Source organism: Pipistrellus kuhlii, unplaced genomic scaffold (assembly GCF_014108245.1).
Source record: "Pipistrellus kuhlii isolate mPipKuh1 unplaced genomic scaffold, mPipKuh1.p scaffold_m20_p_2, whole genome shotgun sequence".
NCBI lineage: Eukaryota > Metazoa > Chordata > Mammalia > Chiroptera > Vespertilionidae > Pipistrellus > Pipistrellus kuhlii.
The window spans coordinates 61334201-61478379 of NW_023425515.1; the positions used below are offsets into that span (position 1 = coordinate 61334201).

Here is a 144179-nt window from a genome sequence, read left to right on the forward strand (position 1 = left end):
GGGAGTGCAGTGTGGGAGTGTGGGCCTTTCTGTCCCCACAGGGGCTGCTGGAAAGGGAACAAACAGGAGTTTGGTTCTAATCAGTGTGATGATTCACTCAAGGTTCTTGCCCTAGAATCCAGCCCATATTGTGCACTCAGTAACAACAGCAGCTGTCATTAGTAGTAATTTGAAAAACCTCAGCAACTACTGGTCATGGTAACACGTACTTTCAATTCTAGTCAAAGCTTGAAAGGCTAGAATCTAGGTATCAAGGTGTCTACATGACATTTAGTGCAGTACAAGGAATGTCTTCCTTATACTCAAATCAGGTCTGACATTTTCATTTGCCACTTGGTTCTCCCTGGGGACACTATGGTATTCAAAATGCTGCAAAGGTTCATCATGCAACAATAATAGAGACACAGGCATTCTCACTTGAAGAGAACTTACAAATAGTCCATCCACTATTACAAGTCTCACCATATTGCTGATAGGGAAGGTGTTATAATCTCTGCTTTATGGACAGGGGCAACAGATGCCCTGGACTTGTTAAGTGACTTGTCTAAATTTTCATGGCTGGGAAAGGATGAAGCTTGGAGTAGAACCTGCTCTTTTGATTCTTGGTATAATGGTCTATCCTCTAAGCCTCCAGGAAATAAGAGGTTGGAAGGGAAGGCTCTAGTCTATTGTCTGTAAAGAATAGCACCAGGAGACCAGCACAGTGTGGGGAAAGACTGCACAATGAGAAACAAATAGTAAATCTTAGCTTACTGTTAAAGAGGACTTAGGCAATCATTCTCAAAGATGGACAAACTACACTATTCCTATGCGTACACAAGGCCATAAAAAGTTATTGAGGGGACCTGTTAATTTAGTTTAAGGCACATTTTTTTAGTATCTACGATGGGTATGTCACAGGGAAGCCTAGCACCGGTAAGACTTTTATATTAAAGCCCCAGACGTCTTCGAAGTGAGAACACATACGAAGGTCAGGGATAGGGGAACCCTTATAGAAGACAGAACAAATCACCATTAAAGAATTAATCTAAATTCTTATCCAATTACCAATCCTATGTGGACCAGCTGTTTGATTTTAGTATGGTCTGCACAGAACTGGTTATCTGCACACTCCCGGAGCCTGGGCGGCCCCAAAAAAGCTGTGTTTAGGATGGACACACATACTCGCCCTTGAAATACAGAGCTGCACCATGAGAGGGTAAGTCCTCTGGGATTCATTTCTGTTTCAGTGTGTTTTAGTAAAACCAGGAGAGCCTCCAGTATCAGCTGTGGATTACATCCCTAAGCCTCACTCCCTGACCTTTAAGAGTCTAAGTTCCAATTTTAGATAGCCATCGTCAAGCTGTCTAGGCTCCAAATTTGGAGATTGACAGGCTAATTTTGGAGGGTATATTTTGGTTGAGGGGGCTGGTTGATCAAACCCTTTTAAAGCTCCTTTCAATTCCACTCAGTATTTGGAGAGAACAGATGGGATACAATTATACAGCTTACGCGACCCATGTAAGTGGCCAAAAGCTATAAAATCTACCATTTGTTAAAGAAATACCATACCTGACAGAGAAGCAAAAAGGACATCGAACTGCCTGGCTGTGAGGGAGGTATCCACATGCTGAAATTCCTTTTCCATAACTACACTGAGAATCTTAACAAATGCAACAGTGGGTTCTTCCTGGTAGGGAAGGCGTTATAGCAAGTCAAAGGGCACCTCAAACCCAGAGCTTCCAAATTCCCTTCCCTTGTGCAAATGAAGACATCTCTTTTCCCCACTGGGCTTCAGGTGAGCTTCTAAGACACTGATCCAACAACCTGCTTCCCTGCAGGACCCTGGGAGCCGCCTCCCATGTGGGAGGCATGTTTAGCTTTCTGAAGGAGACGATGCTCCATAGTATCTCCTCCTCTGTAACATCCAGGATTTTATAAAAACACTTCTCTGGGAGGAAGAGCTCTGACCACAGTCATGTTTCTGTTGGAAAACAATTAATTGCAGGGATTCCTGTACCTTTAATCACACTAACTGACTGATGGGATCCCACGCAATAAAACAAAATATATCCTTTGTGTCCACTTGCTACAAAGGGCAGTAAAGTCTAGCTCTGTGATACAGCCGTGAGAGGCCTTAGACTTTACCCTTTGATCCCATATCACTTTTAAATTGCTAATTATCTAGCCAAAGCACTGAGAATTTTCTCCCAGAATAATAGGTCTCCCAGGCCACTGGGGGAGTGTATTACTGCTGTAGAACCACCAGGTGATTTCTCTGACCGAGGGAACTAAGGAAAGGAAACAAACACAGGAGCAAAACCCAGAGCCAGCCCTATGTGAATCACAAGGTATTGTTGGCATCTCATTAGAAATCTGTGTTAATATTTTCCCGCCCCCTTGAAGCTTAGGTTGGAAATATGTAATGTTTTGTAGCACTATGTCACTCTTTTCTCACAGATGACAAGTCTGTAAGTGGTGTGTTTTTTATATCAATAGCATTCCTCTAATCTTCCAGAACCCACAATAAACCTTGCTTCCTTATGCTGTGTGGGAGGTTGATCGACATTTGTACCTGTGCTCCCTCCTCTGCTCACCCCATTCTAATTACCACCTTGAATCTCAGCAAGGAAAAGTTGGCAAAGGGAAGTGAGAAAACTCAAGACTAACATTGGCAGGCACCAGAATGGTGCAGGATACACTGGTATGTATCCTACCTTACTGTAGGTCACTGCATTACTGGCTTTTGTTTTAGCTTTTCTTTATTCTTGCTGTTGACCAGGTATCACAGGGGAGGAGAGGTCAAAGACAACTTGTGGGTTCAGCACATATGCCACAATGTAGTGGCTTTTTTGTTTAAGTTTTCAAATTTTCCACCTGCCATTTCAAAACAGCAGTTATTTCACATTGATTTTCTAGCAGGCTTTTTTGAGGTGGATAAACCATGGACAATACATAGTCTGAAGAATGCAGAGGGGGCAAAGCCTGTGTGCATGGGATTAGTTTGAAAGAGATTTCAGTAGGGAAAGCTGAGCCTGTCATATACAATATCACAGAAGAGGAAAAAGGCTCAAGGCTGTCTACCATTTATACCGGGTCTTTAGAATTTAATAGGTGAGAAGTAAGCTAATCTGGCTAGTAAAGAACAGAAGTGTGGGAACAGGGACAGAGCAAGAGACGGACCTTGGTTAGCTCTCTGCTAATCAACATTAGACAGATACGCAGACTAGGCAGGAAATATACCCCTCAGGACCTCAGTGATCAAGAAGGAGCATCTATTACAATATGGAAAGAGTCTAAAAGCAACCAACATACTTGAAGGTTTAAACTGCCCTTTGTTGTTTTGTGGATAAAGAACAAATGTTGCCTCTTTCCCCAGGCCTCTTATTTGTACATAGATGTGATCATATTAAGCATAGCAGGGAAAGGCAAATTCCAACTAAATAATTAGTGCAATGGATTTTGAATTCCTGTTCCTGCCCGTTTGATTGACAGATACACAGGCTGGCCTGCCTGAGACCCAGTGAGGTTAACACTCCCAGCCTTTCTTTCTGGAGAATTGCTGCTGGCATCCCAGGCAGATGCTCTCCTTTAAAATGAACATGCCACTATAGGCCAGATGTTAGTAGTTAAACACCATCACACCATCAACACAGAAACACACAAAGCTGCAGTCAAGGTCACAGACACCGCTGGTGGTGAAGGAAGTCTTACTGGGGGGAGAAATTCGCCATTGGCCCCAAATCATTCATCACGACTTCTGATACCTAGAGGGGGACCGTTTTATATGAGAGAGAGCAAAATAATAACTATTGACCTTGGTTTCTCTTCCCAATCTGGGAATAACATTCAATAGAACACCCACTGGAAGCAGAGCCATCACACATAATGCTCTCGGGGGTTGATGCAGACTCTCTCGGGATTGTTGCTCTGATGATGCTTGCCAGGGCTCCGGTCTTGGTAGCACATCTGGTTGTAGAGAGGGCACATCTGCTGAATTCCATCTTCCCCCACTGGATTCTCATCTTCATAGTCAAATCTCCTGCTATTCAGTCCATTCTAAAAATTCAAACATTGCTTACATTAGCAGAACAGCTGTTGGCATTTTCCTAGCACTTTAGTAAAAACAAGCAAGAAGAGAATTCATTGCAGTCTGTGTCCCTGGTTCCTTAAACCACAAACTATTGAATGGTAAGGTAAAGTTCAACAAATTTTCATTTTCTAGTCCTTTGTTGCTTTCAATACCTGAACAAGACTGGTGATATCTCCTAAATAGAAAATTGTGACTAATGACTGGAGACTATAGTCAGTTTCAGGCTTTGAGATTTGGAATTAGTATCAGTTAAGGTAAACTGGAGGAAAAGAAGGCTGCGAACTTCAGGTGTCCCTCAGCATGGCTCAAGCTTGGAATGAATGCATGAGATATAAAGGGTGTTCCCCCCAAAATATATACATGCTCTAAACGCTGATGGCTCAATTTAAAAAAATGAAATGTATTTTAATAAGCACTGCCTTTATAATTATTCCAAGTGTATGTATACATTTTTTTGGGGGACAAACAACCCAAAACAATGAAACACACACACAAAAAAAAATCCAAAAAGAAACTTCAAGATTCAGCACTGGGTCGTTAGGGAAGACGCTCAGAAAAATGAACTGGTTTTTGACCACATGCCCAACATTCTGAGAATAACAAATACTATAAAAAAATACATGTGCTCTTTTCTCCTGACTGGTATGGCTAGTGATTGAGTGTCCACCCATGGACTAGGAAGTCATAGTTTGATTCCCAGTCAGGGTACATGCCTGGGTTGCAGGCTCAATCCCCTCTCCCTCTCCCTCTCCCTCTCTCTCTTCATCTCTGTGAAAAAAAATTCTCCTGTATTTCTTCCTTCCTTACATAGCTGACACTATAAAATGAACCCCACAATGATCTCTTTGTCTGGAACTGATACCTCTATCTGGTTATTCATTTCATGAAGGTTACTTCTAAGAGGGTAAGCAAGCCCAAGAACTTTATAAAATGATACTGCAGATGATTAGATATCAGAAAGGTGAATAAAATAAAATTTCATAGAAATCAAGTTATATTTTAATAAGTATGGTGGCCACTGGCTCCACCTGGGCTGACCTCAGCAGCAGACCAAGTTACTCACAGAGGGCTGGAGATCGCCAACCTCTCTTCCTTTGAAGTGACTCTGCAAAGGCAGGCGTTCTGTCTGGAGGAAGAAGAGAGAAAAAGGTCTGCCTGTTAAAGCACCAAGCACATGGCAAAACAGATAGACCGAGACCACTAAGACTCCTGTTTTTGTAAGAGGCAACCATGTCTTTTGAAATGTTTGCCAACTAAGCAAAATGCTCTACATGAAGATGTGAAAAACAGCTACATTTCTTGAGAGGTTTTTTCTTCTCTCTCTCTCCTGGCTCCACACTTCTGGAAGGAAGAAGATACTCAGAACATCTGCTGCAGAAGTTCTCAGGCAAACTTGTTTACACTTTACTTCAAAGAGGACTCAGCACAAAAGGTCTCTCGCCTTTTCTCAGGAAAAAGTGCCATTTTAAATCGCTAAAAGTAGTTTTGTGATGCTAATGAAAGGTCATTAAAAAAAAAAATTCTCTATAGACAGTTTACACAGTCACCCTTCTCTTCCTGTTATTATATTATGCCCTATCCCTGAGTCCCACAGAGAACATAAAGGGGACTCATGGTTTTCAAACCCTGAGAAGGCTCTTTCTCAGAGGCTCTTTGGCTTATGTACACATCCTTACCCTTCAGTCTCCAGGTCGGATATCACCTCTTCCTGGAAGCCTAGCACTAAGTCCTCAGGCAGACAGCCACTCTCCTTTCTGTGCCTCAATATTTTAGTAGGATGTATATGTCTTATGTCTGTCTCCTTCATCCCAATATTTTACTAGTATGTATATGTCTGTCTCCTTCACTAGAGTGGGAGTGCTGGTCGGAATATTTTACAACATCATTTCATTTAATCTATACTAATAAAAGGGTAATATGCTAATTAGACTGGGAGACCTTCTGGGAGTCCTTCCAGATGTCCTTCTGGACAAAGCCCATGGTGGCAGGGTTGAGGCAGAGGTGATTAGGGGCAATCAGGCCGGTGGGGAAAGGGGGATGTTGGGGGGTAAGCAAGCCAGCGGGGGGGGGGGGGGGCAGTTGGGGACAAGCAGGCTGGCGGGGTGGGGGGGGGGAGGCATTTGGGGATGATCAGGCAAGGAGGGGAGGGAAGTTGGGGGTGATCAGGCCAGTTGGGGGGCATTTGGGGACAAGCAGGCTTGTGTGTGCGGAGGGAGATGGGGACAATAAGGCCAGAAGGGAAGGGCAGTTGGAGGTAATCAGGCTGGCAGGGGTGAAGCTCGGGATGAGCAGGCTGGTGAGGGAGCAGTTGGGGGGGTCAGGCCAGTGGGGGGCAGTTGGGGGCAATCAGAGTGGCAAGGGAAGGCAGTTGGGGGCAAGTAGGCCAGTAGGGGGGTGAGCAGGCTGGCAGGCAGAGTGGTTGGGGGCAATCATGTAGGCAGGCAGGTGAGCGGTTAGGAGCCAGTGGTCTCAGGTTGCAAGAGGGATGTCCGACTGCCAGTTTAGTCTCTGGTAACTAAAATATAATACTAGTCTCAGGGAAGAGTGACCAGTCACACAGGATCTAGTGCTCACCAGGGTCCCACTTTGGGGGCTCATGCTCTGTGGTTGCCATCTTAAGTTCCTTAAGTTTCTTCATGTCCCTGTGAATGTGTATTGAAAGTTATCTAATAGGACAAAGGAGCAGCTTTAGGGACTTGCAGCCTAAGCTCCAGGGTGTCCTGCCACCCACTGCTGGTCATTGATTTAGTGCTTGGCCACCACTCACCAACTCTGGTGCCAAGTCCCCTCCCTCTACATACATAGAGTGTCCCACATATTATAAGGACAGTGTTTACTGAAATATATTTTATTTTCAACATTAAGCTATCAGCCCTTAAAGTGTGCATACATTTTTGGGGACACCCTGTACTTTCCCCTCCTTCCCCTGTCCAGTGACTGCTGCTGCTCTCTGCCTGGCAGGGGCCTAAGAACTAGCAAAGGAAGGCTGGGGTCAGGGGTGCATGCCCCTCTTCTTCATCCACATCTGGTATCAAAAGGCACCTAGTCTGGCCATCTTGACATTCTTAAGTTTAAAACAAGGGGCCCTGCATTTTCATTTTCTCCTGAGCCTCTCAAATTATGTAGCTGGTCCTGATCCAAGGAAAATAGACTCAGGGAAAAATACCTAAAATTAAAATTCACATTTTGTTTGGTCTATTTGCTGTTTTAGATGGTCTCTGTTGCTGTTCCCCTTCCATTAATGCAGGTCATTGGGAAATGATTCTATGTTACTGCTGTATGTAATTTGCTGGGAAGCAGAGCACTCAGAAGCCTCTGCAGAGAGAGTAAGTGCCCTTCTCCCGCTGGTGGCGGTGTGTGGAGACCAAGGGTATAGTCCATATGGAAAGAGATGATGTTCCAGAAATACAGTGAATAGGACCTCAACAGTTCAAGGGAAGACTTGGTTGAAATATCTATGTGCTGCTTTATTTTTATGCTATAAAATTCCGAATGGTCATTCACACTTTACTGAACATTTGGTAAGATTTGTATTTGGTCATTACCAACATAATGCATTACAACCTTAAGTTCTCCTCAGAAGCCAGTATTCAGGGAGGACACTGGATGGCACAGCATCATGAGTAACAATATAACCAGTGTTAGTTTAATGGCATTGGGGAGTTACAGAGGAAGGAAATTCTATTCTGTTTCAATACAAAGAGATTTCAGAGATCCATGGCTTTGTAAGTAATGAAAGCATTGCTACCTGTTTCTCATAATAGGAGATGTAAATTTAACCAGAAGTGGTACGTTTGACAATAAAGGACAAGAATAAAGGGGGACCTAGATTGGAATGATCTTCACATGCACTAATTGGACAATTAGCAAATACCCAAGCTCATCTTCTCTACCCAATATTATAAACCTTCACCCATAAATTACTATGCCTTCTACAAGCCCATGAATTTTTATTTTGATAATACAACTAGAGGCTCAGTGCACAAAATTCATGCACGTGGGATGGGGGGGCCCTCAGCCCAGCCTGCACCCTCTCAATCCGGGACTCCTTGGGGGATATCCAAACCAGTAGTCAGACATCCCTCTCACAATCCTGGACTGCTGTCTCCTAATCGCTTACCTGCCTACCTGCCTAGTTGCCCCTAACTGACCCTCTCCCACCCCCGCCAGCCTGGTCACCCCAACTGCCCCTTCTGCTGGCCTGGTCACCCCCAACCATTTCCCCCCACTGGCCTGGTTGCCCCATGCAGTCTGCTTGTTCAGTCATTTGGTTATCCCATACTAACCCCCCTGCCAGCCTGGTCATAAGTAGCCATCTTGTGAGGCTGTGAAGGTCAATTTGCATATTACCTCTTTATTATATAGGATATTTAATCAAATAGTTTGTATAGACAAGGAGCCCCACATATCCTAGGGATGCACCCACCTCACCCCTACAACCTGCCCCAGAATCAAGGGCTATTGAAAAGCATGCATGTCTCTAGCCACAATTTATTCTAACAGTGGGTGGCTGCATATGTTCTCTTTTTGCTAGTCCATAACTACCTGAAATGTTGCATATTATAATTCCTTTACAAAGTGACTGATCACAGTATATAGAAAAGTATATGGCATAATACCTCACACATTTGGTGTTTGATGAATATGTAATGAATTAATCTATAATACTTTAATTGTTAGATTCATGGAATATATGATTTTTGAATGTTTTTCCTAGAAAAACTTGGGCTACTCTGAATCTCTAATACATATTTCAGTTTCCCTATTTACATGTATCTACCATGTTAGAGCAATTTCTATTGAGCTACAACCCATATCACTTTCCTGATTTACTAAAGTCACAGAGTCTTTCATTCCCAGATTCCAAGGTGCCAAAAGACCAGTTTTTCAAGTTTTATTCTATGTGATCTTAATAAACATTTTACATTTTCTGGCTCAAAATATAAACCAAAAATCTTCATTTTTTACTATGTTTTATATTTAATCTGTTTCCAAAACAAAGTTTTCAGAGTAGTTGAGGTTTATTTTCAGTAATAAAATTTTTCAAGATTTCAAGCCACTATTGCCATGAGGTCCACAATAACTGGACACTCAGCTCTCTCTGGCAGTATTCATGTGGATCCACTATTCCCACTTCCCAATCTGAGTCTTTTTGGTCTCCAATTTTGTTTCATAATTTCATCTTTAGAGAGAAATGAAAAATACCATATCCAGTAAAAATTCAACTTCTAAAAGAAGATCCTTAGCTTACCTCCCTTAACAAGATACCTAAAACTCATTACCTGCTGAAGGAGCATCAGTTCTTATTGTGAAGATATGCTAAGCACCCCACAACCTTACACCTGCTGTGTAATTGGTCTCTCCTCCACTGCTTTTATCCCAATTCAAGCATTTGCTGAGTTTCCCTATCACATTACTGGATAACTGTCCGCTGCCACATCAGACATAATCAAATACCTTAATGTGCAGTCACTACTTCATATGGAACCAGAAAATCTGAGTATAGATTATATGAATAAAGTATGAATAATAAGTATAATACTCAATTACTTTGATTCTGACTGAAATCTTGGCCGGTTCTCTTAGAATTGGAGCAAATTATTACACACTGCCCTATTACACCTGTATAGAAACTCTGAATCTTAGATAAAGCAACCTTTTTATGACTCTCTACTTTTTAGTATGCTTCAAATTCTTATGTTATTTTTCTCAGTTCCACCGTTGAGCAGGTGAATCTTATCTCTTTCTTTCCCCTAGATCAGAGCTTCCAGGTAATACCTAGGATTCACATTGAAATTACCTTTCACTAGACTCTAGAGAAGGTTCTGGAATTGTTGGGTTGCGAGACTCCAGTCACTTTCTCTGAGCTGAGTTCTTGCTCCATGACTGGTTTATCATCTACATTATAGGGGTGTCGAACTCAATCAGAGAAGGGGCCAAAATCTAAAATCCAGCCTAAATCGCGGGTCGAATGGTTTACTGAACAGTCATAAACTGACAATGTTAACCAGAAATGTGAATTTAAAATGAGTGGAACAATCTTTTCCTTAACAGTGCTGTTAACCAACTCACATGCTATCAAGCAAAACAGTAATATTGGTATCAAGCAAAACAGTAATATTGGAATGTACCTAAAATGCTCATTGTTTTGTTTTCTGGCTAGATGTCTGACACCGTTTTCCCCAGATCAATGAGTCAATGTTCGGTTTTATTTCTTGGGCTGTAGCAACCCGCAAAACAGCATGGAGGTTGTCATTGGTAATGCGTGATCTGTGCTTGTTTTTGTTCAGATTCATTATTGAAAACATCTGTTCACAAAGATAGGTGCTCCCGAACATGGATAGAATACGGGCAGCATGAAGTCGGAGCTCTGGCATTGAGTCAGGGGGCAGTAGAGGGTAGAAGTCCTCAATTTCAACATCCTGAAACCTTGATTTCAGGCCACTGTCAGACTGAAGCTCGATTATCTCCATCTGAAGGTGATGGGGCACATTGTTGACATCAACTGTAAAAGGATTGGCAAAGATATCAAAGCCTGAGTGCTGTGTTCTAAAGTCAGAGAGCGCCGCTCAAATTCACTTAGTAAACGGCTAACTTTGGTAGCCAGCCGACTGCAAGGAAAAGTACCAGAAATAGTGGTTGAGATACTCAAACAAACGGGAAAGTGGGCAAGATTGTCCTGTTCCAGTTGGGACTTCCATAGTTGAAGTTTACGCTGGAATGCTGTGATCATGTCAGACATCTTCGTGATGACTTGTTTGCGTCCCTGCAGCTTCAGATTCAGTTGGGCGAGATGCTCGCATATGTCACACATCATAGCAAAATCACATAGCCAGGCGGGATCCGACAGTTCAGGCAAGGGCTTTCCTTTACTTTCCATGAAAAGAGCAATTTGTTCTCTGAGCTCAAAAAATCTTTTGAGGACTGCGCTCTTGCTCAGCCATCTTACTTCTGTGTGGTATGGAACGTCTCCATGCTCTGCACCCACCTCCTGTAAAAACTGCTGGAACTGGCGATGATTCAGGCCACGTGCCCGTATAAAGTTAATAGTTTTAATGACTGTGGTCATTATGTCATTCATGTCCAGAACTTTTCCACACATAGCCTCTTCGTGGATAATGCAATGATAAGTAATCAAGGGTGTGTGGCAGTGACTTTTTTGCATTCTTTCCTTCATTAGTCCAACCAAGCCTTTCTTTTCTCTGCACATTGAAGGTGCGCCATCGGTAGTTAACCCCACCAACTTTTCCCAGGGTAATTTAAAATTATTTATAGATTTCTCCACAGCCTCAAATATATCTCTACCAGTCGTCGTCCCATGCATGGCAGCTACATCCAAAAGTTCCTCAGTGACAGAGAGGTCGGTCTTCGTAGCACGTATAAAGATGGACAGCTGTGCTGTATCAGTGTTGTCTGTGCTTTCATCGATAGCAAGTGAAAAAGCGAGATAACTGCATGCCTGTTCGGCCAGCTGTGATGATCGATTTCCTGAGAGTTCTTGAACTCTATCTGCAATGGTGTTTCTTGACAAACTGACATTTTGAAAACTCTGTATCTGGTCTGGGTATACTTGCTCACACACTTTTAGCATGCATTGCTTCAAAAAGGCACCCTCTGAAAAACACCTTGAAGTACGAGCAATTTCTTCAGCCACTATAAAGCTTGCTTTCACTGCAGCATCATTTTTCGCTGTAGCCTTTGTAAACATTTGCTGCTGTCATTGTAGTTTGCCTTTTAGTTCTTTAACAATTTTATGCTTTTCTTCCAAAGTATATTTGCCATACTTAACATTATGTTTGGTGTCAAAATGACGATGTATATTGTACTCTTTCATCACCGACACTGTCTCATAACACAATATACACACTGGTTTGCCCTCTCTAAGCACAAACATGTATTCATTTTCCCATTTGTCATTAAATTGTCTGCCTTCACTGTCAACTTTTCTTTTCCTGGACATTTTGGGATCAATATTGGCAGTAAAAGATGTAGTTTATTGGAAATCTGCGTTAGAAGGAAAAAGTTGAAAACTGCACAGGGATAGCTTGATTTGGCAGATGGAGTGGAGAAAAAAAAAGTCAGTCAATAAATGCCTGGCTGAGTACAGATAGCAGATTCTGTTGCGATTTTTATGCCTGCACTTTATGCCAGGAACTGGCAGCTTCTGCTGTGTATTTTTTTATGTCCGCACACTCACTCTCTCCTCTGCTCTGCCACCCGCACAACCACATCAGATGCCGGACTATAGGTCACGCCTCCTGAATCTCACGTGACTTGTTATCTATGCGCATGCGTAATAGATAGCAAGTAAGGCGGCCGGCGAGGCAGCCGGCGAGATCACAAGCCTCCTATGTCACCGCGCGTCATTGTGATGGAACGCAGCGAAGTGCAGTGATGACAGCGCGGTGCGGGCCACATTGCAAGGCCTGGCGGGCTGGATTTGGCCCGCGGGCCTTGTGTTTGACATGTGTGGTCTACAAGATGTTCTGCATCCATTGACACACATTCTCTTCCAATTATGCCTCCTTAGAGCTTTTAAACTGGCTTCATCCTATCAGCATATTTTGCCCTAATGCTTTTTCCTTATACTGAAAAGTGACACATTTTTACTTCTGCTTCCAGTCATGATAGAGAACTAATTCCAGAATAGCCTTCCTGCCATAAATTACTGGAAATCTGGTCAAATATGTGAACCAACAGTTTTTGGACACCGAACATTTTGCTGCACAGCACTGGCATCTCACATAATGGGAACACACACACACACACACATACACACACATGCACATGCATGCACATGCACATGCACATGCACCCCTGATTTGGGAAGAGGGAAACCCAAGAAGATCACAAGGTATTGCTGAGCTGAGGAGTCAGAGCTCAGCATTTGGCAAGCTGAGGTGGTTGTAACTGTGGGCAGAGCACTGAACTGAAGAAGAATCCTCACTGAACAGGTGTGACATTCAGTAGAGACCCCAGGGTTATACCGTAAGAGCACGACTAAAGGAGCTCTAGAGGAGAGAGAATTCTAGAACCACCCTAGTAAGCCAGTGTCCAGCATCTAATATAAATATACTGAACATGAAAAAACAGCAAGAAAAAAAGAGAAATAGAAAAGTGATGAAAATGTCTGATAGAATTAGGAGATAAGAACTTTAAAAGAGCTCTTACAAATGTTTGTTTAAGAATATAAAGGAAAATATAAACATGATATGAGAATTAAAAACTCTGAAAAAGAACCATAGAATTTTTAGAAATATATATATATATATACATATGTACATAAGATATATATATATCTTAAATGAAAAACTTACTGCATGTCCCTAATAGACTATGTCAAAGTCAAATTGTTGAAAAAAAAAGATTAAAAAACAAACAAACACTCACAAATAAAAACAAAAAAAAACCCCCGAAGATGTAGCTAGAGGAAAAAAGAAGATACAATATTACAGGGAAATAAGGATAATTATTATCACTGGCTCCTCAGGAGAAAAAAAAAATGAAGGCCAGAAAACAATGAAGTTACAATTTTAAAGCACTAAATGAAACAACAAAGTCAAACTAGAATTATATATCCCACAAAAGTATTTTAAAAATGAAGGTAAAATAAATTTTCAAACAAAAGTTAAGAGAAGTTGTCAGCAGATCTACACCATAAAAAATGTAACAGAAAAATTCTTCAAGTCAAAAAATAGGGATTCCAAAGAAAACATCAATTTTTAAATGTTTAAAAAAGACATGTTATAGTCCAAAACAAAAATATAGGAATGTATTTTGGGGTTTATAACATAGATGAATATAATGTATAAAAGATGTTATAGATAATTTGATGCCAATTAATTTTGACAGTCTAGATAAAATGAGCAAAGGTGTTAAAAGACAAAATTAAAACTCTTCCACATAAGAACTCCAGGCTCAGGTGGAATCACTGGTAAATTCTATCAAACATTTAAAGAACTAATACTGCCAGGACCAGTTTGGCTCAGTGGATAGAGCGTCGGCCTGCGGACTGAAAGGTCCCGGGTTCTATTCCGGTCAAGGGCATGTACCTTGGTTGAGGGCACATCCCCAGTAGGGGGTGTGCAAGAGGCAGCTGGTCGATGTTTCTCTCTCATCGACGTTTCTAGCACTCTGTACCTCTCAATTCCTCTCTGTGTAAAATCAATAAAACATATATATAAAAAAAATAAAGGACTAATACTACCCTTAAACTCTTTCTGCAAATGAGAGAAAAGAGAACACTCTGCAACTCTTTTTAGATTAGCATCACCCTGATACCAAAGATATTACAAAAAAAGAAACCAAAAGATTCTTATTCATAATATCCTAGAACCTAAACCGAAACAGATCTCACCAGCTGAATGAATTAACAAATTATAGTATATTCAGAAAATGAGATACTACTCTGCACTAAAAGGAAATTTATTCATGCAACAGCATGAATCTTAAAAACATGCTAAGCAAAAGAAATTGGGTGCAAAAGAGAGCACTGTGATTCCCTCTATGTGAATTCTTTTAAAAGGGCATAAGTAATAGAAATCACATTAATGGTTGCCTGAGGCAGGAGGTGTGTGTGGGGTGGGGGTTGGTGGTAGAGGATGCATATGAGAAATTTTATAGGAAGGTAATTTTTTAGAATGATCTTGATTGGGGTAGTGGGTACATTAAAGTGTACATTGGCAAATCTTATCAAACTGTATATACTTAAAGTGCGGCTTTTATGTATATCTCAATAAAGTTGAGTTTTCTGAAAACTGTATCTTTGCATTTTATCAAAATTATTGCATTTTGGAGGAGCATGTGTGTGGAGGTGAGTAGACACTGAGAGTCCAGAGTCTGACATGATACAAGTACATGGTAAATTCTTGATAGTTTACAACAGATTGTCCTGGATGCCTGAGCTTCTCAGCTATTGTATGATTGTCTATTTGTATACTAGTGACTGCATTGCAATCAATCTAGTGACTACAATACATAATTCACAAAATATGGATTCCTCAAGGCATAAAGATTATTACATTCCTATCCATTAACTACCTCTCTGAACTAATTTGTAAAACATTATTAAAATTATGAACAAAAGGTCAATTTTCTTTTCACTTTTTAAAATAGTTGTGAGAGCGGCTGACCATGTTGCATGAGCAACAACTATTAAGACTGTGTTCTAATCAAGCAAAATTTATAACATTAATTAGGCAATTGTTTAATGAGATCCATAATTGTTACTGCTCTCCATGATAATTACCCATAAGACTAAGCTATTCACATGAATGTCTTCTGTTATTAAAGTAGACCCTTGCTACTCACAGATTTAACATTGCTGGCTTTAACCATTCACGAGTGAGTTTAAAAGGTTATGACAACTACTAATTTGTAAGTTTGTTGAGACAAAAATGTAAATCAAGACCTAGGATGTTTTTGTAGTGGGATAAATTTTTGGCTAGTTAATGAGCATAGCAACTGCTCAATATCCAACTTTCAATGTGTCTTTCTCATTATCTACCCTGAGTTTTAAAAAAGATAGGGGCATTTAGAGATATAACATTTTTCAAAAGCCTATGCATGTCAAGGAGGATGCTGTACTATTAATCAACTTTTAAAAAATTATAAGCATTTCCTTATTATTTTTTAGTTACCTCTTTGTTCTCTAGTATCTGCAATCACTGATGATGGACGCAGATTGACACTTCACATTGTACAGGTGAAATGTACAAAGTTTGTGCAACCTTGTTCCCCAAGAATTGAGATTTCCTTACAACTCCTCTTTCTCTAAGTCTGGGAAGTAAGATTCATGTCTATGTTCTGTCCATGTGTTCCATCCTATAAATCATTTCCTGTGGACCCCCTAAAAGGTTGACAGGGAGGTTCTCCCAAACCTCACAAGTTGCTATCACAGAGAAGATGCTCAACAAACTCTTGCTAACATACTGTCCATGTACAGGAGGTTTTGGTGTTGCAGCATGCTGGGAAACCTGTGCCAGTTGGACTACAAACCTTGGGGTCTGAATCCCTAACTGCAAGGACCACACTCTTCTGCTCCCTGCCCCTTAAGTGAGGTGTTGTACAAGATGCTTTATATGGGCTCCTGTTCTTATACTGTCTCCTTGAGGTCCTTTTATCATTGGTCCCATCATAAAGATGAGGAAAAGCTAAGGCTGAGAGAGATGGAGCAATGATCCCAAATTCATAGAGCTGAGATTCAAATTCCTGTTTATGTAATGCCAAGGTCTGTGTCTTAAACCATCACACAAGACTGAGCATCTTGAGTATATCCAGTCTTGCCAACTAGACAGCAGAAAGGGACTAAAAAGCAGAAAGGTGATGCACATATCAAAGGAGAAAGGACAGAAGACTGAGGGGAAGACTGGCCATGCTCGGCACTTGCCAGCATTGCCATTTGCTCTGGGTTATCTGTATCTGCACTGGCTACTTAAAAGCTCTGGCCTGTGTTACTCCATCTCCTGCTCTGGCTCCAGCCTCCACTAAAGAAGAACAAAGAAACGGCTTTTCTTGAGCAGTCTGAGACTCTCAGAGATTTTTTTTCTTTTAATCTGCCCCAGCCCATGGTCATTTGCAAGGATACTTGAAAAAAAATTAATTTAGAGGGCATTTTCTCTACTGTTTTATTGCTTGTTGATATCCTGCAGTGATATTGTTGGCACCTTAGAATGCAATGTCTAGTCCCCTCATTTATAATATTAAAGATTGCAATGAGGCAGTAAGAAGGCAGGACTACAGAATGTCCTAGTGGCAAATTTCAAATGCAGGCTTAAGACACGAGGTTGATTTATAAACAGATGAATATTGGATATTTAATCCCACAGGCAGCTCTGGAATTTTCCCAAGTCAATGTTGAATTATAAGAAGCCTTGTTATTGAAAATCTGGTCTTATCTGAAAGAAGTCAATGTTCCTTCTTATCAATGATAAATAAATTTCATTACTTCTACAGCATATACATTCTAGATTTTAATTTTTCAAAGTGAAATTTGATATGACACATCTTAATGAAATTTCCTATCTTGGTTTTGGCCTTGCTTAATCTTTACATTAAAGTGCACAAGAAAATGATATTTCACCTAAATTGTAATATGTATGCAAAAGCCAAATGTCTAATTAAAGCAGACAGATGATAAAGGCGATGGAAAATGATTTGCAGGCAAAGTAGAAACACTAAAAAAGCCTAACACGTCCCTAACCATAAATCCTAACCATTTCCAGGGCACAAATCAAATGATTATGTATTTATATGCATATTTTCCATAACAAGTAAATACCTGCACATTTTAACATCAGATGTCCTCATCACATCTGTGCTCTTCAAACCCATGCCCAAATGCTGCACACAATTACCCACTTTATCTCCAAAATCGCCCACAAGGTAAACTTTCAACTCAGAGCTGATCATGTAATTTAATCCATGTACCCAAACACCCTCAAAGGTGTTAACTGTCTTTCTGTATCAGGCACAGTATTGTATCCCAAGCCACTAAGCACAGAAATATTAGCCATCACACTGCAATATACTACCTTGTAAAAGATTGCTTCCTGAGAGTCCACATGTCAAAAACCATTGCTTTGCTGGCTTAGTTGCTATAATGGTCAAAGTGTTATATGCTAAAATAAAACCAACTCTAATTCCTCTCATGAAAACATTATCATGGGCCTTCATAAACCTCATCTTTAATCCAGCAGCTAAGTTCTTTAACTCATGGCACTGGAAAAAGATAACTCTGGTAAGAACTTCTGTGTGGTTAATAATTTATGCTACTTTTAGCAAAAAGGATTTTTAAAACCTAAACCTAAAAAGCACTTCGTAATATCTTTACTATTGAACCTATTTTAGACCTTGGGGGGGGGGGGAAGGTAATATACTATAATAAATGTATACTCCCCTCATGTTCTTTCCTATTGAAAGGTGAGACAATACAGGATTGACTTCCCTTACCAATAATCTACTTTTGCTACTGCAGGTGTAACTAAAAAAAAAAGCAGAGAACGGAAATGTCTTTATCTGTTTGCTTAATGATTACTATCTCATAAACTAAATAAGGAATCTCTTGAAATATTTAGTTAATGATTGCACGTATTTTTCTTCAGGGTTTTAAACTTAATTATATATATATATATATATATATATATATATATATATATATATATATATATATTACCATTTTTCTGAAAGGAAAAAAATGAAAATAATAGGTAACATAATTTTTCCCTTTCTGAAGGAAGATAATCTAGTAACAGCACAGAAAGTGAGACATAAAGAAAAATCACCTGTTATGGAAAGCTAATATTAATCTCAGGGACACTAATTCTGAACATATAAAACCCAGAGTAGTAGTTTTACTGGAATCAGAGAAGTAACTGTACTCCCAGTTTGGCATTTCCCTGCACATGGTTGCTGAAGTCTTAAGCGACCTGCACAAAGGCACGTTAAGCGGGAATCCACGCTCATGAGATAATCACAGCCAGATGATGCCTCAGCGATTAGAATGAAGGGTCTCAGCACTGGGGTTTGAGGAGGAAAGTGAACCAGAAGATACAGAGGTGGGAATTTTGACTTGAGATCTGATGGGGCTTTTGTTCTGCTGTCTATGAGAACTGAGCACTACGGAGGTACATTTACGTCTTCTCTAATGCACTGGAAATTAAGAGTCTGCCCTCTGAAATGCCATCATGAATACTACTCTACTAATGGGGACGCAAAAAAACTTATGGGCCCCTGCTCTCCAGGAATTTGTAATCCTGTTATATGTGGCTCTTCTTCAGTTTGAATGCAACCTCCTTAAAAGTGGGGAGTCTGTCCTATGGTTTTCCTTTTCCTTTACTATCTCCATATCCAGGTCACTGCAGGGAAATAAAAGCTGGTGATCTGATCTGCTTAGATGCCCAAATCACTACAGATCCCCAAGTTTTATCTGAATCTTTTAGGGATGGGTGTATTTGGAATTCCTAATTTTTCAGATTTTTAGAAAGTGATAGGTACTTATTCCATATATTTATAAGACATCTCTGGTACAAAATCCCATAACTTAATCATATAAATATTTCTGTAGTGGAAAATATGAACATCCCCATTAAGTGAAGGAAGTAATGAATATATATAATTTCCGGAGAGTCAGCAGTTCAGATCAGATTTTGGTACAAAATGAGTCAGGAAAAAACATCAGGTGCTTGGCAATGTTGATGGCAGAGTGTAGAGCTGCAGCACCTACCACAAGAATGACAGGACTTCAGAGGCCACAATAAACAAGGTAAGCTACGGAGAGGTGGAGGCTGAACAGAGTTAGCCTTTACTGGTGAGATGGGGAACCCAGGTGACCACACTGAGGACACTGGGCTAGACAAGGTGGGGCCCAATCCCCAAGAGCCAGATCCAGCATTCCAAGTCTCCAGAACAGGGACGGGGAACTTTTTTTCTGGATATTTATAATATCATTCACAGACCATACCAAATTGTCAACTTAAAATTATCCTGCTATTTTTGGTCAAACATTTAATTAATTCACCCCTAATGCCTTGGCAGGATTAGATCAACTGATTTTGCGGGTCTTATATGGACCAGGGGCCAGGCATTCCCCACACTTTCTCCAGAGTGAAACAGTAAAAATGGGCTTAATAAATCTGAAGGATGAAGATGGTGTAGGAGAATTTATCATTTTACTAATAGTAGGGAACAGAGAAGGGGAATTGAGAGAGGAGGCAGAAAACACCAACAGACCTATAGACCTAAATCAAGGCTGAGGATGCTGCAAGAATATCCAAAAAGAGAGACTTAGAGGGGGAAAAGGAGACATGTAGGCTACATACTTCATTCCAATTTTATGGGAGAGAGGTATGTTAGTCTGTGAAAAGGAAAAGTGTGGATAACAGCAGAGGTTACTAATAGATTGAGTTGAATCATGAAAAAGGCCACATTCCATTCAGGGAAACAGAACGCAGATTTTTCAGAAGCACAATAAAAGGAGAAAGAAATGTCAGCCTAACCATAGGAGGGAGTACATACAAGGGCTAGTGCATCTTGACGAGAGGACAGAAACTGTAGAAGTCCCCAGGTAGTGAGTGAGCAGCGCATGCTACAGGCACTGAGGCAGTTGTGAGGTTCGGGAGGAGTACAAGGGGTAGAGAGCACACCAGAAAAAGTGGGTAAGACTTCATGGGCCCCAATGAATGATAAAGGCAAAACAGAGTCGAATCAAGACCTTCTGATGGAAAGCATCATGCATGATTACAGGTGAAAGACCGAGAAGAGGCGAAAGTTGCTCAAGGCCTGAAAATGATACGATGAAAAAGAATGGGAGGGGTTAAACGTTATCACATGGAGGGAAATGCGTGTGGAGATGAGGAGCAGCTGGAGGTTCAGAAATAAACCTCCCTGTTCAGAGATGAAGCATGTTGTATTAAAGGAGAGTGGCATGCACTTGGAAGAGGAGTCATGTTTTCCTAGCAGACCAGCATGGGTAACACATCAGAGAGCAAGCACCATCTGTGAATTAAAGGGAAAGGCATAATGTTTGCTTTTGATTGTAGCCTGTTTTTTTTTTTTTTTTTTTTTTTTTTTTTTTTGTGTGTGTGTGTGTGTGTGTGTGTGTGTGTGTTTTGTGTGTGTGTGTGTTTTTTTTTAACTGCTGCATTTCTATGTAAGGTGCTTGGAAGAGAGGAGGGAAAAAATATACGCAATGTAAGTGGCCTCAAAAGCTGCAAACATTTTCTATTACTTTTCCTCCAATGAAATTGGGAGTACTTCACTAGAATCTCATTTTTAGTTTAAAAGGATTCAGGGAAACTCAGCAATACAGGTGGAACACAGGTTCTCAGGAAGGTCTGTCTTGATTTCAGAGAAAGGCTAGGTGCTCTGCTGTGTTCACAGAGCTCACAGGGGCTCCAACCAATGTGTTTTGCAATTGCAGATCAAAGAAACAGGTCAACAGGACAAATGCCCTCCTGGTAACAATTTGTGGGTGGAGAATTCTCTAACAGACATTATGATACCATTAAGGATGAAGGCTTTACTGCTTAGCCTGTTCAATTATTGAGTGTAAAGACCCACTTTAATTGTCTCCTTCTAAAATCAATTTTGAATACTATTATCATCTTATATTTAGCATGGTTTGGGGAAATATAAAAAATTTTAAATGAATACATAAAGAAGCTACTTAATACATATTTCTTTATTGTGACACAGAATCCAGGATAACTTTAAACCCTTAAAATGTGTACAAGTTAGATGGAAATGAACTTGTGTATATTTTCAACTATCTTAATTTAGATTTAAACATGTTTATGACATTTCAAGCTCATCTTCATTTATGAATATGCATTTTAACTTAGCATGATTTAGGCTTTTGCATCAGAGTGACAAGGGCCCAGAAAGATACACAATGTGGGTACTGTGTGTGCACATGTACGTGTAGCTGGTGTGGGGAATGGTGGTAAGACGCTGGAATAAGGAAGAAAAAGACTTATGGAAAGCAGCAGCTGCCAAAGGGAAAAAAAATCAGCTCTAAGATTAGAGGGCTTAAAATCTACTTGTAGAACTCATAAAGAAAAGTCATAAAATATGGCAAGTATTCAGGAGAAGGACATATAACAGTACATCCTTTTATTTTAAAATACCATTTAGCCGTGGCCAGTGTGGCACAGTTGGTTAGAGTGTTGTCTGTGTACTAAAAGGTTGGGGGTTCAATTTCCATACCTAGGACACATACCTAGGTTTTGGGTTTGATCCCCAGTAAGGGAACCGATCAATGTCTGTCTGTCTGTCTCTCCTTTCCCCTCCCTCTAAAACCAATAAGCATATCTTCAGGTGAGGATTAAAAAATAACAATAAAATAAAGTACCATTTTAGTTGAATTTGTATTCAGTTCAAAACAAGAAGAGAAGGACTCAAAATATTTAGATGGTTAATGCCAACCACAATGTCTGAAATGTTGTGAAATGTTGTGGCGTGGGGGGGGGGGGGGGGGCGGGGAGATCTACCTCCAGTACTTGGCTACAAACCTGTGCAGCAGACCTTAACCAGGACAAGTAGGATGACGAAGTGAGTTGTTCTGAGAAAATACATACACTTCACATTGTAGTAAACTCTTTTATTTTTAACTTAGTAGGAGATGACATATATATTTCAACTGTTTTTAATTTAAGGGTTTTTTTTTCCTCCCTATGAGGTTCCACCCATATGTGCACTGGAGTCATATGATATCTCCTCATAAATAGCTTTCAAATGGCAACATGCACCGCATATGGAGCCCTGTTCCATGCAGATGCAAAGGCACCTGATGCGTTGGGAAAGGATGATGTATTAAATTGCAGCAGCTGAGCATCTTCTGGGTATGATCCCAGGGGCTGTGGGCTAACACAGCTACATAAGCCTAAGACTGTCCTTACTAATGGATGAATCCAAAGCAGCAGACTTGCTTAGCCTTTTTCATGTGAAGAATTCTAAAATGTCAGTGCAAGGGGGCCTGGGGAGTTATTCCGAAACAAATGCCCCCCTTTTACTCATAGGGAAACAGAGTTCCAGAGAGGTAAAGGGATTTTCCCAAGGATTCATTCATGACAGAGCTGGGAACGAATCTGGATCCACATTTCTTAACTTCTCTCTGGGATCTCTCTGGTATTTGCAATGTGGTGTGGACTCTTGAGCTGGACTGCCTGGTTCTAATCTTGGCTCGCCTAGCTGGGCAACACTGGTAGTTTTTTGATGCTCTGAGCTCGAGTGTGCTCATCTAAAAGTGGAGGATAATACTAGCATGGTATAATATTACAAGGCTGTCAGGAGGACTACTTGAATTAATACATATAAATCACTTAGGACAGTGGTCGGCAAACTCATTAGTCAACAGAGCCAAATATCAACAGTACAACAATTGAAATTTCTTTTGAGAGCCAAATTTTTTTAAACTTAAACTTCTTCTAATGCCACTTCTTCAAAATAGACTAACACAGGCCATGGTATTTTGTGGAAGAGCCACGCTCAAGGGGCCAAAGAGCTGCATATGGCTCGTGAGCTGCAGTTTGCCGACCATGGACTTAGGACAATTTTGCATTTAACAAAAGCTAAATAAATGTAAGCTCTCATTAGTAAGCGCTGCCATATGTTCTCTCAAATGGTAGTCAAGAGGGAATAGAAGAGCCTAAACCTAGAAACCTTTTCCTGGAAATGACCTTGGGGAAAAACTTAACCCCTCAAAGCCTTCATTTCCTCATCTACAAAATAAGGAAAATAGTAATTCCTACCTGACAAGGTGACTGTAAGGATTAAGTGAGATACTTCATGCAAAATGTTTACAATAGTGTGTGGCATGTAAGTGGTGCTCAATAATTAATAGGTATTATTCACAATACAGTAATTCAACGAAAGCTTTTACCAACCTATTTTCGCCCTATTCACTATCTTCCATCCCTATGCCCCTAAAGAAGAAAAGAGTAGGGGATTTTTATTCTTCAATATTAAGTAAGGGACAGAAGAAAAAAGTTTCAAAAATAGGATTTAATTTATATATAAACAGCCAAATTTATATAATACCCTGTTTCCCCAAAAATAAAACAGTGTCTTATATTAATTTTTGCTCCCAAAGATGCTCTAGGTCTTATTTTCAGGGGATGTCTTATTTTTCCATGAAAAAGAATATGATACACATTTATTGTTAAATGAAAATAAAGGAAATTTATTACCTGTATGTGGTATGGTAGTACGGTAGTTGTCAACACAAACCAGACAAACTGTGAATCCTACAGTATCAAGAATTTACTCATTTATTCAATGATAATCATGTCATCATCTTCTGGAACATCATCATAACAATCCAGTTCCTGAATTTCCTGGTGAATTTCTTGTGACTCCATTTCTTTCCGAATCAATGGACCAAATCTCTCATATTTAGCCTAGGGGGGGATGCCTTATATTTCACTCAGAAGGAAACCTGTAAGTAGGTCTTATTTTCAGAGGATGTCTTATTTTCGGGGAAACACGGTATATCAGTGTATAATAGCTGACATTTGGAGATAGAAAAAAAGTGAATGCCTGAGCACACTTTCAACTCATCAGCATAAACATTTAGGGCCTCAATGTAGCAAAGCATAAGTTTGCTAAATGCAGAACTAGCAAATAAATGAACAAAAAGACATGCTTTCCTGTCACACGCTGTTAGTGACAGTGTACACTGGTGTAAAGTATAAATTTGTTGGCAATAACCATCAAAATAAAAATCCACATATCCATTAATTTTTCACTTAGAGAATTATTTAACTGGGATGCTTCTGTGTGTATAAAATTTGTTTTTACAAGTTAATCAGTGCAGCCAAATGCAAAACCGTTTCCCTAATTCTCAGTTCAACATTCTTGGCATCTTTCCAGTCTCTAGTCATAGGTATCTATCATCGAGGGTTTTAATGCAGAAGTGATATCCTCCTACCATGTTTCCCCGAAAATAAGACATCCTCCGAAAATAAGACCTAGTGCATGGAAAGATAAGACATCCTCTGAAAATAAGACCTAGCGCAACTTTGGGAGAAAAAATTAATATAAGACACTGTCTTATTTTAGGGGGAAACAGGGTATTAGACATTAGAAGTTAAGGAAATGGAATAAACAACTTAGAAGTTAAGGAATTGGAATAAACAACTTTAAAGTATGCTATACTAAGCATGCTTTACAATATATTAATTTTCACTAATAGTGCATTTTACTTACCCTTAAGCACAATTTGATACTTACGAAAAACATGTTTATTTTATTCACAATATTACAATATCATGCTGTATCATGCCTGATTTCAAAATTTGGTCCATTGATTCAATAGTATCAAACATTTGGGTGAGTAGGAAAGCCCAGTTTCCAACCCCCATTAGACGAACAATTAGACAACTACCCACAAATACAGCTCAGGGAGGGCTCAGGAGTCCATCTAAGAAACTTCAGCAGAACAAACCACCTGAGGATAACCGTGGGTAACGCAGGAACAGGGAAGGAAGGACGGCTTTCTCTTGCCTGCATCACTCGTTCCCCCAGGCCAGTGCTTTTCAACAACGAGAGAGAACTTTCCAGCTAAAAGAGTTCCCCTTCTGGGAAAGGAAGGGTGAGGTGGACAACAAGATTCCCCAGCTTTTTGGGACATCCCACAGAATTTCGGTTTCACCCCACCCAGAGGAAGAAGAACGGGGGCTACCAGTATCAGCCATGCAACCAGTTCCCAGAAAATCCCAGAAACTTCCATCATCAAAGAAATCAGAGTGGACACAGCCACCAAGGAACACCTGCAGATTTTACCATTTTTCACCCCCAGTAGTAGTGTTTGCAGACCACCAGCCACCTGAGTGCTTCCCCACCCCCCACCTCTTTGACTTCATTATAACCCAAGGTTCCCCTCAATGACAGCCAGGCCAGGCCTTTGTGGCCACAGGAGTATAAGGCACTGGCCTAGAACTCTGTGGCTGAATCCCACCCCAAGGCAAGCACCTAGAAGTAATTCCTTAAGCTGTGCACTTGCACACCACCAGCTCATGGCCATCACTGGCCTCCACTGCTGTGTATGCAGCTCCGGCAAGATCCTGCAGTCACAGATGTATACAGTCAAGGCCCCACAGATGCTTGTGGCCCAGATTCAGCTCTCTCTTGTCGTTGCCCTATACCACTGGCTTACCCATAAGACTTATGGGATACCATTAGGATCAACAATTATATATGCACTAGAGGCCCAGTGCACAAATTCGTACATGGGTGAAATCCCTCTGGATGGCCTGCAGGGATCAGGCTGAAACCTGCAGTCAAACACCACCTGCCACTCCTATCTGCTGCTCCCACTCATCCTGGCACACTGTGCCTGCCTCGGGCTTGCACCCAATCAGTCCCGATTGAAAGAGGCTCCTGCTGCCACAGCAGTGCTTGCTAGCCATGAGCCCTGTATCTGGTACCCTCCCAAGGGAAGTGGCCTGTGGGATTGAGCTGAAACTGGCTCTCCAACATCCCCCAAGGGGTCCCAGATTGCCAGAGGGCGCAGGCCAGGCTGAGGAACCCCACTGGTGCAAAATCGGGGAAGGACTGCAAGAGGGCTCCAGGGTATGTCCGGCCCATCTCACTCAGTCTCAATCAGCCTGACCCCAGCAGCAATTTAACCTACTGGTTGGAGCATCTGCCCCCTGGTGGTCAGTGCATGTTATAGTGATCCTTTGAGCAGCCTTAGCATATCATTAGCATATTACGATTTGATTGTTCGGTTGTTCTGCCATTTGATCTATTTGCATATTACCCTTTTATTATATAGAATCCCTGGAATCCCAGTAAGAAAAGGGGGAAGGAGGGCAGAATACTTATTTAAGAACTAATGACTAAGAAATCTTCAAACCAGGGGAGATTTGGACATCCAAGTTCATGATGGTAATAGGTCACCCTATCATTTCAATTAAAAATATTTTTGTCCTAGTCACATTAAAATAAAACTATATAAAATCAAAGTCAAAAGCTCTGTAGAAAAAGCATCTTGGTTAAATAAAAACATATGTGCTTGATAATTGCAGTTTAAATGACTTAAAATTTTTTAAAGAATTTTAGCAATCAGAATCAGGACTAATTAAGTTGAAAGCTTAGATTTCTGATTTTCTAGCCATTTTGGCTACCAAAAATGAAATATACTGCATTGTGAGGTAGTTAAGTTGTTTGGGAAACTGTTTTAATTTGACACTGGATGACTACCTTCTTGGAATACTGAGGAAAATTTTGCCTTGAGTGGGAGGCTGAGCTGTGGAACTTTGCGTGGTGTTTCAGTTGCAGAGCAATGACTCAGATCTGCCATATGATGCCCTGACAACTATTCACATTTTTCTTTTAAAAAATTAAGTGCCATAGATCATGGCAGTTAGTTCATTATGGAAAAAACTACCATCCAGAACACGATTACTCAGTTGTAGAGAACTTTAAAAGCATAATGGGGAAGAGGGCGAGAGATTACTCTCTGAAAACAATTTTGATGCTTCTACTTCTAATTACATATAGTATTTTGAAACAGAATGACAGAAAATAATAACTAAAACTAACCTAGTACAAACTGCTTTTATAGAAACTAAATACATAAGTAGACTTATGAAAGGTGTATTGAAGTTATTATTAATTATAATAGCAACACTTATTAAGTCAGTCTTTTTTAATCTTAGTAACCTAATGGGTATATAGTAGCACTTTATTGCGATTTAATTTGTATTTACTTCAGAACTAAAATGCTGAGTATCTTTTTTCTTTGAGCACCTTTTCATGTGCTAATTAGCCAATAGCATATCTTCCTTAATGAAAAGTCTTTAAAAATTTTCTGTCCATACCCGCTGGTATGGCTTAGTGATTTAGTGTCAATCTATGAACCTGGAGGTCATGGTTCAATTCCTGGTCAGGGCACATGCACAGGTTGCACACTCTATCCCCAATGTGGGGCATGTAGGAGGCAGATGATTGATAATCTCTCCCATCACTGATGTTTCTCTCCTTTCCTCTTTGAAATCAATAAAAATATATATTTTAAAAAATTCTGTTCATTGTTTAAAAATTGAATTGCTGTTTTCCTGTTATTTAGTAGTAAGACTTCTGTATTTAGTCTGAATACAATCCCTTTGTCTACTTTATGTATTGTAAATATTTTCTCCCAGTCTGTTGTTCTCTTAATGGTATCTTTCATAGCTCAAACACTTTTAACTTAACAAACTTAAATTTATTATTTTTTACCTTTTACATCTCATTTTGTGTTGTGGTACAATTAGTTTGGTGTGTGTATATACACAGGCACACATGGTTTCCAGGTTTATATGTCATTCACATCTCTGCAAGATGTAAGCATATAAAATTTTCAAATTTGTACCTTTCTCTTTCTTTTAATATATTTTAATTGAAGAGAGAGATAGAAACATCAATGATGATTAAAAAATAAAGAATTAAAAAAAAAGAAACATCAATGATCAGAGAGAATCATTCATTGGCTGTCTCCTGCACGCCCTCCACCAGGGAGAGAGCCCACATTCTGGCATGTGTCCTGACCCAGAATAGAATCAGCAACCTCTTGGGTCGCCACTCAACTACTGAGCCACACCAGGCCAAACTACCCTTTCTTGAATATAGCCTGTAATTTCTTAAGTTTTGCTTAAAAGTAAAGCTACCATGGGAGCACAGATATCACTGATAAGGCATTTAAAATGTTTCAAACAAATACATTTACATGGCTTTTTTTTTTTTAATAAATACGAATGATGGCCTAAATAATTACTGCCCACCAAACATTTGAAATTGAGATTATTATCTTCTGTAAAGTATCAAAGAATTTAAAACAGGAATTATTAAAAAGTTGAGTATTTCCTTTTAAAGACCTTTAACAATTCTTATTCTTCCAAAGTTACTTATGTGCATGTAATATTTTGGTTAGCAAGTTTATATCTCATCTAATAGGCACTATAGTTAAAGCTACTGCAAGGATATTATTCAAAGTGTAGTTTAAGTTTTGGTATTTATGTGAGAAAAGTCATAATTGTAAACTAGTCATAAAAATGATTAATTTGCATTTTAATAAGAAAATATTTTTCTTCTTCAAAACACAGTAAAAAATTTTGAAGTAATTTTTGCTTTTTATGAAGACAATAATATGCATAAAGGGTAACATCTTGGAATGAAACTCAATTAAGAGATTATAGAGTCAGATACCTCTAAAGTATGTTCTTTCTGTAAATATTACATTCAGAGTCACATTAAGATTATCTATAGAGAACATTGGCTCCTAAGTAACACCAATGGTATTTTGCATTCTACCACCCATATCATTTTCTTCGGAGAAAAAGACTCAAGGAACAGGATGAGAAGGGGCCTTAAAATTCAACGTTATTACTCCAAGTGCAGAAATGATTCCGATAACATACAACTAAGGTGGCCGAGTCCTTCAAACAAGGCCATTAGGAACTATGTACTACTGTTTTACGTATCAGCCTCATTATCAGACAGACCTAATTATTGGAAATATCCTTTAAGTGAAAATAAATGTTTTTATTTTTTAACTTATCTTTATAGTTGAAAGTATAACAGATCCCTCTCCTTTTTCCCCCATTGACTCCCTCTACCCTGCTCCCACCCTCTCCCTCAGTCTTCACTGCTCTATTGTCTGTGTCCATGGGTTATGCATATAAATTCTTTGGTTAATCTCTTTCCCCTCCTACCCCCTTTCCTCTGAAATACGTCACTCTGTTGAATGCTTCAATATTTTGTTCCTCAGTTTACTTTGGACCTGGAGAATATTATGCTAAGTGAATAAGACAGTCAGAGAAAGACAAGTGTCACATGATCTCACTTATATGTAAAACCTAAGAAAACATCTTTTTTTTTCTATTGAGTATTCAAATCTATGTTCCTATGACCTTCACTTTCTGGACCTGGCTCTGTTTTCTAAAACTACAAAGAAAAAGAATACTCCCCAAATCAGTGGAACAATAGGAAATCATGGATAAGCAGTCATGTCATCATAGAAGGGCTAAATGAACTCTAGCTGGGTATTCTGAAACACAAGTAGGCCTGAAAGAATTCATTAAGAGATAATCCTGAATGTGTTACACATGTATTGGTATTAGTCACCACGCAAAGTAAGGAATGTGAATTGTGACATCTTTGTATTATAAATATGTACAACAATGATTTCCATAGGCCTACTGATTTCTGAAAAATATTTGTAATTTAGCACCATGATTCAAACTGAAGTACCATTCCACATACATTGTTGCCTCCAAACAGTGGGTTTAATGAATTCCTCAAAGACAAAATGCTTCTTAATCTGAATTATATGATCGCCTTTTTAATTTACACCCCTCAGGAAATACATACAGCACTTTGGGGCTTATTTCTTCTCAGAATCCGAGTCCCCAATAGCAAGCAACATAAACTAAATCACTGAGTCAACTGCTTGCCTAGCACACATTCCTAATTACACATAGTTCAGTAAATCAAACAAAGGGAAATTGCTGTATATAGAACTGAGGACACAAACATCTTGGTTTGAGAATATGTGTCAAAGAATCAACAAAATAAACATGAGATCTTGCCACAACCAAACTTAACTGGTGGTGAAAACATGTCTCTGGGGAAAGAGAGTGGTAACTGTGTCTACTCTTATCCTAGGAACAGAACATTTGTCCTATGGTAGCTTGGTAACTATGGAAACTCATCTGAGAAGTTGCCAAGGCAGACTGGGAGAAAGATTCCCATACTCATGTAAGAAAATGAAATAATTTTGTGGCTCTAGATCAAATGACTAAGGGTAACTTATCCAAGGATAACAAACCTTTTATTGTTTGTTTTCTATATAATGATTTTTTTAAAATTCCTTAATTTTTGGTAGTTTAAAAATTTCTAAACCAATAAGCATCTTGAAATTAACTGAGTATTTCTAGCTGATTTATAACTTGTAGCATTCAAAAAAATTATGACCTCTGCTTTATTGTTGTTTTTTAAGCCAATAAACTCTTAGAAACACTTAAATTAGTACATTCAAACATGCTTTCCTCATATTTAAGAGGTTTCAAACATAAAATTTTATTTTAATGAAAATATTTATTCTAATTTCATTTCATTTAACACATCTGAATAGATTCTAAAATAACCAAAATTGTATTAAGTGTTCAGTAAATCTGTCATCAAATGAACTTTGTTTTAAATGAAGTGATCAATTACCTGTTTTCTAGCTCTTTCTAAAAATATTTTACACTCTTTCCTAGGTACTCCATCACTACATGAAAGAGAATTGAAGTAAAATACTAATTACATAATATTAGAACTCAGGCTGCCCTTCAAATAAGATCTCCATCTTCAATTACACTTTGGAAACTGACTACATAACAAATACTTTAACTATAGTTCACATTGGTACATTAGAATCTAAATTAGATATTCTAATCAGCTTAGGAAATTTTTTTAGAGGTTAAGATATAGGAGTCATTTAATTACTAGAATGGTCAGAATTGAAGAAAAGGCATGGGGATAAGAGTGAGGGCTAGGAATGTCTTTTAGAGAAACAGCAATCTCAAAATTAGGGGTAAATGCACTTATGTACATACTGACACTAGGGTACAACTGTGTGAAATCAGGACTAAGGGTAACTCATCCTTGAAATTATAAATATAAGACTGCTATACCAATACATGAGGACGATTCTGATATTAATCAATAACCTGAGATAGCCTCCTCGTCATGTTAACAGGTGGTAGTAACAGATATTACTTAATTGTTATCTCTAATAAACTCTATTATTATGTGAGGCACTGTGACAGACATGAGGCCTCATTGGCATTACATACATTACAACATGAAGGTAAATATCCAACGTAACTCTCCTTTTAGCTCAGATCAATTTGACCAAAGACTCCATACTGAATTAACTTTAAAGGAGTTTAAAAATAAATCACACATGTACATGGAACTACTGTGTTTCCCCGAAAATAAGACATCCTCCGAAAATAAGACCTAGCGCATGGAAAAATAAGACATCCCCTGAAAATAAGACCTAGCACATCTTTGGGAGAAAAACATAATATAAGACACTGTCTTATTTTCTGGGAAACAGGGTATTTGACATTGAAACTGGGTCTCAGAACTGTTGGACACTGAAATTGGGACTGAAACGTTTTTTGTTATTATATGTTTATTTCTAGTTTGCAGTTGCAAGACTTTTCAAAGAAAAGAAATTGGGAAAAATAGTTATAGAGAGAAAGAACCATTGAACAGACTCTCAAACTATAGCGGAAAGGCAAGGGAGGTTGGGATACGGGCTGTAAGAGATCAACTGAAGGACCTGTATGCATGCATATAAACATTACCAATGGATACAAGACACGGGGGTGAGGGGGGAGGTGAAGGCATATGCAGGCGGGTAGGGGAAGCTGGGGGGAGGTCAAAGGGGAAAAAAGGAGACATATGTACTACTATTTGTAATCCTTCAAACAATAAAAAAAGGAAAAAATAAATCACTACAATTAACTAAATGAGTGAATGAATGCTCTAAGTTTAGATGTATGGGTAACATTTATCTTAAATAATATAACATTTACATCTTTCTCTCCTAAGTCCACATGTGGCCTTTATCATTCATTTTAGTTCATTTTTAACATATCAAAAGAACTTGATAAGAAAAAGAAAAACAACAAAGAACACATACAGACAATCTACCAGGACTAAAATCAAGACTAAGTAACAAAATTTAGAGTTAAATTAGATTGATATGCTTATGTGAAACAATGTTCAAATAATGAATAAATCCATTCTCTGAAAACACTTTAGTTGCTTTGTTCTGAAAATTTACAATAACTCAGCTCTCTGTCCAGACTTCTCTGTACTTAAAAAGGAATCACTCCCCAAACATAAAATCATGAGTGCTTTTAAATAAAGAAAATTACTAGATCCTCATAAATTTGGGAGGAAATGTCATTGTACTTAGCTGATTGTATTAAACGTCAATAGTTCTTTTACTTCTATTACTCATAAGTCAACCAAGAGTCACCTGTAATTAAGACTTCTACTTCCCTGATGGCAGTGTGAACTTAACACAGGTCTCAAATAAACCACTCAAAATTTAATGTTCTGATTGCATCTCAAGTATGAATAGTCTGAATTTAATTCTTTAAAAATCAAGGCAAAAAACATAATTTAAGTAAATTAATGGTTATAATAATATCTTATTGCATGAATTCCCAAGTAGCATTGAGCCATTAAAAGTTTTCTTCCCCAAAGTTTAGCATTACATCTGAGTTAATGTTTCAGCCTTTAACATGGCTTATAAAAAAATATTTTGGTGGTAATGTTAAAAAAAAAAAATTAAGGTTTGTTTCCAGTTATTATTAGTTGCTAGTGATAATTCTTTGGAAATGATATTATAGACTGGTACTTTATTACATCATCTTGTTCAAAGACAATGATGGGCTGGCAATATAATTTCCAAGCTGTTTAAAATAAATTTCCTAAATGTTACACATGCAGGAGGAGGTGACAATGTCTGATGTCCTCCCCGTCTTCCCCCTCCCCAAATTTCTGCAATTACCCTCATCAAGCTTGAGAAACTATGATTTTATAAATAATTTCACTATAACTGAATCTCAACAGCAATTTCTGAATAGCAGCAGCTTATTAAATATCAAGAAAGTTTACAAAGGCAGTAATAGTCATGGTTTCCACTTCTAAAAAGCTTATAATAAAAAAAAAAATTGAAAAACAGGAGATCCACAAATACACATGTAAAAGTAAAAATAGTATGTAATTTTTATAATGAATCAGTTATTATAACAGTGCTAAGGATTCAAAGCAAATAAAGAAAATGGGATGTTTTAGCATAGATAGCACCAGGAGGAATTATACTAAAGTCTTACAAAAAGGTGTAAATGCTCAGAACATCTTAAAAAGCCAACATTTAATTCTTTTATTTTAATCATCTACTTTCTCTTTTTGGTATTGAGTATTGGGGAAAAGAAGAAGCTAGCTATTTTAGATCATTTAATCCCCATAAAGTAATTCAATCAGTTTGAGAAATAGCTGTGAAGGAACTATTGCATAACTTAGTTTCATGTTTTTGTTTTCCTTTCTTAAGATAGTTCTAATTCCTCCACACAGGCACTTGAGCCACAAATCAGAAACAGGTAGCAATGAGAATTGAGGTCAGTGGTTTATATATTTACAGTAAGTCTAAAATAAACTTTGAATATTTCTACAATTTTCAGCAAATCAAATTCATTGGATCACAATCTTCTTAATTATAACAAGATTATTAGATCACATTTGATTCTATTGAAAATAAGAATAATTTTAATTTATTCTAAATAATTCATATAATTCTAAATAATTCTAAAATAATTTTCCTTCATACAATTCTCTTATGTCCTATTTAATTTTTTTTTATTAAGCTTCTTCTCTGTGCTAATTACTGTGGCTATACAGATATAAATAGAACATATAGAGAGATAAACTGGCTACTTCAGTGCCATGGATCATCACAAAACACTATTAGAGGCCAACTCATTCTAATTCCCATTTTTAAGGTGAGATGAGAATTACTCACACTCTTTCTATCTCCTGAGCATATAGAAACTGAAAGAATTTGTTTAAAGTTCTTAAACTACCACTGTCTTTGAATTCACTAAATTTCCTTATTGATAAAATTTACACAGGAAAAATGAAATGATGTATCATAAAAAGATATTAACTATATTAATAGCAACTAATAGAAAAGTATTAATTCCCCATTTGAGAAATAAAGCATGGCATTACATTTTCATCATATAAATTGTACTTCATCAAAATCAAGAACTTCTGACCTTCAAAAACCACTATTAAAAGAATGACAAGCAAGAGAATGGAAAAATATTTCCAAATCACCTATCTGATAAAGGACTTGTATCCAAAATGTCTTTACTGTTAGGGCTGCTATAATAAATTGCCATGGACTGGGTGGCTTAAAAAACAAATTTATTTCTAATAGTTCTGAAGGCTAGGAAGTACAAGCCTCCTGTTGGTCTAAGATTTTGGCTTTTGGTGAGGGCCCTCTTCCTGGTTTATAGACAGCTGTCTTCTTATATCCAGTACTGGAACATATTAAGCATTCAAGAAATATTTGATAAATGAATGATAGTGAAAAATAAAACAAAACAGGACTGTGAATAAAAAATATAGACTCCATACATTTTTATTTCATATTAAGCACTACTAAGCTTATATAAAATTATTAATATAAAAGTATTAATAACTTACAAAAGAAATAGAAGCTGAGTTTACATGAGTCAAAGTAGTATTAGTTTTATTATTCTACTATAATAATTTCACTGCTTGCTCTCTTCAACATTTTTATTGAGAATTACATACTTTTTAAATTTAATAATAATATCAAATATATGGAGTTCACTAGGTTTCAGGCATTGCTCTAGAGTGTAACAATGGTAATTTATTAATCTCTATGATCTTATAGAGAAGGCTTATTTTCTTATTTATAAAATGACTGGAGGCCCACTACACCAATTTGTGCATGGGTGAGGTCTGGCCGGCCCTCCTCAATGGGGGCCAATTGGGCCGGGATGGCGGGGGGAGGGAAGGAGTTGTGGGAGGTTGGCCGGCCAGCTCCAATCCTGATTGGGATAGGGAGGCCAACTGGTGGTGGGACCAGCGGGTGGGAGAAGCTGGGGGTAGTTGGCCAGTCAGCCCTGCCCCCAATCAGGGTGTAGGGGGGGCAATCAGGGGTGGGGCTGTGGGGAGAAGCTGGCCAGTGGTGAAGGAGGCCAATTGGGGGCCAGGTGGAGGGACCACAGAGGCTAGTCTGCCAGCCCCTTCCCTAATCCGGCAGGGGCCAGCTGGGGGGAAGGATCACCCCATGATTGAGCTGGTTGGCTGGCTGCAGTGCACATCATAGCCACTGGTCGTTCTGGTCATTCCAGCATTCTGGTTGCTTGGCTTTTATATATACAGACTAGAGGCCTGGCCCACAAAATTCATGTGTGGGTATGGTCCCTAGACCTAGTGTGTAATTAGGGCCAACTTTCCCAGCTGCCTGCAGCCAGCCCCGCCCCCTGCCACCATCCACTCCCAGTTCCTTGTTCGCCATTGGACAATCAGAGCCTGATGGCTGAGGAAAGGGACCGAGAAGTGGGCTGCTCTACCCACTCACCAACCCCACTCCCCACTACCACCCACCCCAGTTCCCCATTCACCATCAGGCAATTGGAGCCTGTTGGCCAAGGAAAGGGAAAGAGAGGCAGTCAGTGCATCTCATTGTGACTGGTTGAGCAGCTGTTCCGGTTGTTCCACCATTAGGGTCAATTTGCATATTACCCTTTTGTTATATAGGAATAGAGGTCTGGTGCACAGGCGGGGGCCAGTTGGTCTGCCCTGATGGGGGCCTTGGATGGGTTGGGGATCCCACTGGGGAGTAGGCCCGGCTGGATGGTCATTCTGGTCTCTGATTGTTCTGGTTGTTCTGTTGTTTTGGTAGTTGGGCTTCTATTATATACTAGAGGCCTGATACATGAAATTCGTGCAAGAGTAGGCCTTTGCAGCCACTGCAACTGCCTCGATCCTATGGCTGCAGCCCTGGCTTTGTCCTGGAAGGACATCTGGAAGGACATCTGGCCTAATAAGTGTATTACGTCTTTATTTTTATAGATGATTAGTCAGAGCTTTGATTTAGTAAAAATATCAATCCTTTATACTTCAAATGTTGCATCTTTCACTTTAATATATTATTTCAATTTTATCCTATATAATAAAAGACTAATATGCAAATCAACTGAATGGTGGAATGACCAATTGCTATGACACACATTGACCACCTCCTGGTGGTCAAAGTGCTTTCACAGGGGTGCTCCACTCAGCCAGAAGCTGGGCTCATGACTGGTAAGTGCAGTGGCAGTGGGGGAGCCTCTTCCTTCTCTGTTGCAGTCAAACAACCTCCCAAGGGCTCCTGGACTGGGAGAGGGTGCAGGCTGGGCTGGGGGTACTGCCCCCGCCCCCCTGCTGAGTGCACAATATTCATGCACTGGGCCTCTAGTTAGTTTTTAAACCACTATTTCATCCAAACTTTCTTGCTCACAGAACATTAACTTTGTGTAAGAAAAAATGTGTGTGTGTATATGTGTGTTCCCTTGTCTATGTTTAAACAGACAATATTAAGACCAATAAGAAAGTGATTTTTCTGTAGGAGGTGGTTTGTGTAGGGTAAATAGGAATGGAAATGGGAGTTATACATTAGACTACTCTTTCATATTGTTTTTGTATGTATTATCTACTCGAAGTAAAATAAGTAAAAACAATCTTCCTTCATAAGAATCCACCATGAACATTTACAAAAATGTACTAAGGAATGTGATATATGACAGTGAATTATTAGCAGGGGGTCATATTTTTTCCAGACAATAAATTGTGCTAACTACTGACATAACTCCAGTCTGACTGATTAAACATTTCAGTCCAGTAATTCAGGTTCTCAAGAGATCTGTATTATCCTATGCTAAAAAGCCACTGACAGAGGAGAGAAAAACCACTGTACAAAACTCAAAAACTACAGAAAAATATAACATAAAACATGATATTCACTTAAAAATCTAATACAAAGATAGTCACTGCCATCATTTTTGGAATATTTGTATAGAGTCTCTTGTTCTATTTTTCATACAAGATATATTCATATTTGATACATAAAATTAACATACTAACCTTAAATATACTAAAATATACTAGTCTCTGGGATAAGAATATTTTAGAATAAGCACTGTAGAAATTTTCACAGGTCATAGACTAAAGAGAATATGAATAGGGGATTGATTCTTTCTTCTACTGAGTCATTCAAAAATGTTTATTAGATACCTACATTGTGTCAAGCATTGCTTATAGTCTATAGCAGTAGTTCTCATATTTTGGGCCTTAGGATCACTTTATACTTTTAAATTTTGAGGACCCAAATTTAGCAAATAGGTAGGTTACAGAACAACAAATAGGCAATCAATTATAAAGCTTCATCAAGTAATCTACACAGCTTTTAAATGACTTGCAAAATAAAAAAAGTTCTATTAAACAATATTAGAGAGGGAAATTAATTTTAGTATACACAAAACCCACTTCCCCCATTATCATGGGGGATACTATTAGAGAGGGAAAGAGGTTTTAAGATAGATAATCCCCCCCTTTTCCATCGGGCATATGTTCAAAGACCCCCATATCCAGTGGATGCCTGAAATCACGGATAGTTTCACAACTTATACATATTATATATTTTTCCTATACATGCATATCTATGATAAAGTTTACTTTATAAATTATGCACAGTAAGATATTAACAACAATAACTAATAATAAAATAATTATAACAACATATCGAAATTATTAAGTACAATAAGAGCTAGTTGAACGTAAGCACTGTGATACATCAGCTGATCTGATAACTGAGATGGCTACCAAGTGACTAAAGGGGGAGTTGCTTAGACAGAGTTGATACATTTGACAAGGAAATAATTCATGTCCCAGGTGAAGGCGGGGAGGAGGAGGAAGTTTCATTACCACACTCAGAAAGACACACTATTTAAAATTTATGAATTGTTTACTTCTGGAATTTTCTATTAAATATTTTTGAAATGTGCTTACCCTGGATAACAGAAACTATGGATAAGGGGGACTACTGCACTATTTATCTCTCTATATAAAAGCCTAAGCAATCCTTATGGCCTAATGACTAGAACAATCAGTCGAACAATCGCTATGATGCGCACTGACCATCAGGGGGGCAGACGCTCAGCCCAGGAGCTAACCCCTGGTGGTCACTGCACTCCCACACCAACCTCCTATGGTCAGCCAACCTCCCACAGTCCCTCTCCCCAGCCCGCCAACCTTCTGTGGTCCCTCCTCCCATCCCTCCCCTAAGCTGGCAGGCCCTGATCAGTCCAGCACCGACTGGCCTGACCCTGATCGGTCCTGATAGCCTACCAGGCCTAGCGACCCTACCTGTGCATGAATTTGTGCACCAGGCCTCTAGTAGGAATATAAATTGATATAGCTAGTTTGGCCAGCACTATGGCACCTATTTACATGTTAAAAAAATTATACCAACTCTTTGCATATATTTTATGAATACATGCGTACTATAAAGTATATAGAAGCATCCTTACTGAAACAATTATAGTTGTAAAAAAATATTGGAAACGACCTAGGAAAATAGGTAGGTAATTTGTGGTATGTCAACATGATGGAATACTTCCTCAGCCATTAAAATGGATACAGAAGTAGCAATATATCTCAAGCTTGAAGGTGCATTAAAATTCACCTGATGTGCTAGGCAAACTGCTCTGCCTCCAGCCCAGAGATTCTGATTTAGTAAGCCTGAAATTGTCTTAAAAAATCTTCATTTTCAATAACACAAAGGATTCTAATAAAGGTGGTAACATTGGCCACTCTGAAAAACAATGATCTTTAACAGAGTGGGAAAAACAATTTCTAGAACTATATGTATTCTATGACTACATTTATATTTAAAAAAAATATTTGTAGATTTAAATATAAATGATATATACATGAAAGTAAATTTGTGGGAGAAGTCTGAGATCACACTGGTAATCTCTGAGGAAGAAAATGATATATTAGGGGATGGATAAATAAAGGAGGACTTTCACAGTTTACTTTATAAATTTCTGTAGTACTTGATTTTTTTGGTACCAAGAATATACTTAAGTATTAAATAAATAATATTAAGAAAATACAACATAGTAAGAAGTTAAAATACATTTTAATGTCATGAGTTAGTATCTGTTTCCTACAGTAAATTAAATTTCACCTTTATAGAATTATTACAAAAAATCCTGACAATCTGGTGATAGTTTTTAATTACTTTTTGACTACATGCAAGACATTCCTTTTTATTTCCCTCACTGTGGCCCCATGCACAAAATTCATGCATGGAGGATGCAGGGTGTGTGTGTCCCTCAGGCCAGCCAACACTGTCTCCAATCTGGGACATCCCTCTCATAATCCAGGACTGCTGGCTCCCAACTGCCTGCTTGCCTGCCTGCATGATTGCCCCTAACTGTTTCTGCCTGTCAGCCTGATCACCCCCTAACCACTCCCATACCAGCCTGATTGATGCCCAACTGCCCCCCACTGCCAGCCTGGTCACCCCTAACTTCTCTCCCCTGCTGGCCAGTCACCCCTAATTTCCTTTCCTGCCAGCCTTGTCACCCCTAACTGCCCTCCCTGCCAGCCTGGTCACCCTTAACTGCCCTACCTTGCAGGCCTGGTCACCCTTGACTGTCCTACTCTGCCAGCCTGGTTGTCCCCAACTGCCCTCCCTGAAGGCCTGGTCCCCCCCAACTGCCATCCCCTTCAGGCCTGATCCCCCGCAACTTTTCTCCTCTGCTGGCCCAGTTACCCCTAACTGCCTTCCCCTGCAGGCCTGATCCCTCCCAATTGCCCTCCCCTGCTGGCCTGATTGCCCACACTGCCCTCCCCTGCTGGCCATCTTGTGGTGGCCATTTTGTGTCCACATGGGAGCGGCCATCTTTGACCACATGAGGGCAGCCATCTTGTGTGTTGGAGTGATGGTTATTTTGCATATTACCTCTTTATTATATAGTATACTTACGCATACCTTCATGCATTATCTCAGCAATACAGAAATATTCCCACTCAAGGAACTATTCACAATATCAGGCCTCCTTCTCCTGATATTTAGAACAAAAAATTGTCAGGGATGAATTTGGCACTATTACCACAAAAGCAATGGTTAAGCAGGGCAGACAAATGTGGGTAGTGAGAAACTGCTTCCTGTTGTGGTTTCTTACTAATAGAAAAGCACAGATAGAACATTTGGGAGCATGGCCTGGCTTGTTAGGTCACTAGGCCTACTTCTGAGGCTGAGGGCTAATGGCTTCAAGTAGGAATTAGTTTGAAGTTGACATGTTGTCTAGTAAAGTGGAACATTAGGAGACATTTATTATTTCAACATGCTATCCTGGCATGAAACTAATTAGATAGTAATTACACATTTACATATTTATTTCTTAGTAACCAAAAACCAGTTATATGTGATTTATATTTTGATATCACAATATTAATTAAATCACAGACATACAGTAAAGATATGACATAATGCATGAGTCATAAATTATATTGCTGATGATAATGAGTTTAGTCTAAATTTTTCTTAAAAGCTTTATAGTATTAAGTTCTGAGTTAACACAAGTTCTGACTTTCCTAGACAGAATGATAGTTACTAGTTTTCCATTAGTAATATTTTATAGAATGTTTTACAGCTAGCAGAGGAAAATAAACAAAGAATTATGTTTTCATCTTCTTAATTTTATAAATGAGGACAAAGTCACAATATTCTTAAATGGTCTCTGATTCCCAAAGCTCAATGTTGTTAACCATTGCAGGTGCTCTTCCATCAATTTTCTTTCTAAAATGTCCATTACTTTAACAGAGAACTCTTCATTTCCACCCCAGTTTATGCTTTTGATTATCCAGTTTACTACAAGTGAAATTACTCTAATCAACAATTTTATCACATGCTTCAAAAACTCCTAAGTCTAAAATCAATCCATCCAGGAAGCCTTCTCTGACTTCAGGGATATTAAAACCTGAAGTTTTTACCTTAGCCAGCTCAAATTAAAAAACAAACAAACAACAAAAAGTCTTCCTTTTGTCTTTATTTAGCAGTATCTATATTTATAGCAATCATATTTTCTTTACTAAAACCCAGGATACCTGATCTGAGCCAAATGATTTTTTCCAATTCACAAGCTTTTATAAATATTTAATTTGAAATTATTTAATAACAAGTTATAAAATCAATTGATTTTATAGAGAAGAATAAAAATATATGCAATTAAAATTGTCTTAAAATTTACTAACAACGTTCCCAAAATTGAACCTAGAAATCCTTTGGACATTTGCCAGCTTTGTGGAGAGAGGACGACAGCTATCTTCTTGTAGATGTTAATAGCTATAGCTAAACATTTTGTTCACTTTCACACTAGTTGTTAAGTTCAATTATTTCCATAAAGAAATGTGAGGCTACATTCTTTATGTTGAATCAAGATCAGAAAAGATGGCATGTATTCACCCCTAGGATACTGGACGTGTGTAAGATAACAAAGCTGGTGCCATTGTCTATGGGTGCAACTGCCAGGGAATTCTACTCCCTGCCCCATACTGGGGCAGTACACTGACTACATGGTCAACAAAGAAACAGAAACCAAAAATATCTTAACAGATATATTCCCTTGGAGTTTTTCTACCATGCTAAATAAATTACTAGTAATTGATAGGCAAGTTATTTGTCTTATTCAAGTTGAAGATACAGGGCATATTTTAGGAATAAAATATTATAGAACACTCCTACAGATAATAAAACCCCAATTTAGAGTTAGGGCACCAACAGGACACATGGTTGATAGAGGAAAATGAACAAACAAAACAAAAAATCTAAAGGTAAGAATAAAAGTAATCAAATATTCTGATGATTTAAACTTTGCCAAGTAGAGCATATTAATCTAGGGATAGAACAAGATAGAAGCACTGGATCAATACTTTCACATGAATTACTGTAAACTAAATCTAAAAGAAATTTTTAAAATTATGGTGAATGTAATAAGGAGCTCAATAAATACCCAGGCTATTAAATTTGAATATAAACCCATTGTTGCTAAATAAATAAAAACTAAAATTTAGACCTTGAATATATTGAAAAAGAAGCAAAATTCCTACCATAGGAGAAAAAGCTCTTTATCATATCCTATTAAAGATATTCAACATTTTTACATTTTTATATAAAATGCATATTTATCATGAATCTCTATGTCAATAAAACTGTATTAACAATGTCTTCAACTATACTTTTAATAAAAAATTGTACTTCTAATATACTTTTGATTTGTCTTAGCTACAGTGGCCATTAGTTTTTTTTCTTACCAATTTGTAAACAAAATTTGATCACCTAAGTGTTTCAGAGAAATTATTATATACTAGTGGCCCAGTGCATGAAATTCGTGAACAGAGGGGAGGGGGTTCCCTCAGCCCAGCCTGAACCCTCTCCAATCAGGGACCCCTTGGGGGATGTCCAACTGCTAGTTTTTGGCCCGATCCCTCCAATCCCACAGGGATCGGGCCTAAACCGGCATTCGGACACACCTCTCTCAATCTGGAACCACTAGCTTCTAACCCCTCAACTACCTGCCTGCCTGCCTGATCGCCCCTAACTGCTCTCCCCTGCTGGCCTGGTTACCACCAATTGCCCTTCCCTGCCAGCCTGATCACCCCTAACTGCCTTTACCTCAGCCCTCACCACCATGGTTTTGTCTGGAAGGAAGTTGGACATCCAGAAGATGACTGGTCAACCCAGCCTAATTAGCATATTACCCTTTTATTAGTATAGGTAGGTTATACAGAATAGGATTGTTTAATGGTGTGTGGGGGGGTGCCTTTTTCAGTAGGAGGAGATGCTTTTGGCAGACAGAAATACATAATCTCTATATCTGGACTGATAGCCAACCCTATGTACTATACCGCCAAACCAGTCATTAAAAAATTGAGCTACTTTCTTATATGTACCTTACACCAAATAGCTGTTGCCTTTAAAACCCTTCCTCAGCCCCCACCTTAGGTTCTGCCTTCGGAGTTCACTCAGATTAAGTTCTGATTGGTCGGTTTTTATGCCAGTCAGAGTCTCTGGGCCTATCTCCAGGTCTGATCAGAGTGGTGGGGCTAATCAGCAGCTGGCCCAGGCTGCTAGCAAGTGGGCTGAACTACTGATCTCTCTGAGAGAGAGAGGCAAGGGCTGATCAGCTCTTGTACCCCTGGGATGGCTGCTTATCAGCCCCGCCTCTCTCTCTCTCTGAGAGGTAGTTCAGCCTGCTCACCAGTCCTTGCTCACCCAGGCCTGCTGTGCATGCAGCCTGGTGTTTGGTTATCCCTTCAGTCATTTTGGAAGTTATGGACTCTGGCTCTTTATATGTATAGACTAGAGGCCCGGTGTACAAAATTCCTGCACAGGGGTGTGTGTCCCTCAGCCCAGCTTATCTGGGACCCCTCGAGGGATGCCCAACTGCCTGTTTAGGCCTGATCCCAGAAATGGGCAGCCTGACATCCCTCTCACAATCCAGGACTACTGGCTCCCAACTGCTTGCCTGTCTGCCTTCTTGATTGCCCCTAACCGCTTCTGCCTGCCAGCCTGATCACCACCTCAACACTCCCCTGCCAGCCTGATTGATGCCTAACTGCTCCCCTGCCAGCCTGTTTGCCCTTAACTGCCCTCCAGTGCAGGCCTGGTCAACCCTAACTGTCCTCCCCTGCAGGCCTGGTACCCCCAACTCCTCGCCCCTACAGGCCTGGATCCACCCAACTGCCCTTCCCTGCAGACCTGGTTGCCCCCAACCTCCCTCCTCTGCTGGCCTTGTCACCCCTAACTGCCTTTCCTGCTGGCCATCTTGTTGTGGCCATCTTGTGTCTACATGGGGGCAGCCATCTTGTATGTTGGAGTGATGGTCAATTTGCATATTACTCTTTTATTAGATAGGATTATTAATGCAATGTTTAATATACCATGACTAGATAATATTTTGAAACAAATGATATATACTGATTAGTATTTTTTTATTTTATTTCGTTTTATTTTAAGTGCACTCATGAACACTTACCTGATATAGAAGGTCTTTTTGAGGCAAACGGGGGGATCGTTTTTCATACATAGGCGGTGGTTTATGTGTGGGCGGTAGGTCAATCCTGCATTAAAAAGGTTAAAAATTGTGACTGCCACATTTAGCAAAAATAAAAAAGAGAAGGGGAAAAACAATCACAGTTCTCTTAATTTTTGAGGATATTTTCCTCATACTAGCACTTATATAACACTGTACATTATATATTTAATTTGCTCTTAGATTTCCACTGACCTATCATCAATGGAAAATAAACTAAGTTTTAGCTGAAACCGGTTTGGCTCAGTGGTAGAGCGGTCTGCGGACTGAAAGGTCCCAGGTTCAATTCCGGTCAAGGGCATGTACATTGGTTGTGGGCACATCCCTGGTAGGGGGTGTGCAAGAGGCAGCTGGTCAATGTTTCTCTCTCATCGACGTTTCTAACTCTCTCTCTCTCCCTTCCTCCTCTCTGTAAAATATCAATAAAATATATTTTTTTAAAAAAAGAAAATAAACTAAGTTTTAAAGATTTCAATGCTAAAAACAATCTAATAGTTGCATATTTAAAAAAGGAACTCAAATAGAAATAATTCTTCAAATTATTACTAAGCAAGCAATATAGTCCATGGCCAATTTATTTATGAATTGTATATTTTTACATCTACATGCCTACCAACATTTTAAAGATTGTAAAACATGTATGTAATGGAAGGTACTTGCCCCTAAAGTGTCATAAAAGTGATTTAAAAGACTATAGTTGACAATGATAATGAAAAAAAGTTTAGATTGTATTTGGAAATACTTCCAAAACTAATTTTTAAAAGCATAGACACTCTTAGAATATTCACAATGCAAATTAATATTTTCAATCTAAAGACCATTAGAAATCTTTCAACCTGCAATAAACAAAGGGACCTTAAGTTATTTTTTTTGCAAAATAACCAAATCTATTTTTTTTAAAAAACCAACACACACAATATTATCATTAACACAATTTTAAACACTGTCAACTTACAATAAAATTAAATATATCTTTGTAGCTTTCTGCATTTTTGAAGACATATTAAAAAATAAAGAGTATGAAAACTATAGAGGCCAAAGTAATTACAAATTACAGGCTAATAAACTTCTTAATGAGGGCATGAAATCATATTTTAAATGAAAAGAATTCAAATAATAAATACAGTGGTTACAGGGATTTACTATTCTATTAGTAAATTTTGTTTTGAAATTATAGAAAATCCTGAGATAATTTGGAAACTAAGATGAAGTTAACCACTTCCTAGTCACTTAAACATTATAAAACTCATCTTACATGTATTGCACTGAAAGAGTATTTTATGGTCCTATTATCTAAATTACTTTCTTTCATCTAATAAAAATATCAGCAACTTGCTGAATCCGGTTTGGCCCAGTGGATAGAGCATCGGCCTAGGGACTGAAAGGTCCTGGGTTCGATTCCGGTCAAGGGTATGTACCTTGGTTGTGGGCACATCCCCAGTGGGGGGTGTGCAGGAGGCAGCTGACTGATGTTTCTCATCAATATTTCTAACTCTCTATCCCTTTCTCTTCCTCTCTGTAAAAAATCAATAATATATATAAAAAAATATCAGCAACTTTATAGCTCCAAGATGTCATAGGTCATTTAGGTGAGAAAACAGAGGCTTATGGAGGTCATGTGAGTTGTTCATGTTTATACCACTAATTTGATCATGATAAAGTGGAAATTAACTCTCAAATGTCTTCAAAGCAAAAGATCAGTGCTATAACTGTGCCAGATTAGAAACATATGCAAAACATGTTATAAAAACAGAAGAAATCCATTCTTTGAGAGCCAGTCCTAATGTAAAAACTGTAATAACACACAAAAAATAATGCCATCTGTATAGAACTTCAGAATCTATAAAAATTATCTTATTCTTTCATCATAACCAGGTGAGGAAGTAGGACAAGTAATTCTCATTTTACAGATGAAGCAACAAAGCTGTTGATGGAATTAGATAAATTGAAACATTAGTATTTTAATTTTAAATAAATATTTTCATTGATTTTAGAGAGGGAAGAAGGGATAGGGACAGAGTTAGAAACATCAACAGGAGAGAAACATCAATCTGCTGCCTCCTGCATGCCCCCTACTGGGATCAAGCCCATAATCCAGGGATGTGACCTGACCAGGTGATCAAATTTGTGACCTCTTGGTTCATGGGTTGATGCCCAACCACTGTGCACTGGCCGGGTGAGAGACAGTCTTGATTCTACAGCAAAGTGCAACTTCTGCTTTATAATACTATCTCAATGATTAGGCCAAAATCATTGCTTTCTATTTAAATGAAAAAATGCCCATTTTATAATTCACCAAAAGCAAAATTCTTTAAGAATAAAAGTTTTAAAATTTGATGTGTTTAATAACTACTGTCAGTTGAAAGTTAAATCATATTTATACATAAGACAGGCATATATAATCTAAAGAAGCAATTAAACTAATATATTTTTTTATTATCTATCTTCCAACTACTTCATTAAGAGCTACACTTTTATTCAGAAGGCAGGATGACATAGAGAGCTATTAGGTTATGATGTGGAAAGACGTCTAATGTAGTGTATTGTAGATGAAAAATATATCTAACCTACTTGTTTCCAGCTGCCCCTTGACAGTTTATTTACTGAGATGTAATTTGAGACATTCTGATGAAACCCTGGTCCTCACAAAAAAGATCTAACAATACCTTTATGTACTTTTGTCCCTGTCACTTTCCATATGAGTAACTATAAAGAATATTCACAGTTGAACACAGGCAAAAAAGTTACCTACACTTTGTCAAGATAGGATGGTCTCTTTTTTCGAGGAGTCAGCAGCACAGTCACAAAGACAGCAATGATGAGAAGTGCAAGGACAGCTCCAATTACAGCTCCAGCTATGGCTATGGAAGAGGTGGGCTTAAATGGAACATCTGCAAAGTAATAAAAATTAGGCTTTTCAAACAATTTTAGTGTTCTTAAATTTGCATATCCTAATTTCTACAATGTACAAGGACTATGTGATTGAAGTATGTCATTCAATAGCAAGCTAGAAGTATCGCAAACTTGATTCACTGCTTTTGTAGCATTATACTAACACCCTTCTTGCTCTCAAGATATCACCTTAGCACTCCAGCTTTAATTTGCATGAGTTATGAAAAGAATAACCCCAGTCAGATCTCAACAACGGCGTCTATTCTCTATGGGAAAAAAATATCTGGAGGAGAAAAGGATGAACATTTGTAAGCTCTGACTCTGAAAGGTGCTAAAACAAAAATACTCAGTATTGTTAACCAACAATATAGACATTTACCATCTTTATTTTTTAAAATATGTTTATTGACTTCAGAGAGGGAGAGGAAGAGTGAGAGAAACATCAATGATGAATGAGAATCATTGATCGGCTGCCTCCTGAACATTCCCCTCCTAGGGATTAAGCCCATAACCCAGGCATGTAATCTTGACAGGAATTGAACCCGGGACCCTTCAGTCCATAGGTCGACACTCTATCCACTGAGCCATGCTGGCCGGGCACCATCTTTATTCTATATAAATATAAAAATATCCTATTAAAGGAACCAAAACCTTCAAGAAGGGGCAAAACATCAACAACAAAAATTCTACTTATTTAAAATAGGCAAAAAGTCATATTGTAAAACTTAAACGTTTTAAAATAGAAGTATTAAAATAGTAGTTACAATTTCCCTTGATTCATGCACATTTAATAAAAAGTGAACTTCAGATAGTATCTCTATTACAAAATTAAATGAAAATTCATTCCTATCTCCTGACTCAGATACACTGTAACATTTTTGAATACCAGTTTTTCATTCCCAGCTTTCACCACAAACTTGACTTTTAAACATAGTATTTAGCAGTTAGAACTTCACATAATTCTTAAAAACCAAGTCACCCTATTTTATTAACTCCCAAATAAGAAAAATTACTAAAATTACTATAACTATATATTTTCAAATGTAAGTATGACATCACCAACCCTTAATGTGTATCATTGACAATTTTAGGCACATTAAATTCAACAACTAAATTTTGTTACAAAGTACCTTCGATATATATATTTTGTTTTATCTAATACGATATTTAATATTTTATAAATGTAGACACTGCAGTTCCAAAGTTAAATATTCTGACCAAGGCCATTCAACTGATAAGTATTATAGTAAAGAATACAGAATAAAATAAAGCAAGGTTGGAGTAGGCTAAAAGCCTCTATTCTTATGTCCTTGTTGGGAGAGAACGGTTTTTTGCAGTATCTAATGTAGATGCTCTTTCTGGATCCCCTAATTGGTAATGAAGAGCTTTTAGTTTTTATTTTATTTTATTATTTTTTAAAATATATTATATTGATTTTTTACAGAGAAGAAGAGAGATAGATAGTTAGAAACATCGATGAGAGAGAATCATCAATCAGCTGCCTCTTGCACACCCCCTACTGGGGATGTGCCCACAACCCAGGTACATGTCCTTGACCGGAACCAGGGACTTTTCAGTCCACAGGCCGATGCTCAATCCATTGAGCCAAACCGGTTTTGGCAAGCTTTTAGTTTTTAAACTGACATTCACAAATACTCTTAAATAATTGAAATTACTTTTGGGATCCAGATATGGCAAATTCAAATGGAATTAAAACACAATTTTGAAATATGTTTCACTTACTTACCATAGTAATCTATGTAAATATTTAGAAATATTTTCCAACTGTTTTTTATTAAAATGTGAGTCATGTGGTGCTTTAGATCGCTAAAAAGAATGCTTTCTTTCCAATTGTAAAAACTTCTTTATTGAACTAAAAAAATTCTGGGTTTAATTGGTCACTTTATTAACTTAATTCTAGAATAAAAATCTTACACCAATGAGTCCCAAGTAACCCATTTCAAATACCTGCTAAACATTGAATATAATTTAACAATAGTAAAATATACAATTATCCTATACTAGAGCCTGATGTATGAATATTCATGCAAGAATGGGCCTTCCTTACACTGGCTGCCGGCACTGCCTTCACTTTGCTGGAGGGACCTCTGCAGGGCTCCAGAGCATGTCCAGATTGGTGCACCGGACCTCTAGTTTTAAATAGTATAACTGGCTATCATTCAGGATGTTACCCACATTTACTCCTTCCCTGGATTATCTTCCTTTTGTTGCTTATTTCTCTACAACCTACTATATCTCCATTTGAATAAGCACTAGATGAGAAAAAGATTTGAAACCTAGGCCAGTTAAATATTACTCTGCTCTTGCAAAAGTGAGAGATTTGGGATGACTTAGGGGCAATCTATTCTACACTATCACTTTTCCCATCATGAAATTATAGCTTTGTATTCAGTCTTTAATAGCATTGGCACAAATTTAAAAGATCTCAATTTGTCAAGTATGCTTGTTACTTATTTCACACTAGTTATTCTAAAGGTTTCCCTTTAGAATATTATTCAAAAATTTTCTTTTGCTAAGGGAAAAAGCAGCCCTATGATTTTTTTTGTCCAAGTATACAGAATTTAAATGAGTATTGTTTTGCTGATAATGTCAGTTAATACTATACTTATAGTAATAGTTCTGAAATTGTTTGAAAAATTCATTATTTTATGTAATTAGTCCAAAGATTCTGAATGCACAGATTATAAATTCATCAGACCCCACACATTAAAAAAAAAGGCTTTCATTTAGTGATAGCAATATTAAATTTATTAGTACTGTGTAAGTACTAAGACACAATCAGCCTTTTTATATCCTAAATTAATTCCTGACTCTGGATATGTACTATTTTTAATATCCTGAAGTAATTCTAAAATCCAAGTAAGATACAACTTTCTAAACATTTAAAGTATGATCTACTTAAGGTAGTAGACCTGTCCAATTAGGCTTATAATTTATAGCTCTTGGGTTCTTTAATTGAGGGTTGACTGTATACCATGACACTTCATTTTATCTTAATTTGAATGTATTTATTTCACCTGGTTCCACCATTATTCATATTTATCCTCACTTGTTTGCACATCTCTTTTGAGGATCAGAGAAGGCTAGAAAGTACTGAGCAGCACAACTTTACCAATTAGATAACTTTTCTCTTTACCAATCAGATAATCTGCTCTATATAGGTAAATTGATTGTTAAACATATATATGGTTATGTTTCATATTTCCATTTTTGATTCTTCTAATTGACAAAATAAAAATATATTTAAGGGCATTAACAGATGATGAACACTAGTATGAAGTGCAAAGAACTGAAATATTTGCATTCAAATCAAAGAATTTTTATGAAAATTTAGAATTTAGCCCCAGCTCTGCCTCCTCCATATCCCTGTCCACATAACCTGTATAGACTCTATAGTCAACAAAAATGACTACATTGAGCAAATAATTAAGTAACCAACTGTACAAAAATGTGGACTTTGAAAACATTCAGAAAATTTACTGACATGAAGTAACATTACTGTCACTTGGGGAGATGATCTAATAAATCTGAGCCTGTGCTTACAAGCAGCAGAAGAGAGAACATTAAAATGTTTAGTATTCAAGAACTAGTGCATGAATCTCTCAAAACAAAGTTTCCTGTCCTCACAGCAGTTATATTAACCCATATACATTGAGAACTCACTTCCAAAATCAAATATATAGTATTCCCCAAAACAACTTAAGTATACCACTCATAATTGAATAACATGCATGTCTTGTGAGAAAAATGTTCAAAAATCAGTTACAAATCAGACTGAAAAAAAACTAGTAAGAAATAACTTCCATTACTTTTGCAAAAAATACATCGTAGATAACAAATATTTGTCTTTATTACAAATAAAATGTGTGAAAGCTATTCTAACACATGCTTACCTTGCATCTGAAACTGAAGTATGACAATATTTTAAAAAATACTATTCTATACCTGGAAATACATGTTTACATCAACTTTCTAAAAACATTTAAAAGCTCATTTTCACACTTACTGGTACGTTCCAATACCCAGTCCTAACAATTAAATGAAACACTTAAGTTTTGTTCCTTTTTCCCCTCTTGATTCCTTTCATCAAAACTTCAGCGATACCATCATGAGTCACAGGTCAATGTGATACCTACAAACTTATCTTCCCACCGTTTATTTGCTTCCATAGTACATATCACTGTATTGCCATATTTTTCTGCATAAATAACCAACCCTTTTATTTTTCAATAGACTCTTTTAATACTTATCTTTTCAATATTACATTTAAATATATATATATATCTAGCCAAATATTTATCTTATTACTTTTTAATAAAAGTCCTCTAGTTGAATTAGGTCAGTCTCAGTCACTCATCCAACAAATTACCCATAGTAATCTGTGTCAGGTCTTATGCTAAGAACTAGGAGAGCAAGGATGAGATTTACATAGTTCCTGTCATCATAATACAGCCTAAATCCCCTAAGTGGGGTCACAAAAGTCCATTAATATATTTTCCAATGAAATGTAGAGATTATCACTTACCTAAAAAAAAAATAGGAGGGCACTTAATAAAAATAATTGTTCCAGTATTCATGGGCACTGGTAGTTCCAATCGGTCCATGTGTCAGGTGTTTTCCTGTCACCCAGGGATTCATATCTTGTCATGTGTGGAATTCCAGAATGAAATTAAGCAGACAGTTACCCTTCACTTCATTGTTCCCTCTGAGCACAGCCAGCAACCTGTGCCAAATTGTGATGTATGAGAGCTCACCTGAGTGAACTAATAATTTACCTAGAATTAGCTAGAGTAAAAACTGTATAGGGAGAATGACATATTCAATAGGTTCCCTTGTGAGAAGGGGCTATCTGATAGATGGACCAAGTGAGGGTATCACTGCTAATCCATGTTATAGATTATTAGTAAGCACTTATTCCTAGTGAGTATCATTCCTCCAAAGAATTGTCAGACTGAAGATAATCCAATAATATAGTTATAAGTAACAACAAAAAGCAAAAACTGTCAATGCAAATATGTCACTCTTAATACACAAACTTTATCAGTTACATTGTGAAGTAAAACCATGGCTATCTAATCAACTGTGATGAGTCAACCAACAACAAAAAACAAACAAACAAAAACAAAACATCGAATACAGTAGGAATCCAAATAAAATAAAAATTTATGTTCACTTTTAACAGTTAACCTCACACCAAACCAGTACTATGCATGAATATTAACTAATGTAAGGGCTAAGTTTATTGTGATTAGTAAGACATTTAAATACCAAACATTTTGAACATGAAGACAAACTCTAAACAGCAGTTGTAAAAACTGTTGAGGTCCCCAACAATATACTTCCATTTGAATCTACTTGTTTTTTGAAAGGTAGCATTTTAGCTATCATACCTAAAAACTAAGTATCAAAATATACTGAACCTGAATTCACAACTTTAAGTCACTGAATCAAAAAGTATAAAATCAAGATTAAAAATAAAACACAAGTGAAGCACAATCATGTGGGGGTTTTTAAACACATTATATCGTGTGTGTGTGTGTGTGTGTGTGTGTTTTACCACAATTAAAATGTTTCAGTGAGAACCTAAGTTAACTTTAACATGAAGGACACAGTTTCCCTCAATATTACTGCTTTAGTGAAAAATATTTTCAAAATATTTCATCAGATGTTAAAACTCCCATTTTTAAATATTTTATTATGCATAGAGCAAACTTCTATAGCTGCTCATATATGATTTATACTTATACAAATTAGGACTAACTATTTTTAACCAATGGGTTCAGAAAAGCCTTTTGAAGACCAATGATATAGAGAAGGCAGGTAAAAGCTAAAATAAAAAGTGAAGTTATGATAGATAAAAGTTGACCTTAAAGAATATGGCAGCCATTATTAATACTAAAAGGGAAAGAAGTTTTATACAGCTACGGTTTGAATAGGACCTTGCATATGGACTGGTTTCCCAGCATGGAAAAGGGAGGAAAGGGACTTTCAGGTAAAGGGAGCAGCATGGACATAATTGCTCAGACATCAAAGCACACTGTAGTAAAATAGTTAACAGATCTAAATTGAAATGAACATAACTATCATCAAAGTTCAAGAGCAGACCCAAGTCAATGTGGCTCTATTGATTGAGTGTCCTCCCATGCACCCAAAGGTTGCCAATTTGATTCCTAGTCAGGGTTCATGCCGGGATTGCAGGCTCCATCCCTGGTAGGTGTGCAGGAGACAGCCAATTGGTGTTCCACTCTCACATAAATGTTCCTCTCTCTCCTTTAATCTTACTCTAAAAAGCAATAAAAAAAAAAATTCTAAAAAACACTAAGGAGATGTGTGTGTGTGTGTGTGTGTGTGCACACACACACATACACACATACCTAACATACATAGCTCCTTAGTGTTTTTTAGAATTTTTAAAATACATATCAAAAGCTTTTGTAAGCTATGCATAGTTTCAAGCTCTTGATGTAAACTTATCACTACCAAACTCAATTAAAAAAGAAAAGTACAGTTTACTAGATATAATAGAAGAAAACAAAAAACTGTATACAGTGTACACTATTCTAAAGATTTTTTTTATGCATGAATTTTTATTGGTATAATAAAAGGAAAACCAAGCTTAATCCAGTCAAAAAATGTTATTTAAATAAAAAAACAGCAACTTGCTCTAAAATAAAAAAGCTTCGAAAAAATTAGTTATAATTTTAAACATCAAAGACACAAAATAAGGTGATTATACACAATTAGTAACAATGGCATTTCCAACCAAAGTAGCTCACAAGCAATAAATGAAAAACACTAAATGCCATCTTAAAAATCATATTAAATATGTTGATTCCAAATTGAAAGTCTATCTATATAATTTGACTTATGTCAAAGTGACAGCAAAAACACTTAAAGCTAGACTTATAAAGATAATTTATGATAGTTAAAAACATAATCATGAGATGGGAATTAAATGATTAATTAAAAGCAAAGTTTAAAATGGCTAAAATATCAATTTAGATGCTCCCTGAACTTCAAATGTATCCTTAACCTGATACAGTCTTAGTTGGAAGAGAAATAGATTTCTAAATCCCACAAAATATCATTAAAGAAAATTTAAATAAAATTAAAGAAAAACTAGATTACACACACACACACACACACACACACACACACACACACACTAGAAAATATAATAAGGACAAAGAAGGTAATACAAAAGCCATAGCTTGTTATAGAAATATGCCTGTATAAATATTTTTTAAAAATTATTTAAAGATTGTTGTATGGCTATTGGGGCCAACACTGGATAAGTAACTTGGCAAAAAAAAAAAAAAAAAAAAAAAAAAAAAAAAAAAAAAAAAAAGGAAAAAAAATGACTGATACAAATTAAAATTCTATTTAAACTAATATGCCAAAAATCTGAGAAAGCAGGTTTTTTTTTAATAAATGTTACATTTCTAAATAATAAACAGGAAAAATAATTTGAACTATGAATAATTCCCCTATTATAATTAAATTTCAACAGGGGTACTTCCTTTCTTCCATTTTACATTAATTACTTCTACATATAGAATTTCTAACTTGTTCATATATTTTGTTTTAGCAGTATTCAAAAAAGCAAAAGCAAACTCAATTGAGATGTTTTCACATATCAAATAGCTACATTTTTCTGGATTTTTGCAATAATATATTGTATTGTATTTCTTACAGCCCCTTATGCTAAACATTTAGCCAATGTTATCTTTATAAAACTTTTCCCTATATGGCTATCAAAAACAATTTACAGTAAGTAGAACTTACTAGTGAAAAAAAACTTAATGTTTTAATTAATGTTAGACTTATCAAATAGAAATCTTTTAGGCACATGGTAAGATACTAAATCTTTAAACTATTAAGTACTTCTCAAACATCACTTTTGAAGTAATCCCTAGCCTCTTAAAGATTTGATATATTTTAATAAAGAACGGCAGGGAATATAACAGTTGTATTAATCTCCATTGTACTATAGAAATATTTTTTTACCGATGTGAAAGAAAAACCTAACCTAAATACAAAAATGAAAAACCAGTTCAAAGAATATGAAATAAATAGGTTAAACATAGCCAACATACTATCCTTTCATTTTTTCTGAGTAGGATATATATATATTATACATATACAATAATCTTTAAATTAAAAATTTTAAATTATTTATACAGGCATAAATATCAGTGATGTGCATAGACTATATAAATATGCACATCACTGATATTTAAAAATTAATTTAAGAAAAATGTTTATTTCCTATAACTACTCATGTTTAAAAACAAGTCTCTATGTATAGTAACCACACACAAAAACTCTAACAAACAGTGCAATGCTTCAAAAAGCCTTAAGCATCAGTATCAGTTTCTTAAAATTTTGGGATATTTTAGTTTGCCAAATACAGATACAGAATTATATCAAATTCTCACTTGCAGTTTTCCTTGCATCCTCTCCAGCCAAAAACAAAAGAAACAAAAAACCCTAACTGCACAATAGCCATAATATAAAGGAAGTTCATAATCACTACATAGATTATTTTTATTTTTGAAATACAGTTCTAATTTCCTTCAGATTATATTTGAGATTAATACAGTATTGTAAATGTGACTGCTGATTCATACTGCATTGCAAATGATTGTTCTAAGGATGAAATCTGTTCAAAAAGCCACAAATTTAGATCATCCATGGTAAGAAAATTTAGATCCCATCTTTCTGTGGCTATATCATTGCTGACACTTCATTTTTAAAAAAGTCATTTCAATCACAAAGAATTGTCAAGAGTTTTTCTTCCAATGAGTTTGACCAAAGAGACTTAATATTTATATATGCTATATTTAAAATAAGATATTTTAACAAGATATCAGTGAGCTGGGTTGTATCCTTAACTGGCATTATAGCCTTAATACTAAGTGTTTGGAAAAATAGGTTTATAATTTTCAGAAAATACTGAGAGTTAAAACAAAGGAAACTGGGTTATACTCATTTGGAATAAAACCTTATCTACTTGCAAAATTCTATGAACATATTAGAGCTTTGCCGTATAAACCATTTTTTTAGATTTGACAAGGATCAGAAGGGCGGTAGTTGGGATGGTAAAAAAAAAAAAAAGTACCTACTTTGTTTTTTTATTAACAAAATAATTTATTTAATTTATGATTCTCCTAACTTCCACTTCAATTCCCTGGCAAAACACCTAAGGCAATTCTATACAGTCCTTTTGTAAGTGAATCATCAACAGAAAAAAATACAAAAACCATATTCTTTGGGTTTCAAAATAGTTGTCATTATTACAATTTTATAGGATTCCACAGTAAAAGTAACTTAATTACCTCAAAATAAAATCCACATTTCAAGATTTATATAACATTTTTTTCAAGATACATTTCTGGAAAGAATATACTTAATGAGTTAGGTAACAAAAACAAAACAAAAACCTCATGATGCTTCCAGTTTTAATTGGAAAAACAAAAATCTTGAAACATATACATACATTTGGGGGGAAAGGAGGATGGTTTGACAATATCCATCAGCAAGTGTTAGTGATTGGTTTTATAATTCAGATTTTTCTTGTTAAATCTCAAGTTCCCAAGTTTATCTAAATGCTTTTCTGTATATTTACCCGTTTGAACAATATCAATATAAATGACTAAAACAACATGGTCTAGAAAATTCTTTGTATAGATTCTTAGCTGAAACATCTTATTTCTAAAATTGGCATTCCAATGCTAGTTTGCCCAAGTTTATCCATAAACTGAAATGCCCTCTCTGTACTATACTTAACTGTGTACCATATTTTCATTATTATTCTTATATTTAGGACATAAAGCATCAAAACTAACACTGTACCAATTTCCATGTTCACATGACTACATAAGAAATGTCCTCCAGAGATGAAAAATATTGCAATAATGATGATGTTTAAAAGGCATGTTTTTATTACTTTTGCATGTATTCTGGCCAAAAATACTGAGCAGCTAATTATGCTCTTCCACACATCATGTTCACTGAGTTTACTACCACAGTTTTAGTGCAACAAAATATCTTTGAAAAGCCATTCTACAGTAATTATGGCAAGGCTCATTAAAATGCAGAGGTAAAGATTCCATGTGTAGAGAAACTCAGAAAATAATGCTTGAAAAGGAAAGGTGTTTTATTAGACTGAATATTTTTTTGTATACTAAAAATATATATAAACATTTCTTGAATTAGTCAATTTTAATGTAGTATAATTTAGTGGTGATAAATTTTGAGAGGTATGCTTAACAAACATTATAATTGAGATTATAGTCTTAGGTAAACATTTAATACACAATACCAAGGCAATTTCCTTTCTTTTTTTAAGTTTTTGTACCAAAAAGTCGTACATTTAATGTTGACATTTCTTCTTACCTGTGTGCCTCAGACCAGTAAAGTTCTCTGCATTAAAATTTAAATCTTGAGACAGTAGTACAGCATTGAAAAAAAAAATTGTAAAGCAGCTCAGATACATTGAACCCAGATTTTACATTTGCATCTGTCAAATTAGGATATAAAAAAGTAAGCTTGAAAATCAAGGTGTAAAAGCTTATTCTTCCTCAAGAAAATGTATGAACAATCTGAAATTGATCAACTAGTATGAATGAAACATTGTACATAGTTAAGTCAAATTTAGTGGTTGCTAAACATACCACTCCCTCCTGGAAATTACGGAACCATCTACATGTGAAACTAAATCATCTTCATTTTCGTCATAATGTTCATCACTGACGAACTTCATTCCCATTTTTAGATCTTCATAATAATCCATTGGTCTTTCAAATCTGAGATTTTCTACATTGTTCCACTGCGTTTTTTCAGGCTCTTCTAAATAGTCTTTCCGTATTAGATTGTTCACTGGATTTTTGTTTTCTTTTTTTACACTGTCTGGGTAAGAATCAAGCTCATCTTGTTGAAGAACATCTATTTGGGATTCTTTTTGCATATCTGAGGGTGGAATGTAGTTCTTAGCAAAGTAGTCTCCACGAAACGTCCGTCTTCTCCTATAGCAGAATATTCCACCCAAAACACTTACAAGTATTATGAAGAGAGCCCCACCCACTACACTAGCAATGATCGTGCCAATTGTGTCATCCTTAATTGTTGCCAAAGTTGACAATGGGAAGGGCAATTTTTTTTCATCTTTTGTTAGATCTTCGATGTCAGCAGTTGAGAGATGCCACTGAACTGTAGGCTGAAGGGTGGTAGTAGTAGGAGGATCTAATGGAAACAGTAAAGATAGACAAGACACAGAAAGGCAAAGAATGTCAATGCAGGCTGATTCAGCAGCAAGTCGAAAAGATAGCACAGCTAATGGATATATACTTATAGTAACAATAGTTTTTCATTCTTAATTAGATTAAGATGTAATGGTATTTCTATATTTTAAAAAAATAACAAAATTGACAATTACCAATAAAGTTAAAGGAGTGAAAAATTATATACTATGTAAATCCTAAACTATTCTACTCAAAGAAATGTTGAGAGGTTTTTCTTGGTTTTTTTAAATGAAAAGCATTACTTAAGTATCTTATATATAGCTGGCTTAATAATTATCACATCAAAATTTAAACCAAGTAATTAAAATGTAATTTTTTTTGGCCAGTAGCACAAGGAAATTAAAAAAAAAGATTGAAAATAATCAAAGTAGGTTTTCTTAATATCCAGTTTACCTAATATAGTTTATTTTTATAAGATCTGAATTAAGTTATAAAAGAATGAAAAACTATAGAATCTTGTTAAGTGGTCACAGAATAAGCTGTTGGTTTAATAATTCTCTCAAAAATATTTTCCTCAAGTAAAGAGAACTCTTCAATTTTTAAAAAGGATATATATAGTACATACCATTATTTAATAATTAAAAAAATAAAAAGCATATTTAAAATGTGTTAGCCAAATGGGCTATTAACAAATGAGACTAACAAAGTAAAAATATGTAAACTATAAATTATAAAAATGTCTATAGCCCATGGGTAAAATATGTGAACATTTAGAAAATGGAGGGATTTCAACCATATATGCAAAATTTAATGTTACATTGCTTTATGATGGAGTCTCAAAAAAAGTAGCTAATATTTTAGAGAGAACATTCTGATAATACTTAAATATTAGATGCAAATGATCCTGTGTATTGCCATTAGAATAAAGAGAAAATAGCTATTAATATTAAAAAGCAACTAAACATAAACAGTAAAAATTAAAGATTGGTTAATTATCAATTAGGTGGTATTCATAGGTCATGTTGCATAAAACTCTAGAGTTTAAAGAAAGGATGAGACAAAAAAATCTTGAATTTCTTCATTGATAAAAATAAATGACCCAAATGGTAATCTCCTATTATTAATTTTTACATGAGTGGTACAGATAGTTTTTTTTAAATGATTGTTAGAAAAATACTAAAGCTACATGGGATAAGTTATTCTAAAATTACAAGCTAAAGAAAAATACTTACTGAAACAGGTTTCATCACGGAATGCCATATGTATAGAATGTGGTAAAAATTTAGCAAGTACAGTATAAATTTAATAAGTACAATGTAAGTAATTTCCTATGAGTGTAAACCAATAGAACAGGCAATACTGTCAAGTACCTTGAATTGGATAATAGTTATATGTAAGTGAATCAAGGAAGAGTTTTAATTTGTGAAAACATATTCACTAGCTGAACAAATTAAATCTCAATAAGAAAAACAACAACACTATTGTGGAATTGCAGGACCATTTCTTTTCTTATTTTTTTTTTAAATATATTTTATTGATTTTACACAGAGAGGAACTGAGTTAGTTAGAAACGTCGATGAGAGAGAGTCATCAACCAGCTGCCTCTTGCACACACCCCCACTGGGGATGTGCCCGCAACCAAGGTACGTGCCCTTGACTGGAATCGAACCGGGGACCTTTCAGTTCGCAGGCCAACGCTCTATCCACTGAGCCAAACCGGTTTCGGCTGCAGGACCATTTCTAGTATTAAAGTAGTAAAGCCTTATAAAACCAAATTCATTAGAATCAGGCTATTAAAGAAAGAAACTAAAAATTAATAATTTGTAAGACAACTCATGTATTTTCTGAGGGAGGGCTAATAAAAAAGTCAAGTTTTAAGTATTAAATGTCATTTTTACAACGATTCCCAAAGATTAAGTATTACAATAAACTGGCACAGCATATTTAAATAAAAGTACAATCACCTAAGTAATTATTTACAATTTACAAATTTTTGTGCACAGAAATTTTTTTAAGTTTTTGATGGCTCTTACTGAAATACTATTTTTACAGAACAATGCATATACCTGAGCTCTCACCAAATATAAGATATATAATAACATTTTTGCCAAGTGTCCTAAAAAAAAACCCAACAATCTCTGACATTTACTATTTCTACTTGCAATGTTATGTGAAAGCTGTTCTTTACAGCTTTCAGATAAATCTAACTTTAAAAAGTACCCCCAAAATGCTAATTAAAAAATCTTACTTAATTTTGTCAGTGGTTCTAAAATTTTTTTAGCTTACCATCCCCTCCTTAACCAAAGTTAAAAATAGCATACCCTGACTATTAATATGATTGTATGAAAATGGGACTAGTGTTTATATTTTATTATTTTGCATTTTTAAGCAATGGACATATGGCAATGCATACAATATCTATTCTTATTTTTAAGTTCTTTCCCTCCTCCACAATAAGTGAAAGTCATAATTAATGTAAGGAGAAAGAAAGACTAGTATTTTGTAATCACCAATAGGTACTTATTCATCATTATTTAATATCCTTCACAACAGCATTTGTTTTTTCAGTCAGACTTTTTTTTATGATACTTGCTGAATGTGTGATAAATGAGTATATAACAAATGCAATGAACTGTACAGTGAGTTCTTCACACCTAAATGAAGAATTTCTTAAATTTCTTTTTCAAATTAATGAGTTCTGCCAAATTGGGGGGGGGGGGGAAATCCAGTAAGACTCTTGTAGTTATAAAGTATATAAAGTATATTTTAGCATAATAATTACTATGTTAAACATTAAATTGATTACTTTTTTTTAGACTTTATATGAATTCTTTAAGTAAACAAAATCTATGATTCTTAAAGTTTAAGGATTGCTAAGAATGTGTGGATTCTAAGACTGATAACATGTCTGAATCCTAAAATCAGTATGATCTGAAATTCAAAATTTGCATAGAAATGTACTTTGAGTTTTAGGCCGGGGAGAACTTATGTGATATATAAAAATTTGCTTCCCTATTCTTACAGAGCAGTAAGAGGTATCAAGGAAAAAATACAGAGCAAAAGCAACAAAAAACCCACATACTGGACAAAGAGCCAGTATATTCCCAAGAGTAAGAACTGGTCGAATATTGCAGTCTTGAATCAATCACCTCTTGTCCAAAATTTTATGTTTACCCATGTAGGAAACCTATAATAAAATTATGAACAACATAATTGGGTAGAACTTTTAGTCTCCAGTTATAAGACATTCCTTTAACAGATATTTTTAATCATTTCTGAAAATTATAAATACCAATTTTAATACTGAGGTTAAAAAAAAAGTTTCAATGAAAAAGATTAACTGTTTGATAATGTACTCTGTGTGAATTATGACCTTTTATTGTAATAAAAGCCTACTAAGCTTTATTAGTCATTTGGAAAGGCAACATTTTATGTAGGATACTTGATATGCTCCTAAGAAGCTCTTAGAATATTTAAATAAACTCAGAATAATGTATTTTATTAAGCACTGTGGAAAAAAAAATAAAGTCCATTTCTTGAAGAAAACTATGCTATCTTTTTCTTAAGTTCTTAGTGGTAAAAAGAAAAAAACCTGTGATTTTTCATATTTACTCTTAGGAGACTTAGTAGAGAATGATCAAAAAATGTGTTATTACCAGTTACTTTGTAAAAAAAAAAAAAAAAAAAAAAAAGAAGTTACATAGATTCTGAATTTTTAAATCTTTCCTGATTGCTTCCTTCTCATATTTATCCATTTATGCAACAAAAGTCCACTGAACACCTACTATGTGCTAATAAGCATTATTATCATTATTATTATTGATGATGAGAATGTAGTAGTACTTATAGCAGGCAAAAATCCTGCCCTCTTAGGACTTATGTTCTCATTGGAGTAAAAAGAGACAAGTATATAAATAAAATAAAATAAAATAAAATAAAATAAAATAAAATAAAATAAAATAAGTAGTATGTCACATGGCAATAAGTACAGTAAAGAAAAATAAGTCAGGAAAGGAAGACAGCAACTAGTAGAGGCAAGAAGAGAGAGGTTTCTATTCTAAATACAACTGTAAAGGTGATATTTGATAAAGACTAAAAGGAAGTGAGAATGGAAAGTTTAAAAGAGAGGAAGGTATAAAAGAGAGGAGTGGCATGATCTGACATATCCTTTAAAAACATCATTCTGGCTGCTCATTTGATAAGAGATTAAAAGTAGAACAATTAAATGGCTGTTCTAATATTGGTAGTTAAGTATAAGAGTTGCTGATGGCTTGGACCACAATATTTGAAGTAGTAGTGGAGAAGTGGTAAGGTTCTGTATATAATAGAATGGGAAAGCTGGTATCGATTTGTTGATGGACTGAATAGGGTATAAGAAAAAAGTCATATTATAAGGTAAGTATCAAGGATTATATCCTCAAACGAGAGGGAAAGAGCAACCAATAAGGGAGGAAGAGATTTGGTGGCAAAGGGCAGGAGAAAGATCAGGACCCTAATTTTGAATGTTAAATTGTTTCTATTTATACTTCTACAGTGGGTTAATAACCATTAATAATAATACTCCTGACACAAAAGTCAGAAGTACTAGGAAGTAGATCCAGAATGCCAAAATATATTAATTTAAGATTATCACCAATGTAATCAGTATATTTAAAATTTCCCAAATTGAGCCCTAATATTTAAATTATTACATAATCATAAAACATTGAGTCTAAGATTTACAAGTAATATCTCACACCAAATTTTGCACAACACACAAAAAAGTAAGTAGTCCTTAAATAAGTAAATTTTAAATATATATTTCCTGTGGCTTTAAGATTCTTTTGTTTTTTAATTAAAAAAAAATCTCTAAGGGAAGAAAGAGAGACCAGTATACTAATACTTAGTCTTACTGAGATTTCCACCGAAGCACTGTTACTGGAAGAAAGGGAGAGGCAGGGATGTACAGAGCTCTAAACTTCTCGTGAGATTCATGAAAAAAAAAAAAAAAGAGCCCCTATCATATGTCAGGCATTAACTAAGTGGTAAATTAAGTGAACACAAATTGTTTAAATGTGAGGATAGGCAAATAAATAAATGAACATACAATTACAAATTGTGATGAGAAATATGGGAGACTTTTCTTAGATTGAGTGATCATCATACAAGGACTAAGAATATAACATAAAAGCAAACTTAAAATTTCTCTATAATCTTTAATTGATTTAGTTTTAGATTTGAGCAGAAATGAATATCCTAACTACCTATTACAGAATTACCATACAAACCTGCATTTCTCAAGGTTCTCTTCCTTTTTCTTTAGTTTTCCATGTATTAGGCATAAAGACTGCTGATTATTATAGTCAGTCAAGAGATGTTCAAAATAGTTTACATAATTGGTATAAATAAGAATTCCATTGACCACTTATTACTTATAGCCTCACCCAGAAAACAATGCTTTTAACTCTAATTATATTTTGTGAATATTCAAATTTATACTGTCAAATTAACAAGAACTTTCACAGCAAAACAAATGGAATGTGAAATATTTAAGTTCTTAGTGGCTTAAAGACTAAAAATAAAAATAAAAAAAATCTAAAATTTAACTCATTATAACATTTTCAGTAGTATTCCTACTTTACCTCTCAGTAACCAATATGGCATAGTAACCTACTGAGTGACAATGTTATTTGACAAGCCAGGTCATTAAAGTTGATATTCTACTTTATTTACCATATATTTGTGCAGAGTATCCAACCCAAGACAAAAAAACCCCAGTGCTTGTTCTTGGTGTAAAGAACGTAGAAAGGCACACACTGCTTATGAAAGTAATAAATTAATACAACTGAACTGTAAATTTAACTATTTAGGTCTTAAAGTTGTTGCATAAACATTTTGATATTTCTTTAAGGAATGCCACTTTGCACGTGTATTTCAGATAGGATTACTTTATTACATTTTTAGATTATTTGGAAAATCACAGATTGAGGAATCTGTATCTTCACAAGTATAAATTACCACCATGATTATAGTATTATTGTTATGATTGTCAAAATAGGGAATAATTCAAGCAACCCATTTTGTAAGTAGATATTAACTTACCTGAAATGTAGATGACCTTTTGATCACTTCTTTGACCAAGGGAATTGGTGACTTTACAGACATAAACACCAGAATAATTGAAAGTCAGTGGATGGACAAAATGAAGAGTATTGTCTGAAGCCAATAAACCATCAGGCCACTGTCCATCCAACCTAGATTTGAAAAAGCATAAAAATATTTTATTTATCTTTAGTCTCTACTTATTGATAGCTGTTTAACTTTTAAGATGTTAGTGAAAGAACCAGAATCCTATGTGTAAAAGTCACTGTAAAATGAAGCATGTACTAAATTATGAACTTTTAATTTAATAAAGTTGAACTAATAAAGTCCATTAAGAATTCTTTCATCTACAATTTTCTTAATGGGTCATTATCTCATTTAAGTACATGATGTGTTTAGCACTTTCTAGAACATATTTAAAAGCATCATTTAATGCAGAACAAATCTGTGCTATGCTCCATCTAAAGATGGTTAGTTTTTGGCCATGGCTGGTGTTTCTCAGTGGTTAGAGTTCTGGCCCACACATTGAAAAATCACAGGTTCAATTTCTGGTCCTGGTTGGGGTGCTTGCATGAGGCAACCAATCGATGTGTCTCTTTCACATAAATGTTTCTATCTTTCCCCCACCTTACCCCTCCCTTTCAGTCTCTTTAAAAAAAATCAATGGGAAAAAACATTCTTGTATGAAGATTAACAACAACAAATACACAAAGACAGTTTTTAAACCACCAAGAAGGGTTGTCTAATAAAATAATTTCATTTGTAAGTTGGACGTTTGTGACAGTAAAAACCAATGGTGCCTACACTAACTTGGTTAGTCCTATCTAGTATGTTATCATAAATCACAATGGGAATAAAATTCCACTATAAAAACACTAAAGCCATTCATTACAATGGAATTAAGCATATTATTACATATCATTTTTCCAACCTTGGTATACGAAATAAAACTCCCCATCAATAGGTTTTTCTTTTGAAACTGGTTCTAAATGCATAAATTACTTTTTCTTTTCTTTTTTTTTAAGATAAGAGATTAAAAAGTCAAGTAAACCCAATTACTATAGTTTGACTTAGGCAGATTTTCAAAAAGTTCATTCAATTCCTCACTCAGCCTTCCACTATTTACCTTACTGTCCTCTGCTGTGTTGCTGAGATGCAAAACTAAATATCTGATGCTTGCTTTCAATGACCTAAATACATAGTAGGAGACCAACCACTAATTACAATGAAAATAAAAACAAAGAATAAAAAGGTAGAATGGAGCAAATCAACACTGGAGAATAATAGGAGGGATGATTTCATTCTGTGATCCATAGGGTAGTAGATGGAAGAAAAATCTGTAAATCTTTTATAGTTGCCAGTATTTTAATTTAGCAATGAAAAATAATAGCAATCTAATGGTTGACAAAACAAAAACTACCAATATAAGAGAACTTTGGAAAGAACATTTTTATAAATAACAGCTTAAAAGGAAAACTCTTTTACTAAGAGGAAAAGAATAAATATAAACTATATCTATTTTTCCAACTATCTCTACTTTGGACACAAAATTCAAATCCCCTTTAATTCTGAAAAATATAAAAATGTTTTATGATCCTTTTAAATTACTTATTCATATGAACCACACTAAGAAAAATCTAAATCTCACATTGGACTCGTAACAAATGACATTCTAAACACCTTCTATGCTCTTGTACCTATTATATTATTTATATTCATTGTCTCTACCCTCACAAAAACTATACAAGTACTATTATAACTTCCTCAAAAACAGACATTTCCAAATAAAGACATTAGGATAAGAATCCAGAATTGTATCACTTTTAGAAATACTTGATTACATATTTTAACCAATGACTACTTCCCACTTTTAAGGAAATGTAAATTAAAAGGCCTTCCCTACATTTATAACTGTATATTTGCTTAAAGACAACAGATAGACCAAATATACTCTTTTCCTTGCTCTCACAAAATCCCACCTAAAACAAGTGTTAAATGAATTAAAGCTATTAAAAACCTATGAGAAGAAAGAGAACAGGAGACAGAATTCATCAGATAAGATATTTCAACAAACTTTTAGGAGACAGAAACAAATGATGAAACATTTCTGGTTGCAGCAACTGGGGTGGGAGGAAAGGAGGAGGTGGGGAGATGAGGTGATACTGGCTCTAGAGATTAGAGGTCAGGGATGCTCTAAACACCCTACAATTTATAGGTCTGCCTCCCACCCACAAAAAAGATTATTCTAGCCCAAAATATCAACAGCACCAGGTTGAAAAGCTCTGTTTTGGGCTAAAGAAGTGCTTATGGATGACCAAGCAGCCAATTTGGTCCAAAAAACTCCAAACAGATTTGGAGCTTGGCTCACTGTACTACAGAAGGCCAGAGTGAGGCAAGAGACTTAGAGATAAGAACATTAATTGGAAGTTGAAAAAAACAAAACAATAGACTACGCCCAACTCTGTGCAGATACCAGGCATTTGTGTTTAGGTAAAAGAAAGAAGGTTAATTCAATAAATAAACTGAATGGTCATAAAAAGGGATTTTCACCTTCCCATGGGTGACATCAGAAGCTCCCCCAAGGAAATAAACACCTCTCTACTTGATCCTCTGAGTGAAATCTACCTAATGAGTAATCCCTTCTATGGGGAGTGTTTCTGGTCAGCATTTTAACTTAATGCATCTCTGTGAAATAATTAGACAACTGAGAAAATTAAGTAATATCTACAAAACAAAGAAATAGTAGGAAATAGGAAACAATAGGTAGAAAAAAAGAAGTCTTTGCAGAGGAAAGAACTCTAGTATCCCTGGGAAAAAATAAGAAGATACTATACCCATAAACTAAGAAAAGTATGCTATGAAAATGAGCAGAGTATAAGAAAATGCTCTTAGAAAATAAAAGTATGCCTCAATTATTTTCTTAATGGGGATAGAGGAGAAGGAGAGGGGGGAAATCAAGTAAGTCTCTTACAGAGAATAAAATTTGAAAAATAATAAAGTGTATTCAGTATAATATATAATAAGTAGAAGTTTCAGTAAGAGCAAACAGAAAAATAAAAAGGAGAAATGAACAAAAAAAAATTATCCACAGTTGAAAAATACAACTCTCTAGATTGAAAGGGTGCCTATATATTGAGAAATATGAATAAAAATCTTATTGTAATAGTTGAAATTTCATAATTAAAGAGAATTATGGATATAGTAAGCTACACAAGTAAAAACAAGCCAATTTCTAGCTTCAGGGAAAATAGCTTATACAAAGAAAAATAGAATTCCAATACACTACTTAACCCTCACTAAATAATATTTACCTGTCACAGAGAGGCAAACAACAATTACAAAATTCCACTAAAAGTAACTTAATCTTGCCCTAGCCAGTTTGGTTCAATAGCTACAGCATAGGCCTGTGGACTGAAAGGTCTGGTTTCGATTCTGGTCAAGGGCACATGCCTGGGTTGGAGGCTTGATCCCAGTTAGGGAGCATGCAGGAAGCAACCAATCAATGATTCTCTCTCATCATTGATGTTTTTCTTTCTTCCTCTCCCATTCTCTCTGAAATCAATAAAAATACATTTGAAAAAAGGAAACTTAATCTCATTGGGATTACAAAAGGTAGGAATATGTATATGGGTATATGCATGTGTGAAGAAATAGATATAAAATTAAATTTTCATCTACCATAATAAGTGAGTAGGTAGCATTAAAAATGACTAAATGAAGAAGGAACAATTTAAGACCTATAATGGTAACTACCAGAGGAACTGCTAAAGTAGCCTCTGAGGAAGAGAACTGTGGTTGGTAGGAAGGTGGGAAAAGGTGCAATAGAATACTTAAACCCCTTAATTTAATTTAATTTTCACCTATTAAAATAATCATGTATTACACTGATAAAAGACAACTTTAAGTACTTAAAAATTCTTTTCATTTTTAAATAAATAATTTTAGAAGTATCTAACATTATTACCTGCTCCACACAGATTTGAAGGGTGGTGGATTTGCATCAGCATTACACTTGAGATTAACACCTCTTCTTCCTACAAACCAATTTCCATCATAGCCAGTTACTGAAACTTCGGGAGCATCTATAAAATAAATTATGACAGAACAGATTATTTTATGTTAATGATAAATACAATATAAAATGGTAAAGCATAAACATAGTAAATTAAACTTTAGAATATAAATAAATCTTTCTTTTCTCAATGGACATATAACCAATGTAGAAGACAGTACTCAATAAATATTAGTTGACCAAATGAGTAAATAAATGAACAGTGAGTACCCAAACATTAAGCAATTATAAGCACCTACAACTGTTGTTATAAACACTGAATGTAAGAATATCCACAAATCTATAATCACCAAAAGCAAAATTATATATATATAATTTTCATATACTGAAATGTATTTTCATATACAATATATATATGAAAATGTATTTTCATATATATATATATATATATATATGAAAATACATTTCAGTTCTTAATTCAATAATGAGACATGGCATTTAAAACTATTTTCCTAAAAGCTATTATGGAAAATAATAGGATGCTACCAGAGAAGACAAGAGGAAGGGCTTAATATAGATCGGAATGAGATTGGGGATGTCGTGAAACACTTCCTTAAGGAGCTAATACAAGGTATAGGGACCCCTCCATGTTTCTGTGAGCTACACATTAAATTATATGAATAGTACATGGTCAGATGAGAGGTTAGAGAGAGACTATATTAGTCTTTAACTATGCCAGAAAAGCTTGACCTACTATCAAGCAAGGTTTATAAAAAGGTAGTAAAAAATTAAATTTTCACTAAGATACAATTACTTTAGAATTCTAAAGAAGTAATTCCTGCCTCTTATAAATTCCAAGAATTAACAAGCATTTTTGAAACTTAAAATTGGTACTAAAAAAGTTGCTGGAAGAGTATAGATATCTGTAAGTTTAATTTATTTTAAAAGGAGGGGAGAGATACTAACGTATCCCCAAAGAACACCTCCAGATTTTGAGAGATGAATTTTAGATAAAATATTTTATCTTCTTAAAACTTTGTTCACATATTTTATAAGTACCTATTAATAGGAAAAAGCCACAAGCACTCTACCAATATTTTAGGAGCATGCTAATAAATCTAAATAAAAATTACAATACCTATACTAGAAAAAATGTATTTATATATTTATGATTTCATTTAAACAAATAAAAATAATATACATAATACAAATTGAGGAACATTTCACTTATGATTAGATACAAAAAAGGAAAATATACCTGAGAAAAATATTAATAGTGCTTACAATTAACATATAAATTTTACAAGAAAAAGGAAAAAAGAGTCTGAAAGTTAGGTAAGAAAGGGGGAAAATTTAATTGGATTCTCCTCAGAAGTAAGGAGACAAGGTACTCATATTTAAGAATACAATGGTAATAACATTCACATAGGTATCTTCTCAAGTTTAATCTTAAAAACATTTTTTAAAAATCCTTAGAATTAGCCTTAGAAACCATTACACCAGGTTTAATTTTAAATACCATGCATTAATATTAAAAAAAAAAACACAAAAATCAGAACTTCATAAACCTATCTACATTTATGATCTATGCAATGAAGGAAATAACAATAGGACCTAAATACTTCTCCAAATTTTATTTCTAATATGCTTAATTTTCATTTTCTTTGCTCTTAGTGATCTGCACCATCAGTTTTTCTCTTGCTCAACTTTTAAAATGCTATGCAAAAATATAAAAGGGAAAGGTTTATACACACACACACACACACACACACACACACACACAAATATAAACACAACAGAGTATCCTGTAACAAAAAATACAAGATAGGCCAACTTTAAGCTTATCTATAATGATTATTATCCCTATGATTTATCTAAAATATTGTTTTGCCTATACGAGAATCTTACACAATCAATAAAATTGGATTTGAATATTGAAAGAATATAGATTTTTCAAAATAATTTAAATGTATTTAGGAAGTAAAAGATTCTTGCTGAGAAAAAAGTAATCATGGGTGGCACATCAATAAAATTGAATAATAGCTAAAATAATGGGACTGGATTCCTGCAACAGAGAGGAATTGACGGGACTACTCCAGCCATGAATACAGAAGAGAAACAGTCCAGAGATGGAAGACACTGATGACGCCTTGCCATCAGCAACCTGCAGCGATGCACAATCAGCAGCTGTGTGTCCTGCAGGTTACCCACGACCAAACCAGAGAGGGTCAGACCTGCATTACTATCATTTGTCCACCGTCCAGAACTGAAATATCATTGCTGACATGTACACATAAGGAACTGTTTGACACTGAAATTGGGACTCAAAAGGACTGTTGGCCCAGCAGAAAGAAACTCACTGTAGACTGATTCATTTATCTCTCAGCATAACCATTATTGCTTGTCTCATTTTCGGTTCTTATTAGTGTATTTCTAGTAGCACATGATCTCATTCATTTAGAGGAAATGATGAACAACATAGACTGATGAAAAAGAACAGACCCTGAGACAAGGAAGCATAGATCAGACTGTCAGACCTCAAAGGGAAGGTAGGGGAGGGTGGGGGTAGTGGGAGATATCAACCAAAGGACTTGTGTGCAAGCATATGAGCCTAACCAGTGGTCATGGACAACAGGGGGTAGGCATACGTGGGGAGGGGTTTGGGATGGGAAAGGGGGGATGAGGATAAATATGTGATACCTTAATCAATAAATAAATTAAAATAAAATAAAGTAATCTGATTGGAGAAGTTTGTCTCTATATATTTTGAAGTATAAATTTCCACAATTTGCTTAAGCCCACCTTATTTTTAAGGTCTAAAAAAGGATAAAGCTAAATAATTCTAAGTGAGAGAATAACTTTAGTATCATTGTCCATCTTTACAAACTGATAAAAACTGCTCTGGTTAAATGAAATTTCCACAAAAATATCTATTTTTTAAAATTAAGGGGGGGAAATATCAGTAAGGAAAACCTCTAAGAATTTCTGATTACTAAATATTAAAATTAAACAGTTTGATACAGAATAATTTTAAAGAAAGAAAATAAGAACAAAATGCATCACGTTTAAAAAGCAAATACTACAATTTACTTACATTGTATATCCAATATGAAAGAATATCGGATATCCTTTTCCAAGGCTGGATGTTTTACAACACAAGTAATTCGCCTTCCTCTAGCAAATCTGGTTGGAAACAGCTTGTACTGGCTGACAATTGTGGCTGTTTCATTTGGAAAGGAAGTTGTAGTAGACTCCACTTCACCAAGATCACCTTCCCAGTTAATATGTGCAACTGGTTTCCCAGTTGCTGCAATACAAATGGCTGCTACTGTTTCGTTTCCTCCATCAATTAAAGAATCCGGCCCTTTTATCAAGCTCACAGTGGGTTCAACTATTCAAATTAAAAAAAAAAAAAAGAAGTTACATGTCAATTAAGAATATATTTATATCCTTCCAAGCCACATGTAGACATATTTCATAAATTTAGGAGTAACTACATATAAAGTATAGGCACACACTTTTATGGTAAGTCTTGGAATAAAAGATGATCATGAGCCAGGACAAATAAGAAGCTAAGATCTTCTATAAATATTACAATGATGGCTTTCCTAGTGACAGATGAGTCCTTCTCAAAATTAGCATATCCAAAAAATTACTGTGAAATGGACCATAATTTTCACTATGAAATTAAAGGTATTATTACTCTGAAAAGAAAAAAAAAAGGTATTATAGTTCTAATATTTAATGATTCATTTGTGCAGCAAAAATATATAAAGCATATTTAAAAATAAAAATGTAAGTACAGAATGACACTATTAAAACAGAATATCACTAATACTTATTTAATGGACTGTGCATGCCACCTATTTTTTTTTTTCCTGGTATAAGTAACCTTAATGTTAAACACTTTCTATCAAAGGCCTTCAATCATGTTTTATATCTCCCTTAAAAACTTTTATCTGATAAACACTACTTACCCAAATGATCCCTAATTTCCTCCAACAAGGCTTGACTCTACATTTCCTAACTATTTGCCACTCAATAAGTTTGATATGTACCTGAAATTCTGTATTTTGGCTATATATTTTAGAACTAAAAAAAAACAAAAACAAAAAAAAACAAAAACAAACAAACAAAAAAAAAAACAACAACAACAAAAAACACACCACAAAAAAACAACCCACAAATGTTGAACTATCTATCATCTTGCTACAAATTGCTAACACCTGTTTTTCAAAGAAATGCCCATTTAAATTTATGGTAACATAATTTACTCAATCACCAAGGTTCAAGAAATGTTATTGTTCAAACCTCCTTTATTTCTTATGTTCAGCCAGTTACAAAGATCAGCTAGTTTTTCCTTTATAACAACTCCCTTCTTCAGTCAAGTGGCAGAAATCAGTAAATGAATTTCAAGCCCTCACAACCTCATGGCTGAGACATTATAATTTCAGGACCTCTTCATTTTAATTAATAAAAAACACCAGACTGATCATCCTGAATCACAACTTTTATCACATTAGTACCTAAATCAGGTCTAAGTTATTTAATCCTCTAAGCAAGATGAAAAGGTGGTCAGAGCAGTGTTTCTCAAATTTTACTGTGCACCAAATCATTTAGGGATTCTGATAAGATGTAGATTTATCACTCAAAAGTTCGATATGTATCTGAAATCCTGTATTTTAAAAGCTCCAAAGTGATATCAAAGCTGTTAGTTCATGAACGACACTTTAAAACAGCAAGAGCCTGAGAACAGAATGGAGGTGAGAAGCAGCACCACATTGCACAATAAGTTCAAATTTCTAGTAATATACAGGTCAAATTTCCCATCCTATCATTCAAATTACTTTAATGTGGTCCTACTCTACCTTTCTAGACTTTAATTCTTTGAACAATCAACAAATTACTCAATGTTTCCACTAATGAGGGTTCTCAACAGTGAGTATTCCCCCACTCACCCACTCTCTCCAAAAGACACTTGGCAATGTCTGATGATATTCTAAGTTATCATAAATGAGGAACTGCTATGTACTACCGTGTTTCCCCGAAAATAAGACATCCTCTGAAAATAAGATCTACTTACAGATTTCTTTCTGAGTGAAATATAAGGCATCCCCCGAAAATAAGCCCCCCTAGACTAAACATGAGAGATTTGGTCCACTGATTCTGAAAGAAATGGAGTCACAAGAAATTCACCAGGAAATTCAGGAATTGGATTGTTACGATGATGTTCCAGAAGATGATGACATGACTGTCATTGAATAAATGAGTAAATTCTTGATACTGTATGATTCAGTTTGTCTGGTTTGTGTTGACAACTACCATACTACCGTATACAGGTAATAAATTTCCTTTATTTTCATTTAACAATAAATGTGTACCATATTCTTCTTCATGGAAAAAATAAGACATCCCCTGAACATAAGACCTAGCGCATCTTTGGGAGCAAAAATTAATATAAGACACTGTCTTATTTTCGGGGAAACAGGGTAGCATCTAGCGGTTAAATGAGATGAATGCTGCTAACAGGTCTACAATGAATAGGATAGCACAACCCAACAAATTCTAGGCCCAAATTTCAATAATGCTGACTTTAAAGAAATTCTGCCCTAATGTGTATTGTTTTCTGCCTGCCTCTGTTAGCTCATTCCCTATACTTCTTTCCTTTTTTGCCTACCCCAAACCTACCCACCACTCAAGAACTAGCAACTATTGTTTATACAAAACATTTCTAAACTGACAAGTTCACCAGCCCATTCCTATATCCTTCTTAAATAAAATTAATGTATGAGACTGCTATTAACTAGGGACTGTTACAGGCTTGAGGGATATCATGTTAGATTTTAAAGTGTAAAGGTGTAGCCCACATGTTTACAGTGAGGGAAAAATAATGAACAGTATGGTAACTGCTACAATATAGTGATGCTCGAGATACAATGGCAAAAGAATAAAAATCATCAAATTGTGGAGGGAGTAGTTCTTCAAGAATGGCTTCCAAAAGAATGTGTTTTGATGGACAGTGATTAAATAAAAGAATGTAGGAAGAGAGAGATAGACGGAAAAACAAGGCAATCCAGGCATAAGGACAAACATAAAAAACGCGAACAAGTGTTAAAAGAACTACAAATAGTTTACTAGGATTATAAAATTTGAGTTCTGCGAGAGGAACAGAAATGAATGAAATAGATTAAGTTAAAGCAGCATGGGTAAAATTATGATTAGTCTTATACTGTAAACAGTCTTGAGTTTTAAAGCACTGAGTACTGCATTAATTTAGGAGAAATTCCTAAAATTTAAAGCAAAAATAAATTATTTCCACTAGCTCTCTCTTCCATATACAAACTATTTATTATGTTCTTAAGACACTGAACTTTTTTACCCTAAAGGCCTGTACTTGATTTTTCAGATATTTATGCCTTGCCTTCCAATAAAAATATTTCTCAAAAATAGCAATTTTCATGAATGTAAATATTTCCTCACAACTCATAGGATAGTGCCTTAAACATATAAATTCCTCAAAAATTTTATTTTACTTCTATTTTTGCATACTATCTCTCAATGCAAATATATATATAACAAAATTGTTTTCCTGCATTCAAGAGACCCTAAAGTTACTGCATTAAATGCTAGGTGCTGAAAGCAGACACTGAAACCAAGTAAGGACTACTAAAGGCTTATTGGAGAGTAACACCTGGGAGAAAAATGAAGAAAAAGGATTGAGTAGGGAGAGCTATCAGCAGACCTGACAAAATCCCTGACAAATCTGGATCAAAGACTGCCCCATTAAAAGAGTCCCACTTTGGGTATAAATATCTAAGGTACTATAACTCCTTAATCCTTATTCTATTATTCAAAAGTACTCACCAGCATTTCCAAATTGTTTTATCTTTCACTGCAAGTGGCTATCTTAATGCTAATACATTAGCTCATTCTAAATTACACAATAAACTTTAAAAGTTATCAGACAGAAAAGATCTTTCATTAGGAACAAAAGCGCAGGATGCAAATAGCTATGCAAATCCATGATAGCAGAAATAAAATTTTATTTGAAACAAACCTGAGGTGTCAATGGCTCCAAGAAGAAAGTCATTTTAAAAAATTGAAAAGCTATTTAAAGGTTTTAATTTAATTACAAGATGAAAACTTGACAGAAAGTAAGTATGGCAAAGAGCCCTGACTGCTGTGGCTCAATTGGTTGAGCCTCATCCCATGCACCAAAAGATCATCTGTATGATTCAGTCAGTAACATGCCTCAGTTACAGATTTGGTCCCCAGTTGGAATGCTTACAGGAGGAAACTCATCAATGTTTCTCTCTCACACTGATGTTTATTTCTCTTCCTTCTCTCTCTCTAAAATTTTATAAACATTATATATATATATATATATATTGATTTCAGAGAGGAAGGGAGAGGGAGAGAGAGATAGAAACATCTGTGATGAGAGAGAATAATTTATAGGCTGCCTCCTGCATGACCCCTACTGGGGATCAAGTCTGCAACCTGTATGTGACCTTGACTGGAATCAAACTCAGGACCCTTTAGTCCTCAGGCCAATGCTCTATCCACTGAGCCAAACTAGTTAGGGCAATAAAAACATATTTCTTAAAAAGTATGGCACACCCAACTAGTGTGGCTCAGTGGTTGAGTGTCGACCTTTGATATCCTGGTTGTGGCCTAGAACCACAGTGGGGACATGCAGGCATCAGTTGATCAATGAGTTTCTCTCATTGTTGATATTTCTATCTCTCTTTTTCTCTCCCTTCCTCTCTAAAATCAATAAAAATATATTTTGAAAGTATGTAAAATAATCTCATGAAAAAAGTAAACTAGGTAAGACCTACATACAATTACATAGATAGGTAGGTAGAGACGAGATTTTGTTTAACTTGAGAACTTAGAATCAAAGGATTTTGATACAGAACTTGAAAAACCATATTTGAATTCTTTTATTTTACACCTAAATTTATATAGTTCAATAATTTTAAATTCTTTAAAATATTTTTAGTATAATCTTCACAACTACCACTAAAACACATAATCCAAGCATACCTACCTAATACAGTTATGGTTGTAGAGGATTGAGCATTTCCAAGTGGGAATGTAACAGCTTTGCATATGTATTTTCCAGAATCAGAAAATCCTATGTTATGTAGAGTAATTGTTGCATCATTAAGTGAATAGTTTTTAAACAAGACTCTTCCCTGATACTCTCCTTGAACAGAGAATCCATATTGAGGATGATGAACTGCAACAGTCTGTGAACCTTTGCCATGTACCTTTTCCCATGAAATTTGGGTTATAGTTTCATTTACTTCAATTAAACACTTCAATGAAACATTCTTTCCCCATACTGCTGTGACATGTGGCTCCACAATAATTGGTCCAGCTAAAGCACCTATAGAAGAGAAAAAAAAAAGGTATAGTTCTTAAAATAAAAATATATTGTATTAAAATCTTCCTCCCCTTTCTTTACTCTCCCTCCTTTCTTCCCCTCACACACTCACACACATGTTCTTGAGGCTGGATGTAAGACTCAAAGAGTGACTTTTAAATCAATACCCAACAATATATGTTGCATTGGAAAAAACACTAGGTTAGGAGAAGAGTAAATTTGGAAGCAGATCCTTCCCCAGTCAAGTCTTCAGATGAGATCCCAGCCCTAGCTGACACCTTGACTGCATTCTCATAAGACTCTGAAGCAAGGAATCTAGCTAAGCCATGATTTGATTCCGGGACCAAATAAACTAAAAGATAATAAATCTATGTCCTTATAAAGCTACTAAGTTTTAGAGTAATTTGTTACTCAGCAATATATAACTAATTCATGTATGATATGTTCAACCATATATAATACCAAAGTATCTTCCTTTGAAGGTCCCCTCTATCAAAAATCTTTATAAAAAACTTAAGATACACCAACTGACAGAAAACACTAATTTAGAAAACAAACAAAAAGTAAAATAAATTTTCCCATTTCACAGATGAAGAAAAAACAATGTCACAAGTGAAAGTTAAAATAAAATTACATCAAACTTTTTCCTTATAATACTGATTTCCTTCCTAAAAGCTATAGACAAAATCTAAGTAATTTTAAGAGAAATCAAACTGATATTCATAAATACTAAAATCAAATAAAATACTGATCATTGACAACTATATTAAAATATAAAGCATAGTCCTTGGAGAGTTTATATCTTACATAAACATCCTGACTAAAACAAACAAACAAACAAAAAACCCCACAAAATCAAATTAGGAAGTACCGTATTTTCCGGCATATAAGACGACTGGGCATATAAGATGACCCCCTAATTTTACAGTTAAAACATAGGTTTAGGCCTATGTTCGCTGTATAAGACTATCCCCCACTTCCGAGGCAACACCAGTTTTTTTAATTAAATTTTTACGAATGACATTTTTCGAACATACCGTAATATACCGTACATTGATACGATAAATGGAAAGTCTCTTCACAAATGGCAATGCCATGAACTTGACCGAGAAACAAGAAATCCAAAAGAGAACATTAACAATGATGTCATCATCTGGAAAGAAAATTACATGAAGAACTTGCAGAAAACGCTTGTTTGTGACTGACTGGGATGATAAGAGGTTTTTCTAGGCAGAGGAGCACTGTGAGCTTAAAATCCTTAAAAATCCTCATCATGTTCTTCTTCTGACATCCTAAGTTCATCAATGACTTCTTGTGGTACATTTGTAAGACAGTCATCATATGGATCAAATTCTGAATCAGATGGTGTGGCTTCAGCTTCGGCTTCCCCTTCATCTTGCCACAAGAAGTCATCCTCCATACCGTCCAAAGAATTTGATATGCCACACTTCTTGAAAGACCTGATTACTGTTTTTTCAGTAATGTCATTCCAGGCTTTTATGACAAAGTTACACAAAACATCCAATTGTGGCACATGCATGTTTCTTCCTTTTTGTGAATAACTTTTCGCCGCCAACCATCCACCCATTCCACTGTTCTCTAATGCGATCTTTAAATGGCTTGTTTAGGCACACATCCAGTGGCTGTACCAATGATGTCAATCCTCCAGGAATAACTGCTGCATCTCTGTTTATTCTTGCCAGCCTGTACTTTGTGCTGGTAGTTAAATGAGCCCTTGAACATATCCCACACCAGTAGGCTACGTTCTTGACGAAGTCCACCTGGTTGCCTACTCCATACATTATCAAGCCATAGCTTTACCCCTTCTTCATCCATCCATCCTTTTTCATTCACATGTACAAAAACTCCAACAGGGAACTTGATTTTCAGCATTGTTTTTCTTTTAAAAATAATCATTGGTCTTAGTTTGGCACCATCAGCTGTACATGCTAGTACCACTGTAAAACTGGACTTCTCATGTCCTGTTGTTTTAATTAACACTGTTTTTGCACCTTTTGGATTAACAGTTTTATTTCCAACCATATCAAAATTCATAGGAGTTTCATCCATATTTCCGATCTGACTTAATGCATAGCCATGTTTCTTGCGCTGTTGAATTACATATTGATGGAAAAGACTTACTTTGCCGTCAAGATCTGCAGGTAATTTTTGTGCAGTTTTGGTCTTTTGCCTCAGTACCAGATTGTGCCTTTCCAAGAACCTAGTACTCCAGGATACAGTGGCCTTAAATCCTTTGCTCTTATCTGGGTTAGATTTGGCGTACTGAAGTGCAAACATACGTATTTTGTTTCATGTCACTACATAATCATTTTGACGATGCTCAAGAACCATGTCTGCTACATGCTTTTCGAGTTCTGGCCAATAAGGGGTGCCTCTTCTTAATGCACACTTACTCCTTGGCATACTCTTTAATGCATCTTCATTTGCTTTCCAGTCTCGGACCATCTTTTCTGTTACTCCATATTGTCTTGCTGCAGCACAGTTATTGTGTTCCTTGGCAAAGTTTACAACTTTCAGTTTGAAACTGGCTTCAAATTTCCTTCTTGCTGGAGCCATGATGGGTTCTTTTCTACCAGCCATTTGTTGTGCACCCACTAATCTTTTAGGCCGGGGTTATACAATACTTTAGCTTCAGCTACACACAGAATGTTCTATTACGGTACCTTTTAACTCACTGTATGTGTCCTGATACAGCAGCTTTGGCTACACAGAACGTTCCTGTGCTGCAACTGTATGTACCACGGTGAGCCAATCACAACAAGCAAAGGTTCAAAGGTTATATCTCTAACTCTGGCCAATCTGAACAGGATTTTTACTAGAACACAGTGTAGCTTCGGGTACAGAACATGTATAATTTGCATGCATAAAAAGCCTGCTTGGATTGGCTGAGTTAGAGAGGCGGTCCAAGCAGCCTTGCAGTGATTGGTGCGGGATCAAGTTGGAAAATTCGTTTAGCGGCATATCGAGACGTTTTTCGGGATATACTCGGTGTATAAAGACGACCCCCGATTTTCGGTTGACTTTTTTTTGTTTCAAAAGTCATCTTATACGCCGTAAAATACGGTAAACCAATATAAGCGTTCAAAATAGAAAGTACAAACAATACTATTAAAGTTTAGAGTTATGTCTAAATATTTAAAAATAAATACAGAAATACAGAAGGGTATCAAGAAAAATGTGCTTAAACATATTCCAACATTCCTAAATAACAATATAAACTTTACAAATTACTTCCATGAATCTTTTTGAGAGAGAAAAAAAATGAATGAATTCATGAAAAATAAATAAGAGGACGGACATAGATAGATAAGAGAGGGCAAATTTCACCATCCAAAAAAAGTGACTGAAGAAATTACAAAAAATGTACTAACAATTCTTAGCAGCTATGGAAGAAAAGTTGTTGTTTTTTTTTTAAAGCATTGCCGCAAAAAAGTATCAAGCTTCAAAAAGTTTACCATCATTCTCTGACATGCTTTTAAGTATAGATAATTACTAAGATTTTACAATTAATCTGAGAAATAAAACATAATTATTCTAATGGATTTTAGCAACCTATCATAAGCCTGGTATTAAAGCAGAAAATATATAGATAATTAAAGAGCAATTTTTGAATATTAATTGAAATACTCATATACTATGAAGTAAAAGAAAAGGATACAAAGAACAAGTAGAAAACTCTAGGAATGTAAGAATATTTGAGGCTATTCATCACACTGAAATCTCACACAACTTTTTCATTTGATGCTAAAAAGGAATTTAATAAAGTTTAACATTAATTATGATTCTTTTTAAAAACAACTGAGAAAAAGGTTCTTAATAATAAAGTTGATTTTTCTAAAATGTCATCACAATAAAATAGAAAAAAGGGAGATACAGCTATTAAAGAAGAATCAAGGCAAGATGGCTTATTATTGTTCAATTGAGACTGAAAATTCCAATGCAAGGTAATAAGAGAAAAAAAATAAACAAGTTAGGAAGGAACAGAAAATAATTTGAAAAACCCATTACCTGAAAAACTTAAGAAGGCCAAGTAAAGGGCATTAGAACCAATAATATGGTTGCTTACAAAGCATGCAAAATATAAAATTATCATGTTATAATAGGTGATTACATTTACACATTTATTGCAGAAAAAAAGCTTAATATTTAAAAGCACTAATATTTAAAACACCCATAAAGTTGTAAAGAATCTATAAAATTGAATGACTGGAATAAATAAAAGCTATATCATATTCCTGTATGAAAATACATAATTCTATATAAAGGTCAAATCTCCCCATATTAACACACAAATTTTATGCAATTGCAGTGAAAATCCTAATAAAAATACTCGAAACTATAATAGACGGACAATAGCTAAAAAATAGTTCAAAAATAACAAAGGCCCAGTTGTAGATATATATTAAAGTAAAAACAATAAAATTCTTGTTATTAATATCTTAAGACAATTGAAAATACACAGACCAGAACAACCAAGATGACAGCATAAACACCTGTACTTGCTGCCTCTCACAACCATATAAAAACTACAAGTAAGAGACAAAATAAATATCATCCAGAACCACAAGAAAGCTAGCTGAGTGGAAGTTCTACAAATAGAAGGAAAGAAAAAAGCACACTGAGACTGGTAGGAGGTGTGGAGGTGCGGAGAAGCACGTGAAATGGGCTCACAACTGGGTGTGCTGTTTTTTTTGTGTGTGTTTTTTTCCTATTGGGAGGGAGATACAAGCTCCCAATTGCTCTGAACTCAAGTTCCGGGAGAGATTCTGGGGACCCAGACTCATACAGAAAGAAACTGGACTTTCTGGCATCGGGCTGGAACAAGAGGGCAGCTTTCTCTGAGAGGTGTTCACAGCAATCATTGTTCCTGCACTGGGCTGCAGGACAAAGACACCTTAGGAACTTTCCAGGGCAGGGCTGACTATGTCAGCCATTGCTGTTTGCTCCACCTGATGATTCACTGAGACCCTGCCCTAACCAATTTACAACCCCACCCAAGCTGTACGCTGTGGCTCTTGCATATGACCTGTTCTTTTGCAACCTAAAACCTAATAAACTGAAACTGGGTCAGAGAGCTCCAAAGCTTCCAAAAGAAGGCCTAAGGCCCCCGCAGCAGCACCCTGCAATGCTTCACAGTTGGACCTCATTTGAGCACCTCAAAACTTCAAAAAAAGAGGAGGAATCTACAGATATCTCTGTAGCTCCTGCTGATGGCCTCAGGCAGTGGCTGACTTTGCACCACCTTGGAGATCCAAGAGACAGTGTACCCAGTGGTCAATGTGAGATCATACCAGATTATAACTCTTCACATCTGTAAGCAACACACTCAAGGGGCAGACTCAGTGAACACCAAAGCCCTACTGAAGCAAATCCTGCCCCATAAGGATATCTCCAGCACAGCAGTTCTCCCATTGTAGACACAGCTGATCCTCACAGCCAAGTGGCCTAGAGGTCAATTCCTCCCAGTGATATCAAGAGCAATCAAGGTTTAACTACAACAAGACTGCGCACACAGTCCACAAAGGGGTACACCAAGAGTGTTCACCTCGGGTAATTGGGGAAACTGAGCCAATGGGCCCTACCACACAAGGCCACTCTATCAACATAGAGAAGCAGCCAAAATGCCAAAACAAAGAAACATGTCACAAATGAAAGGAATGGAGAAAAGAAAATTATTGGGTATAGAGTTTAAAACCATGGTTATAAGGTTATTCAAGAATCTTCTAGAAACCTCTGAGAAATTTAGTGAGACCCTCAAGGGTATGAAAAAGGACTAATAAGAAATTAAGCATACACTGACTAAAATAAACAATAATATACAGAGATCAAACAGTAGACTAAAGGATCACAAAAATCAAGTCAACGATTTGAAATACAAAGAAGCAAAAAACACCCAACTGGAAAAGCAAAAAGCAAAAAGAATCCAAAAATATGAAAATGGTGTAAGGAGCCTGTGTACCAATATCAAACTTATAGGGATACGAGAAGAAGAGAGAGAGCAAGATACTGAAAATGTATCTGAGGAAATAATGACAGAAAACTTCCCCAACCTGGTGAAAAAAATAAACTTATAAGTCCAGGAAGCACAGAGACCCCCAAACTAGAGGAATCCAAAGACACACCATAATTACAATGCCAAGAGCAAAACACAAAGAGAGAATATTAAAAGCAGCAAGAGAAAAACCGTTACCTACAAGGGAGTACCAATAAGACTGTCAGCTGATTTCTCAACAGAAACTATGCAGGCCAGAAGGGAGTGGCAAGAATATTCAAAGTGATAAATAGCAAGACCCTACAACCAAGATTACTCTACCCAGCAAAGTTATCATTCAGAATTGAAGATCAGATAAAGAGCTTCACAGATAAGATAAAGCTAAAGGAGTTCATCACCACCAAACCAGTATTATATGAAATTCTGAAGGGTATTCTTTAAGAAGAGGAAGAAAAAAAAGGTAAAGATAGAAGTTATGAAGAACAAAATGACAACAAATACATATCTATAAACAAGTGAATCTAAAAATCAAGTGAATAAAAAATCTGATGAAAAGAATAAACTGGTGAATATAATAGAACCAGGGACATAGAAAGGGAGTAGACTGACAATTCTCAGGCGAAAGGGGGTGTGGGGGTATGGGGGAAAAGAATGGACAAAAATCTTACACCTATGGATGAGGACTGCGGGGGGGATGGGTAAAGGCATGGAGGTGGGGTGGGAACCGGGTAGAGGGGAGCCATGGGGGGAGGGGGGAGAGAAAAAGAGTAACTATAACTGAATAAATATTTATTAAAAAAAAGAAAATTCACAGACCAACATATACAATGCATATATATAAGTGATGGGTCAACTGGACAACCAGATGACCGGCTGGTAGGTGTGATTCATACTGACCACCACGGGACAGATGCTTAATGCAGTAGCTGCCCCCTGGTGGTCAGTACACTCCCACAGCAGAAGCGCCACTTAGCTGAAAGACTGGCGCCAGAACCTGGGCTCATGTAATACTTATACCTGACAAAATAGACCTCAAAGTGAAGACCATAACAAGAGACAATAAAAGTCACTTCATAATTCTAAAGTGATCTATACAAGATAAGGATATAAGCCTGGTAAACATTTATGCACCCAATGCAGGAGCACCCAAATACATAAAAAAAAACAAAAAAAAAAAACAAAAAAAAAACAACTTCTGGAAGGTATCAGTGGTGAGATTGACAGCACACAATCATAGTAGGAGACTTTATCACCCCATTAACATCACTGGATAAATCCTCTAGACAAAAAAAAAAAAAAAGCAAAGAAACTTCAATCCTAAATGACACACTAGATCAGATGGACTTAACTGACATCTTTAGAACATTCTATCATAAAACTACAGAATATACATTCTTCTCAAGCACACATGAGGCAATTTCAAAGATAGACAGCATATTGGGATACAGGCAAAGTTTCTCCAAATCCAAGAGGATTGAGATCAAATCAAGTATCTTCTCAGATCACAATGGCATAAAATTAGAAATCAAATACAGCAAGAACAATCACAAAAATTCAAACACTTGGAGGCTGAAGAGCATACTATTAAAAATGAGTGGGTTACCAAATAGATCAAAGAAAAAAATAAAACACAGCCTGGAAACAAACAACAATGAAAACACAACAATCCAAAATCTTTGAGACACAAATGAAAGCAGTACTGAGAGGGAAATTCATAGCATTACAGGCCTACCTCAGAAAAACAAGAAAAACTGATAATAAACCATCTAACTCTGCAACTTGAAGAATTAGAAAGAGAGCAACAAGAGAATCCCAGAGTGAGCAGAAGTAAGGAAATAATAAAGATCAGAGTGGAAGTAAATGACATAGAGACCAAAAACATAAAAAACGAAAAACAAACAAAAAAACAATACATAAGATCAATGAAACCAAGAGCTTCTTCTTTGAAAGGTTAAACAAGATCGATGAACCTCTTGCCAGTTTCACCAAGAAGCAAAGAGAGAGGACCCAAATAAAATCAGAAACGAAAGAGGTGAAATAACAACAGACCCCACAGAAATACGAAGAATTATTAAAAAAAAATATTCTACTCCAACAAACTGGTCAACTTAGAAGAAATATAAATATTCCTAAAAAAATAAAACCTTCCAAAACTCAACCAAGAGGATTAACAAAATCTGAATAGTCCAATAACTATAGAGGAAATTTAAGCAATAAAAAATCTTCCAACAAACAAAAGCCTTGGACCAGATGTCTTCACAGGAGAGTTTTACCAAACATTCAAAGAAGAAATAAAACATATATTCCTCAGACTATTCCAAAAAAATTCAAGAGGAAGGGAGCACGTCCAATCTGTTTCTACAAAGCCAGCATTACTCTAATCCCAAAAATCAGATAACGACAATACAAAGAGAATTACAGGTCAATATCCCTCATGAACATAGACGCCAAAATCAACAACAAAAATTCTAGCAAATTGAATCCAACAATACATTAGAAAGATCATACACATTGACCAAGTGGGATTTATTCCAGAGATGCAAGGATGGTACAATATCCACCAATCAATAAATGTGACACACCATATAAACAAACAGAAATAAAACCATATAATAATATTCATTGATGCAGAAAAAGCAATTGACAAAATCCAATACCCTTTCTTGATAAAAATCCTCTGTAAGGTGGGAATAGAAGGATCATAACTAAACATAAAAGCAATATATGACAAACCCACAGCCAATATCACACTCAATAGTCAAAAACTAAAACCATTTCCACTAAGAACAGGAACAAGAAAGAGATGCCCACTCTCACCACTCCTGTTCGACATAGTAGTGGAAGTACTTGCCATTGCGACCAAACAAAAAGAAGAAAGGCATCCAAATTGGAAAAGAAGAAGTAAAACTGTTCTTACTCACAGATGACATGATATTGTACATAGAAAACAACAAAGATTCCGTAAAAAAAACTACTAGATTTAATAAATGAATTCGGCAATGTAGCAGGACACAAAATTAACACCCAGAAATCTATGGCTTTTCTATATACCAATAATGAAATCACAGGAAAAGAAATTTAAAAAGCAATCCCACTTACCATTACAACAACAACAAAAAATTGAGATACCTAGGAATAATTTTAACCAAGGAGATAAAAGAACTGTACTCAGAAAATTTCAGAACTCTGAAAAAAGAGATAGAGGAAGACAAGAATAAATGGAAAAATATACCATGTTCATGGACTGCTAGAATCAACATCATTGAAATATTCATACTACCCAAAGCAATCTATAAATTCAATGCAATCTCCATTAAAATACCAATGGCATACTTCAAAGACCTAGAATAAATTCTCCAAAAATTCATCTGGAATAAAAAAAAAAAACACCCAAATAGCTGCAGTAATCTTGAGAAAGAAGAACAATGTTGGAGGGATCACAATACCAGATATCAAGCTATACTACAAAGCCACTTTTCTGAAAACTGCCTGGAACTGGCACAAGAACAACATATAGACCAGTGGAACAGAACTGAGAACCCAGAAATCAACAAAGCTATTATGTGCAATTAATATTTAACAAAGAAGGCAAGACAATACAATGCAATCAAGAAAGACTCTTCAATAAACGGTGATGGGAAAAATGGACAGAAAATTGCAAAAAAATGAAAATAGACCACCAACTTACACCCTACACAAAAACTCACAATGGATCAAGGACTTAAATATAAGATGGGAAACCATTAAAATTTTATAAGAAGCCATAAGCAGCAAAATAGCAGACATTTGTTTTAGCAATATATTTAATGATACATCTCCTAGGGTAATGGAAACTAAGGAGAAAATAAACAAATGGGACTACATCAAAATAAAAAACTTCTGCACAGCAAAAAACTATCAACAAAATAACAAGCAAGCAAGCCCACTGCTGGGAGAACATATTTGCCAATGTTATCTCCAATAAGGGTTTAATCTTCCACATTTAGAGGGAACTCAGACAAGTTATCAAAAGGAAAATAAACAATACAATAAAAAATGGGCAGAGGACCTAAATAGACACTTTTCAAAAGAGAACATTCAGAAAACCAAGAGACATATGAAAACATGTTCAAAGTCACTAGTTAATGGAGAAATGCAAATCAAAACAAGGAGGTACCACTTCACACCTGTCAGAATGGCTATCATCAACAAATCAACAAAGGACAAGTGCTGGAGAGAATGCTGAGAAAAAGGAGCCCTCATATACTGCTGGTGAGAATGCAGACTGGTGCAGCCACTGTGGAAAACCTTGTTTTTTCCTCAAAAAATTAAAAATGAAACTGCCATTTGTCCCAGCGATTCCACTTCTAGGAATGCTACATTCCAAGAAAAAATAAACACCAATCAGAAAGGATATATGCACCCCTATGTTCATAGCAGCACAATTTACAATATATGAGATTTGGAAACAGCCTGAATGCCCATCAGCAGATGAGTGGGTTAGAAAACTGTGGTACATCTACACAATGGATTACTACACTGCTATAGAAGAGAAGGAATTGTTACCATTTGCAATGGCATGGATGGAACTGGAGAGCATTATGCTAAGGAAATAAGCCAGCCAGTGAAAGAAAAATACAACATAATCTCATTCATCTATACTAATAAAAAGGTCCTTACAAAAAAGATATACAGATGGTAAATATAAATGGTGGAAATCTAAACACTGACACCACCAAATGCTGACAAGAACATGAAACAATAGGAACCCCATTCATTGCTGGTAAGAATGAAAAATGGTGCAGCCACTTTGGAAAAGTTTGACAGTTTCTACAACACTAAATATATTCATATAATGAGACTCAGCAATTGTTTTCCTTGATACTTGCCCAAATGAGTAGAAAACATATGTCCATAAGGAAACTTGCACACGATGTTTCTATCAGCTTCATAATTTTTAAATGTAGAAGCAACCGAAGTACCCTTCTATAGGTGAATGGATAAGTTATGGTATATCCAAAGGAATATTACTCAGTGCTATAAAGAACTGAGCTATCAAGCCACAAAAAGACCTAAAGCAACCTTAAAATGCACCTGTTTAAAAAAAAAAAAAAAGCCAATCTGTAAAGGTTAAGATTCCAACTATATGATATTCTGGAAAAGACAAAGCTGAAAAACAAAAAGACTGTGATGGTAAGGGGTTTGAGGGGTGGGAGAAATGAATAAGTGGAACACTGAATTTTTAGAGCAATGAAACTACTCAGTATAATACTATATTGGCAGATGCATGCCATTCATTATACATTTGATGAGATACAAAATGTACACCACTACCAGTAAACTGTAATGTAAACTATAGCCTTTAAGTGATAATGATGTGTAGGTTCATTGTAATAAATGTGCCACTTTGGTAGGAGATAATGATTTGTTGATCATCCTAGAAGGAGAGGGGGAGGTTAGAGTGAAGGGCATAAGGGGTACTTTGTACTTTCGATTTAATTTTGCTCTGAAGTAAAACTGGTATAAAAAATTAAAATATATAAAAAATGTTTTTAAATATACATATAACAAAATATTGCTCAGCAATAAAAGAAAATAAACTGATACACACAACATGGATGAATTTCAAAATAATTATGCTCAAAGAAGACCAAAAAAGAATACAAATAGTATGATTCCATTCATATAAAACTCTAAAAAATGCAAACTATTTCATAGTGACAGAAAGCAAATCAGTGTTTGCTTGAGAATAGAGGAGAAGTTATAAGATAGATGATTTAACAGAGGACACAAGAAATCTCTTGGGATGATGGGTAACATTTATTACCTTTATTGTACTTGCAATTTAACATGTCTGCATTTTGTTAAAACTTATAAAAGTGCACACCTTACATATGTGCAGCTTGTTACATATAAAGCTGTTAAACAAAAAAGTGAGAAGAGGGATTGGAGAACACTTATACTTTCGTTAGGAATTTTACTATAAAGGCAGGCAAAGAGATCAGACAGAAGATCAAGAAAACTGAGGGTAGCCGAAACTTGTTTGGTTCAGTGGATAGAGCGTAGGCCTGCCGACTCTAAGGTCCCAGGTTTGATTCCGGTCAAGGGCACGTACCTTGGTTGCGGACACATCCCCAGTGGGAGGTGTGCAGGAGGCAGCTGATCAATGTTTCTCTCTCATTGATGTTTCTAACTCTCTATCCCTCCCCCTTCCTCTCTGTAAAAACTTAATAAAATATATTTTAAAAAAGAAAAAAAAATGAGAGTAAATAGAGTATTTCACAGTGCTTGACTACACTAATAAAAGGGAATTATACAAATTGACTACCTCCATGACGCCCACCAGCCAATCATGAGTTTGCAAATTAACCCAACAAAGATGGCAGGTTAATTTGTATATGCAGGAGTGGAGCGGCTGAGCAGAATGCCTGATATGAGTGGGAAGGCAAGGGGTGGAGGGAGCTACAGGAGCAGTGCTCCGGCTGGAGTGGAGAAGACTGAAGGCTCCGGCCAGAGTGAAGACTCTGCAGTCAGACTGAGCGAAGACTCCAGCTGGAGCAAAGATAGAAGGCAGCGGCCAGAGCGAGAGGTTGGGTCCTGGGTGCCAGAGTAAAACTGTGCCAGCAGCCAGGAGAAAGAAGGCCTATTGCACAAATCTTCGTGAAACAGGTCTTTAGTGTTCAAATAACCCTTATTTCACTTAATAATGGCCCCAAAGTTATTCACATAACTTCTATTAGAGTGTATTATTACAACTGTCTTATTTTATTGTAATTGTTACCCACTTACTGTATAAAACATTCTACCTAATAAAGATTTAACATGCTAATCGACTTTCGTGCCATTGCAAAGATGACAGCACCCATAGCCAATAAGGAGGGATGCTAATTGACTGCCCCACCTTCAAAAATGGTGGTGCCCACAGCCACAAGATGGCAGTGCCCAGTACCCTCAGGCCACCAGCAGGAAAGCCTGAGGTGCAGGAAAGCCTCAGATGTCAGCTGTCCAGTCAATGCCCAAGGCCGGCCCAAGGGACGACCAAAAGACTGAACAAGCAGATTGCATGGGGAAACCAGGCTGGCAGGGGGTTAATGAGGGACTACCAAACAACTCAACAAGCAGGCTGCCTGGGACAACCAGGCCGGCGGGAGAGCTGTTGGGGGCAACCACACCCGCAGGGGGAGTAGTTGGGAGGAACAAGGCCAGCAGGGGAGCTGTTAGGGGTGACTAAGCCGGCAGGAAGGCTGTTGGGGACAACCAGGCTGGCAGGCAGGTAGTTGGGAGAGACTAGGTCAGCAGAGGGGGCTGTTGGGGGCAACCAAGCCAGTGGGGGGAGGGGGCAGTTAGGAGTGACCAGGCTGGCAGGGGGTTCAGTTAGGGGTAATCAGGCCAGCACGCAGAGGCAGTGAGGGGTGATCAGGCCAATGGGAAGTTGGGGGCAGTTAATGGTAACCAGACAGGCAGGCAGGTGAGCAATTAGGAGCCAGCAGTCCAGGACTGTGAGAAGGATGTATGACTGCTGGTTTAGGCCTGATCCCCGAGATGTAGACCGGCAGTCATACATCACCTGGACTGAGGGGGAACCCCCCAATGTACGAATTTCATGCACCAGGCTTCTAGTATTATATACAAGGCTTGGTACTGTCCACAGTTTCAGGCATCCATTGGGGTTCTTGGAACATATCCATGGTGAACAAATGGGAACTGCTGTAATAAGTGCCATTAATCATAGTCTAGACATCAGGAAATGCTTTGCAAGAGGTTATCATTTAAGATATGCTCTGAACATAAGATTTTCATAGGCTAGGACAGTGGTCAGCAAACTCCTTAGACCACAGAGCCAAATATTAACAGTACAACAATTGAAATTTCTTTTGAGAGCCAAGTTTTTTAAACTTAAACTTCTCCTAATGCCGTTTCTTCAAAATAGACTCGCCTAGGCTGTGGTGTTTTGTGGAAGAGCCACACTCAAGGGGCCGAAGAGCTACATGTGGCTCAGGAGCTGCAGTTTACCAACCACGGGGCTAAAGAAGACCATTTCAGATTAAGCAAAGATCTGGTAAAGTGCAGTAATCGGAAATGACATAGTAGAGAACTACAATAGAACTAGTATTCTAATTATCCTCTGGCACAGTGTTCAGAACTTCCTAGAACAGCAATGTCCCAGCCACTAAGCCACCTGTGGTTATTTAAATTAAAATTAAATAAAACGGAAATTTCAGGTTTTCATTTACACTAGCTAGATTTCATGCTCAATTGCCCCATGTGCCTAGTGAGCCACGAAAAGTACAGCTTATATTGTTTCATTGCAGAAAGTTCTAGATAGTACAAATCTAGAAGAGAGGTTCGATAAAAGTTAACTTATTTCTTAATGACAGATCTAGTATTTTCTATAAAGATTTTAAAAAATCAGTCTCAAAGTGCTAATTTTTAAAGTTTAGGTTTCTATAATAATGACTTACATGTAACCAACAGCAATAAAAGATACAAAAATTATAAACTTCTACTACAATACCTCCCACATATTAAGATTAAATAAAGATTTCACCCTACTATATCATATTTACCCCAACTAATCTTTAAGTAGTAATTTCAGACTTTCTAAAATGATCTTCCTAAAATGTCATTTCTACCATCTATTCCTAATCACTACTTTTTAATTTCAAAAAAGAAAATAACTTTATTTAAGCAATGAACATCAATAAAGGTTCTCTTGGACTTACTTTATATTTAAAACCACAATTCCTTCATCCTAATATATAAAAAGCCAGGGACCGTCATTACTGAAACAACTGAACACAGGCTGCGTGGGGTGACCAGGATGGCAGGGGGGTCAGTTAGGGACGACCAAACGACTGAAGAGCAGGCTATGTGGGGCAACCAGGCTGCTGGGGGAGGGGGAACAGTTGGGGCAACCAGACCGGAGGGGGTGACCAGGCTGGCAGGAGGGGACAGTTAGGGGTGACCAAGCAGGTAGGCAGGCAAGTGGGTAGGCAGGCAAGTGGTTAAGAGCCAGCAGTTCTGGATTATAAAAGGAATGAATATCTGATTGCTGGGGATAGGGTCGAAACCAGCGGTCAGAAATCCCCTGAAGTGTCCCAGACTGGAGAGGGTGAAGACTGGTCTGAGGGGACACCTCTCCATGTACAAATTTCATGTACTAGGCCTCTAGTATCTACAATATAATAAAAATAGTATAATATGCAAATCGACCAAACAGCTGAATAGCAGAAAGACTGTCAGGACTACCAGGCTATGACACACACTGACACCAGGCCAGCCAAAGTGAGTGTGATGCGAATGGTCGGGGGACCCCGCCATTGTCCCATGATAGCCCTGCAGAGGGACGCCCAGGTCACTGGCTGGTGGGGCAATTGCTCGGGTGGAGGGGGGGAAGGGGACGCTCTGAGATTGCCCCACAGAGGAAGGCCTGAGCCACCCGCTGCAGGGCGATCCATCAGGGGAACTCTAAGATCAATCACCAAGCCAAGGGAGGCCTAGGCGACTCATCCTGTGTCACTGTGGCGAGTGGGCAGGGCCTCCCTCAGCAATGTGATCAATAGTAGTGCTGCCAGACAGCGAGAGGGTGCAGGCCCGGCTGAGGATTTCCCCCCACCTCCCGAGTGCATGAATTTCATGCACCAGGCCTCTAGTTTTCAGAATAAAAGCACAAAATCTTAGATCTGGAAGAGAAATTAGAGGGCACTTATCTAACTTCATTTTAAATAGTGAAGTGATTGGTCCTCATCATATGGCCAGTGAAAAAAACACATACAAGAAGCCTCTTAGCTTCAAAAAGGTAATCTTTCCAACTCTATAATGCTGTGCACATAAATGTTTAATTGAGAGAAAACCTAGAAGGGCTATTAGTTGAGACATTCAAAAGCTCAGAGATTTTCAAAATAAAACATTGGAGGGGAACTATAGTTCTTCAATCAGCACTATTTCCACCAGAGGTGAAAGGTGTGGGAGAACAGAACTTCATAACGATACTATGAATTTGCTCTTTTAATTCCTATTTCAACCTGTGGAACTATGGCAATTTCTAAACAAATTTAAGTTTTAATCATTATAATAAAATGTATTCCCCAAAATGCTATAGAATTATATACTCTTAGGCTTTGCTGTTATTCTAGCAGCAAAATTTATAATCAGTGGTAAATAATTCCTAACCAAAGAAATTATATTTAACCATACTATTGAATTTACTTCTTTGACTTTACTTTGTCTAATTATAAATGTTACATACAAACAGGAAAGCCTGTGAACATACAAATATTCTCGGATTAGGCAGAAATATTTAAGAACTAGTTCTTCAAAGACATTAATGTAATATCAATTCTCATAAGTAACAGCATTCTAGAATACTGCAGATATATATATATATATATATATATATATATATATACACACACACACACACACACACACATATATATAAAATAATGCAGGCATAAAAATATAAGTAAAAATATACATATTTGTATTTATATATTTATATCACATGCAGTAATAACCCAAAAATCTAAAATTTACTGTTTTAAAAGAGACATCTCTAAACAAGTACATGGAACTTATGGTTCAGTAGTATGAAACTTCCCAGAGTCAAGAATGAGGCTTAAAATTATGAGTGGTAAAGGGTTCAATGAAAAAAAAAATTAAAAAAATAACCTGTGGAGCCAGACTAATCTAAATCTAACAACCTTTGAAGCCAGACTAAAGGAAAGACAGAGGAGAAGGCCTGTACAGAGGCAGAGAATGGAGTGATGCAGTCCCAAGTCAAAGAGCGCATGTAGGCAACAAAAGTTGAAGAATCCAGGATCAGAAGGAAACATGATTCCTAGAGCTTTCAAGAGGGAATGTGCACCTGCTGACCATTATACACCAAAACTGTGAGAAAATAAATTTGTTGTTTTAAGCCTCTAAGTTTATGATAATTTATTATGATGGTTGTATCAAATGATTGTAAGAGATTACTGTACAAAATTAGGCATGAGAACATAAATGTCCAGAGGAACAGTAGTGGCAATAAATGGAAACAGGAAAGTTGTTGAGACTTACCACTCAAAAGTCCCAAAATCACTTTGTTAATTTAGAAGTATTTTTCTTCAATGTTCCAAATCAGGAGAACACTTATAGATTAGGACCAAAGAAAAGCACAATTATAATCTCAATAGGTCTCAGATTCCTCAACTGGAGAAGAAAAATGCTGGACTAGAAAAGTGATCTTAAATTGTTCTCTAGAGTGACATCAGAAGAATGGTGGCCTTAGAGAGCTTATGCTCTCCCCGTGAAATGTCAGAAAGTTAACTGATTATAATGCAACAAAAAAATTCCTGCTCGACAGACACAGAGGTATGACTGAGAGACCCGCGCATTGAAACATCTGAATGCGGGCCACCAGCAATAAATAAACAAGGAGAAGAGAAGGGAGGAAAGTGTAGAAAGCCAACAGACACAGCCCTGCAGCAGGGAGCTCAATGCTCCACTGGCTGGGAGATGGGAGAAAGCTGGAGCAGCAGGCACTTCTGAGCTACAGGGATAGGGGGAGGGACAACCCAAAAGGGCAATGGGCAAGGGAGCAAACAGTGTCTGAGTTAGCCTGAGAGAGCCATGCACCTCTCTATTGTTGGGCCTGCACTGATATTTCAGACCAAGAAACAGAACCACGAGCTCTTCTACTACCTGGAGTGCCAAAACTCGCCTCCCATTTCCCTTGAAGTTAGGTCAAGGAGCATATTATCTGTAAACCAAAAGCTGTCCCAGTAGAACTGCTGATTCCCTCTGTGACTGATCCCCAAAAGAGTCAGAACCTCAGGGAAGTAAGGGGTGGTCATTACATTGAAGGCAAAACAAACCCCACTCCCAAGCAGCAAGCAAGGCTGTACTTTCTTTTCTTTCTTTCTTTCTTTTTTTTTTTTTTTTTAAAATATATTTGTATTGATTTTTTACAGATAGGAAGGGAGAGGGATAGAGAACTAGAAACATTGATGAGAGAGAACGATTGACCAGCTGCCTCCTGCACACCCCCTCACTGGGGATGTGCCCACAACCAATGCACACTCCCTTGACCCGAATGACCCTTCAGTCCACAAACCAACGCTCTATCCACTGAGCCAAACCTGTTTTGGCAAGGCTGTACTTTCTTAGAGAAGCTGCAGTAGTTTAAGTCTGGGAGATCACAGAGGCAAAAAAAAAAAAATCTTGCAACTCAGCGCCATCTACTGGAATGTAGTAGAAAGATCTCTTCAGAGACAAATGCTTAAGCAAAGGAGGGCAGCAAATATCATGAATAACCACAGTAATGAGGATGACAACAACAAAAAAAATTATCTCCAGAAAGGAGGCTGGAACATATGGAAGTATGTGATATAAGTCATAGATATTTTAAGATTACAGTTTAGAATATACTCAACAAGATGTGAGAAAACATAGACAGGTAATTCAATGCACTTAGAAAACATCATGAACAAAATGAGTGCTTTACCAAAGAAATTGAAACTTTAAGAAAGAGCCAATCAGAAATCCTGGAAATGAAGCATCTATTTAAGGAGATTAAAAGTAAACAACTGAACAGAGAAAATAGACTCAAACAGATGAAGGAAAAAATTACTGTTGGCAAAAACAGGAATCTAGACAGAGGGAAGAAGAGAGAGACCTGGGCATGAAGAAAAAGGGAAACACTCATATATACACAAACACAGATAGATATATAGATAGATATATTAGTGTTAGTTTTGAATGAGCAATTGAATTGATATCCCTCACCCAGGAACTGGCTTTTCAGGTCATTTCACTATGGACATTCCCTTTGCTGAAACCATATTTCACTTGTGGTGACTACATTCCATTATCTGCCCTCCAATGTGCATAAAGAAGTCTCTGCCCAGGAAAAACCCCACCAAAAGTCCTTTAAAAGCTGCTGACTCCAGTCACTGAGTGTACAATTGCCATTTTTAACTATGTGGATTCTTGTTCAAATTGCAAAATGTGTAATTTGTACTAGGAATCAAAAGTCTGTAATAACTAAAAAGGCCTGGGATCCACCACCTCTAGTGTGGAAGGGCTCAGAAGCTAGAGGATGAAGTTGCAAGGAGACTCTTTGGTGCTTTGTCTAAAATTACCATATGACGCCTTGGGACAGGCAGATTTTAGCTAAAGTAACTTTACAGGCCAGTTAATGCTATGGAGAGTAAAATACAACATGAAAAGAACTCTATTAAGTCTTGTCTATATGTTATAGGCAATTGTCTGTTGATTGTTTTATCTGTCCTTTTTGTTTAGCTTAATGTATTTATTGTTAGTTTATTAAGCATGGCTTTAATTTAATAAGAAAAGAAACTTAGGTCGCCAGGCCTTTACTGAATTTCCCCATAGCAAACAGGATGGGGGAGTGGGTAGAAAGAATATGAGCGGTATATGTATCCCCATCAATTACTAAGTCTTTTGGTAATCCTATAAAATGGATGCCCACTCTCCAGAGAGCTATTTAAAGTCTCATTTCACCATGTTTTTATTTCCCAGTCCATTACTTAAATTTTGGCAGAATTTAGGGATAAATTTGGGATTTCTGTAGGCACGAAGAGAAAAAGGCTGGATTAAGAGAAAGGTGTGCCTTACCCGAATTTTGATGGCCTCTTAAAGATGAGCTCCATTCTCTTTACAGATGCTATAGAATAAACCCAAGATAGTTTTTTCTCTAAAAGATGACGTAAATGGCACAAGAAAAATGTACAGGCTCGGTTTAGGCATCAAGATTACTATTTCCATAATAAATGGTAGTTCTTGGATAATGGAATGTACCTATTCCAAAGTTAACATCAAAGCCACTGATAGTCAATAAGATATATCTGTTACAGAATTTGCCAAAGTAAATGCCTTAGATCAATGGTTGGCAAACTCATTAGTCAACGGAGCCAAAGATCAACAGTACAACAATTGAAATTTCTTTTGAGAGCCAAAGTTTTAAAACTTAAACTTCTTCTAATGCCACTTCTTCAAAATAGACTCACCCAGGCTGTGGTATTTTGTGGAACAGCTACACTCAAGGGGCCACAGAGCCGCATGTGGCTCGCCAGCCACAGTTTGCCGACCACGCCTTAGATAATAACAATTGACTTTAAAATCTCAAAATTGTTAAAACGTGGATAAGTAGATATAACTAAACTGAAAGATTTGTTATGGAGCTTTTCAGTGATAACGTTAGGTATACTAATGGTGGAGGTCCAGTAGCCCAGCAGAAGACTGGCTTCGCTCTTTCTTGAAGGAGGGAACTGACCATGCTTTCTGCAGCAGTAACCTTAGATGTTATCTCTAAGAAAGAATGTGGTGGTCTTAAAATTCAAATAGCTACAGTCTGGTTCCAAAGTCTTTGGTTACTTAAAACTTTGGAGTTTGCTGGATTAAATAATAAAAATTGTCAAATATCTATATATTTTAAAATGACAAAATACTAAAATATCAATCTAAGTTTACCTCATATGAAAAATCTAGAGGACAGAATTGAACCCATTAATTAAACATGTCTTGTATTTTAAAAAATATATCCTTAAAAATGTAAAGATATTACTAATCTGGGAAATGCTAAGTATTTAACTTCCCACCTAAAATTTGAGGCTTCTAAAAGTTAAATGCTCAAATTAAGTTGGGAGAAATTATATGGTTGTGATAACAAAATGCATAAAGTATAGAAAATTATTTTTGTATTTTCTCTGGAGAAATTAGTAGTTCAAAATATATTGTGGTCCTTATGTGTATGATATTTGGTAAAATTCCAACCTACCATATAATACTTTATATGGTCTGATTAAAAAAGAGGATTAATTCTATGGCCTGAACCAAATTTTTAATATAAAAAACAGTTTAAACTTAGTTGACATATTTTAGGATAATTATAAAAAGTATATATTGGGATAATATAATCTTTAGGTTATGTATATTTCATAGTCTTTCCAAGTTAAATTTCAAGACTGTAACTGAGAAATAGCCTTGGGACATTTCAAGGGCCCTGGGATGATTCAAAGATTTACTCTCTTCTTAAAAGAAATAATTTTGAACTAAATGAGGCCAATCTACTATAATTGAAATCACGTGGGAAGCTTTATCAAATAAAAATTAATAACTGTGTTGTACTTATATACATATATGTTAAATGTTATAAAGGTTTCAACCTCTTAGGGAGAGCAAGGCAAAATTGCTGAATACTTCTTAAGCAAAACTGGATTACTCAGCAATGGAATTTTAAGACAAAAAGCCTCTGGCAGCCTGCTTTTTAGATAGGCTGTTGGAGGGTACAGCGTTTATATTTCATAGGTCAAATGTATAAATTTACTTGGTTTGCTTTTTCAATAAATGTGCATACTTTAATTACTTAATAAGTTAGCTTTTTATAATATAATCTAGGTTTATATAGTTTCACTTATATGAGAAGCCAGTATTTTTATAAGCAATTGGTTCTAGTAAAGGCCAAAGTAAAAATTTGCATACATACATAAATGAGAAATAGCAAAAAAGAATGCTATTTAAAAGTAAATTTTAAGCTTAATAAAAAGGAGAAATTTAAAAATCTTTTCTGCTACTATTTAAAAAGTAAACTAAAAGTTACTATTCTATCATTAAATCTCATCTTCAATAAGACACCATAAGTAAAAAGAGAGTTACTTTTACTTGGTATGTATACGTTACAGCATTGGCCAGCATCTGAAAAGCAACCAAGTTTCTTGCTCTGTTTAAAAGAAAGAAAACAGCCCTAACTGGTTTGGCCTAGTGGATAGAGCGTCAGGCCATGGACTGAGGGGTGACAGGTTCAATTCTGGTGAAGGGTTAAGCCTGAACCTTTGTTACAGGCTTAATCCTCAACGAAGGGCATGCTGGAGGCAGCTGATCTATGTTTCTCTCTCATCAATGTTTCTAACTCTCTATCCTTTTCCTTTCCTCTTTGTAAAAAGTCAATAAAAATTTATTTTAATAAATATTGGGTAAATAAAACAGTTTAAAAAATAACAAAACTCCCAAAATGTGCCCTAGAAATTAATCTGGGGGAAAAATACAAGGAAGTTCCCTTCAAATATCTAGAAAACTGTAATTAAAAGTCAACGCATTAGGCTTCCAAAAGAAAAGTAAATAATTTGCATTTTGCTTCCCTAAGAAAGCTTATGTCAATATACCCAAAGACTGATAGTAGAAATCCAATTAGTGTCATTTACTGTCCACACCTAAAGACAAATAAAGTTAGAAAATAAGCCTTATTTCAGACTGATTTAAACTGGCAAATTGAAATAAGTGAATATTCAGGAGAACTTAGTTGTACTAGGCAGGAGCCTATTCGTAGAGATTAACTATTTTTTACTGATGCTTCATCTCATAGTAAGGCTCCTTACTATGCAATATGTTTAAGGAATGTCCCACTTTCATGTGCCCAATTTAAAACAAAAAAAGGGGGGGGGGGGCAATAGTAATATACTGTAAGTAAATCACATCGAGCCTTAATTACTTTAAAATTTTTTTGTTTATAATGCTGATTGCGAAACATCCATGAAATTACACTGGTGTCAGAATAAGCCAAAGGAAAATGATTTGCTTAAACAGAAAATTCTGAGTCTAGTTTGTGAAAGGGTCCCTTTATTAATCTTTGTTCAAGGAAATGCTTGAATATTTCCAGAAAATTCCTCCAAACCCGTGTGGATTCCTGCAACAATGAATCCAAGAAAGGAACTGTTCACTCTGTACTTGTGGCTGCAGATGGGATGAGGCAGAGGAGAAACAGTCCAGAGATGGGGGATGGTAAAGATGCCTTGCTATGGCAGCAGTCATGTGCTGTGCATCGGAGTTAAGTTGCCCTGGACAAAGCCAAAAAAGACGGACTGTTTGTCTACCATCCAGAATTGGAATATCATTGCTGTGATGTCACAGGGGACAGTGATTGAGAAGGGATCCTATAAAAAACTGTTGGATAGTGATTGGTAAGAGACTCGAAGAACTGATGGCCCAAAAAGGCATCAACAGTAAACTGATTTCTTAGATCCTGACAGCAATTTAAAAGGACATGGAAGAACTCAATCCTTTACCCTGAATTTAAAAATCTTAAAAGGACCTGAGCTCTGCAAATGGCATACACTTTTCCCAATTTATTAAGAAAACAAAAATGGGATATGCTGGTGGCTAAGACAAACAAGTACTTAACATATAAATGTGAGAAGTCCATCAGAAGGCTGATGGACTTTGATATTTAGCAAGAGCTGAGAATCAGCATTATATTACCCTACTGCTGGCTGAATATCTGAAGGCAATCCCCTAATCCAGTGGTCAGCAAACTCATTAGTCAACAGAGCCAAATATCAACAGTAAAACGATTGAAATTTCTTTTGAGAGCCAAATTTTTTAAACTTAAATTTCTTCTAATGCCACTTCAAAATACACTCCCCCAGGCCACACTCAAGGGGCCAAAGAGCTGCATGTGGTTCATGAGCCACAATTTGCTGACCACAACCCTAACCTGACGATCCGTTTATTGTTTACCAAATCTTACCATTGAAATGTCTATTTGCTTTGATGAAGGACAAATGTATATTCTAGTAAATAAAAAGCTATAGGTCCAGAGATTCATGTAGCTACTCCACTAGAGAGTAGGTCTCCGCCTGGTTCCCCATGCATTCTAAATTTATATTTCCTGTCTAGTATATCTGTTTATGCATAGACCCTTTTCTAGATCCTGAATCTTAGCTGCAAAAGGTTATGGCACCACGAAAAGATAACATCTAGGCCTCAGCTGTATTTCAGCTCCAGGCTCAGAAACGCAGCAAAACTAGACAAGTGATGCTGTGCAACCTCAGGACCAGCATTTTCCTCCCAAGTCACTCAACAGGACTGCTTTACCAACCAGTCTCTTGGGGAAATCATGCTGCTACAATACTTCACCCCAAACAGAAGGAACTTATCCAATGTTCCAGCCCCTGTGAACTTGATGTCCAAACTCAGCAGGAAGTAATTACAGAAAGTATGACCTTCATCCCTATTCCATGAAACAAAAATGTTAGGTTTGATCAAGTAATTCAATTAATACCTATTCCCCAGCTTTTCAGGTCATTTCACTATGAACATCCCCTTTGATGAGACCACAATTCACTTGCAGTGACGGCATTCCATTATCTGCCCTACGGTATGCATAAAGAAGTCTCCACCCAGAAAAAAACCAGCCAAAAATCCTTTAAAAACCGCTGACTCACATCACTGGGTACTGGAGCTATCCAGGCTCAGCTACCTGGTGTACAGATAATCAAATAAATTCACAATCCCTCACCACTCTGGTCTCATGTGTTCCTCCTTCGGCAACCTAACAATTAGAATCATAGGCATTCCAGAGGAGTAGGAGAGGGAGAATGGAATGGAATGGAGAGTCTATTCAATCAAATAGTGAATGAGAACTTCCTGGAATCCTGGAATCCAAGAAGCAAACAAAAAACCTACTTACCTCAATCCAAACAGACCCTCTCCAAGACATTTGGTATTAAAGCTGTCAAAAATTAATGACAAATAAAAATTCACAAAGCAGCCAGGGAAAAGAAGGAAGTAACCTATAAAGGAAAACCCATCAGAATTTCATCCAACTTCTCAGCAGAAACTCTAAAAGCCAGAAAGAGTAGAATCAAATATTCAAATGTTTGAAAAACAGAAATTACCAGCCACTAATAATATATCCAGCAAAATCATCCTTTAAATTAGAGAAATAAAGACATTCCCAGACATACAGATATTAAGACATTTTATCACCAAAAAATCCTTTATTGCAGGAAATATTAAAGGGAGTAATTCTACCTGAAACAAAGAACTTAAGGTCACAAATTACTAGTAAGATAACCAAAAATACAGCAAAAAGAGGAATAATTTGTGACAAAAGAAATTTCAGGGGTGGGGGTAAGGTCTGAACTGGCGAAGGAGGATGAAGATCAGATGTAATTAAAAAAAAAAAAGTTAGGTATATATGCAAGTTTATTTTTTTATAAGCCTTATGGTAATTACACACAAAAATCCCCACAACAGGACAAAGGTTAATAAAAAGTGGAAGTAGAGGAAAATGTATGAAATACCACCAAATAAAAACAGAAACACAAAGGAAAAGAACCAATGTAGACACAAAGCTACCAAAAAGTAAGAGCTAAAATGTCTAAAGGAAATCCTCATACATCAATAACTACCCTAAATGTAAATGGTCTGAATTCACCAATAAAGAGGCACAGAATAGCAGAGTGGATAAATAAAAGCAAAAACCTAACCATATGCTTCCTTCAAGACACACATCTAAGCTGCAAAACAAAGGAAGATTCTAAGTAAAAGGGTGGAAAATGAATCTTCAAGCAAGTAACATAAGCATACTTGCTTTTCTGTGGATGTTATATTTGACAAAATAGATTTCAAGATAGCAAGAGAAAAAGATGGACACTTTATAATGATAAAAGGGACACTACATCAAGAAAATATAACACTTAATATCTATACATCCAACAAAGGAGAACCAAAATATATAAAACAGCTACTCACAGAGTTAAAAAGAGGAACAGATCACAACAGAGTTGGAGATTTTAATACTCCATTGACAGCTCTAGACAGATCAATCAAACACAAAATCAATAAAGAAATATTGGCCTTAACGGAAACACTAGACCAAATGAACATAACTGACATTTACAGAAGCTTTCATCTCAGAACATCAGATTATACATTCTTATCCAATGTACATGCAACATTCTCAAGGATAGACCATATGTTGCATCCTGAAACTAGCATCAACAAATTTAAGAAGAGTGAAAGTATACCAAGCAATTATCTGGCTATGATGCCTTGAAATTAGAAATCAACTGCAAAACGAAGCAAAGAAACCTGCAAATATGTGGAGATTAAAAACAAAGTGCTAAAAACTGACTAGGTCAAAAAAGAAATATGTATATACATGTAAGCATGTAATATGCAAATTAGGTCAGGACACCATAATGGTCACGACCAGCTCAGAAGCAGCATGTGCCCAGAGCCTGAGAGAACTCCACACAGGGGCACCTGCTCCGAGCATTCCTGGTGCAGTTAGGAGCAGACCCCAAGAGGACACACGAAGGGGCACCTCTGATCCCCTGTGGCCAGACTGCAGCTAAGAGGAGACAGGCTGGGCTGAGACACACCCCCCCCCCCCCCCAGTGTGCACTGGGCCTCAATTAAAAGACATATAGACTAGATGAAGAAGAACAAAAGCAACCCAAAGTCAGCAGAAAAAAAGGAAATAAAAATTAAGAGCAAAATTGAATGAAATGGAGAACAAAAAGACTATACAAAAAATAAATTAATAAAACAGCTGGTTCTTTGAGAAGATTAATAAAATTGACAAACCCTGGCTAGATTCAATAAGAAAAAGGGGGAAAGACCCATATTAAAAAATCAGAAATGGGAGAGGAGAACTCATTAAGACATAACAAATATATAAAGGATCATACTACTGTAGAATGTTATGAAACTAGAGGCCCGGTGCATGAAATTCGTGTGCTGGGGCAATTCCCTCAGCCTGGCCTGCTCCTGCTCTCTTGCATTCGGGAGCCCTTAGCACATGTGTCAAACACAAGGCCCGCGGGCCAAATCCGTCCCGCCAGGCCTTGCAATGTGGCCCGCACCGCGCTGTCATCACTGCACTCCGCTGCGTTTCCATCACAATGACAGTTTATGACTGTTCAGTAAACCATTCGGCCCGCAATTTAGGCTGGATTTTAGATTTTGGCCCCTTCTCTGATTGAGTTCGACATCCCTACGAATGTCTGACAGCTTAGGCTGGGAAGCAGGCCTACGCTGGCAGTTGGATATCTGTAGGGCTGCCATGAGCTGGGCTTCTGGCTCAGCAGTGCTCCCCCTATGCATTGAGCATCTGCCCCCTGGTGGTCAGTGTGTGTCAATTATGCCATTTGGTCAATTTGCATATTATCCTTTTATTATATAGGATACTACATGCCATCAAATTACTAACATAGAAGAAATGGACAGTTTCTAGAATTACATACCCTTCCTAGTCTAAAATACGAAGAATTGGAAAATCTATATTGATCTATCAGTAGTAAGGAAATTGAAACAACTATTAAAAAAAAAAAAAAGCCGAAACCGGTTTGGCTCAGTGGATAGAGCGTCGGCCTATGGACTGAAAGGTCCCAGGTTTGATTTCAGTCAAGGGCATGTACATTGGTTGCGGGCACATCCCTAGTACGGGATGTGCAGGAGGCAGTTGGTCGATGTTTCTCTCTCGACGTTTCTAAGCTCTCTATCCCTCTCCCTTCCTCTCTGTGGAAAATCAATAAAATATATTTAAAAAAAGAAAAAAAACTCCCAAAAAAACAAAAATCCAGGACAAGATAGCTTCACCAGTGAATTCTACCAAATATTCAAAGTTTTAAAACCTATCCTTCTAAAACTCTTCCAAAAAAAAAAATTGAAGAGGAGGCAATATTTCCTAACACATTCTACAAAGCTAATATAACCTTGATACCAAAATCTGGCAAAGATAACTCACACACAAAAATTATAGGTCAATGTCTGTTAAATACATATGCAAAAATCCTAAGAAAAATACTAGCAAATCGAGTACAACAAAACATTCAAAAAATAATACATCACAATCAAGTGGGGTTTCTTCCAAGCACATAAGAATGGTTCAACATATGCAAATCAATCATCGTGATACTTTACATTAACAAAAGAAAGGATAAAAACAACATGCTCTTGTCAATAGATGTCCTTAAAACATTTGATAAGATACAACATCCATTTATAATTAAAACACTCAATAAAATAGGAATAGAAGGAAAGAACCTCAACATAATTAAGGCCATCAATGATAAATCCTCAATTTCATGCTCACTGTGAAAAAGTGAAAACTGTTCCCCTAAAATCAGGATTCAAGACAAGGATGTCGCCAAAACCGGTTTGGCGGTGTATAGAACATTGGTCTGAGGACTGAAAGGTCCCAGGTTCGATTCCAGTCAAGGGCATGTACATTAGTTGTGGGTACATACCCAGTAGGGGGCGTGCAGGAGGCAGATGTTTCTCTCTCATTGATGTTTCTAGCTTTCTATCTCCCTTCCTCTCTGTAAAAAAAATCAATAATAAAATACATTAAAAAACAAACAAAACAAAACAAAAAAAACACAGGGATGTCTACTCTCACTACTCTTATTCAATACTAGAGGCTTCATGCATGAAATTCATGCATGGGTAGCGTCCCTAGGCCTGGCTGGCGATCAGGGCTGATAGGGGCCTCCTGGCTGCCATTCAGGGGTCTCCCTTCCCCAGCTGCCATCAGCCAGCCAGGGCCTTCCTTCGTTCTGTGCCACTCCTGGGTGATCAGCACACATCATAGCAAACGATCGAACTCCCAGCCTCCAGATCAAACTCCCAAATAACACTTTGCATATTAGCCTTTTATATAAGTTACATATATATAGATAGTGCTGGAAGTCCCAGCCAGAGCAATAAGACAAAAGAAATAAATAAAAGGCATCTAAGTAGAAAAAGAAGTAAAACTATCGCTTTCCACAGATGACATGATTCTGTATATAAAAACCCTGAAGACTCTACCAAAAAACTACTAAAAACAATAAATAAATACAATCAAGCTGCAGGATACAAAATCAATAGGCAAAAATCCATTGCCTTCCTATATACAAACAACCAAAAAAAAAAAAAATTAAAAAAGCAATTCCTTTTGCGATTGCAACCAAAGGAATAAAATGCCTAGCAATAAACGTAACAAAGAACATTAAAAACCTATATCCTTAAAATTACAAAGCATTATTAAAATAGATTGAAAAAGATACAACATAACTAAAATGGCGTTATTATTGAAAGCAATATACATATTTAATGCAATCCTTATCAAAATTCCAGTGTCATTTTTTTTTAAAGAAATAGAATCAGATTTGTATGGAACTACAAAATACCCTGAATAGCCAAGGCAATTCTGAGAAAAAGGAACGTACCTAGAGGTATCATGCTACCTTACTTCAAAATACCAGTATACTACAGAGCTACAATAATCAAAACATCATGGTATTGGCAGAGAAAGACACACAGATTAGTGGAGCAGAGCAGAGAGCTCAGGTATAAAACCACATATATATGGGCATATAATTTTCAACAAATAAGCCAGAAACACACAATGGAGTATAGAGAGTTTCTTCAATAAATGATGCTGGGAAAATTGGAAAGCCACATGCAAACGAATGAAATTGGAACAAAGTCCGCATGTACAAAAATCAATTCAAAATGGATCAAAGACCTAAATATAAAACCTAAAACAGTAAATTACATAGAAGAAACTATACTGCCAAACTTATGGACCTTGGTCTTAGAGAACATTTATAAATTTGACCCCAGAAGCAAGGGATGTAAAGGTAAAAATAAATGAATGGGACTATATAAAACTAAAAAAGCTTCTACACAGCCGAAGAAACTGACAACAAAGCAAAGAGTCAGCCAAGCAGATAAGAGATGATATTTGCAAATAGTAGCTCTGACAAAGGTTTAATTTCTAAAATATGTAAAGAATTAATAAAACTCAATACCAAACAAAAAAGCAACCCAATCAAAAATTGGGCAGAGGACCTGAAAATACAACTCTTCCAAGAAGACATAAGAATATCCAACAGATATATAAAAAGCTGTTCAACCTCACTGGCAATTAGATAAATGCAAATCAAAACTACAAAGAGCTACCAACTCACACCTGTTAGAGTGGCCATTATCAACAAGACAGGCAATAACAACCATTGGAGAGATAGTGGACAAAAGGGAAACTTCATTCACTGCTGGTGGGAATGTACACTGATACAACCACTATAGGAAGAAGTCTGGCAATTGCCTCAAGAAAATTGAGAATAGAGCTACCACTAGACCCAAATTCCTCTACTGGGTATCTATATAACAGAGGAATATACAGTTAGCTGGGACGCCTTAACGTCAAGACCGAACAGCAAGGACCTGAGGCTGCATGGCGCCTGTCCCAGAAGAGGGACCTCAGGCCGTGCCCCCAGCCCCGTGGGAATTGATGGGGGAACTCAGTCCACACCCCCCCTCCAGCAGGGTTTGACAGGAGATCTCAGGCCACGCCCCCTGCCCCTGCACCAGGCCAGGCACCTGAGGGTACGCCACCCCCAACCCCGGCCTTCTGGTGCCAGGCTGAGGGACCTGAGGCTACAACTTCTGCCTGGAGGGTCTTAACAAAGGTGGAAGCAGCCAAGTCTGGGTCTCACCCAATGGGGGTAGGGCCTGCTGGGTCTGGGTCTCCTGTGTTTTTGAAGTGTATGTGGGTGGTGGGAGGGGACTTGACTCTAGGTCCCACAGCACACACACCCCAGACTCTGACAGGAGGGAGATTTTCATATACATTTTACTAATTTCCTTTCATCTCTCACACTTCTATTATAGAGAAAGGGCAAATAGCAATATTAAAATATTTCCTCTAATTCCCTTTTAATGTGCATGAATTTCGTGCAACAGGCCAATAGTATACACATAAACCTCCAAATCATATATTCACAAAGACACAAGCACCCCTATGTTCACTGCATCATTATTCAAGATGACCAAGACATGGAAACAACCAATGTCTCAGCAATAGAGGACTAGATAAAGATGTGGTACACATACACAATGGAATATTACATGACCATAAGAAAAGATGAAATAATGCTATTTGCAACAACATGGATGGACCTTGAGAACATTATGCTAAGTGAAATAAGTCAGAAAAACCTAAGAACCATATGATTTCACTCAGAGTAATATGAAAATTAACCATCACTTTGCTACACCAACAAGCCACACCCGCCAGCCAATCAGAGAAAGTATGCAAATAAACCCAAGATGGCTACAGCCATAGAGAGCAGGGAGGCTTGGGTTTCCCAGGCAATGGAGGAAGCCAAGTTTTCAGCCTGCCTTGCTGGTCTAAGCCTCCACTCAAGGCGACAAAGTTTCAATTATAGAAAGTAAACAAATCCAAACAGAAATGGCGGCAGCCAAGGAGCAAGCAGGAGGCTTGGCTCTGCTCTAGGCTACAAAGTTTCAATTGTAGAAGGTAAATAAATCCCAGATACCAGGGCCTCCACTTGGGTTACTGGGGGGGCATCACTGGCCTGTAAACCAACACAGTCCCCTTGCTCAGGCCACCCCACGCCCCACAGGAACCTCCACCTGATCTGGGACACCCTTCAGGGAAAACCAGCTGGCCCCCACTCATGCACCAGGCCTCTATCCTATCTAATAAAAAGAGTAATATGCAGATTGACCATCACTCCAACACACAATAGCTGCACTCATGTGGTCAAAGATGGCTGCCCTCATGTGGACACAAGATGGGACACCTCAAGATGGCCAGCAGGAGAGGGCAGTTGGGAGGCACCAGGCATGCAAGGGCAGTTGGAGGCAATCAAACCTTCAGGGGAGGGCAGTTAGGGGTGACCAAGCTGGCAGATGCAAATTTATCATCACTTTTAACCATCATTTCCACAGAGGAGGGAAGTTGGGGGCAAACAGGCTGGCAGGGGAGCAGTTAGACATCAATCAGGCTGGCATGGGAGTGGTTAGGAGGTGGTCAGGCTGTCAGGCAGAAGCAATTAGGGGCAATCAGGAAGGCAGGCAGGTGAGCAGTTGGGAGCCAGCAGTCCTGGATTGTGAGAGGATATCCCCAAGGGGTCCCAGATTGGAAAGGGTGCAGGCTTGGCTGAGGGACAAACTCCCCAACCCCCGCCCGGATTTCGTGCACTGGGCATCTAGTGTGGATATAAAACTGAAATTTGTGATCACAAACAGCAGTATGTTGCTTCCCAGAGGGAAGAGGTAAGGGGGTGAAGGGAGTCTTAATATATGATGACAGGGGAAGATTTTACTTTGGGTAAGGTGCATATGGTGCAATACACAGATCTTGTAACATAGAAATCCACACCTGAAACCTATATGTTCATCTTGACCAGTATCACTCCAATAAATTTAAATAAGTAAATACATCATTCTGCAGGACCATCCCTAATAATGTAACTTAAAGGTGGGGAGAAAGCACACAAGAAAATTTCAAAGGGCAGGGATTAGAACTTCTAGAGCAGCTTCACTTTTGTACATGTAAAACTGTTGGGAGAAGAAGGGAATGAGGAAGGAGGCTGAATATTACTAGATTAGATACCTAGTCATTTTCAGCATTTTTGACCATTTGTCCTTTCTTCTACATTCTGGATAAAAGATGGCCAATGCTAAATCCCCCCAAAAATGCATGCTATAATCCACTCTCTTTGACAAAAATTTTCAAAACAGTCATCTCAGCAGCAAATATTTGTTAGCCTTTGAATTTGTATAAATCCTTTAATGTAGCATTCAATATAGCAGCAAACTGAAGAAAAAAGCATTTTAGGTTACTTTTTTCCACTGATTCCAAGATGCATATTTTTCCACATCTCTCAAGATGGGGTTCAGGTAGCTTAAGCATATTCAAATATGATTATTCCTTGGTGGTATTGACTGACAGTGTGGAACCCTATGACCTTTAAATCAGCAAAGCCCTGCTGTTCTACTAATTCCTTCTGGTAAGATCAGGGTAGCACCAGAATAAAAATTTGCAGAATGGATATTAGATGCTTATAAGAAAAATCTCAGAGATGATATTTTCTGTGTATTAAAGGGTTAACATAGCAAACCTAAATTGCTATCTGTGAAAGGCCTTCATGCAAGAATATTGCTAAAGTTTCCACCATTAATTGGTGATAGCTCACTATGCTTAAACAGTTTGTACAGACCATATGGTTTACTAATTTTCTTTTTTGGTATGTGCTAGGAAAGGAGTACCTATTTGATCAGCCTTTGGTAAAAAAACAAAACAAACAAACAAAAAAAAACACCTGTGCCATATGTCTCTAATGAGCTTCCATGATAATTCCCAATTCTGCATCCTCTTCCCATCCTCTCATAACAAGTTTCTAACAGTTTTAAAATATGCCCAGAGAAATTAAAACTCTTCCCAAAAACTAATGGATTAATTAATCCTTTTACCAGCCTTTTCTAGTCATTCAAGGCAGAAACTAAATTCATATCCAACTTTTCCTCACCCACAATGATCTCCAAACACCATGTAATTTACTTATCAGATCCATCCTTCCCCTAAAATCCCTCTGCCAAATTGTCTTTACCTCCACAATCTCTTCTCATTAATGACTGCAATGGTTTTCCCTTTTACTTATCCCTCATGAATCCAATATATCATTTATATTGCTGTCAGAGCTATACTATGTTCTCAAATCATATTTAGTAGTTACCTACATTCAAAAGCTCCTCACTGCCTATCACATAAAGTTTAATCCCTTTAGCAAAAGTATTTAAAAATACATTACTTCCCTCCATAAAGCTCATGCTTATTAAACCACATGAGAACATTGATTCCCTGCAGAGTTCTCAGTCCAGACTCTTTTAGGACTCTTTGCAGTCTAGAATGCCCTCTTTTTCACTGATATTCCCTCACAAGTGGAAATATTTTTAAAAATATTTTATTGATTTTTACGGAGGGGAAGGGAGAGGGACAGAGAGTTAAAATATCAATGAGAGAGAAACATTGATCAGCCACCCGCTGCACATCCCCCACCAGGGATGTTCCTGCAACCAAGGCACATGCCTTGACCAGAATTGAACCTGGGACCCTTCAGTCTGAAGGTCAATGCTCTATCCACTGAGCCAAACCAATTAGGGCACAAATGGAAATCTTAATTCTTCCTTCAAGGTTCAGCTAGAAAATTGGGTCCTATTAAGTCTTATCCTATTCACAGTTAAAATGCTACTTCTTCTGTAATCCCATAATACTTTGTTTATAGTATTTCTAACTAGGACAATTAATTTTCCCTTGCATTACTATTAGTTGTATTTGTAAAGCACTTTATTGCAATTTAATAAGAATTTTATTTAATTTTCACAGACACTCTGCACATTTTACTAGAAATGAAACAGGAAGAGAGGTTAGTAACTGGGTTTAAAACAGGCTCTCTTTTGATTCCAAATCTCCAAACAATAAAATAAAATTTTGCATTTCTTAAGGACAAAGACTCCAAGGAGCTTAGCACAACCTTTCAGTATAACAGAAGCTTTGTGTTTTAATAAACATTATCTTCTCTGTTTGAAATAACCGTTTTACCTATCTGAATCTATTCTTGAAAACACAATTCAAAAATTCCACCTCCAATTAGCGTTCCTTAATTCTTCCAAGGCTTACCATTTTTAGGCTGAATCGTACTATTTGGTTGTTACAAATGTCTTTTATATATATATATATATATATATATATATATATATATATATATATATATATTTAAATTCATTAGTCGTAGTAATGGGTTTAGAAGCTTGGGTGTAACTCCTCATGTCTTATTCCACCTTAGTACTGTCTCTACTACCTAGCACTTAGTTGGTGCCCTGTCATTTGTTTCCTGGATGATGCTTAATAGTCCCCAATCTATTCCCTACTCCAATTTCTCATCTAAGCCCTTTATTTTTTGCATTACAGGTAGATATCAACTGTTGTGACTAAGAATTATTATATTTTAACAGTAATTTGACTTCTTTTTCCTAACCACATTTGCTAAATTACTGAATCATCAATGTACTGCTTTTAACTACTAACCCTACTGGTCTATGTATCAAGTAATAATTTCTCCCCCAGATTATACTCAAACCACTCCTAAAATTTAAAGCTCACAGGTCAAGAAAATATTTTAATCATCTGATGGGAGAAAAATCTAGAGTGACTATTTTAGATGACTGTAGAGGGCAGCAAAGCTACAGTAGTGTCCTCAAAGAAAAAATGTGTTCTTAGGGAATTTCAGATTTTTATTTTTTATTTTTTAACAAATGCTGTTATGACTAAAGCTTTTAGAATTGAGACCTTTTAGTATGCTATACACAAATTTCATCAATTACTCATATATTTAAATATTTTCACCATCAATTATAAATATAACAAAAATGTACCAATGCCCAGATACTTTACACAAATTGAAAAAATTAGAATCATAAACAATACATGCCTTCAAAATAGCCACCATAATTGTTAACTCATTTACGAATCTAAAAGTTGAAAATATTTTTTCATCAAAATGTAAAAATAACCTATATTAAATACAGAAAAAATGTCACTAGTAAGCAGTCTTATTTCTTGCTAAGAAATAACATGTCATCATTAGTATAACTAATTCTAAACATGATATGCTTTTTTGTTGTTGTTGTTATTCAAAATCAGTGAATGAGCTATAGGGACTATCCCAGCTTAAAAGAAAAATAAATAAAATAAATAAATCCTCTGACACTGTATTAATGTATACAACCAGAAGGTAACACTTTGAAAGATAATAGGAGTTTCTTACTATTATGTCAATATTAAAGTTCATTTTTGTTCTATTATGAACCAGGCAAATGAACTGTATCATCAAAATAATCATATATATAATCTCAGAACTGCTTAGGAATGGGAAAAAAAAGTATAAAAGTGTATATTCAACACAACTGCATTATTTGCATGTTTTTCAAGGTTTTGGTTGGAGGTAATTTTTTACCTCTTTTAAGTAATATAAAAAGCAGAAATTAGAGATTTAAAGTAGCTGCTACAGTCATTAACATGTGTAGACTCTGGGTTAGTGAAAAAAATGCTATGATGTACTAGCCCTTTGCCAATAATGAGGATAGAACTGTTAGCTATGCACCTTTCCCCACTTAAATCTCTTCAAAAACAAACAAATTGAGAAGCTTTTAAAAAAAAATTTTAATTTAAAGTAATGGAACCAGGTTGTCTCTAAGCAGATAAACCCAGTTTATTGTCTGACTTAGTATTAAACTGAACTTATAGCCATGAACAATTATTTCTAATATAAATAAAATTAGAAGGGAATTTGGAATTCATAACAAGACACTTGTGAAATGAATTTTAATCTCTCTCACAATAACTCTGATTAAATTAGAAATCAAATTAGTAATTTTCAAAAACAAATCTGAGATATTTTAGTAATGACAAATCATGTTTATCATGCATAACATATAGAAATAGCAACTATATAAAATTAATTTTATCACAATTCACCAATACTAACATTTCATTAATATTTTTTAATTGAAATCATTAGAAAAGTCAAAACACACTCTTAATTATATGCAATATTCTTAAACACTGAGCTGAGTCCTAGCTGTGTACGCCTATTATGTGTCCCTTGGTATTCTCTTATCTTCCCCAACATTACAAAACAGATTAGCCACCTTAAATTTACCTATTTTATTACTAAAACTCAAATCCAGAGTAAGATTTGTTGTACATAAGTGAGGTATGACCATACAAGCTGCTTAAACTATATCTAAACTGGGGTAGATAATACATAGCTGATTTTGCAATACCAAAGAACTGTATTCATCATAGGTCTATTTTGCAAACACTCAAGATTCAAAACAGGTAAGACACTGTGGAATCAAGAAATAGAAGTAAAGAAAGCAAAGCAAATTTTTAGAAAACAGAAAACCACGAAGAACTATGTCATGAACAACCTTTTCTGTTTAAGTAAGTGTGTGTGTGTGTGTGTGTGTGTGTGTGTGTGTGTGTGTATTCCCACCCATCTTGGCAGGTAAGAATAAGAGTAATTTCAAGACAGGAATAATAACAAGTGTACAAACTTCCCTAAAAATATGTTTACTAGATGGTGTTCTTCACAATATAGCTCCTTCAACATAATAGCTACTACACACAAAAAAATAATTTGTTTAATTATTTTGTAAAACAATATTTTACTGAAGAATTTCTAAGACCATTAACAAACTAATGTACATAGTGACTTTCTATGAGGGTGCTATATGGTTAGCTTTTCCCATTCCCCAATGTAGTCTATCAAACTACTTTCTTCCAAAAACATTATCTTCTAAGACTAGTATTCCATTGAAATACTTCAGTAAACATTGCTCTAAACCAAAAGCATGAAAAAATGAACAGAATTTGCATGCAGTTCCCACTAATGACCACGTCACACTGTAAAAACATAGAACAGGGGAGGCCTCCAGAGACTAAGGATTTGAAAAATATCTAGGATCAGATAGGAAATAAAGCAAATTCAGAAAAGATTTTATAGTTATTTATTATAACTATTATTCTACTGTATTATTTTATTTCAACATGGAAATGAAATCATAAACCAAGTACTCTCTGATACCAGTTTATTGTATAATAAATTTGGTCAATTCCTTAAACAGTTATAATGGAAGCAAATATTAAAATCAATTTAACTTTAAAAATGTGTTTATTCTGATATGTGCTATGATGTATATAATGAAGCTTGAAGCAAAGTCTTTACTGCAAAGAGCACATATTACAAAAAACTTATAGTGAAATACTAATAATAGTATCTATACTGCAAGGTTCCATGGAGAAAATCTTAAACTGGGCATTTCATAATCTGTCTAGGTAGGAAGAATAACATCATTTTAGGGCTTATAAGGAATAGAGAAGGGCATAACCTACTTCAGAAATAACGAATAATTTTGATAATTTTGACCTGTGCTGTCCAATATGGTAGCCACCAGCCACACCTGACTACTCATCGATTACAGCTAGTTCAAATTATATACCAGATTTCAAAGGCTTACTATGGAAGCAAATGTATCTCAAATTTTAAATATTAATTGCATGCAAAAGTGATGTTTTTGGTTCTATTGCATTAAATGAAACGTTAAGATTAATTTCATCTGTTTTTTGTTTTGTTTTTTTGTTTTTTTTTAAATGTGGCATCAGGAAGACTATGTATGTGGCTCACATTCTATTTCTATCAGACATTGCTGGTTTAAAACTAAGTTTGATTTTGCTGTTAAACTCCTGAAAAAATTTGAGCGCCGACTCATATCAAGCACATGGGGACATATGAACAAAATGGTAGAGTATTATTTCTTTCAGAGAAGGACCACATCGGATCAAATCATAAATAAAAATTCTGTGGAAATTTTTGGAGGGAAAACAAAAGTATCTTATAATGTCTCTTAAAATTCAAATGTCCCAATCCCCAGGCTCCACTTTCCACCCCTCTTGCAAAAAAAATGATCCAGTAAGTCCATAGTGAAGCCTGGAGTGTTTGAAAAAGGTTACCTAGTACCTATAATTTGAATCCTTCCACACATCCTACTTTTTCTGTCCCTGGCTATCTGAGAATAGTGATTTATAGCCCCACCTTGCTTTAAAAAAAATTATTTCTTCTGAAGAAACCTAGGGTGAAAGCCTCTGCTGGGTATAATGGCCAACCTATTTAAAATAAAAACATGTTAAAGGAAATCAATAAAGTTTTTTAAAAACTATTACATAAACTTCTACTATTTACAAAGTCACATTTACTATCTTACACCTAACAAAATTATCATCTAAAGTGTTGAAAAGCATACTGTCATTTCTTAGCCAATTAACCCAGTTATGAGCTGATATGTTTACACATACAGTTTATGAGTCAAATTCCAGTTTATGAATATCTACTCACAATGCAACAATTAGCTCTTTCCTACTCATCTTAATTAGCAAAATGAATGCTGGATAGTCAATAGGGTTATAAGGGGAAAAAAATCTCTCCAGATGCTGAAAATTCACAATGTAAGTATGCAATAAATATCCTTTCTAAAGTAATTACGGTACCTCCAAATATAGCATGTATCTAGGTTCATAAGAGGCAGCTCTTAATAAAATTTTAAAAGAGTGATCTATAGTATAAGATAGTCACTTAGGAAAAGTTTACCCTTCATCAAGATTCACAAGAAACTTTATTTAAATATATGACTAAACTATGTCAAAGCCTATTATAAAAATCATACTTTATTTAAAAATTCTGGAGAGAATACAGGTTCAAGACTTTACAATTTTAGATAAAAGGTAATCAAAAGTACAATATTAATTGTTTAAAGACTTTTGGGTCTCAGTGCTTGGCACACAGAACCATCTTTAGCATTCATTCCATTACTAACTTAAAGGTTATTTGATTTCATATTAATAATATTAATACTGTATCTTTTGGAAACCATATAGTTCTTCTCAATTTTTATGAAGACTTTAATAGGTTACAGAATATGCTAGAACAATATGTTATCTAAATTACAGAATGTCAAAACATTAATTTTTAGCAAACAACTCTTCAATAATTTCCAAATATGCAAAAAACATTAAATTTTATTCCTCGACTAATTATACAGATACAAAATGTACAACAGAGTTGCCAAGTCACTAAATCATGTGTGAAAAATATATGTAAACATAAGTTTCATACTCAAGGTAATACACACACACACACACAAATCTATTTTCCAATTCTTATTTCTGATGCTATAGCTAAACACAAGAAAATGTTTTATCTTTTTTGCTTGCTTTTAAGTTTAGTTCATTTTTCAATTATATCTGTTCAGGATACAGAAAGATTCATACATGCAATATTAATCGTAGGCCCTAAACTGATATAATAAGGTAAAGTATAAGTGAAGTTGACACTCTACTCTTCAACTCCACATTTTCAACATAATCACTAATATTCTAAGTGACTCTATGGAACTACCAAGTCCTAAAATGCATTCTACAGCATGACGGGAAGAGTCAATTAGGTTTCATATAATTACACAGTGGATTTCACCATATCCCAATATTCTGAAAATTGGTCATCTGTACATTTATTTGAAGTAAATTTAACAGATATCCAAAAAGTAGTGACCGAACTATACACTTAAAATATTGATGTCAAATACAAGTCACTGAACTTAAAAACTCAATTATTCAAGATATCCTGGTAGAATTTAAGAATGACAAATACCAGGCTGGTTGGCTATAATGTGCAATACACTAACTAAATGATTAACATTTAAATGTTTACTATATTGTATGCACTCTGCTAAATGTTTTATTCTTTCATTTAATCTTCACAAGAACTCTATAGGTAAGGTGATATTATCCATTTTTTTTTAAAGATGAGAAATCCATTATTTTAAAAGATGAGAAACCTTAAGTTTACTGAGGTTAAATAACTTGCCAAAGACTCACACATCTAGTAAGTGGCAGTCTTTTTTCAGAATCAAATTATTTAGTATCTAAACCATCAACAGCAGAGAAGAGACAAAGATAAAGAACAAACTTGTACTATCTACCACAACCTCTAACCTCAATAAGAATATATGACTCAACTTATTTTTTTTAAGTAGTCTCTCTGCCCCCCAACCCCCACCACGCCCTCAGTTTACATTCATATATCTTTATCTAATGGGTTAGGTATCCCTCCTTCTGGGCATAGATAGTACCTCATGCAGATTTCTTTCACAAACTCCAAACTGTCCTATAATCATCTATTTCCCTTATGTCTACCACAATGCTATAAAATCCTTGAAGCCAGGATTCTGCTTTATTCATGTTTTATACCCCCAAGAACCTGCTAACTGCCAGGAATATAAAAAGTATTGAAAGTACTGTTAGGGGTTCAACATCATATTAGAGCTTTTCTATAATCTTCAAAACATGATCTTGAGATAAAACCTTACTGAAAGTGGAAATCTAAAATCCTAGATTCAAATAGGAAATTATGAATTAAGGTCAAATAGTATAGCTTCTTTTTCATTAATACTAAATCCCTGCTAATACTCTACATCTCAAGAAAAATGTTGGGAAGAAAAGTGAGATAAATCTGATCACCTATGATGAATTGATCATAAAGAAACATGAAATTCCAGAATTAAATAAATGAGGTTTCTCAAGTCAGATGGTATTGTAAATCTAGTCTCCTTACCCTTTATACCTGGGAATTTGTTAGGCTTAAAAATATATCAAAATTTGGCAGTTTGTCAACCTGCAAAATTCTCACTTAAAAAGTTCAGTTCTTCAAATAAGATAGTTAATGTGTATCCCCAAACAGCAAATCCGATATGATTTTTATAGCTTTCAGAAAATTGAATTTACCAGTTGTAAGGATTCTTTTTAGCAGTCAGATGAACATGATATGAAAATTAACCTTGTACTAAAGATGGTATTGCAGAAGTTGAGCATAAGACTATGTAAAATGTAAACCACATATCAAAACATCAGCAAAATGAAAAAAGATCTGTGCATTATAAAAAATAAAGCATTCTGTTAAGAAAAGTCATCAGATAGACATCTCTTTAAGGCCTAAAAAGTTTTTCAACTCTAAAACTGAACTCTCAAACATTAGTACATGCTAAACCTTTTATAAGCAGTAGAGGAATGTTTGATCAACAAACAGGTTATATGAAGAAAATTCTGATCCCATATTTACTAAGCATCCATATATCAGAGCTGTGCCCTAGTAAGACTGAATTTAAAATAAAGGTTGACAGAAAAAAATCATAAGGGTTCACAAAGTAGGGTGTTATAACACTATAAGCCAAAAAAGGAAACTCTTAAAATGAGCAGTGCACAGGAACGCAAAACTAGTGTTCTGCCTCTACAACTATAAGCAGAGTTGACTCTAAAACTTCAATTTACACTTCTAAATCACAGTCCACGTGCCTACACTGCTTGGATTTTTAGGACTCTAAAATATCAAGTCCTTCTATAGCACATTATTGAACAGATTAAAAAAAAAAAAAAAAAAAAAAAAAAAAAAAAAAAAAAACCTCTTTTCTTCTCTCATGAGAAAACCAATGTGTTCCTTCAGAAAGCAAACACTTCACTTGCACAAATGTGAAATCATTATCCAAATTTTATTTCCTTGTATTAGCTGTGCATGTTATCTAGGTTCAGTCTTCCATAGGGCTTTCGCCTAGCTAGATAAGCTTTAACTGGAGGTACAAATAGTCTCCTCTCAGTCCTTAACACAATCTAAGTAAAGACAGTAAAACTGTTAACACCTTTCTCCCACCCAACTGTAATCCACAGTCCTCCTTGATAGAAAAGAGCAGTACAGATTCAACCTAGAATCCTGCATCAACTTAAAGAGGTAACAGCATTGAGAACTGGGTTATGGAACCAAACCTCTGTAGAGTGGGGCTGCAAACTGTAGATTAGACAGCATACCATTTATCAGCGTATACTCTGTAAATCGCAAACTCTCATTACAGGGCTTGAAATGTGATGGGGAGCTGCTGGCTGGTGGGAACGCTAAGCCTGTAAGAGACACTCAATCGCTTGAAAACTTTGCCTCCCTCATAACCAACCACCTTGACAACACCTGCTCGGAACAAGGATTCTCCTTCTTCTCAGTCATAATATCCAAGATACCCCCACAAATCTTTCCTTTCAATAAGTACTGCTAAAACTTGCCTCTTTATAAATAATGGTTTCATTTAACATTGCATTACATACTGAGATCCAACAGCAGCAGCCTTATGAAACCAGTAAAAAAAAAAAAAAAAAAAGTCTTGGGTAAACCAATCTTTGAGCAAACGTCATTTTTGCTTCTCCACCTTGTTCCCCAAGGAAGAGCCTTTGAATGAATTAAGTCCTGCAGTGTTATGGTTATTGCCAAAGGACAGATACAGCTAATCCCCCAAAGACTGGGTGGTCGTATTTTGCCAAATCATCACCTTCTATTAATGATCACTTAGGTCCATCCCTGTTGCATGAAAGGCATTTCTTACAGGGTCCTTAACAAGCAGGCTTCTAGTTTCCCACATCTAGGAGATGGAACTTACAAGCAGAATAGCTTCCCAATGTGACAGGAAAACTGTACTATAAGCACGAGGGGGAAGAGATGGGGAAGAGGCATGGTGTTTTGTTGTGATCACAAGTGGATGCCACATGAACACATACATCAAAGCCCTGAGGACAGATCGTGTTTGCGGAATAAGCACTGACAGTTGTGAGAGAAGTCCCACGAACGAAGGCAGCAACTGGCTCAATACAAAGCCATCCTGCAGGCAGGCAGGCAGGCGGGCGGGCAGGGCAGAACCGAACCGGGCCGGTGGGAGGACGGAAGCAGCCCGGACTGTAGGGGATCCTGCTTGCAGGGTGGGCTCAAAGGATGCAGCCAGCATGCCTTCTCCTCCCGGGCGGAAGGCGGGGAAAGAGATGGACCCCGAAGGCTTCATTCCGTCGGACCCTGGTCCCTAAAAGGTATCCGGGATCACAGCTCAAGTTTCACAGGGAGAGAAAAAAGGCGGCGGCCAACGTGCATCCCGGCACCCCAGCCCCAGCCCCCGAAGTCCGCGCTCTCGGTTTCCGGCTCAAAATGAGCGAGGAAGTAACGGTCCCGGGAGCACACGCACGCACACGCACACACACACACACACACACACACACACACACACACACACTTGGTGGAATCCGGGCAGAAAGCAGCACCGCCCGAGCCTGGCCGTGAGCGCGGCCGCCGAGGAGGGAGCGGGACCCCGGCCGGCGTCGCCCTCGCGGGCCCGGCCGGCCCTCCCCGGGCCTCGCCCCGGGCGCGGCGGCGGCGGCGGAAAGTTTCCAGCCAAAGTCCGCCGCGCCCGCTCGCGCAGCCAACCAACCGCCCAGCGCAACCGCCCGGCCGCTCGCTCCGGAGAGCCGCCCGCGCGGGCCCGGCCGCGGCGCCGGGACCCCCGGCCGCGCCTCCCTCAGCCCCGCCGCCGCCCAGGTCCACCTACCGCAGAGCCGGGAGAAGAGCAGCAACGGGAAGAGCAGCAGCAGCAGCGGCGGCGGCGTCGGGGGCGGCAGCAGCAGCGCGGCCCCGGGGGGAGCAGCGAGGGAAAGTTGTGCTTTGCCGCCTCCGGGACACAGCGGAGCCGGCCCCGGGGTCCGCGCCATTCCCCAACCCTCCCCCCGGCCCGCCGGCCCGCCCGCCCCCTCCGGCTGCCCGGGACCCGGCGCCTCCGGCTCTGGGCGGCGGCTGCGGCGGCGGAAGGTCGGGCGCGCGCGCCTCCCTCCTAACTCCTAGTTGTCCAGCCCCGGCCGCCGGCGGACACTGCGCCGCTGAGCGCTCGCGGCTGCCTCCACGCCGCCGTCGCCGCCGACGCCACTGGCCAGGCTGAGGCGGGAGCCGCCCGCCGCCCGCCGCCGCCGCCGCCGCTCCCCGCCCCCGACACCCGCCCGCCCGCTCCGAACTCCTGAGAACTCGGAACGCACCACCCCGTCCGCGCGGGAGGGGAGAGGAAGCCGACCCCCGAGCGGCCGCTGGAACCCGCCGGCCAGCCTGTCCGCCCGCCCCACGCAACTCCGGCTCCCGTCTGATCCCCGACTGCCTGCCGCGCCTCCTCCCGCCCCACTCCCCTCCGCACGCTCCACCCCTTTCAGAAAAAAAAAAAAAAAAATCTCTTCACTTTGATAACGGGTTTCTCCCAAAACAGAGCTCTAAAAGGGACAGGAAAATCTGGAATGGGTTAGTAGGCCCCGCCCCTCGCCCCAGCACCGTATTTCCCCCCACCCCCCCACCCCCCGCCCAGCGCTTCCAATGGTCTCGCCCACTCCGCCCCTAGTGGGTCCACCGCTGCCCCGACGCAGACAGAGGCGAGGGCGGCGGCGGCGGCGGCCGGCTAAGCCCGCGCGGGCTCTCCCCTCTGGCCGGCGGGGACCCCCGGACCGCGAGGGCATGGGGAGGAGGGAAGCGAGGTGGGGTCGTCCTCCCGATGCCCCCGGTAAAGATTCCTTTCTAGGAAGCTGGACGCAGCCTGCACGACTAGTTTGTCCCTCGCTCTCCTCGCCGGGGGCGAGCGGGGCTGAAAGAGAGACTTTGTCCTTCCTTCTGCTCCCCGGGACAGCTTAGCTCCCCCAGGTCCTCCCTTCCTCCCAGCCTCCCTCCCCTCCAGCCCGCCGAGGCACCTTTGCACGGGCATTTTTATTTATTTATTTTTTCTCTCTCCTTTCCCTGGAGGGACTGCTCGGAGGAAGGGTCGGCGTTGCCGGGCTGAGAAGCGGGTTCCCGCACTGTTCGCTTTTCCGCTCTTTGCTCCTCCTGGCGGCTGCCGGGCTGTCTGTGGGCTCCCCTCGCCTGGCGACTGGCAACAGGAGGCCGTGGATTTCCCCCGATCGGAGCGCCCCCGAGTGCGGTGGTGTTTTTTTTCTTTGGGTTTGTTTCATTTGCATGTTCGCACGTGTCATTGTAGTTTCATTTGCTTGCTTTCCTTTGAACTTATTGCGGGGGGGGGGGGGGGGGAGGAAGCGACCTGGGGGAGTGTTAAACCCTTTCTTTGCCCTTAAGATGAGCGCCTGGGGTCCACCACCATCCTTCCTCACCCCAGCTGGGCTGCTCGCCCTGCCCTGCTCATCCATCCGCCCTCCTCGCGCAGCACTGGTGCCTGACCTTGGAACCGCGGGTGGTTCTGCCGGGGCGGTGGGCAGTTTGAACTGTCCCTGAGAGGGACTGGAGGCAGGGGGCGCCCATCCTCAGTCCTGGCATCATTATCATTATTATTTTTTTAAATGTAGATCTTGCCATCTCCACCTACAGTCACGGGTAGTCACAGACACGCTCCAATAAAGAAGAAAGTCAAACTAGGATTTAGCCGCCAGTCTCAGCTAAACTAAGGCTTGCCTGCTCCCAAGATCATCAATATGTCATCCCCCTTCAATCACTGGCGTCTCCCATTCTCCAACTGGCTATGTTTTACCTCCAAGGCTACACACCATAATGCCCTCCTCTTTTTTTTTTTTACTCCCGCCTCCCATCCTAGTTCTGAGGTGAGAATCTCTCTTTCTCTACCTCTTTCTCCCACTCTATGCCTGCGTGCCCCCCACCCCCACCCCCCGGACCCCTGTAAGCCTGTCTCCAGCAGCCACTCCTTCCCATCACCTAGCCTCAGGATGCATTAGGACTAAAACTCTCCTGCATTTGCTCTGGGAGATCCCCTGATGATGATGATCAGAACTGACGAAAAGTAGCTATTGTGACATACCTAAGCTCTGCTGACACCACCATTTCCCTTGAGAAAATTTATTTTCTATTTTCGCATTCCCTCAACCAAAATTCACTGCTAAATTTAGACAGAGCCCTCTGCGAAGAGACTAGAGAATTATCTGTTTGGATAGCACTTTAACAGCTGAAGATACTCAGTAAATAACGAAAATTTTAATATCACTAGCCACCCACCCTGCATTCTTTCCCTGATAATTCTAGTCTCCAGAAAAAGTAATTTAGCCAACATTTAAAAAGGTGCCAAGTGGTTAATGTGCAATTACTACAGTGACCACGAGGGATTAGCTGGTTTAGTCTTCTCAAAAGGATGATATGGAGCTTTAAAACTATCAATATATATCCTCCGTGTTTTGAAAAATGGGATTAGTGGCGTGCTATGGTTATGCTTTCCTCTGACCCAAAGTGAAGAGAGAGCTTGGAAAAGTAGTAGTCATAGATGTTATGTAAGCATTAAAAGAGCACCATGCTGGTGTTTTATGAATTTACAAGCATTATGTTCTAATAATAATAATTTGTGTTCATATAGCATCTTCAGCCAGAGATGTCAAACCACACTCTACTTCACACAGAAGGTAGCAATTACTACTATTCCTACTTGGAGAAACCTAGGCACAGAGGTTAAGTGCAGATACTTATAAGCCATGTGTGGTGGCTTTTCTGCCAGAACCAAGTTCTTGCCTTCCAGAGGATATCACTAAGCTCTCAAGATTCCTTAAGTTGAAAACAAATTCAATGAAGAAACTCAGATTTCTACTTTCTAAATGCCCAGTTTTAAATTATGCTCTTCTTAAATAAAGACATAACCACCCCAAGCTTTCTTATTAGAAGTTAGCTACAGAAAAAAATATTTTACATTACATAGTACAGCTCATTTCTTTCTTTCTTTCTTTCTTTATTTTTTTTTTTTTAGTGTTTTTATTTATTTTAGTGCGAGAAAAGAGAAAGGGAGAGAGAGAAAAACATCCACCAAAGAGAAACATGGGCAGCCTCATGGATGCCCCCCACTGGGGATGGATTCCCCCCTCAACCCAGGCATACGCCCTGACCTGGAATTGAACCAGTGACCTCTTGGAGAACACTCAGCCAACTAGCACACACTGGCTGGGCACAGCTGCTTATTTTGTTGTTTTTTTCAAGGAGCAGAATTATTGATTTTTTTTTTAAAGCCTTTAACATGAGAGCATTACTTGGTTTTATTCTATTTTTTTTGGGGGGGAGGGGGTGTCTAAATTTATAGATAAGTTTATCTTTATTGTTTTAGGAACCAACTGGTTGAAAGAATGCTTAATTATAGCTAACTTACTAATATTTGTAGTAGTATTAAATCCAAAGTATGAATTTATTTTCCAAGAAAAAAAATTTATCTTAATAAAAAGCAACATGATTCTAATGCCAAAAAATGATTTCATTGTTTTTGGTTAAGAATACTTTCCTACCTTCTGCCTCAAAAGACTGCTGGCCAATTGTTGAGTTTCATTAATTCTTAACAAAAACAAAACAAAACAAAAGTTGACATGTTAGAAGTAATTGTGTACAGTGCTGGACATTTTTACATCTACTCAGATAATCCAAATTAAAGGTTTAAGACTATAATTAGAATTTCATAGCTGACGCTGAAACAAAGGGAGTATTTTATAGTAAAGGTAGGCCATTGTGTACTCTAGGTAGTTCCACTTACCATCAGCAAAATTTTTATAACCTGCTATGTGAAGATGTATAGCTTTTCCCTCAGTGGAAGAGATGAGCTATGCTTTTTGGAATGTTTGAACTTGGTACTATCCTATATAATAAAGATGTAATATGCATATGGTCGTTATGCCGTGAAGCACAATGACCAACTGCATAATGACCAAATCTAAGATCAGCTATGAGGGTGGGGCAGCAAGCTACAATGGGCAATGGAGAGCTACAGGAGGGGGCAGGGCAGCAAGCTATGAAGAGGGGCTGGGGGGCGGAGGGAGCTACAGGAGGGCAGGGCAGCGGGCAGAGAGCTACTGGAGGGCAGCAGTGAGCTACTGGTGCACAGATTCGTGTGCAGGGCTACTAATCCTATATAATAAAAGGCTAATATGAAAATCAACCACACAGCAGATGGACCGATCACTATGATGCACACTAGCCACCAGGGGACAGATGCTCAATGCAGGAGCAGCCTCCTGGTGGTCAGTGCACTCCCACAGGGGGAGCACCGCTCAGCCAGAGCCTTGAGCCTGGCTCATGGCTGAAGTGTGCAGCAGTGGTGGTGGGAGCCTCTCCCTCCCTCCTCTAAGGCAGTGCTAAGGAGCAATGAGCCTGGCTTCTGGCTGGTGAATAAAGTGGTGGTGATGGTGATGGGAGTCTCTCCTGCCTCTGCGGGAGGTAAGGAGCAAGGGATCCTGAACTGTGAGAGAGATGTCTGACGGCCAGTTCAGGCCCGATTCCCAGGGGGATCTGGCCTAAGCAGGCATGTGGAAATCCCTCAACGGGTCCTGGATTGTGAGACGGCACAGACCAGACTGAGGGACCCCCCCTTCCCCGCCCCTGTGCATAAATCTTGTGCACTGGGCTCTAGTATTTGATAATAAGCTGATTTTACCCAGCTATAATAATAATCTTCTAAAGTAGAACTATGCAAATAAGTTTTAAAAACAAACTGCAACCCCACAGAAAAAAGTCCAACCATTTGCAAATCTTCACCAACCTCACATTTACCAAATGTAACTATTTCCTAGTGAAAAGATCTCCCCACTCCCATAGATTTATTCTGTGTTCTTCCTCACATTTCCTTGGGGTCAGATTTCACTCTCTCATTGAGATCTTCTATGACCATCTCATATGAAAGAGTCCCTCACCCCCATCTCAATCCTTAGCCTCTCATTTTTTTCCACCGCACTCACCATCTGACATGATATATCTTTATATATTGTCTGTGTTCCCTTTGCTAAAATTAAAGTTCCATAAGGATGAGTGGGAGGTCTATATTTTTCACTGTTGAGACCCAACCATCTAGAATAATATCTATCATATAGTTTGGATGATTAAATGATTATAATGACATAGCATACTCAGATGTATATCTAATGGCAAGTAAACTTAACAGAATATTAATGTTTTAAGGTCTTGAGTATATGATCATCTTGAGTTTATAAGCTGCAAGATAATTACACTGACTAGTGCTTAAGAGACTCCATTTAATTTCTTCTAGTACTATTTATTAAACTATTGTCTTTCCCCTCCATATTCACCCTTCCACATGCCTGATTTATAATATGGAAGTTGTGGTGCTTCAATTTGCCCTCTTTTGCCAACTGACTTCCTGGTAGGTGCTATCAATAGAAGTCACTGAGGGAGAGTGGAAGGAAAGAGGAGGGAGAAGAGACTGACTGATCCTTTTCTGTCTGCTTCCTGCTCCTATCAGCATCATCTCAGTAGTAATAGCCCTTCACTCTGTCATCAGCAGTTGGTCCCAACCTCTCACTTGTTTTATACCCTGAAAACCAGGCTCATCACAACCCTCAGAGTTACCCAGCATCAGCCAGGCTGTGCCCATTTCTCAGGGGTCCAATCCCTAGCTCATCAGGATCCCTCTTCTGAGCTCCTAAATTCCAATAATCCAGCCTTTTCCCTTTGTTTCTCCAGCTCTAAAGGTGGTAATGGATTGCTATATTTCATATCTTTGGATCACCTCAGTTTCTCCTATTTGGTCTGGAGATCTTGCTTCCAACCCCTGTGTAACAACACCCTATTATTAAGTTCCCTCAGTAACATAGTATGGTTTCTCTTTTTCTAATCAGATCTTGATTGATGCGCTATTTTTCATTGACTAGTTCTCAGACTTTCCCTTGTAACAGTTATTTTCTCTTAGTCAAACTATTTAAAAGCATGGAGGCAGCATCAATCCATCAATTAATGTAAATAACAGCAGTAAGGAAAATGAACAGAATATGTTCCTTTAATTGGCAATAATCCAGATTGAGCAAAGGAGGGTTTGAAATAAGTAAATTTGAAGGAAATTATGTTGGTGTTTTAGTCCTATATACCTATAATTTGTTGTTGATAGTCTTCATCTAGATCACAGTAAAAACAAATAGAAATTTCGAATTTTGGGTATATATATTTTTTTTACAGACCTTGAGTGCACTTGAAAATCATTATAGAGCTAAAAGATAATGGGATTATGAGGGGGAGGAGAATTGGACTTCTTTCATAAACATAGTTCACACAAACATACACTTCACATAACTATCTAAAAGCTAACTTTTAAAAATAATACACAGCTCTTTTGTAGAACACTAGAGTTCCAAAGGATACAGCTTGAGAAAGAGATATTTAGAGATAAAAGCTATGCAATTGTATTATGGTAGGTTAAATAAAAGGAACTGAAAGCAACAAAAGAACAAACAAGATATACAAACAAAAATTCACAAACACAGATGACAGTATGGTGCTGACTAGAAGGAAGTGGGGCAGAGGAGTAGCAATGGGTAAAGAAAGTCAAATATGTGGTGACAGAAGATTTGACTGTAGGTGGTAAATACACAATGTAGTATACCAGTTATCCTATATAATGAGGCAATATGCAAATTGACCATCACGCTGCCACAGGGTGGCTGCCTACAACCAGGCCTAAACAGGCTATGTGGGGCGACCAGGCTATTGCCAGGGGGAGGGGGGAAGGGAAGGAGAGGGGAACATGAGGGGTGACCAGGCTGGCTGTGGGGGGGAGGAGAGGTGGATATTATGAGTCAGCGGTTCAGGAATGTAAGAGGGATGTCCCGATAACTGGTTTAGGCCCAATCTCTAAACTGGCAGTCGGACATCCCTCAAAGGGTCCCAGATTGGAGAGGGTGCAGAGGCTAGGCTGAGGGAAACCTCCCCATGAACAAATTTCATGCACCAGGACTCTAGTATACCATAGAATTGTACATTTGAAACCCATATGATTTTATTAACCAATGTCACCTTAATAAATTTAACTAAAAAAATAACAGAGTTCTCAGAAACAAAAATAAATAGGCAGGTTAAATTTAGGAAAGATGATTGAGCTATTCTGTGCTGGAGTCTATATTACATTTTGGGAATAGAAAAACCCAAGTCCTTAACCCTCAAACCATAATATTCTTGGAAATAATGAATGGTTGTGCAATATAGGAGAGAACAGAGGAGGAGCCCTATGTATGCTCAAGGAAGATTTAACAGCAAAGATGACATTTGAACAGTCTTCAAGAATGAGTGGGGGAGGGGGCTTTCATACAAATGGGGTAAAAACAACTGAGGGAATAGGAGAATGATGGATGGAAGGGTACAGAGGCATGATGCTGTAAAATGTGTTTTGAAAACCACAAGTATTTCTGTGCTGCTGATGGGCAAAATGCAAAGGAGAATTAGGAGAAAAGATAAAAAGTGTTAGATGGGTATGCAGGGTGTTTTTAAATCTCATAAAGAAGTTCAGATTGTATCTGGTAAATCATGGAAACAGAGTCTTTGAGAAGGAAATTATAAAATTAGGTTCGCTACAAAAGTCAGAGACCAGTGTAAAGGTGAGGATGAATGAATTGTCAGGTGATTTGGGAGAATTATAAGCAGAAAATTAGTAAGGAAAATGGAAGAATAGAAATAATGAAGATCTGAATTGGCAGTATGATAAAGTGCATGGAAAAAGAAAATTAATTGAGAAAAATGTAGTATTTTAAAACAAACTAGTTCCCCCAGTGGTTTGAATGTGGTATGGCTAATTAAGAGATAGTAATATAGGCAAATTAGAGAAGTGAGACAAAAGAGACATGAGCAAGAGGATGAAAAAAGAAGCTCTCAAAAGAAGGTAGTGAAAATGTGGATAGAGAGAGACAGAGGAGTATTAGAAGAGAATATGGAGAAGAAAATAGGAGAGGGGGCAGATCAAATGACAGAGGTTACAATAACATAATTGATAGTTTTATAAACTATTGAGAACATTTTACATCTTATTTCTACTTTATATTATTCCTTTAATTCTTATAGGCATGTCTCAGATTCATGTTATGTCCAGTACAGTTTCTTTTATAATATCATAAATAAGTATTTGTTGAATGGAAGGGGTGGGAAAAAAAAGAATCATTTTGTGGATGGTCTTATTGTTGTTTTTTAGATGGAACTGAACTAAATCTGTGTAGTTTCAGTACAATGAAGAGCCACTTTTCTTCCCGTGGGTGTTTCACTGGATCGTACCCTAATTAACCTAATTAAGGATGGTGAATACATAGAAAACTGGTGCACTCGGAGAAGGCATGGAAGCTCTGTCCCCCTTCCACATGCATTGCGCTGTACATATTTTACCTTTGACCATTTCTGAGTTGTGTCATATAATAAACCAACAATAACTTTTTCGCTGAGTCCCAAGAACCCTTCTAAAAAATTGTCAAACCCAAGAAGAGAGTCTGAGATTTATAGCCGGTTGGTCAAAAATACAAGTGACAACTAAGGGCTTGTGATTGGCATCTGAAGTGGGGGTAGTCTTGAGGGACTTGAGGGATCTGTGCTAATTCCAGTATCATAATTGAACATCCAACTGGTCTAGAAATCTCATCACCCCATTGCCTTTAACATTCCTATCTTCTAAAACTAAATGGGGGGATGCCCTAGGCAGCTTAACTCAGTGGATAGAGCATTGGCATATGGACCAAAGGGCCCCAGGTTGGATTCTGGTCAAGGGTATTTACCTTGGTTGCAAAATCTCCTCCTTGTCCCAAGCCCTGGTCAGAGCACATGCAGGAGGTTGTTTCTCTCACATGGATATTTCTCTGTCTTCCCCTCTCTCTTCCACTGTCTCTAAGGAAATCAATGGTAAAATATTCTCACATAAGGATTAAAATAAACAAACAAACTAACTAAATGGGAGGGGGTTAGATTTTCTCTTAAAAAATTAAGATTTTTTGCAACATCTACAAAAAGCTTCTGTTTTTTGTTTGTTTGTTTGTTTTGTTTTTTTACTCTTTCAACCCATTGTGCCTTGAGCAGGGCTGGGTGTATCTACTTCTAAATTATGTTCAGTAGCTTTCATTCAACAACATGTCCTCTTTTTCTCTCTCTTTTCCTCTCTCTCTCTCTCTCTCTCTCTCTCTCTCTCTTTTACTCCTATGTACATCTTTAGCTTCTGCTTCAACTGGAAACCCTTAATAACATCATTACTTTTCAATCTCCTCTGAACTCTTGGTCTCAATGGAAATTTCTCATGGAAAAGCTTTTTTCTAAGCGAGCCTCCTGTTTTCCTACCAGTTTATCATCACTGTTGAATTTACTTTTTGTCTTCCAATTTTTGTCCTCTAATACTTCTATCCAAATCAATTATTCTGCCCTGGCTTTTCCATCTTCTTATCCAAAGTAGGCTTTATGGCAAATGGTTCAATAGGCATTCACCAGCCCTTGTTTGAGTTGCTAACCCTCACTAACAGCATTCATTATTCCTGTTCAGATCAGAACTTGCTTCATAAAATCTTACAGGGCACTTGTTATTATTCACAAAATCATGATATCAAATTTCCTATCAGATTCTCAAAGCTACTTAATAGTACTTATAATCATCTGTATTGAAATCTTTACAGTGACTGCTCCAAATGTTTTTCTTTCTCCCCAGGCTCCCATTCCTTCCCTTGCTTTTTATTTTCCAGAAGAAAACAAAAAAAAATATGAAGTTCTCCTAGACTGAATTGCATCAAACATCTTCTAATTTAACTTGTATGTCCTTTCCTTAGCAATAATTTAAAAATTCATTGACAATAACCACATTTCCACTTTCTACCACAAATCAGAACCTATAGATTGCTATGTTCTAAGAAGCTGAGAATGGAAGAGATACAACTTATCTTTTAGAAACAGATAAAATACTTTGGATATTAGAATCCTTAAAATCCATTTTCAGAATCAGGAACTCAGCTTAATAAAGATAACAGAGACTCCTGATAGCTCTGCTACCCACTTGTACCCTACAATCTGTATGAGAATAAAAAGCCAAACAAAAGAGTTGACTTAATGTGTGGAACTAAATTAAGGAGCCATAAACCATTTATTTGCCAAGGAAATCTGTCTATCCCATAATAAAATACATTAATGATTAGCTATGAACTGAAATATGATTTTGGTATAAAATGTATGTGGGTATATTGTTTTCATATGTGAGTATGTAACTAGATGGCTAGAACCTCAGGATTGGGAGAAATCTTTGCTGATTTTCTTTCTCCTTTTTGCCCACTGTATATTTCATAAGAATTCCATTTATTTAGTTACTTAAATTTGTCTCTATTTTCATAACTATCTTTATGGTTACTCAAATAACTATACAATATACTATATTATTGGAAAAAAATCTAGGCATTCATGCTTTTAATACAACACACCTAGAAAAAGTAATATGCCATTTCTGCCAATAGCTATATAACAGTGTGAGAGTAATCTCTTAGAAACTGACTCTTTTACCTAATAATAAAATAACCTTTCAGAACTATTATATATGTTGTAAATGGAGGGATTATTGACAATGAATGAACTACTCTTTCAAATGCCATGATAGAAGATACATTTCATTCATTCAGTGAATTTTTATTGTTTATGCTCCCTGAAGTAGAGATGTCGCAGGAAAGAAGATCTATAGAGGTCCTTTTTCTCAATGACTTTTCACTTTAGCACAGGAGGCAGATATTTAAATAAATAACTAGGCAACTTTTAGCCATACTTTTATTAATGTTGTGGGGAAAGGCTATCAAAGAGTGTATATTTGGGACCCAAATTAATACATGGGGTCAAAAATAGCTTCATTGATGAACTGTTATTTAAGCTAAAACCCCCAAAATAAATTGGTACTAACCCTATAAAAACAAAATTGGTGTGTGTGTGTGTGTGTGTGTGTGTGTGTGTGTGTAAAGGGTTCAGTGTAAAGCTCACAGTTTGGTCAGTTTTTAAAATGTGCCAGTCATTTGTGTGTAGCTTTTAACTTCATTCCTGAACTTCTTTGTTTTCTGAATCATAGGAGCTGGAAATAAGCAAACTACATGTTGCAGATTCCCTTTTTCAGCACATTTCTTGTTCATTTCTGACACTCGGCAGCACTAGTAGGATATTTGGAGTTAAAGAAATAAGCTATTCTCCCCCTCCCCCCCTGCTTCTGGTGGAGCTTCAGGTAGCAGCAACAAAAGTGGTGAAGACTCCAGAGTCGGTAAAGGTTTTTAGCAGAATCTCTTGAGAGGCAAATGTCCGTTTAGTTCAAACAGCAATAGGTATAGGACTCGTGTCTCCAGTATAGCAAAGAAAAATAAAGGTTAACAGGCTCCAGTCCAGGTGGACAGCAGTTTCCTGATCTTGAGTAATAGCTCACTCATTGAAATGGTCCTTGGGTTCGATTTTTCTGGCTGTACACTGATGAATACAGAATAGAAGGATGACACAAAATCCTAGAAAAGTAGGAAAAGTCCAAGTAAAGGAGATTAAAGGTAATCTTAAATACTTTGGATTTCATCTGAACAATGCAAAGCCATTGAAAGATTCTCAATGGACAAGTGACATGATCAACTTTCCAATTTTAAAAAGAGCAATTTGTCTTATCATACACAGAATGGATTGACAAGAATTAGTTAAGTGGATATAGACATTCAAATAAAAAGTAATGATGGTTAGTAACAAAGTAATGAAAATAGATAAATTGACAGAGGGGATTGGTTGTGTTTTGAGGGAAACAGGAACAAAGTCAAGGATGACTCTAAGGTCTCTAACTTGTGCACTGAGTAGGTGTTGATGCTATTCACTGAGATAAGACAATTGAGTTTGCTGTCCAGATGAGATAGCAGATATGTGCAGTATACTATTAGATAGCCAGGAGAGAACTCATAACATTGGTCTAGGCTGGGGAAATAAGTTTAGAGTTTGTAAGCAAATTTATTGTATTCAAGCCATGTAAGTACTGTATATTAGTTCACTTAGGACACGAGTAGAGCAGATAAGGTGTAATCCTGAGAAATGGAAGAAAAGGCAGCTCTAGCAAAAGAGACTGAGGAGTTGCCAGAGAGAGAAAAAGAAAAGGAAACTGCAGATGTGATACCATCAATACCAAGAGACAAAAGTGTTTTAGAGTGAGCAAATAATCAATTAGGTAGAACACTATGGTTAGAATGGGGATATTGGTAATCTTGGGAAGAGCAAGTAACAAAAAGTAAGTGGATAATATAAGCATAATTTATTATATTAATATAACAGATATTTTAATATATTTATTAAAAGAATGTTGGGTAGTACATTACATTTCTGGGAGGCTTGTTAATCAAGATTGGAAATTAGCAGCCAGAAACAATATGCAAAATCACACTGCAAGGGATCAAGAAGATACTATTGCTACAGCCACTGGACACTAGACAACACATTTGACACCAAGGAGAAGGCTTGAGCTGTATATTAGACACATAGAGGAGGAAAAATTTTCCTCAGCCCTCTTAGGGTCCCTGGCTGGGTCTGAAATTTAAACTGACAAAGACAGGTTAACAGAAAAAAAGCATGCAAATTTATTTAATTAAAGTTTTACATGACAGGAGAACCTTCACGAGGGAGTGAATATCCAAAGAAACAGTTAAACCTGAGTATTTTATCTGACATTTTATGAGGAATAGAAGTCATGGAGAAATGTGATAGGACAGAGAGTATGAGGTAAATTTAGTAAACTGGGGAAAATTAGCAAGGCCTGCTTGTTTATGTCTTCTTGGTGCCCTTTGTCTTTGGAAATAAGGATCCTCCTCTCCTCCAGGTACAGCGAAGGCACTTTTATTTGAGGGTCTTATGAGCTGCTTTAGGAGAAAAGAGCAGGAGCAAGGTCAGGATGACCTTCTTGTTTCCAGCACTTTCTAAACTGCTGATTAAAATATTGAATAGGCCAATGTGCCATATCCTGGAATAGCATGTTCTGAAAACCATCAGACACTATCTATTTATTATACTGCTGCCACTGTCACCACAGACTCAGTCTGCCTGCAACCATCACCACCATTAAAGAGTTTCTTGAGTACCACGTGATTGATGAACCAGTGCATCTCCTCTATCTAATGGTAAAAATATAAACTAGAATAAAAACAATGAAGGAATTAATGAAAGAGGAGGATATGTGAAGAACAAGCATAGATAACTTTTTCAAGGCATTTGCTTTGAAGAAAAAAAAAGTGAGAGAGCAATAGCTGAAGTGCAGTGTGGTATCCACAGAGAGGTTTTGAAGATTAGAAGGATCTATGAAATAGGGACAAGCTGATGACATTTTAGAAGGTAATCTACAAAGTACAATCACCTGAGTAACAAGACAAGAATACCTATCATCACACTATTGTCTAACAATTCTGGGGATACTAAGTAGAGAAACGAAAAAGAGAATTTTGAGGTTTAAATATCAGAGAGGAGCTGAGACCGATTTGGCTCAATGGATAGAGTGTTGGCTTGGGGACTGAGGGTCCCGGGTTCAATTCCAGTCAAGGGCATGTACCTTGGTTGTGGGCATATCCCCAGTAGGGGGTGTGCAAGAGACAGCTGATCGATGACTCTCTCTCATCGATGTTTCTGGCTCTCTCTTTCCCTTCCTCTCTATACAAAATCAATAAAATATATTTAAAAATAAATAAATAAATAAATAAATAAATAAATAAATAAATAAATATCAGAGAGGAAGATATTGAATTAATGCCTATTTATATGCAATACCATTGCAAGCCTAAAAATCCCAGAAAATTAACTAAAAACCTAATGAAATTAGAGAATCCAGTGAGGTGACTTACTCTATGTAGTGAAATGAATTAGGAGAACTAATAAAAGACAGGAGCCACTTTGAATAACAATAAAAATGACAAAATACCTAGTAATGATCTTAACAAGAAATATGTAAAATTTTTATGAAGAAAACTTCAATGCAGAAATCATAAAAATAGTAGAGGAAACCATAAGGATTTCCCCCCTATAAACATGGAGTAGGAAAGAACTCTCTTAAGTGTATCACAAATGCCAGAAGCCATAAATGTAAAACTTTAGTAAATCTGACAATAAAATATTTTACTTAAGGCCCAAAACTTTGCAAGTCATATTTAAAAAGCTGTCTTTATATATAAATGACTTATACAAATCTGTTTTTTTTTAAACACAACAATATGAGAAAATGGAAAAAAAAGATATGAACAGAGTTATTTGAAAAGGAATAACAAATGACTTTTAAATATTTAAAAAGGTTTCCAATCATACTCATAAGAAATAAACTGCTAATTAAAATTATGAGATCAGCAGGAAACTTAGTGATACCCTTTTGTTGGGTGAATGCTATCACTTATACATTTTTTATGAGGCTGTAGTTTGATTTGACATCTATGGAGGTTTATTTGGCAATATCTATCTAAATCACAATTATGTTTATTCGTTAACCCTGTAATCCTACCTGTAGGTATATCTTGACACATGTCAAATAATTTAATCTGTAGGTATATTTTGACATATACCAAATAATGTATGAAATTGTTTGTTGCAATGTCATTTATAACAATAAAATTTGGAGACAAGTTAAATGTCAATCAATGAGGTAGGGTTAAATAATTTATAGGACATTTATAATTGAGGCTATGAAGCTAAAAAATAATGAATTTATGAATTAATATTATCTCCAAGATACTTTTAATGAAAAAAACAAACAAAATAAAAACAGATATGTAACAGTGTGTAAAGTGTACTGCTTTAAAAAAAATAACACTTACAAAAGATAGCGTGCATAATTTACTTGTAGGTGCTTAGAATATCTTTGGCAAGATTCTTGCTCCAAGGATAGGTAACTGGGACTAGAAATGGAAAAGAGATTTTTCATCATATTCCCTTCTATAACTTTGAACCATCCTATATAATATTTTGAACTTTGAACCATCCTATCTAATAAAAGAGTAATATGCAAATTGACCATACCCCAGCTATACCTACAAGCCATGCCCACCAGCCAATCAGAGCAAGTATGCAAATAAACTCAACCAAGATGGCTACAGCCACAGAGAGCAGGAGACAGGCTTGTGTTTCTCCGGCAATGGAGGAAGCCAAGTTTTCCGCCTGCCCTTGCCAGCTTAAGCCTACACTCAAAGGTACAAAGTTTCAATTACAGAAGGTAAAAAAAATTCCAACAGAAATGGCTGCAGCCACAGAGCAAGCAGGAGGCTTGGCTCTGCTCCAGGCTACAAAATTTCAACTGTAGAAGGTAAATAAATCCCAGATACCAGAGCCTCCGTTTGGGTCGCTGGAGGGAGGGGAGGTGGAGGGAGAGTGGGGGTGTGTGGTCAGCCTGCAAATCACCACAGGACCCTCACCCAGACCACCCTATACCCCAAGGGAACCCCCACCCTGATTCAGAAACCCTTCAGGGCAAACCAGCTGGCCCCCATCCATGCACTAGGCCTCTATCTTATCTAATAAAAGAGTAATATGCAGATGGACCATCATTACAACACACAAGATTGATGCCCCCATGTGGACACAAGATGGCCAGCAGGGGAGAGCAGTTGAGAGGGACCAGGCCTGCAAGGGAGGGCAGTTGGGGGCAATCAACCCTGCAGGGGAGGGCAGTTAGGGGTGACCAGGCCTGAAGGGGAGGGAAGTTAGGGGCAAATAGGCTGGCACGGGAGCAGTTAGGCATCAATCAGGCTGGCAGCAGAGTGGTTAGAGGGTGATCAGGCTGGCAGGCAGAAGCAGTTAGGGGCCATCAGGAAGGTAGGCAGGCAAGCAGTTGGGAGCCAGCAGTCCTGGATTGTGAGAGGGAGTCCGACTGCCAGTTTAGGCCTGATCCCATTAGAATCGGGCCTAAACAGGCAGTTGGAGATCCCTCAAGGGGTTTCTAGATTGGAGAGGGTACAGGCTGGGCTGAGGGACACCCCCCTCTGCATAAATTTCATGCACTGGGCCTCTGGTCCTACATACAATAATAAAAGCCTAATATTCTAAGTGTCTGGTCATCTAATCGTCCATTCAATCAATCAAAACATAATCCTATCTAATAAAGAGGGAATATGCTAATTGACTGCCACACCCTCAAAGATGGTGGTGCCCAAGCCACAAGATGGTGGCACCCAGCTCCCTCAGCCCCGCTAGGTCAGCAGGATAAGTGCACCTGCCTCCAGAGTCCCACAGTCCCCTCAACCCCCAAGCTTCTCAGGGCCAGCCTGATGCACAGGCAAGCCTTGAATGTTGGCTACCCAGCCACTCAGGGCTGGCTCACAGTGCAGGTAAGCCTTGGATGGCAGCTTCCCAGCCACTGAGGGCCATCTGAGGCTCAGGTAACCAGGGCTGGCCTAGGCTTGTGCTACTGGCAGTGGCAGCAGCAGAAATGTGATGGGGACATCGTCTTCCCTTGATCATTGGGTCGCCTCCCCCTACCCAGACTGTGAGAGGGGACAGGTTGGGCTGAGGGAACCTCCTTCCAGTGCATGAATTTTTATATACTGAGCCCCTAGTATGCTAATGTTATGCTAAGACCACTCAACTGCTCACTATGACCTGCACTGACCACCAGGAGCAGACAGTCGACCAGTCAACCAGTCACTATGATGTTCACTGACTACCAGGGGACAGACATTCCAATTAGTAGGTTAGCTTGCTGCTGGGTGAACTGATCTGGACTGAGCGAGATGGGCTGTACATACTTGGAGCCCTCCCACAGTCCCTCTCTGGCTGGTCAACCTCCTGTGTCACTCCCCAACTCTGACTGTGGACCAGTGGGGTCCGTCAGCCTGGCTGGCATCCTCTTTCAACCTGGGACACCTCAGGGGATGCTGGAGAGCTGATTTCAGCCTTATCCCACAGACCAGGCCAAGGGAACCCACTGATGCATGAATTCATGCACCAAACCTCTAGATTATATATATTGCATACTGAAAACAATTAAAACTTGAGAATAAAAATCCTGTGGAATAGAGTAAAGAAATAAAATAGAGTAAATAGGGTCAAAATGCTAAATTATTAAAATAAAGTAGGATGGTGCATAAGAAAATTATTTTATTCTTGCCTTAACTAATCTAGGAACTTATATTTCTGAACTTTCCAGTCTGGAGGAATATCAGGTTATTGTGCATCAATGCTTGAACATGCATTAAACCCTTAAATGACCATCAAAATGACCTCAAGGAGAAATTGTTTCATTGTTCAGACCACTGGACATCTGAAAATTGCCATTTTGGACCAATCCTAAAGCTAAGAATGCAGGATTGATTCTTATCAAGAATGTACTTTTTACTACAAGTACCCTCAGGTTTTCTTTCTCCTTCAAAATATTTCTAGGTTAGGCTTGAATGTATTTCAAGTTTGCAAATTCAAAGATCCCTGAATAAATTTAGTTATTTATTTTCTATCAAAGCCTCTCTACTGTTTTTGAGTTTGTTTAAGAAGCCAACGAGTTTCCTGGACATATAGAAGGGAATATAATCCACAGAATATGTGGAGATTTTGTCATTGAATAGGAAGAGGAAACATTTTTCCCATTTTCATGGGTCAGAAATGTGAGATGGTAGCATTGATTTGGTAGCAGGAAATTAAAGGGTTAAATAAATTTTCTATTTGAAACTTTAACATTTTTTTTAAGAGGAGAAAGCAGAGTCCTGAGTATGGGTACATAAGAGGATGGAATCTGAGAAGAGCAGAAGTTCAAAATAATTGTTGTGGAGAATAGGAGAGTGAGCTGACCATAGGAATGTGGTCAAATTGTAAGGCCATATTGAGGGCCAAGTAGAGGTTGGTTATTAGAGCCAAACCAGTTCCTGCTCAGTCATCCAATTTGTCTCCAGCTATTAGTTGGTTGGAATGAAAGATCAAAGAAAGTGAACTATTTACTTTTTCACTTTTGTTTTTTTGCTAATAGAAAGCCTGAGAAAGAGATGATCTCTATGAGTTAAGAGGACATCCTGAGAATGGGTGATTTAGCTACCTGGAAATGCCAATCAGTAGAAAGAGTACCATTTTATTGTTTGCCATCATCTGTCACACAGAGACAAGAACAAATTTACAAGGATTTACTTATATAGAAGCAACACAAATTCTATTTGATTTTCTTCACTTCTTAGACATTTTGTGAGATTCCAACTAATTTAAACTTCAATAAAAACTCTAAACAACTTGTCATCTTAGTATAAACTATTTTTTTACTTATTTATATCTCATGTTAAATCCAGTATAATATGAATCTGATTTGAGTTTTATATTTAAAGGAACTTACAAAAGACTAGTATACTAAACTGATTTCTTTAAAATTATTCTATCACTTAAGACAAACTTAAAACTATTGTATATCCTGAATCATGTTGATTTATAATGTGGACCACAGGAAGATTCATTTGATGTAATTCCCAAGAGATTTGTCCACCAATGGTCCAAATTTTATAAATAACTAGAGGACCAGTGCACAAAGTTAAGATTTAACTGATCTTTTGCTTTTGAATGTGCTATCTTGTAATTCATCTCTAAACTATGATGAGATGAGATTTGGACCCCTGAGTCTGCATGAAGTGAGAGGGTGGAAAATATGATTGTCTAACTGACAGTCACTCCTCATGACAGCCTCAAGGGCTCTCTCACTTACAATAAGGCTGAGCAATGTAAAATAGCAGCAAGATCATAAGCTTTGGTGTCAGAAAACCAAGTTTCAAAGCTCAGTTTCTCCATTCACTAATTCACTACGAGCATATTATCTACATTATATTTATTCCTTCAAATAGGGATAAATACTGGTAATAATACTTCAAACTTCTGTTTGGAGAATCAGGTGGAATGCCAATTAAGCATGTAATAAATGAGAAAGCAAGTTTTAATGCATTGTTTTGTTAATTAAGCAATTTTGTGTGTGGGGGGGGGAGGTTGGTCCATTGTGGACCTACCTAACCTGAGGTGGACTATTTTTCATGGATTTACAACAAAAGTTCTAAAGTTTAACCAAGATAGTGTCTATAAAATTTCCTCCTCCATGCTTGTATGTTTCTTGTTTCCTCTGTATTGGTTGTAATAGCAAAGGTTTAATAAAAAATGGTTTGAGTCTATTGATAATATTAGGCAGAATATAAAATCTTTCCTTATACATCTAAAAAAAGTTATATGATTTGCTGCCTTTCCCTTTACCATTTTATTTAGTAATCCCCACTGACATCAAGTAAAGAGGTATTTTCATCTGGGGTCTGCTTTCATAGTACTACAATAAAAATGCAACTTTATTGGATAAAGCCAGTTTTAATCCAAGAAAATTAAATAGACCTCTACTTACAAACAAATATTCATACCTTTCCATTACATTTATGTTGAAGATGTATAGATATGCTCAGTGATTTTTTTTAAATATTATAACATTTAGGAGACTAATTTTACCAGAATATTTAGAATCGTCATCAAATATTTTTCAGATATATTTATGTAATACTGCCTCTAAGAGTCTTTCTGACCCTCCAGGCTAAATTATCTCCAAACAGCAAATATTTATTTGATTTAATGTCTAATTTACAAGGGTATAAGCTCCATTAAAACCTGTCTATTTTGTTGATATATATATATATATATATATATATATATATATATATACACACACACACATACATACAGCACTGAGCTAATATATTCAAGTAATATTTGTTAAAGAAACTAATGAGTAACAGCAAAGAACAGATAATGCTTTTAATGAATATGTTTATATTAATTCACGTTTACCCTTCTAAAAATGGGAAGTAGAAAAAGAGGCAGGTGAGAAGAAAAATAAAGGAGAGGAACTGCAGGATTTAAAAGACATCCTGGCATTCACAGTTTGCTTTATTTTCAACTTTTAGGTCACAAACCTGAAAATCTGGTCCAGAGGAAGTGGTATCAGATAATTCTTGAAAATCCAGTTTAATTGTCCAATGTTTGTGACAAGGTGAAAGACACTTTTTTTTTTTTTCTATGTATGCAGCAGTCCAAGTTTAGAAGGAAAAGATAAATAAGTAGAGAGAAGGACAGAGAGATCCGGGAAATAGGTAGAAAGTGCTGACTAATTCTCCTTTTCCCTGTCCTCCTATGGAGAACAGACAGACTTACTCTCATCCTTTCTATTCAGCTCCCTTTGTCTGCCCTGGTGAGAACAAGGGCATGTCCTACCTCCTCAGAAGTGTTCCCCAAAGAAAGATGCTGCTGCTAACTATGAAAGTGATTGATGCTTTTGGAGCTCCCAAATAGTCTGTCTTGGTAGCTGTGGTTATTATCTTGAAATATAAAAACAAGTGTATTTGAAGCAATATTTTCTTGATTTAATGAAAAACCCTCTGACAAAAATCCATCGGTGAGACTTTTCTCTTGATATGTTATGTGAAATAAGTAGAATTAGTAATACTTTTGCAAATGTGAGTTTTTTAATTGTCTGAACTATAACACTTTGAGTTAGTCTCCTCAGTTTATCAGATAAACAATCTCAGCTGTGTTAATCATTAACAGGATTCTGTTTAAAGCATGGTTTTTACAATTTCAAGGATTGTACCTCCAATTTTATTTTTCAATAGAATACTGGATTTCCTGTTACACTATACAAAGACTATAATACTCATGCTTGTGGCATACCTTTGTTCTTAAGAATTCCTGCTGTCTGTGTCCTTTGGCTCAGGGGATAAGTAGGAGAGCACATGTACCCAAAAGACTTTCTCACAAGGCCAAGAGTGACCTAGTGGGCCACTAATTTCCACAATTCAGAGAATTACACAAAGTAGTTGGAGCCAGAAGTGAGGAATTGCCTTTTTGCCACAATTCAGCTCCTGGTAGTTTGTTTTTCCCAACACTTGAGAATATATTTAAAAACAATCTACCTTGTATGATGCTGAATATAAGCCACAGAGTTGAAGAATTATAAGAGAAAGAGTAATTTACCAGGCTCCTAATGCTTCTTTCTCTCAGACCTTTTTCTTAGGCAGAAGGAAGATGAAATCTTAGCATCCTAAGACAACCATAAATAAGATATTTAACTTGTGCAAAGGGAAATATATAGAACTATACTCAGGTAAAGTAGGAATGAAGGCTTTCACAGATATTACATCCAAATGCATTGGAGAAGAGTAGGACTGTATACTGAGCATTTATGCCAGTGTGTGTATTTTGTTAACAAAAACCTACTCTTGGAGGAGTAGTTGGGTGGAAGGTGAAAACTGATAAGCTAGTCTACCTGCAAAAGATGAGACCTCATGAGATCTTCCATGTGCCTACAGTGACATGCAGGATGACCTTAGAAGTCATTTTTCAGACTAACTACAATCTAATTTCCATAGGCATGCTGGATTGAGTGTATTTTATTTCATTATTTGCTTTATAGTTAAGGAAAAGGGGGGAAAAAAATGGAAGCCAAATACTACTACCTCTCCATTCCCACATACCTATACATAGCTCACTGACTGATATAATTATAGAGCTGGAAAGGACTGTAGTGATCTCATTTTAACCTATAGGAACTTGCTTTTTATTAATGTAAGGCTGAGGATACATAAACTGAATCAATTGATCTGAGGTAACGTATTATGGGAGGAATGATGCAGAACTGACTTCTGATGTTTGGTCGAGAATTCGGTTGGTCATTACAAACCCTGGGTTTTTATATATTAGGATAGATTTCCTTCAATTTCTTATACAATCAATAGCATACTATAAATACTATTCTGCCCTTTTTTTATCATTGCATTTTGGATCCACATCAGTATGTAGACCTCTTCCTCATTTTCTTATGCAATTATACAGCATTCCATTGTGGGGATGTTCTATAGTTTATTCTAGGCACTGACAAACTATAGCCTGAGGGCCAAATCTAGTCTGCCATCTGTTTTTGTATACATTTAAAGCTTAGAATGAGTGTTTATGTGTTTAAATGGCTGAAAACAAAGCTAGAAGAATTGATGACCCCAAAATTATATAAAAGTCAAATTTCAGTGTCCACAAATAATGATTTATTGAAACACAGCCATACTAATTCATTTACTGTCTTTAGCTGCTTGTGTACTATGATAGTACAGTTGAAAATTACAATAAAGATCAGATGCCCACAAAGCCTAAAATATTTACTATTGGGCCTTTTATAGAAAAATTTTGCGAACCTTGGTTCATTCAGCCAGTCTACTATTAATAGATGTTTTGGTTGTTTCCAATTTACTGCTATTCTAAGTAATGTCTTTAAGTATGGCTTTGGGCATAAGTCACTTTGTATTTTTGCCAGTATATCTTTACAACAGATGTCTAGAATTGAAATTGCTGTGTTAAAGAGTAAATGCATATGTATTGCACTAGAATTTGGCAAATTCCTCTTTGTAAGGATTGCATGATTTTTGCTTCCCTGCCAACAATGTATGAGAATACCTGTTTAGCTACAGCCTCACCAACAGAGCATAGTGACAAACGTGAATTTTTGTTTAACATATTGGAATACAGACTCCAACAAAATATGTCTAAACAAAAGATTTCAACTAGGGATCAGCAATGTCTTATTAGGCAGGTTGTTCTGTGAGTGAGGGTATCTGGTGCTGGGGGTACAAATGGAAACTGAAAGCCATCCCTGTTCACCTAAGTTTGTGCCCTGATGCAAGTTTGCCTGCATTGCTGTGGGAGAGTGCTTTTACTCATTTGGTTCAGCCAAAAAAAGTTGCCATTTTCCAAACTAGTCAGTGGAGATGTCTTTTTGTAGTTTATTGTTATGGAGACTGCATGGCAGGACAGTGGTGAGGGAGGGAGGAAGATTGGGAAAAGGAGATGGCTTCATCATTTGTGACCCCTGTTACAGGGTGTTCTGATGTAGAACTCATTTCAACCACCTGTTTGTTTTTCCTGCTCTTCCCTATATCCACACCATCCTTTAAGGCTTAGCTAGCTCAGATTCTGTCTTCTCAGCAAAGTTTTTCTTAGTCACTTCATTCATTCATTAATTCACTCACTCACTCACTCATTTATTCACTCATTCACTCACTTCATCATTCTGTGCCTTACAGTCTACCACTAATTTGGTCCATTTTCTTTTCTTTAAATATTTTTATTGATTTTTTACAGAGAGGAAGGGAGAGGAATAGACAGAAACATCAATAAGAGAGAATCATGGATCAGCTGCCTCCTGCACACCCCCTATTGGGGATGTGCCCTCAGCCAAGGTACATGCCCTTGACCAGAATAGAACCTGGGACTTTTCAGTCCACAGACCGATGCTCTACCACAAACCGGTTTTGGCGGTCCATTTTCTTGGTTGTTTAATCTCACCACCTTCCTTTGTCCCTTCTATCTTCTCTGAATCAGCTTTCTCTCTATCTTCTAACCCTCTTCCTCTTACATGGTGGAATACTAGGGATACAGCAGATGTTTAAAATCCATAGTGTATAAGAGTGAAAATATACATTGTGATGAAATGCACCTAATTTTC

The 144179-nt window shown here is 37.0% G+C and overlaps 1 protein-coding gene and 1 long non-coding RNA gene across 3 annotated transcripts; one reads left to right on the plus strand and one right to left on the minus strand.

Moving 5' to 3' along the window:
* Window positions 1-2822: 2822 nt before the first annotated feature.
* NECTIN3 (nectin cell adhesion molecule 3) lies at window positions 2823-121096 on the minus strand. 2 transcript variants are annotated; one of them, XM_036444799.2, is made up of 9 exons: window positions 120540-121096; window positions 76601-76942; window positions 71642-71938; window positions 68500-68617; window positions 64536-64687; window positions 47051-47189; window positions 44242-44326; window positions 5136-5198; window positions 2823-4038 (listed from the first exon to the last, which is right to left on the minus strand). In XM_036444799.2, the coding sequence occupies exons 1-9, from the start codon at window positions 120697-120699 to the stop codon at window positions 3859-3861; spliced, it is 1536 nt and encodes a 511-aa protein (XP_036300692.1). In that variant the 5' UTR covers window positions 120700-121096; the 3' UTR covers window positions 2823-3858. The 2 variants fall into 2 exon arrangements, with proteins under 2 accessions (XP_036300692.1, XP_036300691.1); XM_036444798.2 differs by lacking the exons at window positions 2823-4038; window positions 5136-5198; window positions 44242-44326; window positions 47051-47189 and adding an exon at window positions 56341-58455 and having other exon boundaries at window positions 120540-121068.
* LOC118722805 lies at window positions 88105-95788 on the plus strand. Its single transcript, XR_004989132.1, has 3 exons — window positions 88105-88118; window positions 94750-94753; window positions 95661-95788. It is a non-coding gene; the product is annotated as an uncharacterized LOC118722805 (long non-coding RNA).
* Window positions 121097-144179: the final 23083 nt, after the last annotated feature.

Coding starts and splice junctions, on each gene's coding strand:
- NECTIN3 (XM_036444798.2), bottom strand. CDS start 120,699: ATGGCGCGGACCCCGGGGCCGGCTCCGCTGTGTCCCGGAGGCGGCAAA. Junction 68,618..71,641: donor TTTCATATTGGATATACAAT/GTAAGTAAATTG, acceptor TTTATTTTATAG/ATGCTCCCGAAGTTTCAGTA. Junction 64,688..68,499: donor TTCAAATCTGTGTGGAGCAG/GTAATAATGTTA, acceptor TTTCAAATCTAG/GTTGGATGGACAGTGGCCTG.